The following is a 126,631-nucleotide window of genomic DNA, read 5'->3' as shown; positions in this document are numbered from 1 at the left end:
CTCGAATACATTGTTATAAGCAATTGAAAGACAGAAGCAGGCATCAAGACATACCTGTTATCATCAACCAAACGTAAAAAGGATGTAAGTAACACAAATATCGTACTTTACAGAAAGAGCCTTTTAATGAATTCACCTACAAAACTTGCATAAAATTATTAAGGTTTTCATTTTGGTCGTCCTCAGTGCGGCTGTGATAGACAAACAATGCATCCTTTGGATCCGGTTGACTATATGAAGCGCCGTCCACCAGACCACAACACCATATAGCAATATAGGTCTGATAACTGCAGTGTATACCCAATGCATGACGCGCGGTCTAAACCCACAACTGTTGCCGATGTATAGGCCAAGAATTGCCTTTCTTGCCCTTTCCAAAATGTTGGATTTGAAGTTCAATTTCCTGTCCAGCGAAACACGCAGGTATTTTGGGCTTTCTGTAAATGGAACTTTCTCCTCTCCCAAGCGGACAAGCGCCACTGTAGGCAACTTTTATCTCCTGTGAAAAGAACTACTATCGAGAAGGTTACCCGACCAAGCGGATATCCTTTCACTTAAAGAAGTGATGGAATGGCTATGCAATAATGTCATAACGACGATTGGCATAAATATCTTTGTAGACAGCCAGACAGCAATTCAATCTCTGAGGAACATATTTCTGAATTAAAAAACAGACCTCGACTGTCGCCAATCTCTCAATGAGATAATTGAACAGTTCAAGCTTCACCTGTTTTGGGTGGCGGGCCACCTAGATATCCCAGAAAATTGTAAAGCAGACGAGCTTGCGAGACTAGGAGCTACCTTAGTCATTCCAGGGGAACTGGAATATGTGGGTATGTCACTAGTGACATGAAAAGTAAGTGTACATGATGAGGCCCGAAGGGCAACGAATGATAGATGGGTCCCAAAGGTGGGTTTGTGAACATTTCAAAAATATGTGGCCTAACCTTTTATCCGATTTTGCTGAAATTTGAAACAATGAGTTAAATTGGGCTATCCGATATCCGAACCGAGCATAAACAACAGCAGAATTTACTCAGATACAGATACCATAAAGATATGCTGATTTAAATTCGTAAGCACATTAAAAACGCATTTAGTAGCCCACTTGGTTGAAATTTGGAACAATGTGTTGCGATAAGCCAACCGATATACGAACCAAATATGGTACAAATTAAACCCCATTTAGATATAGCTGCTGTCTAGACGGATCCGCCGATTATAGGTTTTACGCTCATAAAGGCCCCATTTGTCTACTGTTTTATCTGAAATTTGAACCTATAACTTGTTTTTATCAGATTCTCGGTTTCTGGACCATGTACGTTCATATGTCAAGATCGACCCAATATGGATATACTAGAGTTATAATGTAATAGAATGATAAATACGGCATCAATAATCTCTGATACAATGGTCGTTTTTGGACAACCTTCACGGAATTCGACTTTGGGCTAGCGTCGACCACGTCTTAGTTCGTTAACAAGTTTTCATAGTGCTATAGGATGGTGCTTCATCGCCATACAAGGATTAATGTTCATCAATGCACTCTTGTCGTGATATTCCATGTCGAAAAACTGGTTGTACGAAAATGTTCATCAGTTAATTTCATTTGCTTGCCAAATAACATTTCCACGTCACTGTAAACTGCACAAGTGATGGTCGTACATCAAAACGTTCTGAGTACGATTATGCCAGAAAACGTCAAAATTTCCATTGGAAATTTTAATTTGGACCTAGCAACACTTAGTGTTGTCGACACGGATTAACGTTATACAAATGCAAATTTAAGGAACAGGGGCAAATATCTATCATATCAATGAATGCTGTCCGATTCCAGTTTTATCTCAATTAGAACGGGGCTCTTTGTTATAGCCGAGTACGAACGGCGTGTTCTAGGGCAACACCTACTTGGGGGGAAATATCAACATGGCATAGTATCTCACAAATGTTGCGGCATAAGGAGGAAATAACCAACAAAAAACTGGAGTCTATTCAGGGGTTCCACACATTCCGCCATAAACTTCGTCCTCACAGTCCTAGAACCCAAGGCCCTGGGGGTCGCCATATATTTATGCTGATTTCGACAACTGTAAGTCCCTTCCCAGAATTTTCTTTGTGGCTATCGTTATAGCGCAGAGCTCTGCCTAAAAGAACATACAATCGTCCGTCCAATCCGGTTCCTGTCTCCATCTTGGAGCTATCTATAAAGACCGAGGTATCGTTCCCTTCAAACACAGGATTCGTTTCCCATTCCTGCCTCCCGCGAGAGCGAATCCCGAGAACACCTCAGCCATGAGGCGTTCCCCTTATCGCCCGATTAACTAAATCGTAGTCACGTAGCATATAGTCACACAGTGCGAAACTCAGATCAAACCCCGTGCGGTTCAAGACGATGACTGTCGACCCATCTTCTCATTATTAAATGTCCTTTCAATATTTAGGAAAGCTGGCATCGCATACTCCTTCGGTAGGAAAGACGTCTCGACTTCTCGCACGACTCCGTGGAGGGCCGTCTCCACCGACCTGCCCTTGAGGTATGCCTGAAGTTTGAGACGTCAGACCCTCCCTCACTTTCAAGTCTTTTTATACCCACCACCGAAGAATGGCGATATATTCATTTTGTCACTCCGTTAGCAACACATCGAAATATCCGTTTCCGACCCTATAAAGTATATATATTCTTGATCAGCGTAAAAATCTAAGACGATCTAGCCATGTCCGTCCGACTGTCCATCTGTCTGTTGAAATCACACTATAGTCTTTAGAACTAGAGATATTGAGCTGAAACTTTGCACAGACTCTGTTTTTGTCCTTAAGCAGGTAAAGATCGAAGATGGGCTATATCGGACTATGTCCTGATATAGCTCCCATATAGACCGATCCGCCGATTGGGGGTCTAAGGTCAATAAAAGCCACATTTATTATCCGATTTTGCTGAAATTTGGGACAGTGAGATGTGTTAGGCTCCTCGATATCATACTTCAATTTGACCCAGATCGGACCAGATTTGGATATAGCTGCCATATAGACCGATCCTCCGATTTAGGGTCTTAGGCCCATAAAATCCACATTTACTATCCGATTTTGCTTAAATTTGGGACAGTGAGTTGTGTTTGGCCCTTCGACCTCTACCTTCAATTTGGCCCAGATCGGTCCACATATGGATATTGCTGCGATATCTGTCGATCTCTCGATTTCAAGTTTTGGGCCCATAAAAGGCGCATTTATTGACCGATGTCGCCGATATGTGTGGCAGTGAGTTAAGTTTAGCCTCTCGACATACTTCTGCAATATGGCACAGATCGGTCCAAATTTGGATATAGCTGCCATATAGACCGATCCTCCGATTTAAGGTTTTGGGGCAATAAAAGGCGCTTTTATTGTCCGATGTCGGCCGAAATTTGGGACAGTGAGTTAAGTTAAGCCCTTCAGTATTCTTCTTTTATTTGGATATAGCTGCCATATAGATCGATCTCTCGATTTAAGGTTTTGAACCCATAAAAGGCGCATTTATTGTCCGAAGTCGCCGAAATTTGGGACAGCGAATTAAGTTGAACCCCTCGACATACTTCCGCAATATGGCACAGATCGACCCAGCTTTGGATAAAGCTGCCATATAGACCGATCTCTCGATTTAAGGTTTTGGGGCCATAAAAGGCGCTTTTATTGTCCGATTTCGCCGAAATTTGGGACAGTGAGTTGCGTTAAGCTCTTTTTTCTTTTTCTTCAATTTGGCCCAGATCGGTCCAGATCGGTGCCACATAGACCGATATCTCGATTTAAATTCTTGGCCCCACAAAAAGTCTAGCATTTTGGAAGAGACTATCAGGGCTAGGCTAATTAATTTTTTTGTATTGGTTATCTACATTCAAAATCATATTTCAAAGTACTCTACTCTACTACCAAAGACCTTTTATTTCTGTCCTATTCTATCCTGATCGGCCTTCATATATTATTTCATACTATTCATATATTATCCTTATTTCTTTTTTTCTGGGTAGGATAGGGGGAGGGGGATTGCTTTCTGACACATCCTTTCATTTGAGAACAATATATTCTCGGTCATCCTACTGACAGTTTGGCGTAGCATTTATTGGAAGGAGAGGGTCGGTACCCCCGACGCTAAGAACCAAACTACAATTTATTTGAGTCTTTTATTGTCGCGATCTACTGTCCTGCGGAACTGTAGGACGTGACCCATATACTTTAATATACTGTCCCAAGTCCTAGACTCTGTCCTAATTGTGCATGTCAGATTCGTAATCAAGTCGCAAAGACCTTACATTCGATACCCATTTTGTAACGTTGGACATTTATGCCCGTTTTGGGGTTTTTTTTTGGATTGGGGAGGCCCCCTAGACACTTTGGACCAAATTCTTATAACAGATGTGTACTCAGTTTTCAAATATCTTTCGTTTGATACCCATATTCCCCCAATCCGTAAACATGTCCTATAGAGGAGTTTTGGGGAGTAGGTAGGCGCCTCAGACACCAAAGAATACATTTTTATATCAGCATTTGAATCTACCTTTAAATAGCTTTCTTTTGATATCCATATTCTCCCAATCGGTAAATTTGTCCTGCTGGGGGTTTTGGGTGGTGGGGAGGACCCTCAGACACCAACAAATTATTTTTTGTCTCAGATTTGTTTTGTCCCCCCAGATTATTTGACCACAAATTTTTTTACCAATTTCGTGTTTTTGGGGTACCATAAGGTAGCATACAAAATGTTGTTTAAATCGGTGCACGCATATCCGAGATCTGGCGTTTTTGAAAATTTGGGTATGGGGGAAGGCCCGCCCCCCCCCCCCCCCCCCCTTCGGATATCAACAAATTTAGAACCCTATTTTTACTGGGGGACCAAACTCTACCATCTGTGAAAATTGACAATCGGTTCAGCCGCTTTTGAGACTTTACGGAACAGACAAACAAACAAAGAGCCACAATTTCATTTTTATATAATAGATTTACGAGAGCATTAACTAGGCCTTAAAACTCGATTACTATACCCCCTTCCTAAGGCAGTTGCTAAAAGAAACACATATTCCTGTGACTTCTACTTATTCACCCTCTAAATTATCCTCTTAGTTTTCAAGAAGTTCTCTAAACAAATTTTCAGTTTCACATTATAATGTAGATAGGAATAAATCTTGCCTTCTCCCTTGTCAGATCACCTAGCTAACACTCACGTTTTCAATCAATTTACCAGTTGCAATGAAAAATGCATTTAATTAAAATACATTTCACATCTAAAATTTTGATTATATTCTATTTAGTCATTAAATTTATTTACTTGTTCTTTGCAAAATACTTAACAAAATCTTCAACATGGCATCTTTATGGCTTGTTGATGCCCCACCATCGATCTGGCATATTTAGAAATGTTTAGCTGCAATTCAGATACTGAAATTCTGTGATAGCCATGAGAGAAGCTCCCAAGCATAGTGAAGGAAAATCAAAAAAGAAATTAATGAATTTTAGAGAATGCATGTGTCATTCAAAAACTATGCATAATTTCACCCTGAGTTCATTTTCATGTACACAGGTTGATGTAAAATAAAGCAACAACAAAATGAAATAATTCTCAGAAGATGAGGAGCAACACACACCTGCTTGTATATCATATCATACTTACAAACATCTGCGTCTGCAGACTTTTGATCTTAGTAGAAATTCTCCCCTTCCTCATTCCACCCATAGGAAAAAGAAAACTATGACAGCTGTCTGAGAATGTCAATTAGATTGCCTGCCATGCATGTGCCACGTCTCAAGTTATACTAATTTGTCTTTCAAAAAACTAATGCATTTGTTTTAATTTTCATTTTTTTATTTGTTTTTATTAATTTTTACTATATTTGTTAAATTTATATTTCAATTTCAATCACAACAATTTATAATCACTTAGATTCCTAGCTAACAAAAAAAAAGTATAAAGAAACCACAAATTGTATTAAAAATATCTAACTATGCCACACATTGTGTGAGAGTTCCTCATTCTCCACGAATCAGAGAATCTCTTCCGTTATCAATTTCTTTAAGGTACAGTCGCCAGCTCCCAGTTTTTCTAATAAGGCCACAATTTCCTCCTTGTAACGCTCTTTGCACTTCAAATGATCTTCGTTGAATTCCTCCGTTGTAGGTCGGGACATTCTCCAGATGACATTTAATTTAGCTTCGACCAACACATAGTTGGAGGACGGACAAAATCTTGGACACATGTCATTGATAAAGGTTATCATCTCGGCCACACTGCCCTTATTGATGCGATTGTTGATGGTGTTCAGGGCAAAATCTTGATAACGAGCCATTTTTGAGTGTGGAAACACCGACTCACATGTTGTACAGCGCCAGTCGGGCTGTAGAGTCTTGGTTTGGACTGGTATCACAATGCTCTTACAGCCTTGGGCGCGACAAAAGAGAGCCGAGAGATAGGTACCATTTTCCTGAAATGAAAGAATATTAAAAAAAATTAATTAAAATTATTAAAAATTAAAAGCAAAAACAAATAAAAAGTCATTAAGATCGGCTGGGCCAAACTTTGGATGCCCAACACCTCGGGTAAATATGTGAACAACCTTTCTTCATAATACGGTGAAAATGCATTATTTGGGCACCCATATTAGCTATATTGAAATATGGTCCGATTTGAAGCAAATTGGCCACGAACATTGAGTGGTCTAATAAATACAAGCCACAGCTCAATTTTGGATCAATAATGGCCTTTTTGGCAGCTATATCCAAATAAAGACCGATCTTAACCATAAAGGACACGGATGTAGTAAAGCCTGACATAAGTCGCTGTGTCAAATTTCGTAGAAATCGGATAATAAATGCGCCTTTTATGGGTCAAAGACTTTAAATCCAGAGACCAATCTGAGCCATCTTCAAGAAGGATATCGAGAGGCCTAACACAACTCACTGTCCTCAATTTCAGCGAAATCGGACGCAAAATGCGCCTTTTATGTGCCCAAGACCTTAAATCGAGAGATCGGATTATATGGCAGCTATATCCAAATCTGGACCGATCCGGACTAAGTTAAAAAAATATGGCGAAGGCCTTACACAACTCACTGTCCCAAATTTCAGCGAAATCGGACAATAAATGCGCCTTTTATGGGTCCAAGAATTCAAATCGAGAAATCGGTCTATATGGAAGCTATATCCAAATCTGGACCGATCTGGGCCAAATTGAGGAAGGATTTCGAGTGGCCTGTTTGTTTGTTTTTTTATTTGTTTGTTTGTGTGTGTGTTTGTACATAGCAATAGGCTATATAACTTTTTGATATCGGGAGGGGGCGGACCCTCCCCCTTACCCCTAAAGTACTAGCCAAAAATAAAAGTGGACTGATTGGGACAATATGGGACTTAAATGAAAGGTATTCAAGAGTAGAGCACGAAATTCATAATAAAAGTTGGGTCCAAGTACCTAGGGGGCCGCCCCAGCCCCAAAACCCCTTTAAATAGGTTTATTTGACGATCATTACAATATGGGACTCAAATGAAAGGTATTCGGGAGTAGATTACGACTATGGTTGAGAAGTAGAAATAGGCTTTATAATTTATTGATAACAGAAGGGGGCGGACCCTTCACCGTTATCCCAAAAACACCACCCATAATCACAAGTGGACCGATAAGGACAATATGGGTATCAAATGAAAAGTATGCGGGAGATAACGAATCTGGCATACAAATTCATGCCGAAGTATAGGGAGTCCCCCCACCCCCACAAAAACGCCTAAAATGGGCACATTAGCCAATCACGGTTATATGGGACTCGGTTAGATTGTTCCGTATAGACTGAAAAATGGCAGAACTGATTTTCTCCAAATGTTCGCATATTGTATAGGTTGATCTGTTACGAAACATAGGCTATATAATCTTTCGATATTGGAAGGGGGACGGACCCTCCCCTTATGCCAAAAACACAACCCAAAATCAAAAGTGAACCGAGCGGAACAATATTGATATCAAATGAAAGGTATTGGAGAGTGGAATACGAATAGGGTTTTAAAATTTGAGTCTAAGTACCCATCGGACTTCCCCAACCCCAAAACTCCCCAATCAGGCATATTGAACGTTCATTTCAATATGGAACTCAAATGAAAGGTATTCGGGAGTAGATTTCGAATCTGGCATACAAAATCAGATCAAAGTATAGGGGGGTTACGCCACACCTCAAAAACGCCATTAGACCCATTATGACTCTATGATACATGGCTGAACTGATTTTCTTAAAATTTTCATAGATTGTGTACGTTTGTCTGGAAGGAAACATAGGCTTTATAATTTTTAGATATCGGGTGGAGGCGGACCCTCCCCCTTACCCCAAAAATGTCAACCATATCCGAAAGTGGTCCGATGGGCACAGTAAGGTTATCAAATGAAAGGTATTGGAGACTAAAAAACGAATATGGTATTAAAATTTGGGTCCAAGTACCCAGCGGGCCCCCCTTCAACCCCAAAACTCCTCTTAACAGATATATTCGAAGTTCATGTCAATATGGGACTCAAATGAAAAGTATTAGACAGTAGATTAAAAATATGGCATAAAACATTAGGTTCAAGCAATCGGAGGTCGTCCACCTCCAAATACCCCCAAATGGGCATATTAGCAGACCATGGCAATGTGGGACTCAAATGATGGATATTTGGGAGTAGATTACGTATATGACATTATTGCGTTCAAGACAAGGTGGCACTTTTCCTCCCAAAGATACGTCAAATGGGTTTTTTCACCCATTTTGACAATATGGGACTCAAAAGAATGGTGTTTTAGAGTAGAAAACGAATTTGATATCCAAAATTTGGAGCCAAGTGTTTTGGGGTACGCCCTAAAGCGCCCCCTAAACTAAATTTCATTTCCTTTGGCAGAAAAGAACGTAGTAGTTTCTACTTTCTGTTCTGGTTTAGAAGGGATAGTCGTGCAGAATGTGTGAAGAAATTTATCCTGTCTTTCTTTGGTTTGCCGAGGTACTACCTCCGCAGCGTTTTTCCCAAGGCTGAAATAACAATGATGAAAGAAGCTGTGGTCACCCAACACTTTCCAGTCATATATCCTTTCGCTGTTATTCTACGATATAAAGGTAACATCCAGTACCTCCCGCCTGTTCCTGGCAATAATATATAATATACGGGATATGCAGTTCACCCCTTTCATTGACATCCGAATTTACTTATAACTGGTGATGTGTATTATTACTTTCCACAAAGAGGCTTTCTTCCCTACAAAAGCGGTTTTAATCATGAACTTAAGAATCGCGTGCCATATATTGGGAAGCCAGCCAGTAATGAGACTTATTTATTTCAAGGCTGGCTACTACTGAATCTTTAGTGGCTAGTGACGCACAGTGTGATAAAATTGAAAAAATATGCCATTTGAGAACGGATAGAGATAACTCTTTGAAATTTTAAATTCTTTGCCCATGTGGAATGTTCAAGGGTAAAATTTGATGTTTTCGCATCTATTAGCCAATATTACTCTTTAATTTATTTGAAACGATCCTAAGTTTTAACATCTTAATCCCTAGCAGTCGATAGCTCTTCTTTGGATTGGTCAAAAACATGGTCTCTTGAAAGGACTTCTCAAGTTCCAGTCCCTAAAATTTATATTTAAATAGGAAAATTCAAATGATATTGAAAACACACTGCGGCCAACAAGATGACAAAAAAACCCCAGACGCACTTATTTTTATACACGGATTGAAGAAGCCATAATATGTGAGTATATAAGAGATGGTCGACTTAGTTGTGTAACATTATAGCCAATTATGTGGGAATGAAAATTGCCAGGAATATTCATACAATTATTCTTTCAATCTTTCTTTCAGACATTCAGCTAGAAACTAAGAAGTTGTAGATAGATAATAACTACAAAATAATGTGATAATGGCTTAACTATAACAAGTGCAACAACCATAAGCCATAATTTCTAGCAAAAGTGTGACAAATTCAAAAAAATTTGGATTGGTTCCATCAAAAGAGTTTAAAAAAGATCAAAGATGACGCAGAATTTCCGCAATATACATATAGCCTTCCTTAATTTCACAAAGTTATATCCAATTTCTTTAATTTTCTTTTTCTCTATCCTTATTATTCTAACCAAATACTAATTAAATAAACAAAGGTATCCCTTACAAATTAAGCCAAATAAAAAAGAAAAAGTTTGATCTTCACAGCCATATGCAATATTTCAAACAAATAATGAAAATTGAATTTCAATTTGTGTAAACCGACCTGCCTTAATATTTATATACACATATGGATCTGACATACAGATATGTACATTTACGTCATACGGGGTGTGTGCGTGTGTTAGCAAGCCATAGCATGAAAAAGAAAATTGTCCAAGCAGACGAATACCGGAACAACGACACAGACCCCGAACGCAACGTAACACCAAAAATTTTCCGAAATTATTTCAAAACATTTAATCAAGCATGAAACGGGTAAAACAGACATTGGCAAACACAGCATATGCGATGCCACATCAGTGCAAAAGATATTTGAATTATTTGCTGCCCACTTTAGATAAAACAAGAAATGGCAAGAATTAAATACATATTTAATTTGAAAAAAAAAATTTTAAATTTTTGAACATATGCAAACTTCGAAAGTGATATTAGGAAAACTTTCAGCAAGGCCATTCTCATATTGGAAGTTGGTTTTATATGGGCTTTATATAAACAAATAGTAATAAAACATATGCTCTTAATGCCGACAAGGGAAAACAATTTCTTTCTCTAAGTGTCCCACTTTGCCTACTACAGTTAATTTTCAATATGTTTCAGTGTTCTCATAGCGTTGCATGACAACTAGTCGTTATCTTGAATGGCAATCATAACAACTGTGTTTAACTAACAGTACATGGTAGCGTATACGTTATGCATACAATTTTAATGTAAACCATCAATCATACGTCACATGGGTCTTTTTACTCTGTTATTAGATGGTAATGTCATGAATACTGTGCAGGTGTCTACAAAACATAAATTTTTACTTATCACATGTTATTCAAAAGTGTAATGGATGGCATTGCTCAAGTTCTTTGGACGGTCTTAGGCTAGATTTAAGACCTATGTAAGCCATATTTAGCATTGATATTAAAGGTCATAACAGAAGATACAAATGCAAAATTTCATACAAATCAACTCGTGAAATTGGTTTATATCAGTAATGGGCACACTAACGTAGTTGAACATAATGAATTGTGTTTGCATAAGGGGCAGTAAATCCCGACCAATCAACCAAGAGTATAATAACAACAATGCTATGTAAAATAACAACAATGCATCGACCGAACGAAGGCACACGAGTAGCTTTCTCGCGGGCACAGGAATTTATGTACGGTTGTGTGTTGTCACCCAACTATAGTTTATATGAAGGCTACATCAGGCTTTAGACCCATTTGGCCTTATTTTGAAAAACGAAGTTCCCAGAAAAAGGTGAAACTATGCAAGCGAACCAAACAAGTAAAAACGTGCTAAGATCGGCCGTGTCAAATCTAAGGTACCCACCACCATGGATTCCTCGAAAAATGCCCTCTAGAGGCTCAAAAAGTCCAATCGGGAGATCGGTTTATATGGGACATATCATGGAGCGATATGTCCTATTTACAATCCAAAATTATCTTCATTAATAAGAAGTGTTTGTGGAAAACTTCAAGCTCTTAGGTTTACTGCTTTGAAAGTTAGCGAGCTTTCGACAGATGGATAGATGGGCGGAAGGACATAGTTAGATGTTTATGAAATCTTGGATCTATATTTTGATGTGTTACAAACGAAATGACGGACTATGTATACTCACATCTCATTAAGAATAAAAAAAATAATAAGACATCCGCTTGCTGAGATGGGAGGCGCCCTACGTCCAAAACACTCACCAAACGGCATATATTGGGTTGCCCAAAAAGTAATTGAGGATTTTTTAAAAGAAAGTAAATGCATTTTTAATAAAACTTAGAATGAACATTAATCAAATTTATAATTGCCATTTTGTTCGATAACCTTTTGCCATCTTCCTGGCAAATTTAGTTTTCACGCTCATAGAACACACGCTCATTCTGGCCTTTATCTGCAAAAAACTGAACCAAGTGCGATTTTATAGCCTCATCATTGCCGAAAGTTTTACCATTTAAGGAGTTCTGCAAAGATTGAAATAAATGGTAGTCTGATGGTGCAAGGTCAGGGCTATATGGTGGATGCATCAAAAGTTCCCAGCCAAGCTCACTCAGTTTTTGGCGAGTGACCAAAGATGTGTGCGGTCTAGCGTTGTCCTGGTGGAATATGACACCTTTACGATTGACCAATTCTGGTCGCTTCTCCTTGATGGCTGTATTCAATTTGTCCAATTGTTGACAGTAAACATCCGAATTAATTGTTTGGTTCCTTGGAAGCAGCTCAAAATATATCACACCCTTCCAATCCCACCAAACAGACAGCATAACCTTCTTTTGGTGGATATCAGCCTTTGAAGTGGTTTGAGCTGGTTCACCATACTTGGACCATGATCGTTTTCGACTAACGTTGTTGTAAACAATCCATTTTTTATCTCCAGTTATGATTCGTTTTAAAAACGGATCGAATTCATTGCGTTTAAGGTGCATATCACAAGCGTTGATTCGGTTTGTTAAATGAATTTCTTTCAATACATGTGGTACCCAAATATCAAGCTTTTTCACCAGTCCAAGACATTTTATGTGATAATGAACGGTTGATTTTGATATATTTAACTTCTCTCCTATCTCACGATCAGTTACATGACGATCCAATTCGATTAATGCTTAAAATTTGTAAAATTTGTTAACGCCGACTATATGAAAAATCAGCAATTACTTTTTAGGCAACCCAATAGATGTAAATGTTTTGCCCAATGTCCCTTAGGCACATTAGACACTACTACTAAATTTCCCATCAACATTCCATTAAGGAACAGGAGATATTTCTCTCATATCAATGAGTGCAGTGCGATTAAAGTTCAAGCTCAATGATAAGGGGCCTCCTTTTTTATGCCAAGTCCAAACGGACTGCCACATAGCGACACCACTTAATAGAGGAGTTTGAACATGGCACAATACATCACAAATGTTGCCAGCATTAGTAAGGGGATAATCACCGCTGAAAAATTTTCTGATGTTCACGACGGGGCATTCGGCGTCAAAGGCGGACATGCCAACCTCTGCGCCACGGTGGCTCCAACATACATTAGCCACCGAGCTGTAATTTGGGCGCTACTTCCTACCGGCTACATACATATCTCGGGATCTTAATATCATTGTCTTGATGTGAATGAATCAAAAGTCTGTAACCATAGCAGCCAAAGCATTATCCTATGTCACTCAAATACAGGAACCATTCTTTGTGAGAACTTTACGATCATCTACACTCACGTCCTGGTATTGTAGTGCCGCAATTGAGCCATGAGTGTATCACATCTCTGTACACTTAACAGCCAGCGCTTTGACTAGTGCCTATGAAACACAGAAATCATTGAAGCATTTCTTGTGCGACCCTTGCGCCCGTCTACCTATATACGTTGCTGTGTCATAATGCCTTCGTCATGCCGTAAGTAAGTCACGTCTCCGTATCTGTAACCGACAGTATGTTGCCTAGCATGCCAAAGACACCTGAGCTATAATGCTATCGCCTCCGCATTATATTCGTCCTCTCAATAATACATATGGGTCCCTAGTCCGTTCATCATGTCTCAAGTAAGTCACGGCACGGGCCAGCGTATTGCCCAATGTTCTTAACACCAGTGTCCGATGATGAAAGGCTTTCCATATCGTCCGATGCCGACTAAAGCCATTCCCACAACTTTCCAAAGATGTAAAGCAATTGTATAGACAAAATACCCGTCACTACAACAGAAACAAATTCGTTGAAAAGTGAAATCCAGTGAGACAAGAAGCAACTTGAATTGTGTCGTAATCATTTCGTAGACACATTTTCGCAATAACTTCTACCAAATTTGAAGCCTCCACACTATAATTGCTGGGACCTTACCAAGGGTACACCGCCTCGCACTATGTTTGGTGTATGATAATCTTTGGCTTTTCTATTCCGGGCTGAAGGCCTGGATGCATTTTGACCCGCGTGTTATAGACAGGCACAAACATACCAGCCGACTAACACAACTGACTGTTAACTCTCTCGAATATCAATTCAAACACATCCAACTAACAATAAATATGTGTAATTCCAGGTATTACAATCGCAATGGCGGAACTTCCAGTTCTATAGATATGGGAATCCTAATTTATATAATTAACCACAATCTTTGTTTCCGCCTTGTTATTGTGTCAAAGCAAATATTGGTTTTCACTTTAAATGAGATTTTTTCATTCATTAATGTTTTTATACCCTCCACCATAGGATGGGGAGTATTCTAATTTCGTCATTTTGTTTGTAACTACTCGAAATATTAGTCTGAGACGCCATAAAGTATATATTGGGTTGCCCAAAAAGTAATTGTCGGTAATATAGTAGTAATATAGTCGGCGATGACAAATTTTTTCAACGGCTTGTGACTCTATAATTTCATTCTTTCCTCTGTCAGTTATCAGCTTATCACGACATTTTATGTCGATCTAGCCATGTCCGTCCGTCCGTCTGTCTTACGAAAGCACGCTAACTTCCGAAGGAGTAAAGTTAGCCGCTTGAAATTTTGCACAAATACTTCTTATTAGTCTAGGTGGTTGGTATTGTAAATGGGCCATATCGGTCCATGTTTTGATATAACTGCCATATAAACCGATCTTGGGTCTTGATTTCTTGAGCCTCTAGAGGGCGCAATTCTTATCCGAATGGAAGGATGTGTTTTGTTATGATATCCAATAACTGTGCTAAGTATGGTTCAAATCGGTTCATAACCGATAAATGGGCCAAATCGGTCCATGTTTTGATATAGCTGTCATATAAACCGATCTGGGAACTTGACTTCTTTAGCTTCTAGAGGGCGCAATTCCCATCCGATTTGGCTGAAATTTTGCATGACGTATTTTATTATGACTTTCAGCAACTGTGTCAAATAAAGTTTAAATCGGTCCATAACCTGATATAGCTGCCATATAAACCGATCTAGGGTCTTGACTTTTTGCGCCTCTAGAGGGCCCAATTCTTATCCGATTGGAATGAAATTTTGCAAGAGGTATTTTGTTATAGTATGCAATAACTGTGCCAAGTATGGTTTAAATCGGTTCGTAAACTGATATAGCTGTCATATAAACCGATCTGGGAACTTGATTTCTTGAGCTTCTAGAGGGCGCAATTCCCATCCGATTTGGCTGAAATTTTGCATGACGTATTTTATTATGATATCCAACAACTGTGCCAAATAAGGTTGGAATCGTTTCATAACCTGATATAGCTGCCATATAAACCGATCTGGGAACTTGACTTCTTGAGCCTCTAGAGGTCGAAATTATTATCCGATTTGCCTGAAATTACGACGGATCCTCTCATGACCATCAACATACGTGTTTATTATGGTCTGAATCGGTCTATAGCCCGATACAGCTCCCATATAAATCGATCTCTCTATTTTACTTCTTGGGCCCCCAAATGGCGCAATTCTTATTCGAATTGGCTGACATTTTACACAGGTCTCCAACATATAATTTAATTGTGGTCCGAACTGAACCATATCTTGATATCGCTCTAATAGCAGAGCAAATCTTTTCTTTTATCCTTGTTTTGCCTAAGAAGTGATGCCGGGAAAAGAACTCCACTATGGTGGAGGGTATATAAGATTCGGCCCGGCCGAACTTAGCACGCTTTTACTTGTTAATTTTCATATATGCAAAATCAATAACTAAATCGCTGTTGTTTATATGATTTCTCATTATTAATTATCATTTGGTTATAATAAATTGATTTTAATCCAATTAAAGTCATAATTCTTGTTCCTATTCATGGTCAATAAGTAAATCAAATAAACGAAATAAGCTGCTAGCCAATTATTTATTTATGTTTCGCAATACATTATCCATATGTTTGATGAAATATTCAAAACAAAAACAAACAAACAATCTCTGAAACAACATCATTGTAGTGCATGAAAAACAAATAAATAAAACAAATAAATACATATAATAATTTTTAAAACAATTTTATTTATCGTAGCAAAGCACAGTGGACACAGAACACCTAAATCGGAAGAATAAAAAAACTGGATAAAATCCTGGTCGGATAAAGGAAGACTGAATACACTGTGTCGGATCGGACAATAGAATCGTCATTTACGGGATATAGATACTATGTCGGCAGATCGGTCTTTATTGCACCTACAACTAAATATCGTCCGATCTAAACCATATTTGATTCGGTTTTCGGGAGGCTTAAATAGCTCACTATATTAAAATAAACAAGTAAAAGCGAGCTAAGTTCGGCCGGGCCGAATCTTATATACCCTCCACCATGGATCGTATTGTCGAGTTCTATGCGCGTTATCTCTTTTTAGGCAAATAAGGAATATTGAATAAAAATTGCGCCTTGTTGGGGCTCAGAAAGCAAAATCGGGAGATCGTTTTAGAGGATCGGTCTATATGACAGCTATATCCAAATCTGCACCATAATGCAGAAGTATGTCGAGGGGCTTAACCTAACTCACTGTCCCAAATTTCGGCTATTTCGAACAATAAATGCGCCTTTTATAGGTCCAAAACCTTAAATCGAGGGATCGGTCTATATGGCAGCTATATCCAAATCTGTACCCATCTGAGATAAATTGACGAAGAATGTCGAAGGGCCTGACACAACTCACTGTTCCAAATTTCAGCAAAATCGGATAATAAATGTGGCTTTTATGGGCCTAAGACCCTAAATCGGAGGATCGGTCTATATGGCAGCTATATCCAAATCTGAACCGATCTGTGCCATAATGCAGAAGTATGTCGACGGGCTTAACCTAACTCACTGTCCCAAATTTCGGCTATTTCGAACAATAAATGCGCCTTTTATAGGCCCAAAACCTTAAATCGAGGGATCGGTCTGTATGGCAGCTAAATCCAAATCTGATCCGATCAAGGTCAAATTGGAGAAATATGTCGAACGGCCTAAGACAACTAACTTTCCCAAATTTCAACAAAACCTGATAAAAAATGTAGCTTTTATGGGCCTAAGACCCTAACTCGGAGGATCAGTCTATATGGCAGCTATATCCAAATCTGTACCGATCTGAGTCAAATTGACGAAGAATGTCGAAGGGCCTGACACAACTCACTATCTCAAATATCAGCGAAATGGGATAATAAATGTGGCTTTTATTGGCTTAAGACCCTAAATTGGCGGATCGGTCTACATAGGGGCTATATCAAGATATAGTCCGATATAACCCATCTTCGAACTTAACCTGCTTATGGTCAAAAAAAGAATGTGTGCAAAGTTTCAGTTCAATATATCTATTTTTGAAGACTGTAGCGTGATTTCTACAGACAAACGGACACTTCTAGATCGTCTTAGATTTTTACGCTGTTTAAAAATATATACACTTTATAGGGTCGGAAGTGGATATTTCGATGTGTTGCAAACGGAATGACAAAATGAATATACCCCCATCCTTCGGTGGTGGGTATAATAACCATTAACACTTATAACATTTCTCAAAAGTGAGCAAATTGGCCGTTTTAATAGAACACCATATTTTTTTTTTTTTTCAAAAATCTCTCTCTCATTGTAGACTTCACACACGTCGATTTCTTTCAGAAATCCATATTTGTTTTAAAGCTTTCCATATATCTTCCTTCTGCAACATTGCTGATAAAATAGGTAAACGTTGCTTCAAATGTTGACATTGTAACCACAAACCTCTTTTTAAATATTGATAACATATCGTACTCCTAACAAATATTTGTTACTGCAAAATGTATGCCCTGGCATCCTAAAGCAATTGGCAAAATCGTAAAACGTGTTTTATACAATTCACATTTCTTCTTGTTTCATTTTTGTTTTAATGGCCCAATAAAGACATATCACATCATTATACCCTTGTGCATACATACAAGGGTCAATGTTAAATGCCAGTATGACCACCCCTAGAACAAACATATCGTTGCAGCTGGCACATAGAAGCCCCACAAGTAACTCAGGTTTCTTATAAAACCTTGTGGCTAATTAAATTATCACCATTTACAGTGTGATGTATGGCATTTTATTCAGCAAACCTCTGTCTATGGGGACTGGAAAGGAAGTTATGTACAGGGTGGCTGATGAATATTGCTACAATGATGAATATTGCTACATTTTTTTTTCGGTGTATGGAATACATTTTTCTTTTATTCATGTTAAATTAAATTATTAAATTAATTATTAAATTATTATTAATTAAATTAATTAATTAATTAATTAAATTAATTATTAAATTATTATTATTAAATAGAAAAAAAGTTATTACATTTTTTTTTGGTAGCGGCTTTCATCAGCCACCCTGTATGTACAACGTTGCCAAACAAACAAAACAAAACGGTAGAATAATAAAAAAAAGTAATATAGAATAAAATGGAAACAAATAAAAACCCAAAATACGCGTTAAACAAAAAAGTATAACAAATTTAGGAAAAGGTTATGTTTAAATGGGTAGCCGTACGGTTTAATTTGAAAATGCTTTTGGTTTATTCGAATGTAAAAGATATTGTATTGAATATATGTTGCCAATGAAAAAAGGAAACGGAGATAGATTAGTATATAACCAGTTAGGAAAGGCTAACGTCGAGCTGAGTCGTCTACGAAATACCCTACACCACCGAATTTCCGTACTACTTTTAATGCATCGAATCTACTTCGAAATCTAGTCAGTCTTTAATTTTACATACCTATAGAAATAACGAATTGAAGCTTGTAAGATTTTCTTACGATAGCATCTAAATTGTGGCTACTACAGCCTTACAGGCAATATTGGATGAAAGATATACATGAGAGCTATATCCAAATCTGAACTGATAAAGTTTTGTACACATACTGGGACGTCAAATAAAACTCCTAGTGCAAAATTGTGTATAGATCGGACCAAATTGTGATTTCTGCAGCCTCAAAAAGCTGTATCGGATGAGAGATATATATGGGAGCTATATCTAAATCTGGACTGCACACATACTTTGACGTCGAAAAAAAACACCTCAAGCAAAGTTTTGTAAAGATCGGACGAAAATTGTGGCTGTTCCAGCCTTAAAAGCCTACATTGGATGAGATATATATGTGAGAGCCAGGAACGTAGCTAGAATTTAATTTTTGGGGGAGCCCACCCCAAATTTTTTCAAAATCGAAAATTGCCAAAATTCTTGTTGCTGTGAAATTGGTAAAGATACTTCCATTTTTTTTAATTTTGGTAGCTATTGGTTACAGCAACTGACACATCGATGTCCCAAAAATCAAACGAAAAAATTTTTCAATACTCTTAGGAGTGAGATTTCTGGAACCCTTTTTAATGTCTTGTTGCATTTAATGGTTTCTATAAAAAATAAATTTATGGCAATAATCCTACTTCTTTTGACAGCAGGTTCTCTTTTATGTCAAAATCATTAAATCCAGCTTTCTTTGCTAAATGGTCATGAAATATTAAGAAAATGTTATTGTTGGAAATAAAAAGATTTCATATCAAAATTTCTTAAAATTCAAAATATTTGAGGAAATTAATACGTCAATATAAATTCTGATGACTATTCTTGGTTGAAAATGAAATCGCGATAAAGGAAACCAGTCAAATGCTTCTAGCAGCAACACACTTTTTGCTGACTTTTTAAATGTTTTTTGCTATACTATTCTTCGAATAGAAAGCAATAAACAATTGTCTAAGCCCGGACAATATCCTGCATTGGAATCTCAAAGTCAATATAAATTCTCTAAATAATGAACATGCTAGCATATGCCTGGTCGCTTCGCTGCCTCCGATGGTACACCCAATATCAAGGTGTAACTGTATCACAATTTTAATAGATTTAGCCTTATGAAAGTTTTAGTGCCTAAATGTGCGAAATAGAAAAAAACCTCTTGTCGGCCGATAAACACTGTCAAGGTGTAACTGTATCGCAATTTTGAGATCTTTAGGTCAATTCTTAAATAAAGGACCATTTTGTACGTTTTTGTACCTAAATGTACAAATTTCAAAACAAACTTCCGTTACATACTGCCAAGATTTACCTGTAGATGTAGCTCAGTCTGTAAATAAAATGCCACTTTGTACATTTTAGTAACAAAACGAAGGAATATCAAAAAAAATCTTCTAGTCACTCGGTACATAGTGCCTAGATGTAAATGTATTCCAAATTTCAGAGCTGTAGCTTAATCCGTAAAGAAAGTACCATATTACACATTTTAGTACCAAAATTTGAGAGTATCAACAAAATATTTTAGTCGTTCGGTACATACTGCGAAGATGTGTCTGTATCCCAAATTTCAGATCTGTAGCTCAATCTATAAAGAAAGTACTAAATAGTACCAATTACAGCACCAAAGTACTTTTTATTTCACTCCTGGTAGGACTTCGACATTTCCTATTTGATACAACTTATCGTATATTTGTCAAGACATTGATCATTTTTAGCAAAATTCTTAATTTTACCCCTCTCCGTTCACTGTAAATAAGGTAAATAAGCTATTTCGTACTTTTTGGTACCAAAATGTATGCTTTGTTAAAAAATCACTTAGTTCTTCTACATATATTTCTTAGTAGAATCTACATGTTAAATTTCAGAGCTCTAGTTCAATCAGTAATGAAAGTATGAATTGGTACCAAATGCGGTATTAAAAGTACGTTTCTTCCGTTTCCATTAGTATTTTTCATATTTTTTTCTATCTACCCCCTTTATTTCGCAACAACAATCATTTGAGCCAAATTTCGAAGTTCTAGCTCTACGCGTTTGCACTATGCAAAGTTCAAATATTTCGTACCCTTTTTAGTACTTTTTTGTTTCTCAATGTCCAAAAAATCTTTTGGCATCCCCATTTAGGTTGCCATAGTATACCGAAAATTCCAAAATCCAAATCTGTAGTTCAATTAACAAACAAGGTACCAAAAAGTGCCAAAGTCACATTTCCGGTACTATTTTGGGAAATTTTTGTCACAAAATCTTATTTTTTCGAGACACTCTTTAATTTGAACCCAAAATTATAGTTCTAGCCCCATCCGTTCGTGCTAGATAAAAAGTCACCATTTCGTACTTTTTAGTACCTAAATGTCCGAATATCACTAAACCCTGTTTTATGGCGCGCCTACAACCCAAAACCCACATTCGTGCCAAATTTCATGGCTCTAGCTCTAGCCGTTTGGTCTGGGCGTTGATCAGTCAGTCAACCAATCTCGCGTTTGCTTTATATATAGAGATAAATTTCATCAAAATCGGACAACGGAATCGAGGTTCAGGCATAATAGGTTAAAATTTTGTCTCTAAAAATATTTATGAAAATTTGTCAATAGAAAAAATTTAAGAAAATGTTTAATATTGATGTAGGTCTTTGGGGATTACAAATGGGTCATATCGGTTCAGATTTACATATACCTCCCATATAAACCGATCTCCCGATTTAACATCTTGAGCCCCTGGAAGACGCAATTTTTGACTGAGTTGTCTGAAATTGTGCATGTTGTGTTCCATTAAGACCTCCAACAACTTTGCCACGTATAAACCGATCTCCCGATTTGATATCTTGAGCACAACGTGTTTTGCAGCGACTTCCAACAACTTTGCTAAATTACATTCAAATCGGTCAATAACCTGATATAGCTGCCATATAAACCGATCTTGGGTCTTGAATTCTTGAGCCTCTAGAAGGCGCAATTCATATCCGATTGGAATGAAATTTTGCGCAACGTGTTTTGCTGTGACTTCCAACAACTGTGCTAAATTAGGTTCAAATCGGTCAATAACCTGATATAGCTGCCATATAAACAGATCTTGGGTCTTGACTTCTTGAGCATATAGAGGGCGCAATTCTTATCCGATTGAAATGGAATTTTGCACGAAGTGTTTTGCTGTGACTTCCTACAACTGTGCTAAATTAGATTCAAATCGGTCAATAACCTGATATAGCTGCCATATAAACCGATCTTGGGTCTTGACTTCTTGAGTCTCTAGAGGGCGCATTTCTCATTCGATTGGAATGAAATTTTACGCGACGTGTTTTGTTATGATATCCAATAACTGTGCCACGTATGGTTTAAATCGGTCCATAACCTGATATAGCTGCCATATAAACCGATCTTGGGTCTTGCCTTCTGGGGCCTCTAGAGGGCGCAATCGTTATCCGATTTGCCTGAAATTTTGTACGACGTATCCTCTTATGACCATCAACATATGCGTTTATTATGGTCTGAATCGGTCTATAGCCTGATACAGCTCTCATATAAATCGATCTCTTTATTTTACTTCTTGTTTTGCCTAAGAAGAGATGCCTGGAAAAGAACTCGACAAATGATATCCATGGTGGATGATATATAAGATTCGGCCCGGCCGACTTAGCACGCTTTGACTTGTTTAAATTTGGTTTTAATTTGTCCATGCATTAATATTGCTTCTATATAAACCTGAGTTTTATGTCTCATTTTCGTTTTATTCATGTAGGTGATAGGAAATAAACGATACTATTAATGCTATCAATACTTATTAGTAAAAATATCGAAAAATATCGATAATTCGATAGTTTGCCAGCTCTATCCTATGGTGTAAGGTGTAAAAATGAACAATATTTTGTCTTCGAAAGTAAAATTGGAAAACTTTTTAGACTTTAAAAGCATTATGCAGTTCGTTCCTTTATTGGAGTCACATTAATAGTTGCCAAATCACCGCGAATCACCACAGAGATAAATGCCCGAACCAATTGTTCCCTTTAGCTTCAAGGTTATCCGCACTAATCACCCTAGAATATCACGACACTAAGGAATAAATCTCAGAGCTTGAAATTGTTGATCTACTCAAATTCTCTCATGTTATACAAAATACATTGAAATCGCAAAATAAATTTGTCTTGTGGCAACTTCAGTCATTGCGAAGGCCATCAACATCACATATTCTCACTCACACCAACTCACCGTATTATCACTGCATCGCACACAATCACACATGAAGTTCTTGGTCATTTTGAGAAAAATGCAACGGGTCAAATTGCTCCACAGTATCTTTGTGTATGTGGTGGTCACCTCACCGCCCTGGGGTATAAAACGTGCAGCACGCACCAAAGCCAGGCGGCCATTGTCAAAGTAATGGCTGGCATTGGGAGTGCATTCATGGTTCATGACCGCGGTCAAGGGAAACAAGCCGCGCAACAATATCTCATGATCTCCCATACGACAGGGTGCCTCGAAGGCATTCGTATTGAGCACACCCACCACACGAAACAATCTGTCCATGAATGGTTTATCGGTTGTGGGAAAGTTGCGGAAACATTGAGCGGCTTTAATAATTTCGCCTCGATAGCCTTTGTCATCGTTGGCCTGCATTGCCTCGACCAATGCTATTTGATCCGGATGCAGGAAGAAGACGCGCACTGCGGTCAATATGCGCAACGACATTGTATTGACGGGACAACAATCATCGGCATCCTTGTTGCCATTGCTGGCATGGCTGTTGTTGCTGCTATTATTGTTGCCGGCATTAATTTGCAAATCTTTGGGCTTCCATTGCTGGAAGAGTTGACACTCGCTGCGATGTTGTTCGGAGTTGCTACATTTATCACATACAGGCAGAGTGCAATTGTTTTTGCATAAAAAATCCTTGACCGCCAATAATTTATGGCAACAGACGCAAGTGTTCAAAATGGAGCCTTTGCGTGCCGTGGGTCCCAGGACAAGGGGACGCTCGCGAAATATGATTTCACCTTGTTGGATATCGCGTGTGGCGAATACGCCACGTCCGGCCATTGGTGATGGGCCTATTGTCCAGTTGGGCTCAGGGTCACGTAAATCCGATAAATGCAGGTCAACGAGGCGAGCCAGTTCAGCTGGTGTCGCCATTATTATTATTTTTTTTTGTTATTTTTCCCCCACTTCAAAAAATTGAACAGCCGAACGGAAATGAAACACAACAACAACTATGGCAACAAAACAAAAAAAAATATCGACAGCAATTTGTTTCAAAATTTCACATACAACACACACTCACACACACACACACATTAACACTCTATCTCTCGTTTTATGGGTAGTAGTTAGGGATATGTGATTGCTACATATGGCTGGTTGCTGTTGTTTGCATGTAATCGTATGGCCGACAGGAGGTAGCCCCACATATGTCACTTTACATGTGTGTGTTGGAGTATTTGTGTGTTTTGTGATTATTTATCTGTTTTTTATGAAAAATTATTTGTTCTTTTTTAGTAGCATCTGTCCGCCTTTTGTTTTGCTCTTTAAGACCGTACCGCACGACGCGAGTTGCAACAGATAACTAAGCGGCATAAATATTTGTTCGACAATTGGCCTCTGGTTTCATCCGCAGTAGCTGTAGCAATTTGTTGTCGTTCGCCACAGCCGATGGTCATTGTATTGCGGAAGGTGTGGGAATGGGTATGAGATTGCCCATGCTTGAGTAATGCTGGCAAATGGAACAGCTCAGGAACGGTTTTTGGGCATTCCCACTTTATTAGCGCTATATCTCGTAGATGGGAGCACATGTAACAAATAGACATGTACCCCATGAACATGCGGACCCATGCACAATATGGGCATCTAATAAAAGGCATTCTTGAACTAGTCACCCTACACCAAAAAACACATTTAAGGACATATAAGCCGAAACATTTGGTACTTAAGTGAAAGGTTTTTGAGAATATTATATACAAGTTTTATGCCAAATGACTGAGCAAACGAACAAATAGCCCGATCGGGACGTTATGGTAATCAAATGAAAAGTTTTCCATAGAAAGTTACGAAAGTGATATAATAATTTGGGAATTAATCTCACAAAATAGACTCATCGCCCTTATCGGTTTATATATGTCGACTTAGACAATATGAACTCTAATTAAGGGCTTTTGGGGTATATTGCACTCACCATCCAAAAAACCCCCAACCTCACATGTAGGCGGATTTGGGCAAACTGGCATTTAAATGTAGGCTCATTTGAAGTGGAGTACAAGTCTGATGTTAATATTCGGGTTCAAATATTTATGAGGTCGACCCAATCCCTTAAAGCCCACTAAACGATCATGTGGGTCGATAGGGAGCATTTTTGGAGTGTAGCTAAGCATAATGGTTCCGGTATAATTATACCCACCACCATAGAAGGAAACCCAACAAAGTATATACATACATGTTTGTCTAGACATTCTTAGACGATTTGGCATATCCGTCCGTCTGTCTGTCGAAAGCACGCTAACTTTCGAAGGAGTAAAGCTAAGTGCTTGAAATTTTGCACAACTACTTCTTATTAGTGCAGGTCAGTTGGGATTGTAAATGGGCCAAATCGGTTCATGTTTAGATATAGCGGCCATACAAACCGATTTCGGACTTGACTTCTTGAGTTGCTAGAGGGCGCAATTACTATCCGATTTGGCTCAAATTTTGCAAGAAATGTTTTTTTCTAGATTGTAAAAACTGCGCCAAGTATGGCTCAAATCGGTTCATAACCTGATATAGCTCCCATATAATCCGATCTCGGATCTTAACTACGTAATCCTCCAGAGGGCGCAATTGTTATCCGATTGGGCTGAAATTTTGCGCTAAGTGTTTCATTTTGACATCCAACAACTCTGTCACGTATGGTTCAAATCGGCTCGTAAGCCGCTAGAGGGCGCAATTATCAACCGATTTGGCTGAAATTTTGCACCAAGTGTTTCATTTTGACTTCCAACAACTCTGTCACGTATGGTCGAAATCGATTCATAATCTGATATAGCTCCCATATAAACCAAATTCGGATCTTGACTTCTTGAACTGCTAGAGGGCGCAAATATTATCCGATTTGTCTGAAAATTTGCAAGAAGTGCTTCATTTTGATTTCCAACTACTCTGTCATGTATGGTTCAAACCGGCAGAAATTTAGCACGATGTGTTTTGTTCTAGCTTCTAACCACTGCTTCAAGTATGGTTTAAATCGGTCCATAACCTGATATAGCTCCCATACAATCCGATTTCGCATTTTGATTTCGTGAGCCTCTAGAGGGCGCAATTATTATCCGATTTGGCTGAAATATTGCACCAAGTGTTTCATTTTGACTTGATATAGCTCCCATATAAACCAAAATCGGATCTTGACTTCTTGAACTGCTAGAGGGCGCAATTATTTTGACCTTCAACGACTCTGCCACATATGGTTCAAATCGGTTCATAACCTGATATAGCTCCCATATAAACCAAATTCAAATCTTAAATTCATGAGCCGCTAGTGAGCGCAATTATTATCTGATTTGACTGAAATTTTGCACGTCGTGTTTTGTTTTAGCTTCAAATCGGTGGGAAACCTGGTATAGCTTTCTTATAATCCGATTTCGGATCTTCGTAAGCTCCCAGAGAGCGCAATTATTATCTGATTTGTCTAAAATTTTGCATGAAGTATTTTAGTATGACCATTTAGGCCAAGTATGGCGTAAATAGGTTCACAACCTGATACACCTCCGATTATACTTCTTGAGACTCTAGAGGCAACAATTCGTATTCCATTCGGCTTAAATGTTGCGCAACAACTTCTTGTATGACCTTTAATGTACGTGTCAAATACGGTTTATAACCCGATATGATTCCCATATAAACAGCTACTATTAGTCGCAATTCTTATCCGCCAGCCACACCACGAATGGACCCAATCGTTTCATAGCTTGGTATAGCCCCAAATGCGATCCATGGTGGAGGGTATATAGGATTCGTCCCGTACGAACTTAGCACGCTTTTATTTGATTTTGTATCTTTTATCGTCTTAACGGGCGCTGAAGGCCCCGTAATACAGAAATAAGCATGCCCGTCTATGACGCTGAACGCCTGGTTTCCAATCCTGACGAGAACATCAGAAACAAATTTTCAATGGTGGCTATAGTCTCTTAATGCTGACGACATTTGTGAAGTGCTATTGTATGTAATGTAAATGTTTCTCCCCAAAGAGGCGTCGCTCTGCGGCACGACGCACAATGAGAAAAATTCGAAAAAAAACTAAAAAAATAGATGCCGTGTGAGAACGGGTAGAGATATCTCTTTGAAATTTAAAACTGTTGGAGCTAAGTTTCAAGGGCCTAGGTAGTTCGGGCGCCTCTCGGTAGGCCTCTAAATTTGGTCACCTCAGTATTTTAAAAAATTGTTCCGGCTGTAAAATCTTCATTTGTGATCCGATTTTTTGCTGGATAGTGCTCAAAAATCCCCACAAAAAGGTCAGCTTGAGGTGTACAATATTTCCACTGAGCTTAAACATGAATCGGAGAGCACTCATTGATGTATGAGAAGTTTATCCCTGTTACTTAATGAAATGTCCATGGGCAAATTTGTATTTTTGATCATCCTGACAAATAGGTACTTCGAAGTGATTTCTTGAACCCTTAGCATCATCAATAATTGGGAAATTTGCTATGTAAAATCCCTTTATGCCTTTCAAAACCCACAACAAATATCGTTTATATACATAGGTCATGTCTCAGTTCCCAATACCAACAACTGCCTAATCATCTGCTCATAGCACTTCACTCACCTATGGCTGTATGTCACAGCGTTCTCCCTCAGAGAGATGGACACACACCAAGCAAGCAAGCAAGCAAAAAAAAAAATACATGAATACTTAAACACACATCGCCACACTCTTGAATGTCGAAAATATGCTTAAGCTCAAAAGTGCAGAAAATTACGCGTAAAACAGCCAAAAAGAAAAATGGAAAACAGACGAAAAACCATTAGCCCAACAAAAAATGCCGTCGCACAGTGGGCCAAATGGCAAAAAAATTGGAAATAAGTCTACAACTTTTTATCTGTTGATTTTAGCCATACAAAATGTTCTAGACATTTGTAGAGGAGGACATAGGCTTTCAGAAAAGTGCTGTTGTTGGTCCATATCTTTAATACAGGGTGAGCTACAGGGTGTCAAAGTTGACCACTTTTGACTTCTCCAAGCTTCTGGGGGCCATAACTTTTGATCTACTCAACCGATTTACATGATTTAGGACTCTAGAGAAAGAGCTTGACAAGATCTAAAAAACTTATGCATAAAGTACCATGCCATCGTGTACTGTTAAGGAGTTATGAATTGTTTAATTTTAAAATATGAAAATTTGGCCTTGGTTTTTTTCAGTGTTTTTTAAATAACTCCGTCAATTTTAAAGCTATAAACTTCATACTTCACACAAATTATGCCAGCATATGTGTGCATAAAATACAAAAGGAATCACGTGAATATCTTTGGCGGTTTAAAAACGGCATCGTTTTCAATATGAAAAATATTTTTTTTGTCAAAAAATTGCAAAATTTTTCAAAAAAGATACTCCCATTTCCTTTAAGTTTTCGCAAACTTTGGCCATCAAAGCATTATCATTTCTTTCCATTTTCACAAAGTCGAGGTATTAAGAAAAGTTTTAAGTGCTAATTTGGCTAATTTCGATATCAAACAACACCGTTATCTTAAGACCAAAATGGCCAATTTTTTTACTAAACTTCAAAAGTTTCTCACTGGAAAAAAAGTTCCACGGGGATTTTTTCGCTTTTTTTGAACTTAAATGAAAGCTTAAAATGTTCCCAACATTTTAAGGTATGTCTCGCCATATCCTAGCCATAAATGAGATCGTAGCGATCAAAATACTGAAAAAAGTCAATTTTCAAGTAGTGCTATATTCATTGCTAAAAAACAAGTATTACGTCACATTTTATTGCAAAGATGTTAAATAAACTTTTATTTGGTAACACTTCTTCTACAAAACACAAAAAGAATCATGGAAATATCTCTATTCTATTCCATTTTATGGAACCGGCAATAAAAAAGTCAATTTTTCAAAAAAGTCGAATTTCCCAAATTTTGTTTTTGTTGTCCTAATTGCACATGACACACTATAGCCATATTTACGCAACATACCTTATCGTAAAGGAAATTTTCATACCTTTCCAACGATGTATAAAACATTTCTCAACTCGGATTCTATCTACTCTAAAATTCATTTACACTTCATTAAACTCTATATAAAAATGTCTATTTGTGAAATGGAACCTTATATGGGGCCTACACTAAAACATTGATAGATTTGCCCAGGGTTTACAATACAAATGTGTTAGAATAAAAAAAGGTCTCCTGCCAAAGTTTAAAAAAATTGGAATAAAAATATGTGTTTTAGAGCGAAAACACTTCGCATCGGCGTGCGTTTATATGTATATTAGCTACTCCCAAAATAAAAAAGCATTTTAGTTTTGTATTATTTGATTTTATTCTCTACCAAATAATCTAAGGTATCAAAATTTAAAAGCTCTTTAATTTGAATGGCATCGGGATCGTCCTTATCTATATCGTCACATATTTTTGGTAGCCATTTAGTTCTGATGCTGTATAGTACCGGATCAGACGATAACAATAAATATTGAAGTAAATCATAATTTTGGTTAAATTTGGTGCTCTTTCGGGTATTGAAAAGCCGGAACTGTTTAACATCTCTATTACGGGATTCCTGAGCTTCTTCTGTAAGTTCTCCTAACGGAAGTATGTTGTATTCCACAATTTCCTTGCCATGATGTAAGACTTTATGTACTGTCGGTGTTAAAGCTTTCCACGAATATAAATCAGATAAAATGTTTTTTGTGTCATTACTATAAGCTTCAAATTTGGTTGAATTTATCATCTTTTTGCTATTGATTACAGCCAAAATCACTTTGAATCGTCTTAGCAAGTGTTCATCAAGACCGGTTATTTTAGATGTCGATACGGGGTCCTCAAAAAACCGCCTTGCCGAGTTGCCATCATTTGTGCTTCCGTATCCGTAAAGAGGTTTATCTATTATAAGTCCCTTTTGTTTAAACTCCAACTGGATTCGATTCTTCTCTTCCTGCCTCATTTTGTGAAGATCTTGGTTGTTTCTAGCAGAGACATCGCGGTTTCCAGGGCTAGTCCGATATTTAAGGTCATACGATAAATGCAAACAATACTCCATGAATCGAATTCTACAGTGCAGGGGCGAAATACCGAAATTGAGCGCATTTTCGTTTACTAAATTTTCATCAGACTTGTCCTCGAATTGCCCATTCTTCTTGCCACAAATATTGCATCTCCAATTGGACATAACGCCAGTTAATGCGTTTGCCACCTTTCCATCGATCATAGTGAGTTGTAGTTGAAACGAAACTTTTATATTTCTTCCCAATTGGTTTATAACAATCATGGGTAATGCAGCAATTTCTTCCTTTATTTCGTTCACCAAAGATCGTGTTGTGTTCCGGTCTTCCTTTGTATACTCAAACCGAATTGGGCGACATAAATATTTTGACCCAGGTGTTCTATTTATCCATATATCTTGAAATGCATTTTCTTTCGATGATGAAGATTGGTCCTTGTACAATCTCATTCTCAATGGTACTAATGATGCCATGAAAATTGATGCGAAGTTGGTATCTATTTCTGTTTGTTGCTTATATTCGGAAAATCCAGATGATCCATCACAACCCCATTTGCTGATCAAAACCACTTCGGAATTATTACATGTGTTCAACTGTTCTTCAGTAAAATTAGAAATAATTCTAACAGCTGTATTTTCAACAAGATCAGCAAGTTTCACTCTTGCTTTTAATTCGTCCACGTATATATTTGATGGCACCATTTTCGTCCTGGTGTTGTACAATTTATGTTTTGAGGGTAAACAACCCCATCCTTTTTCACGAAGAGCCTTCCTCATTGTTGAGTATTTGTTTCTTGAGAGGCCTAGGTTCAAAATCAGGGCCAGTGCATCTTCCTCCGTGAATTCTGTAGTCGATTTTGGAGTTGGAATACTTTCTACCATTCTCTTTACCCTTTTCGGAGATGCTAATGGTAAAACATCGACAATTCGTCCAACATTTTTTGGTTGTGTTTTTAACAATGCTGTTTTGAACGTATCTTTTATTAAATTTGGCGGATGTGCCGCCAATAGTTCCTCTTGTTTTTTCTTTTTGGTTTTCTCCGTAACTTCGTCGTATGCTTTGCTAGGCCGGCCGGGAATCAGCGGTTTAATTTCAATAAGTAGATCCGATTTCAGCCACTTCTCATACATTTTGAAAAACTTGATTTTTGCGAATGAACATTCTGGCAACCTTCTCTCAAATGATTTGTAGAATTTTTCAAGTTTGTCTAAAGCGTCTTTATTTAGCCTTATTCCATATATGTGGTCCAAAGTGTAAACAAGTTCCTTAAATGACTCCGTGTATGATTTGGAATCATTTTTGATGTCCCATACAATTTTCGAAAGAGTGGAATACTTCAGTATGACTTCCATAACTTATAAATGTCCTTTACGCCTCTACAAAATATAATGAAGAAAATTTGGATTTTGTTCAAATATTTATGCAATATATTCACAATTAATGACCCATTTCAGGTATCAGACGCAATCGTAAAAAGGGGTCCAAAGTGCCTCTTTTTACTTACTCTTCTATAATTATTTACCTGGACTCGAATTTGGTTAAAAAAAATGACAATGAATTTTTTATGGGTAGGTTTTTTCACATTCATTGATACGGTGGATTTCCTGGGAATTCGACATAGCGAAACAGGTAACATTTGTCTGCATCAAATCTTAACACAAATATATATATATATGCAGGTATATTTCTAGGTTACTTTTTATTCAAAAATCATCAGCTTACATTAAAAATAGATGTAGGTACTATACAAACGCACGCCGATGCGAAGTGTTTTCGCTCTAAAACACATATTTTTATTCCAATTTTTTTAAACTTTGGCAGGAGACCTTTTTTTATTCTAACACATTTGTATTGTAAACCCTGGGCAAATCTATCAATGTTTTAGTGTAGGCCCCATATAAGGTTCCATTTCACAAATAGACATTTTTATATAGAGTTTAATGAAGTGTAAATGAATTTTAGAGTAGATAGAATCCGAGTTGAGAAATGTTTTATACATCGTTGGAAAGGTATGAAAATTTCCTTTACGATAAGGTATGTTGCGTAAATATGGCTATACTGTGTCATGTGCAATTAGGACAACAAAAACAAAATTTGGGAAATTCGACTTTTTTGAAAAATTGACTTTTTTATTGCCGGTTCCATAAAATGGAATAGAATAGAGATATTTCCATGATTCTTTTTGTGTTTTGTACAAGAAGTGTTACCAAATAAAAGTTTATTTAACATCTTTGCAATAAAATGTGACGTAATACTTGTTTTTTAGCAATGAATATAGCACTACTTGAAAATTGACTTTTTTCAGTATTTTGATCGCTACGATCTCATTTATGGCTAGGATATGGCGAGACATACCTTAAAATGTTGGGAACATTTTAAGCTTTCATTTAAGTTCAAAAAAAGCGAAAAAATCCCCGTGGAACTTTTTTTCCAGTGAGAAACTTTTGAAGTTTAGTAAAAAAATTGGCCATTTTGGTCTTAAGATAACGGTGTTGTTTGATATCGAAATTAGCCAAATTAGCACTTAAAACTTTTCTTAATACCTCGACTTTGTGAAAATGGAAAGAAATGATAATGCTTTGATGGCCAAAGTTTGCGAAAACTTAAAGGAAATGGGAGTATCTTTTTTGAAAAATTTTGCAATTTTTTGACAAAAAAAATATTTTTCATATTGAAAACGATGCCGTTTTTAAACCGCCAAAGATATTCACGTGATTCCTTTTGTATTTTATGCACACATATGCTGGCATAATTTGTGTGAAGTATGAAGTTTATAGCTTTAAAATTGACGGAGTTATTTAAAAAACACTGAAAAAAACCAAGGCCAAATTTTCATATTTTAAAATTAAACAATTCATAACTCCTTAACAGTACACGATGGCATGGTACTTTATGCATAAGTTTTTTAGATCTTGTCAAGTTCTTTCTCTAGAGTCCTAAATCATGTAAATCGGTTGAGTAGATCAAAAGTTATGGCCCCCAGAAGCTTGGAGAAGTCAAAAGTGGTCAACTTTGACACCCTGTAGCTCACCCTGTATTAAAGATATGGACCAACAACAGCACTTTTCTGAAAGCCTATGTCCTCCTCTACAAATGTCTAGAACATTTTGTATGGCTAAAATCAACAGATAAAAAGTTGTAGACTTATTTCCAATTTTTTTGCCATTTGGCCCACTGTGCGTCGCAACGTGTTTGAAAACAAAAAAAAAGGAAAAAAAAAACAGCAACAGCCGCACAATTACCGCTAAAGCAGCTGTTGTTGGTTTTGCTGTTGCTGCTACCGCATTGCCCGGATAACGGAAAAATTATATGATTTTCGATTTTTCCTATTTCGAATGTTTAAAAACGTTAACAGCATAGCGGCGATTTTTAGCCACGTTGTGAAGGAGACAGACCACCATCATCATCATCATCATCAGCAATGCCAGCAACAACATGGCCTCACCATCACCCAACAGCCGCAGCACCATGTGAGAATGTTGTTTTGTTATTTATTACCCTGTCGTCGTGTCACACAACATCCACTCGTATGTTCGTCAATGGTCAGGCATGTGTGTGGTGGGGGTGAATGTGTGAACTTTTGTGTTTTTTGATTTTCTATTTTTTTCTTTTTTTTCAAACATCGCACACTGCTGCTCCATTGTCGGCTGTTGTTGTTTTCCCGCCAAAAATCTCACGAACGTCTGCTTGGTTTGTGTCCACACTAAATCGAATAAAAATAAATTGCTCTTGAATAGCCCATAAATGTGTCAGTATTAGCAAAGGTGTAGCGGATGTTTATGTCAAGCTAACTAAGGTGCAGAGAATCTTGTATGGGTGTTTGTATGAGTGTAAGAGGGTTTTCAATAAGCGAGAAATATATAAATTACACTGATTATAAAAATGAGAATTATTTTGCATTCATGGAAGAAATAAAAACAAACGGAATGATAAAATGAATATGCCGCCACCCTTCATTAAAAGTTAGAAACAAATTTATATTATCACCAATTTTTATCAATTCTGGCAAAAGTTTGTGTACTAAAAAATCATTTTGTTTAACTAAAACACAGTTCCCAAAGGGAAATTTAGGAAGATCGTGACAATACGAGACTATAATAAACGATGTTTGACAGTAGAATTAGGTATAACATGTGATAGAGTGCTAAGTTTGGCTTGACCGAATCCTATATATCCTCAACCATGGATGGAATATGTCAAGTTCTTTAGCCGCAAACAAAGAATAATGGATAAGAATTCGGGCCATACATGACTTGGATATTGGAGACCATAGTAAATGCCATTGTGCAAAATTTTAACCATATCGGATAAGAATTGTGCCCTATAGAAGCTCAAGAAGTAAAATTGGGAGTTAGGTATATATGTTGGAGGCCCTAGAAAAGTCACTGTGCAAAATTTCAACCACATGGGTTTTAAATTACCATTTCTAGAGGCTGAACCGGTTTTGGACCTATTCAACCCATACTTCGTACATCTATTGAGTGTCATAGGAAACGTCATAATGCATAATTTCAGCCTAATCGGATAAGACTTGTGATCTCTAGAGGCTCACGAAGTGTAAACGGGAGATCAGTTTACATGGGAGCTATATCTTAATATGGACCGATATGGCCCATTTGCAATCCCAACTGACCTACACTAATTGCAAGTATTTGTGCAAAATTTCAAGCGGCCAGCTTTAATCTTTCGAAAGCTATAATGGAGGGTATAACAAGTAATAACTTTCAAAGTTCAGCTTTGCCGAATCATGGGTCCCCATCACCATTTATTCCACTAAAAATTTGCCTTTATTTACTCAGTTAGTATTTGAATTATTTTACAGCAATCCAATCGAGAATTAGTTGGGGCTTTTATGGTCTCAAGTAGTTATATCGGGGTATCGGTATTCAAGGGGGTCTATAATAGTATATTGACCGATTCTGATTTAGTAGGCACGGACGCCTCTGGGAGTTCAAGAAGTGAAATCGTAGGATCCGTTTATATAGAGGCTTTACTAGTATTGCTTGGAGGCCACCGTAGCGCAGAGGTTAGCATGTCCGCCTATGATGCTGAACGCCTGGGTTCGTATCCTGGCAAGATCATCAGAAAAATTTTCAGCGGTGGTTTTTCCCGCCTAATGCTGGCAACATTTGTGAGGTACTATACCATATAAAACTTCGCTCCAAAGAGGTGTAGCACTGCGGCACGCCGTTCGAACTCAGATATAAAAAGAAGGCCCCTTATCATTGAGCTTACAACTTTAATCGGACTGCACTCATTGATAAGTGAGAATAGTGGAATTTTCATGGTAAAATTTTGCAATTTGCATATCAGTATATAGACCGATTCCGATCATACTTTGCACGGATGATGGAAGTCATAGCCGAAGTCTTTGTGCCAAATCTCAGTCAAATTAGATGGAAATTGAGGCTTAGGGACTCAAGAAGTGAAATCCGGGAAACGGGGATCTTTATCCAAATCTGAACCGATAAGACCCATTTGCACTCCCCTTACACGACCTTCTTCAATTTGTGCCAAATTTCAAGCGGATATCTTTATTCGTTCAAATATGGTTTCGACAGACGGACGGACATGGCTGGATTCACTCAGAATATCACGAACATATATACTTTATAGGTTCTCAAATCAATATATCGAAGTGTAACAAACGGAATGACTAGGTTAGTATACCCCCATCTTATGGTGGTGGGTATAAAAATGTGACGCTAAGTGTTTGAGTGGGAAAACCACCGAACAGGACTTGTAGACAGATCAGTACAATATGGAACTTAAAAGAAAGATCAAAGTGATGCCGGCACGGGATAGCTGTGAGCACCAGGTAAGCTGGAACTTTGAGGTTCGATCTGTGTGTTGTTCATTGCTGTCACGAGAAGCTTAGCTGAGAGCTACCGGGCGCGTTCACAAGTTGCGGATAACGGAATGCTCAATATAGAGTAACTGCAGTCGCGGACAATTAGCGGTATCGAGTGGAGAGTCTCAGTGAGAGGTGGGGTGACACCGGCTCTTCAATATACGTGTCAAATACGATTTGAATCGGTCTATAGCCTGGAACAGCACAACAGATATACCGGGAAATGAACTCGACAAATGTGATCCATGGTGGAGGGTATATAAGATTCGGCCCGGCCGAACTTTGCACGCAATTACTTGTTTTTGGTTTTTAATTTTCCGTTTTATTTTTTTTTAAGTTTTCAGAATTTTTCTACAGAAAATGTTGTTATCATCCTTAAATATTATCTCTAAGCAAAAATGTTATCCATATTATTTCCTTAGTAAAATTTATTCAAATTTAATTGCCCAAGTTTTCTTATTACAGCAATTTTTACCTACCACAACGATTGGCTATGAATGTCTTCTAGATAAAATGCCTTTGTCCACCACGAGACATTTTACATTTGTTTTGTGTTCACACTTTTACGCTGAACTTATAGTGGCAGCAATAAATGCGACAACCTGTGTTGCAACATTTGTAGAATTAATAAAAACTTATTGCATGTCGTGGCGTCTGTGCGTTTTTACGAATTCATAAAACATAGGCTGATTTATGGTTGCACATTGGCAGATTTTTAGTCAAGCAAAAGAAAACATTGTGTTAATGGTGCGAAAAAAATGGCTCAACTGAGTTTTTATTTTTATATATAAAATTTGTTTTTGACCTAAATTTTCATACGAAACTATTTTAGTTTTGATTGAAATTTGAGATAGACAAATTATAAGAAACAAGTAAAAGCGTCCTAAGTTCGGCCGGGCCGAATCTTATAAAGGGTGATTTTTTTGAGGTTAGGATTTTCATGCATTAGTATTTGACAGATCACGTGGGATTTCAGACATGGTTTCAAAGAGAAAGATGCTCAGTATGCTTTGACATTTCATCATGAATAGACTTACTAACGAGCAACGCTTGCAAATCATTGAATTTTATTACCAAAATCAGTGTTCGGTTCGAAATGTGTTCATTCACCGTAACGTTGCGTCCAACAGCATCTTTGAAAAAATACGGTCCAATGATTCCACCAGCGTACAAACCACACCAAACAGTGCATTTTTCGGGAAGCATGGGCAGTTCTTGAACGGCTTCTGGTTGCTCTTCACTCCAAATGCGGCAATTTTGCTTATTTACGTAGCCATTCAACCAGAAATGAGCCTCATCGCTGAACAAAATTTGTCGATTCACTGAAAATGATTTCACTGAAAATGATTCACTGAAAATGATTTGCAAGCGTTGCTCGTTAGTAAGTCTATTCATGATGAAATGTCAAAGCATACTGAGCATCTTTCTCTTTGACACCATGTCTGAAATCCCACGTGATCTGTCAAATACTAATGCATGAAAATCCTAACCTCAAAAAAATCACCCTTTACAACCTCCATCATGGATCTCATTTGTCGAATACTTTTCCCGGCATCTCTTCTTAGGCAAAAAAGGATAAAAGGAAAGATTTGCTCCGCTATTAGAGTGATATCAAGTTATTGTCCGGTTCGGACCACAATTAAATTATATGTTGTAGACCTGTGTAAAATGTCAGCCATTTTGATTGAGAATTGCGCCCTTTGGGGGCTCAAGAAGTAAAATAGAGAGATAGATTCAGACCATAATAAACACGTATGTTGATGGTAATGCATTTCAGGCAAATCGGATAATAATTGCGACCTCTAGAGGCTCAAGAAGTCAAGTTCCCCGATCGGTTTATATGACAGCTATATGAAGTTATGAACCGATTTGAACCATACGTGGCACAGCTGTTGGATATTATAACAAAACATCGTGCAAAATTTCATTCCAATCGGATAAGAATTGCACCCTATATAGGCTCAAGAAGTCAAGACCCAAGATCGGTTTTTATATCAGCTATATGAAAACATGGACCCATTTACAATCCCAACTGACCTACACTAATAAGCGGTATTTGTGCAAAATTTGAAGCTGCTAACTTTACTCCTTCGAAAGTTAGCGTGCTTTTGACAGACAGACGGACGGACAGACAGACGGACGGACAGACAGACGGGCGGACAGACAGACGGACGGACAGACGGATGGACAGACGGGCGGACAGACGGACAGACGGACGGGCGGACAGACGGACGGACGGACGGACAGACTGACGGACAGACGGACGGACAGACGGACGGACAGACGGACGGACAGACGGACGGACAGACGGACGGACAGACGGACGGACAGACGGACGGACAGACGGATGGACAGACGGACGGACAGACGGATGGACAGACGGACAGACGGACGGACGGACAGACGGACGGACGGACAGACGGACGGACGGACAGACTGACGGACAGACGGACGGACAGACGGACGGACAGACGGACGGACGGACAGACGGACGGACAGACGGACGGACAGACGGACGGACAGACGGACGGACAGACGGACGGACAGACGGACGGACAGACGGACGGACAGACGGACGGAGAGACGGACGGACAGACGGACGGACAGACGGACGGACAGACGGACGGACAGACGGACGGACAGACGGACGGACAGACGGACCTTCAGACGGACGGACAGACGGATGGACAGACGGGCGGACAGACGGACGGACAGACGGACGGACGGACAGACGGACAGACGGACAGACGGACGGACAGACGGACGGACAGACGGACGGACAGACGGATGGACAGACGGATGGACAGACGGACGGACAGACGGACGGACAGACGGACGGACAGACGGACGGACAGACGGACGGACAGACGGACGGACAGACGGACTGGCGGACGGACAGACGGACGGACGGACAGACGGGCGGACGAACGGGTGGACGGACAGACGGGCGGACGAACGGACATGGCTATTTCGACAAAAAATGTCACGACGATCAAGATATAACTCTATGGGGTCTCAGGAGAATATTTCGATTAGTTACAAACAGAATGACGAAATTAGTATACCCCCATCCTATGGTGGAAGGTATAAAAAATATTTCCCCCCAGAGAAACCAAAAAGTGAATGAAATGGCTATTTTACCATTTCTTTTTTAACTTATTGATCAATTGATCTAAAATTACTATTAAATGGTTTTATTACCAGATCCTGAGCTATGAAGTTCAGCGTTAAGGCTGACATGTTAATCTATGCGCCACTGCACCATAAAAATGCCGAGATACCTTAAGGTATAAACATTTGTCTTAATCACATTTTTTGTCTTTCTGCTCTCAACTTGAAGGCCACCGTAGCGCAGAAGTTAGCATGTCCGCCTATGACGCTGAACGCCAGGGTTCGAATCCTGGCAGGAACATCAGAAAATTTTCAACAGTGGTTATCCCCTCCTAATGCTGGCGACATTTGTGAGGTACTTTGCCGTGGAAAAACTTTTCCCCCCAAAGAGGTGTCGCACTGCGGCACTCCGTTTGGACTCGGCTATAAATAGGAGGTGCCTTATCAAAAAGCTTAAAATTGCATTGGACAGCACTCATTGATTTGTGAGAAGTTTGCCCCAGTTCTTTAATGGAATGTTCATGGGCAAATTTGCATTTGCTCTCAGTCAAAATTGCAATGAACGATGACACTAAACATTTTACATTGTTTTATTTAAATTCTTAGGTTTGCATGTAATTGGATTTAAATTAAGATGTACACTCTCGATTATAAGATTCAACCATTAAAATTGCCATTATTTATACTGTTGGACTAAATATCACCACTTGCAACTATATGAAATTAACACTATACAATGTTCTCCATTTGCTGATAGTATAAACCAATACCTTTCACCTTTGTAGAAATCATAAACTACTATCACAATGGGTCATAACATACGATGGCTAACGCGGATATTAAATCCCAGGTCACACTTGGGGTTATTCATTTCCAACCAACTTACCAGAGAATTTCTTTTTATTCGATTCAATTGAAATGGTGACTCTTGTGCCTATCCTGTTTCTCATGACCACCACACATATACGTCCATAGTGGTTCATGGTCTGTCTAAACCCCACGATTCTAAAATTTGCTTAAGCAAAAAATAATTAAATTTAAAGCATACCAAATTTAAATCGCATGCTATAAGTAATTCCTCTACCTTATTAAAAAGCTTTTGAGCAAAAAAAAAAGCTTTTTCTTCTCTTTAAAATGTAAAAAAAATTCTCTTGCATATTTTTTTTTATTTACTCAGATCTATTTCGTGCATGTTTGGCATATGTGTTTAACTTTGGTACAACAAGCTGCCAAGTTTATCAGAAAGTTTTTCTTGGCGCTAGAATAAACAAATGTAGCACATTGTAAACAAATTTGTAACTACAATTCAATTACTTATAAAATCATATAAAGAGACTAGCAATTGCAAGTGTTATTAAAAAAAATATTGATAAAGCTTTTTAAAATGAATGGGCTTAAGAACTTACATCAGGGGAGATCGGTACTTGTATATGAAATTTTTGTTCAAATATAGACCCATCTGAACCAAAATGAACACGAATGTCGAAGAGCCCAACACAACGCACTGTGTCAAATTTCAGCGAAATCGAGTAATAAACGTGAACTTAAATCGGGAGATCCGTATATATGACAGCTATATCCAAATATAGCCCGATTTTGACCATGCTCGGTACGAATATAGAATGTTGCGTTGGGCCCGCACTCTTTTAGCATAATTTCAGCGGAATAAATTCATCTTAAATGGGCCTTAAAACTTAAATCGGGAAATCGGTTTATAGGGTAGCTACATACAAATCTGGACCGATCTAGGACGTATTGAACAGAGATGTCAAGGAACCTAACGCAACTCGCTATACCAAATTTCAGCGAAATCGGACAATAAATGCGTCTACTATGGGCCCAAGAGCTTAAATCAAGAGGTCGGTCTATATGGCAGCAATATTCAAATCTGGACCGATCTCGGCCAAATTAAACAATGATATCGAGGAGCCTAACATAACTAATTGTTCTAAAATTCAGAGAAGTCAGACAATAAATATGCACGTTATGGACCCATAACCTCAAATTGAGAGATCGGTATATATGGCAGTTATATAGAAATATTTACTGATCATAACCATTTTCAATGCGAATGTTTAGGGGTCTAACATAACTCATTTTGCCTAATTTCAGCAAAAGCGGTTAATAAATTCACCTTTTATGGGCCTAAAACCTTAAATCGGGAGATCGTTATATATGGCAGCTATAACCAAATCTGAACCGATCTGGGCCGCATTGAACAAAGATGTCTAAGACCCTAACACAACTCGCCATACCCAATTTCAGCGAAATTGGACAATAAATGCGCCTATTGTGGACTCAAGACCTTAAATCGGGAGATCGGTATATATGACAGCTATATCCACATCTGCACCGATCTGAGCCAAAGTACATAATGATGTGGAGGGGCCTAACATAACTTACCGTTCCAAATTTCAGCGAAATCGGACAATAAATGCGCCTTTAATGAGCCCAAGACCTTAAACCGAAAGATCGGTTTATATGCCAGCTTTATCTAAAACTGGCCCGACGTGGTCCGTGTTGAACGAGAATAAATACCGAGGCCTAACACAACTCACTGTCCCAAATTTCAACGAAATCGGTTAATGCATGTGGCTGTAATGGGCCGAAGACCTTAAATCGGCAGTTCAGTCTATATGGGGGCTATATCAATATATAGTCCGATATAGCCCACCTTCGAATTTAACTTTCCTGTGGACAAAAAAAGAATCCGAGCAAAGTTTCAGCTCAATATCTCTATTTTTATTTTAAACTGTAGCGTTATTTAAAAAGACAGATGGGCGGACGAATAGACGAACGGACGGATACAGCTAGTTTGTCTTAAATTTTTACAACAATCAAAAATATATAGACTCAAAAACGGCTGAACCGATTACCTTGAAATTTTCACAGATTGTGCAGGTTGGTCTGGAAGGAAACATAGGTTATATAATTTTTTGATATCCGGAGGGGGACGGACCCTCCCCCTTACCCCAAAAGTACTACCCAAAAATAAAAGTGGAGCGATCAGTACAATATGGGATTCAAATTAAAGGTATTCAAGAGCAGAGTACGAATTTCATAGTAAAAGTTGGGTCCAAGTACCTGCGGGGCCACCCCAGCCCCAAAACCCCATAAAATAGGTTTATTTGAAGATCATGTCAATATGGGACTCAAATGAAAGGTATTCGGGAGTAGATTACGAATATGGTCAAGAATTAGGAAAAGGCTTTAAAATATATGGATAATGGAAGGGGGCGGACCCTCCACCGTTACCCCAAAAACACCACCCAAAATCTAAAGTGGACCGATCAGGACAATATGGGTATCAAATGAAAAGTATGCGGGAGTAGATAACGAATCTGGCATACAAATTGATGTCGAAGTATAGCTGGTCACTCCACCCCCACAAAAACGCTCAAAATGGGCACATTAGCCAATCACGGATATATGGGACTCGGTATATTGTTCCGTATAGACTGAAAAACGGCAGAACCAATTTTCTTGAAATTTTCGCATATTGTGTAGGTTGGTCTAGAAGAAAACATAGGCTATATAATCTTTCGGTGTCGGAAGGGGGACTGACCCTCCCCCTTATGCCAAAAACACAACCCAAAATCAAAAGCGGACCGATCGGGAATATATAGTTATCAAATGAAAGGTATTGGAGAGTAGAATACGAATATGGTATTAAAATTTGGGTCTAAGTACCCATCGGACCGCCCCAACCCCAAAACCCCCCCAAACTGGCATAATGAACGCTCATTTCAATATGGGGCTCAAATGAAAGGTATTCGGTAGTAGATTTCGAATCTGGCATACAAAATCAGATCAAAGTATTGGAGGTTACGCCACACCTCAAAAACGCCATTAGACCCATTATGACTATATGATATATGGCTGATCCGATTTTCTTAAAATTTTCATTGGTTGTGTACGTTTGTCTGGAAGGAAAAATAGGCTTTATAATTTTTAGATATCGGGTGGAGGCGGATCCTCCCCCTTATCCCAAAAATGCCAATCATATCCGAAAGTGGTCCGATGGGCACAATAGGGGTATCAAATGAAAGGTATTGGAGACCAGAAAACGAATATGGTATTGAAATTTGGGTCCAAGTATCCAGCTGTGATACTCTATATCACATATGCTTAAATTTAAATGTAGAATTTTGACCAAAATCCGTACTTATTGTAGGAGTCATAGAGAAAATCGTTTTGCAAATTGTCAAAGTCTCTAGAATTAAAGATCGCGAGATACATATATATGGGAGCTATATCCAAATCTGAAACGATTTCGACCAAAATCCGCACGGTTTATCTAATCATAGATAATTCATTTTAATAAACATTGTCCAACATTTTAAGAAGATCGGTAGGTAAATGCGTTTGCAAAGGCCCTAGAATTGAAAAGCGGGGGTCGATACACACATATGGCAACCGTTAGCGAATCCAACCCTGCGTTCTGAAGGCTGGAGGAACAACAATAAAATTCGAAAATTTATTCGAAAACAATGGAGTTTTTGAAATACTGGTGGGCAAGGGTGGCTAAAACTTTTCTGGGGGTGAGGAGTGAACGCTACCGTGAAATGATGTCCAACTTTTTTTTTACCCAAAATGCAATAGCTTGACTTGCATGACATGTGGATTCAACAAGACGGTGCCACATGCCACACAGCCCGCGCAACAATGAACTCATTGAGAGGGGAGTTCGGTGAACATTTTATTTAAAGTTCGGGATCGGTCAATTGGCTGCCTAGATCGCGAAATTTAACGCCTTGAGATTATTTTTTGTGGGGTTATGTTAAAGCTCATGTCTATACAAACAAGCCCGCTTCAATTGTAGCTTTGGAAGACAACATTCAAGCATTTATTCGTAAGATATCTGCCCAAAATATTGGAATGAGTATGCCAAAATAGAACTAAGCGAATGGACCATTTGAGGCACAGTCACGATCAACGTTTACATGAAATAATCTTCAAACACTAAATTATATGGACCATACTATCGATTCCAATAAAGATTTCATGAATTTTTCTGAATTTTATTGGATTGCCCAAAAAGTAATTGCGGATTTTTTAAAAGAAAGTAAATGCATTTTTAATAAACCTTAGAATGAACTTTAATCAAATATACTTTTTTTACACTTTTTTTCTAAAGCAAGCTAAAAGTAACAGCTGATAACTGACAGAAGAAAGAATGCAATTACAGAGTCACAAGCTGTGAAAAAATTTGTCAACGCCGACTATATGAAAAATCCGCAATTACTTTTTGGGCAACCCAATATTTGGGATTTTTTTTATACCCTCCACCATAGGATGGGGGTATGCTAATTTTGTTATTCTGTTTGTAATACCTCGAAATATGCGTCTGAGACCCATAAAGTATATATATTCTTGATCGTCATGTCCTTCTAAGTCGATCTAGTAATGTCCGTCCGTCTGTCTATCGAAACACGCTAACTTTCGAAGGAGCAAAGCTAGCCGCTAGAAATTTTGCACAAATACTTTTTATTAGTGTAGGTCGGTTGGGATTGTAAATGAGCCATGTCGGTCCCATCGGTCCATGTTTTGATATAGCTGCTTTAAAAAACCGATCTGGGGTCTTGACTTCTCGTTCGTTATGTTTTCCAATAACTGTGCTAGGTATGGCGTAAATCGGTACGTAAGCTGATATAGCTGCCATATAAACCGATCTGGGATTTTGACTTCTTGAGCCTCTAGAGGGCGCAATTCTCATCCGATTTGGAAGAAATTTTGTACAACGGCTTCTCTCATGACCTTCAACATACGTGTCCAATATGGTCTGAATCGATTAATATCTTGTTACAGCTCCCATATGAACCGATCTCCCGATTTTGCTTCTTAAGCCCCTAAAAGGCGCAATTCTTATCAGAATGAACTTAAATATTACACAAAGACTTCTACAATGTTCAACATTGTATCATCTTACATTTATTTTGTGACCTATTAACTTATTCTTCTATTAGTAAAAACTTAGTGCATATTAAACTACATTTAGATTAACACCGCAATAATACCCCTTTGAATAATGGCTTTTCGCATTCCGTTTAATTGGTCGCGTGCCCTTCCTCTTGTGTTTTTTTAAATTTTCGTATGAATGAAAACTAATTGCCAAAATTTGGCCACACTAGTGATGCCTCAAATGACTAGCTATTGTTGTTGTGTAGACAAGAAAAAAAAATTGATTTTAATTAGTATCACCACTGCCATGGGGTGAAAGTGATCTCGTACTAATTATGGGCTTTTAGTTTTGCTTATCACCAGCTGCTGTCACTCACAGTCAATGAGTGACAACAGCCGCACTTAAGTGATCAAAAATACCACAATTTGAACGTTGCATTGTTTATAACTTTGTTGCATTCACAATGTGCAGATGTTTGAGGCAAGCAAAGCCTTTTCTCTATTGAACAATTAGAATCATTGCCTTCATTGAGCCAACCGAAGTAGACAAATTTTATTTTAGAAATTTCTCAAAATAGTATCAATGCACAATATGCGGTTGGGTGGGTGATAGATCTTTTTTCATCTATTTTTTTTTTTGTTTTTCGAAACACTTTCAGTGGAAAAGAAAAATTGTTCAGATTTCATATTTTGAAATTCTATTTTAATAATTGGATAACATTTTCATTTTAGTCCATTTGAAATATGAATGCGTATATAAATTTATTAGGCTGTATCGACAGTGAATATGAAAGAGCATTAAAACATTAGAAGCTTGAAGTCATCGAAGAATTAAACATAAGAAATGTTCCCCAATAGGAAAACAAATGGAGGGGACAGAAGGGATTCGCCCATAAACAGATCCCAAACCTTCTCAGGTTTAGTTAAAAAGACTGTGCGGATATTAATCCGCCCCATGCCACTATGCACATCGTAATAGGCTTGTTGTGCACTCTTTAAGCTCAATGCTAAGGGGCCTCCCTTTTATAACCGAGTCCGAACAGTGTGCCACGGTGAGAAACCTCTTTGGAGAGTCTTAACATGACATAGTACCTCAGAAATGTTGCCAACATTAGAAAAGGAAAACCACAGCTGAAAAATATTTTTTTTTTTCTGACTGTTTGGTCAGGATTTGAACCAAAAAGTTCAGTGTCATTTGCGGACATGCTGACAACTGCGCTACGGTGGCCTCCTTAAAAAAGAGATATTTAACCGAAATTCTACAACTAATGTAGAAGTGTTGCATTGAGATCTTCCAACCCTGAACCTATTTGGAAAATCATATCAATGAGGATCTGTATTGGAGGGTCTCCATGGAACACTCCTTCTCGGAGCATCGCTACATTAACTTTAGAATAGCACGGCCATCGCTGAATGCGATAAACTTCCGGAATAAGGTGAATACCAAGTGGACAAAATTCGAAAGACTACTCTGAGGGAGACTTAGGCAAGATACTTTAGATTGTCCAAGCATTGAAGACAATGTCAAAAGAATGACGACTGCAAATATGGGGTCTTTCCAAGATAGTTGTCCTCTTCGTGAAAGGAAATCAACCCAAGAAAAACCCTGGATGACCGGCGAGATTCGCAACACTGGGAAAGGGGGGTCCGCAGATTTTATAACAGAGCACGTCGTAAATCAGCGGAAGTTAATTGGGATGTGTATTACACACGGCTCAAGGAATACAATAAGATCATCTGATCGGCCAACAGTGCATGCTGGAAGCTTTTCTGCGAATAGGTCGATAGCGTTAATGATGCACCCAAGATGAAAAAGTTTCTCTCAAAAACCAAATGTCCAATCTGAAATGTTAACAGACGATAAGGGAATGAGAACGGAGACAAGGGAGAATACTTTTTTCACAGGAGCGACGGAACTCACAGAGACACCAGAATACTGAATGAGGCTGATCGAATGAATAATAAGGTCGATAATTACAGATTTTATGGTAAAAAAAAAGCCTTGAAGAGCTTTCAACCATTTTAATCACCCCGGCCTGAAGGAATTTTTCCGGTGTTGCTGCAGATGGAGGCGGACTATATGATCCCTATTTCTAAAACGTGCCTACGACTTGCATATGCTCCAAAAGCTTGACAGGAGGCAAGGGTGGTATTTATACCTAAGACCGGCAAAACAGTTATGCGACACCAAAGGCCTACACACCTATAAGCCATACGTCCCATATACTTAAAAAATCCCTTGTTAAAGAGTGTGTCATCCAAGTACAAACAGCACAGTATGTCAATGTAAGGTCGGTGGAGACTGACCTGCACATGGTTGTGCATTAAATAGAAGAATCTTTCGATACCAAGACGGACATATTATCGGCAGGCATCGACATCGATGGGGCTCTTAACAATGTGAGGACCATCACTCTGATCCAATCCTTAGACCAGTACCGGGTGGACCGGTGAAAAAGTACAACACAAGGATAATGAAACAGGTTCAGAGAGATGTTGTCTTGGCATAGGCGGGGTGATGAGGACCACGCCCACTACGGCACTGGAGACTATTCTAGAGCTTCAACCCATACATATTCAGATTAAGTGTGAGGTAGCAACTGCGGCTATCAACTTAACTTAAGGCGATGGGAATTGTATAGAAGATAGGAGTTGGTCACCCCATCGCACAATGAGATAAAATCGAAAAAAAACTAGAAAAAAATTTGCCGTGCTAACGAGGCATGAGGTGTTAACGAGATCATATGCAAAATTTTAAGGCTCTAGGTGGTCGCCTCTTGACAAGCCCTATAGATGACCACCTTAGCATTTCGAAAAATTGCCTCTAGGGGGCGCAATTTCTATTCGATTTGTCTAAAATTTTGCATGACGTATTTCGTTGTAATTTTCAACAACTGTGCCAAGTATTTTTTAAATCGGTTCATAACCTGATATAGCAGCCATATAAACCGATCTGGGATCTAGACTTCTTGAGCCACTAGAGGACGCAATTTTTATCCGATTTGGCTGAAAATTTGCATGAGGTTTTTTGTTATGACTTTCAACAACTGTGCTAAGAATAGTTCATATCGGTCCATGACCTGATATAGCTGCCATATAAACCGATCTGGGGTTTTGACTTCTTGAGCCTCTAGAGGATGCAATTATTATCCAATTTGGCTGAGGTTTTGAGGTTTTTGTTATGACTTTCAACAACTGTGCTAAGAATAGTTCATATCGGTCCATGACCTGATATAGCTGCCATATAAACCTATCTGGGGCCTTGACTTCTTGAGCCTCTACAGGGAGCAATTCCTATCCGATTTGGCTGAAATTTTGCATGAGGTGTTTTGTTATGACTTTCAGCAACTGTGCTAAGAATAGCTCAAATTGGTCCATAACCTGATATAACTGCCATATAAACCGATCTGGGGTTTAGACTTCTTGAGCGTCTAGAAGACGCAATTATTATCCAATTTGGCTGAAATTTTGCATGTGGTTTTTTGTTATGACTTCCAGCATCTGTGCTAAGAATAACGCAAATCTGTACATAACCTGTTATAGCTGCCATATAAACCGATCTGGGATCTTGACTTCTTGAGCCTCTGGAGGGCGCAATTCTCATCTGATTGGGCATACATTTTGCACAAAGGCTTCTCCCATGACCTTCAATATACGTGTCCAATATGGTCTGAATCCATACATAGCTTGAAACAGCTCCCATATAAACCGATCTCCCGATTACACTTCTTGAGTCCCTACAAGACGCAATTCTTATCCGAATGGGCTGAAATATTACCCAATGACTTCTACTACAGTCTTTAACATTCAATTTATTAAAGGTCCGAATCGTACTATGACTTGATAAATAGCATAACAATTCTTATCCATTATTTTTTGTTTGCCTAAAAAGAGACACCGCGCACAGAATTCGACGAATCCGATCCATGGTGGAGGGTATATAAAATTTGGCCCGGCCCACTTGTTTATTTTGAAATGATCTAGAATTAGAGTAGCAAAAGAAATTTTGTACACATACGTCATTGTTTACCCACCCTCTATACTAAAGAAAAGCTTGCAAGAAACATCCACCCACTCACTTACCGTTGGATCCAGACATCTCTGACAGGAACACATAAAATGCTTGGTCATAAATAAAAACATTTTTCTGGTCAATGTGCTCCACAGCAATTTTGTGTAGCTGGTTACAATTTCCTCACCCTGTTTAATGGGTCGAGTGGCCTTTATAACAATAGTCTGGGCATTTTCAAAATAATGATCAGCATTGGGGGTACACTGGTGATTGATCAGACTGGCCAAGGGAAATAGAGCACGCACTCTCACCTCTGCACCATTCACCTTGCAGTCACCCTCAAATGAATTTGTGTTGAAAATGCAAATGGTGCGATAGAAATATTCCAGCATTTTGCGATCCTTGGGAAACTGTTCAAAACCGGCCATAGCTTTTTGCAACTCTGCCCTATAGTATTTATCTGAATTGGCTTGAAGGGCATACAAGAGTTGACGTTGCAAATCGCCCAGAAAAAAACAACGAACTATTGAAATGAGACGTACGCAATGGAAATTTATATTTTTTCCGTCTTTGGGTTTCCAATGGCGCAAGAGTTCACATTCGGTGGCATGAGTTTCGGAATCGGCACATGTGTTGCACACAGGCATTGCGCAACCTTTGGGGCACATAATTTTTTCATTATCACTCTCCTGCAAGAGGGCACAACACACCACACAGATATTTAAAATGGAGGCATCACTGGCCTTGGGACCAGCCAGTAAGGCTGTATCGCGTAATATGATTTCCCCAGGAGCAATATCTCTGGCTGCAAAAACTCCACGACCCGAAATGGGAGAATCCAACACTGACCAGGCAGAATTTTTATCCTCAAACTTTAAGCCTAAATGTTCATTGATTTTTTCTGCCAACTCGGCAGTGGAAATACTGGAAGGTGCAACCATTTTTCACAAATTTCTTTTTTAAGAATTTCTATAAATTTTTTTCCAATCTTTTAATTTTTCTTCTTTCACCACACTGCGCTCGAGTGCGTTTATAAACACCAACTAAATTCAATTGATTCCAACGACTCAAATTGTGGTCGAAGCAAAAATCCCCCCAATGAAAAATACTCATTTAAATAATCTGGTACAGGGTGGCTGATGAATATTGCTACAATGATGAATATTGCTACATTTTTTTTTCGGTGTATGGAATACATTTTTCTTTTATTCATGTTAAATTAAATTATTAAATTAATTATTAAATTATTATTAATTAAATTAATTAATTAATTAATTAAATTAATTATTAAATTATTATTATTAAATAGAAAAAAAGTTATTACATTTTTTTTTGGTAGCGGCTTTCATCAGCCACCCTGTATGAATTAAAGAAAAAAAAAATCAATTTCTTTTTTCAAAAGGCAAAGAGGTAAAAGATTTTTTTTTTATAAAACCACAAGCACATACAACAACTAAGGCATGGAAAACAACCACTGAAGACCGCCACCCACCCAAATTATGAAAACAGAAAATTTGTTTTTAATGAAAAACAGCATACATGCTCTCTGCACTATGAATCGATCTTCTTTGCAGATGTATTTTCATGAATGATGTTTGTTCAAATTTCATCTAAACAAACGAAAAGCCAAAATAAACAAAACCGGCGACCAAACGATACATTTGTTCGATATGCTTACGTTCGTTTGCTTCAACGGGCGGAAAAACGAAATGCATTCACACTTCCACAGATGATTTGAAAAGCTACTCTTGGGAGATTCATTGTTGTGTATTTAGTGATGTTATAACTCAAATGCAACATATTGATCCTTACCTAAAAATATGCAATGATTTTAATTAAAATGCATAAAGCTTTTATAGACCGTTTAAAAAAGCTTTAGAACAATTTAAAATCTAAATGATTTCACATTTAGATGGAAAAATTCATCGTTACTGAGATATTTTTGGAAAAAAGGACTTGACTATAAAACAAAGTGACAAGTCAAAGAGTGTTAAGTTCAGCTGGGCCAAATCTTATATACCGCCCACCATGGATCGCTATGCAAAACAAAAAGCCTGCTAAGTTCGGCGGGGCGGAATCTTATTAACCCTCCACCATGGATCGCATTTGTCAAGTTCTTTTTCCGATATCTCTTTATAGATAAACAAAGGATAATGGATAAGAATTGCTATGCTGTAACTATACCAAGTTATGAACCAATTGGGGCCATACTTGGTTTACTGTTAGAGACCAAAGTGGAATTCATAGTGCAAAATTTGAGCTAAATAGGATAAGAATTGCGGCCTATAGTGGATTAAAAAATAAAATCGGGAGATCAGTTTATATGGAAGCCATATCAGGTTAAGGACCAATTCCAGCCATATATAACACCTATGTTAAAGGTGATACAAGAAGTTGGATAAGAATTGCTTCCTCTAGAGGCTCAAGAAGTATAGTCGGAAGATCGGTCTATATTGAAGCTATATATGGTTGTAAACCGATTTGAACCATACTTGGCGCAGTTGTTGACGATAACACCAAAACACTTCATGCAAAATTTCAGCTAAATCGGATAATAATTTCTCCCCCTAGTGGCTCACGAAATCAAGCGCTGAAATCGGTTTATATGGGAGCTGTATCAGGTTGTGAACTGATTTGACCCATACAAGGCACAGTTTTTGGTGGTCAAACCAGAAGACTTCGTGTAAAATTTCAAGCAAATCGGATAATAATTGCGCCCTCTAGCGGCTCAAGAAATTAAGATTCGAGATTGGTTTATATGGGAGCTATATCAAGTTATGAATCGATTTTAACCATACTTGGAGCAGTTTTTGGTGATCAAACCATACCACTTCATGCAAAATTTCAGCCAAATCGGATAATACTTGCTCCCTCGAGCGGCTCAAGAAGTAAAGAGCCGAAATCGGTTTATATGAGAGCTGTATCAGGTTATGAACCTATTTGGACCATACTCGTAGAGTTGTTGGTGGTCAAATCAAAACATCTAACGCAAAATTTCACCTAAATCGAATAATAATAGCCCCCTCTAGCGGCTCAAAAAACAAGATCCGATATCGGTATATCAGGTTATGAACGTATGTGGACCATACTTCGCAGAGTCGCTGGAAGTCAAAATATAACACTTGGTGCGAAATTCTAGCCAAATCGGATAAGAATTGTGCCCTCTAGAGGTACAAGAAATCAAGATCCGAGATCGGTTTATATGGCACCTACACCAAAACATGGACCGATTTGGCCCATTTACAATCTCAACCACCCTGCACTAATTGGAAGTATTTGTGCAAAATTTCAAGCACTTACCTTTACTTCTTCGAAAGTTAGCGTGCTTTCGACAGACAGGCAGACAGACGGACGGACATGACTAAATTGACTAAGTATCTCAAGATGATCAAGAATATGTATACTTTGTTGGGTTTCACATCAGTATTTCAATGTGTTACAAACGTAAAGACGAAATTAGTATACCCTCATCTAATGGTTGTGGGTATAATAAAAATGGGAAACCATAGCAAGAAATTCCATGGATTTTTTACATGCTTAGATAAAAATTACGGCCTCTAGAGGATCAAAAAGCATGTAAGGGTGAACAGTTTATATGGCAGCTATAGTAGATTTTGTACCGTTTCGGACCATACTTGTTACATCTGTTGGAGGTATAAATCGAAAAAATGTCAGCCAAATCGAATAAGAATTGGGCCCTCTAGAGGCTCAAGAAGTATATTTGAGAGATGGTTTTATATAGGAGCAAACTTATAGACCAATTCGAATAATACTTAGTAAATCCGTTGATGGTTATAGAAAAAGTCATCGTACAAAATTTCAGGTAAATTGGGATAACAATTGCGCCCTCTAGAGGCCAAAGAAGCATGCTCAGAAGATAGGTTTATATAGAAGCTATATCTATACAGTCCCAAACGACCTACGCTTAAAGGAAGTATTTGTGCTTGATTTCAAGCTCATAGCTTTCCTTCTTCGTGCTTTCGACAGACGGACGATCATCTCCAATACAAATTTCATATTAAAATTGGGTCCAAATAACTGGGGGGCCACCCCAACTCCAAAACCTATTAAAAGAGGAGAGTAGAAAGGTATTCGGGGGAAGATTACCAATATGGTCAGGTTAATATCGGAAGGAGGCGGACCATCCCAGTTACCCCAAAAATACCACCCAAAATCACAAGTTAACCCATAAAGACAATATGGATAACAAATGAAAGGTATTGAAGAGTAGAATACAAATATGATATTAAAAATTGGTTCCAAGTATCCAAGAAGTCTCCCTAGCCCCAAAATGTCTAAAAGCAGACAAATTGGTCGTCCATATCAAGATGGGGCTTAAATGAAAGGTATTCGGGAGTAGATTACGGATCTGGCATACAAAATCAGTTCAAAGTGTAGGGGGTCAACCCACCACCCAAACCCGGATTGTTTGTTTATTCCGTAGAATAAAAAAAAGGAAACATAGGTTATATAATTTTTAGATATCGGATGGTGGCTGACCCTCCCCCTTACACCAAACACGCCACCCATAACCTAAAGAGGACTGATGGGCACAATATGGATATCAAATGAAAGATATTAAAGACTAGAAAATGAATATCGTAATTAAATTTTTAAAATTTTTTAATTGACCCATTATGGCAATATAGGACTCAAATGAAGAAAACGAATTTGATATCCAAATATGGGAGTACGCATAAGCACATGGAGCTCAAATCAACGGTATTTGGGAGTAAAGAACGAATTTGATATCTATTTTCAGGGCAAAGTGCCGTTGACCTCCCCAGCCCCAAAACACCCTCCAAACGATTCATACTAACCGACCATGACAAAGTAAACGGATTTGAGAATGGGCACGAATTTGATATCCATATCTGAGTCGAAATGTCTCCCCTAAAAAGCACTTCTTATTATCCTAATTGCAAAAATATCAGACCTCGCAGATTGGTTATGCGATTAGTTAGAAACTTTTTGCACTCTAACAATTTCAAAAAAAAAATGGTTTCTATTGTTGGGAACGGTTGCCGCGGGGACCGCCCAAACCCCGTCAAATGGATATATAGACCAATCACGTCAATATAGAGCCATGTGTTTGGAGAGCCGCCCCTACTTGGGGTGGAAATTTATTGATTTTCGGGAAATTTATATTTATTTTCGGGACAAAGACCCTGGGTCCCCCCACCGTCAAACACAACTTATTAACCGATCATGCCATTATGGGACTCATACGAAATGTTTCTGAAAGTAGAGCACAAATCTAATATTTACTTTAATGGTCAAGTGACCACCCCCAAAATACCCCCTAAACCCGAAATATTTACCAATACGGTAATAGGGGACTCAAAAGAAAGGCATTTGGGAGTAGAGTAAAAATTTTCCCAGGAACCGAGCAGGGGCAAACTTTTCACACATCAATGAGTGCTTTCCAATTCAAGTTGAGTTTATCAACGATAAGGGACCTTTTTTATAGACGAGTCCGAACAACGTGCCGCAGTGCGTCACCTCTTTGGGGAGAATTTTGTACAGCTGTCATAAAGACCAATCGGCAACCCAGTAGTATGGTATCTATGTTTTGGCCTAGAGCGCTCTTACCATTGAGTTGTCGTTTTTCCACAGACTGCTGCCAAGTACCATCGGTTAAACCAACATTCCGACTCAATTTCCTTAGCAGAACGATTTCCCCAGCTCTAGCAAATGCAACTCTATTTTTCTTGATGCTCATCCTCATCATTTAAGCATACCAAATAGATCAGGCAAAGCCCGGATGTCTTATCCGGTATTGCTGTTTTTATACCCACCACCGGAGAATGGGGGTATACTAATTTCGTCATTCTGTTTGTAACAGCTCGAAATATGCTTCTGAGACACCATAAAGTATATATATTCTTGATCGTCATGTCAATTTAAGTCCATATAGCCATGTCCGTCCATCCGTCCGTCCGTCTTGTCTGTCGAAAGCACGCCAACTTACGAAGGAGTAAAGCTAGCCGCTTGAAATTTCGCACAAATACTTTTTAATTAGTGTAGGTCGGTTGGGAATGTAAATGGGCCGATCCTGGGTCTTGACTTCTTGAGCCTCTAGAGGTCGCAATTCTCGTCCGATTTGACTGAAATTTTGCACATAGTGTTTTGGTATCACTTCCAACAACTGTGCTAAGTATGATTTAAATCGATTCATAATCTGGTATAGCTGTCATATAAACAGATCTTGGATCTTGACTTCTTGAGTCAATAGAGCAAGAAATTCTCATTCGATTTGGCTAAAATTTTGCATGAGGTGTTTTGTTATGACTTCCAATAACTGTGCTAAGTATGGTACAAATCGGTACATAACCTGATATAGCTGCCATATAAACCGATCTGGGATCTTGAATTCTTGAGCCTCTAGTGGGCGCATTTTTCATCCGATTTGGCTAAAATTTTGCTTGAAGTGTTTTGATATGACTTCCAAAAACTGTGCTAACTATGGTGCAAATCGGTGCATGTTTCGATATAGCTGCCATATAAACCGATCTTGGGTCTTGACTTCTTGAGCCTCTAGAGGGCGCAATTATTGTCCGATTTGACTGAAATTTTGCACGTGGTGTTTTGGTATCACTTTCAACAACTGCGCTAAGTATGATTCAAATCGATTCATAATCTGGTATATCTGTCATATAAACAGATCTTGGATCTTGACTTCTTGAGTCAATAGAGCAAGAAATTTACATTCGATTAGGCTAAAATTTTGCATGAGGTGTTTTGTTATGACTTCCAATAACTGTGCTAAGTATGGTGCAAATCGGTGCATGTTTCGATATAGCTGCCATATAAACCGATCTTGGGTCTTGACTTCTTGAGCCTCTAGAGGGCGCAATTCTCATCCGATTTTATTGAAATTTTGCACGTAGTGTTTTGAAAACACTTCCAAGAACTGTGTTGAGTATGGTTCAAATCGGTTCATAATCTGGTATAGCTGTCATATAAACCGATCTTGGATCTTGACTTCTTGAGCCAATAGAGCGAAAAATTCTCATCGATTTAGATGAAATTTTGTCCGAGGTGTTTTGTTATGACTTCCAATAACTGTACTAAGTATGGTACAAATCGGAACATAACCTGATATAACTGCCATATAAACCGATCTGGGATCTTGATTTCTTGAGCCTCTAGAGGGCGCAATTCTCACTCGATTTGGCAGAAATTTTGTAAAACGGCTTCTCTCATGAACTTCAACATACGTGTCTAATATGGTCTGAATCGATCAATAGCTTGATACAGCTCCCACATAAGCCTATCACCCGATTTTTGCAACTCCCAAGGCAGCCGGTTGTACGCACCGGATTGAGCCGATGAAGTCCTTCATCGGCAAGGGCTGCCGCCTCAGTGTACACCACACTGCTACATCAACAACAACCCGATTTTGCTTTTTGAGCCCCAACAAGGCGCAATTCTTATCCGAATGAACTGAAATATTAAACAATGACTTCTATAATGTTCAGCATTAATTTATGGTCCGAATCGGACTATAACTTGATATAGCTCCAATAGCATAACAGTTTTTTTCAATATTTTATGATTACCTAAAAAGATATACCTTGCATAGAACTGGACAAATGCGATCCATGGCGGAGGGTATATAAGATTCGGCCCGGCCGAACTTAGCACGCTCTTAAATGTTTTTCTCTACTTCATTCTCAAAGATAAAATAATTACTTGCCACCACTTACCGTTGGATCCAAGCACCTTGGACAAGAGCACATGAACTTTTTCGTCACCATCAGAAACGTTTTTCTCATTACATTGCTCCAAAGTAATTTTGTGTAGCTGGTGAAAATCTCTTCACCCTGGCGAATGGCACGTGTAGCGGTTAAAACAATGGTCTGGCCATCCTCAAAATGATGATCAGCATTAGGGGTGCATTTATGATTTACCAAACCCGCCAAAGGAAATAGACCGCGAACTCGTATTTCACCTTCCGCCGTTTGACAATTGCCTTCAAAGGCATTGGTATTGAAAGCACAAATGGTGCGATAGAAACATGTCAACATTTCCTTGTGGCGTGGGAAATTTTCAAAACATGCAACTGCTTTCTGCAACTCGACCATATAGTATTTATCCGAATTGGCCTGAAGAGCATTTAGCAGTTTTTGCTGTTGGTCTTGAAGAAAAACACAGCGAACTATTGAAATCAGACGTAGAATATGAGAATTTATTTTGTTTCTATCTTTAGGTCTCCAATCCTTTAAAAGTTCGCACTCATCGAAATGCCGATTCGAGGAGGCACATGTTCTACACAGTGGCAGGGTGCAGCCATTTTTGCACATGACATCCAAGGCATTGCCCTCCAAGTGGCAGCAACACAGTGCACATGTGTTGACATTGGCTGTGTCATTGGTTTTGGGACCAGCCAGTAGGGCTACATCACGTAATATGATTTCACCTGCAGCAATATCTCTAGAGGCAAAAACACCTCTTCCCGATATGGGAGAGTCCAGAACTTTCCAGCTGGGATTTTTATCCAAATTCTTGACACCTAAATGCTCATCAATCAATGCAGCCAATTCCGTAGTTGATATTTTAATGGGTAAAGGCATTTTGCACAGAGCAACAATAACACTAAAATCAAGAATTTTCACTTTTCACTAGAATTTTGTTTTTTGGCCATCGAATTTTGCGTAACCAAAAATATGGAAATTTTTGTTTCAACACCCAACGTTCGATGTCTTATCTTTTAACTTGCGCTCTCATGCGCGTTCGTATGCCAACTAAAGTAAATGCTAGCCAAAAGGAATCTGGCAATCTGCATCTTCTTTGCAAGAGAGAATTTGAAAGTAATGCCATTACCTCTAGTAACCTACTAAAAAACAAGCATTAACTTGCAAAGACATTCCTACAAATAAATAGCCCCTGACAAAATATTTTCTTCAAAACTATTTATCAACACCGCAGAGTCAGTGTTTCAAATGTTCTCAATCAACTGCCCATGCCCATCATAAACAAAAACACTCAATATTGAATATATTGTCATTCCGCTAAAATGTAGGCAAATTGAATGGATGTACCCTACCTGCAATGGATGAGATGTTTCTGTTGGCAAATATTTTGTAACATGAAATAAAATGTCATTTTTCGATACATTTAAAAAAAATTATTAAAATGTTAAAAAAATTTTCAAAAAAAATCATTGACAAATGGAGTGAAATTTTAGCAAAAACATGGTGTACTTATAATAAACACTGTAGAAAACAAATATTATACAAATTTTATTAAAAATTATTTTTGCAAGATATGTATGATATAAAATAGATTTTCTTAAAATCCAACAAATTTTTAAAAAAAATTTTTAATTTTTAAAATTTTTTTCTTAGAAAATTGTGTTAACAGTTTACTTTTTTACTTTAAAATTTCAATAAAAATTCTCAATTTTTAATTCAACTATTTATTTTAATATTATATTGAAACTTTTTATTTTTAATTCAAATTTTAATTATTTTGTTGTTTTACAATGAGAGTTTTTGTAATTTTTTTGAACTGTCATAAATAAATCTATATATTAAAAATGCCTTACTACAGGATGTTTAAAAGTCGGTTTAGGTATTTGAACTTACTTTGTTTCTAATTATAGTCCACACTATTTTATATTTTTGTTTCTGCTAAGAGCAGAACTGAAAGTCTTGACAGGTGTTTACATTGTTGCATTTTCTGCATCCTAAAAGTATGCTTTATTTGATCAAAGCATAATTTAAAATATTTCAATTTGAACGATATGTTTGCAGATGGTGTGAAAATAATCTTACTCATATATATAAAATTCAATTTGAGGGGGGGATGTGGATGGGGGTAAATTCATTGTGTCATTCCGTTTGCAACACATCGAAATATCCATTTCCGACTCTATAAAGTATATATATTCTTGATCAGCGCATAAATCTAAGACGATTTAGACATGTCCGTCTGTCTGTCTGTTGAAATCACGCTACAGTCTTTAAAACTAGAGATATTAAGCTGAAATTTGGCGCAGATTCTTTTTTTGTCCTTAAGCAGGTTAAGTTCGAAGATGGGCTATATCGGACTATATCTTCATATAGCTCCCATATAGACCGATCCGCCGATTTAGGGTCTCAGGCCCATAAAAGCCACATTTCTTACCCGATTTTACTGAAATTCGGGACAGTGAGTTGTGTTAGGACCTTCGACATCCTTCTTAAATTTGACCCAGATCGGTCCAGATTTGAATATAGCTGCCATATAGACCGATCTCTCGATTAAAGGTCTTGCGCCCATAAAAGGCGCATTTGTTGTCCGATTTTGCCAAAATTTAGGTCAGTGAGTTGTGTTAGGACCTTCGACATCCTTCTTAAATTTAGCCCAGATCGGTCCAAATTTGGATATAGCTGCCATATAGACTGATCTCTCGATTTAAGATTTTGAGCCCATAAAAGGCGCATTTATTGTCCGATTTTGCCAAAATTTGGGACAGTGAGTTGTGTTAGGCCCTTCGATATCCTTCCTTAATTTGGCTTAATTCGGTCCAGATTTGAACATAGCTGCCATATAAACCGACGTCTCGATTTAAGGCTTTGGTCCCATAAAAGGCGCATTTATTGTCCGATGTCGTCGAAATTTGGGACAGTAAGTTAAGTTAAGTCCCTCGACATACTTCTGCAATATGGCACAGCTGCCATATAGACCGATATCTCGATTTAAGATTTTGAGGCCATAAAAGGCGCATTTATTGTCAAATGTCGCCTTCTTCAATTTGGCCCAAATCGGTACAGATTTGAATATAACTGCCATATAGACCGATATCTCGATTTAAAGTCTTGGCCACATAAAAGGCGCGTTTATAATCCGATTTCACTGAAATTTGACACAGTAACTTATGTTAGGCTTTTCGACATCCGTCAGATCGGTTTATTTTTAGATATAGCTACTAAAAAGACCAATATTTAGTTATACACACTTGAACAATAAATTGTACTTATTAGAATTTGGTCCAAATCGGAACATATTTCGATATAGCTGTGGGCCATAAGGTATGCATTTTTCACCGGATTTTGACGAAAGGTGGTTTACTTATATACCCGAGGTGGTGGGTATCCAAAGTGCGGCCCGGCCGAACTTAACGCCTTTTTACTTGTTTGAGTGTTTGTCGGTTTGTTTGTTTGTTCCGTATAGACTCAAAAAGGACATAACCGATTACCTTGAAATTACAAACATAGGCTACATAATTTTTTGATATCGGGATACCACAAAAATACTACCCAAAATTAAAAGTGAACCGATCGGGACAATATGAGAATCTAAATCAAAGGTATTTAAGAGTAGATTATGAATTTTATAATAAAAGTTGGGTTCAAGTACCTGGGAGCCGCCCCAGCCCCAAAACCCTTTAAAATTGGTTTAATTTACTATGACCATGGGACTCAAATGAAAGGTATTCGGGAGTACATTATGAATATGGTCAGGAAGTAGGAATAGGCTTTATAATTTATTGTTGAAGTTTAGGGGGTCACCCCACCCCCACAAAAACGCCCAAAATGGGCACATTAGGATATATGGGACTCGGTTTGCTTGTTCCGTATAGTCTGAAGATTGGCAGAACCGATTTTCTCGAAATGTTCGCATATTTTGTAGGTTGGTCTGAAAAGAAACATAGGCTATATAATTTTTCGGTATCGGAAGGGGGACGGACCCTCCCCTTTATGCCAAAAACACAACCTAAAATCAAAAGTAGACCGATCGGGACTATATGATACTTGGCTGAACCGATTTTCTTCTAATGTTCATAGATTGTGTACCTTTGTCTGGAAGGAAACATAGGCTATATAATTTTTAGATACCGGGTGGAGGCGGACGCTCCACCTTACCCCAAAAACGCCACCCACATCCGAAAGTGGTCCGATTGGCACAGTAAGGGTATCAAATGAAATGGACCCTTAAAATTTGGGTCCAAGTACCCAGCGGGCGAACGGCGAAGAGTCCCCACCCTAAAAAGATATTAGAGAGTTAAGAAGACGCAGCGGAGCGGGCCCGATTCGGCTAGTAAAAATAAAACAAAAAAAAAAATAAAATAAAATAAAATAAAATAAAGTAAAATAAAATTTCAAAGAATAAATGCGACTTTTATGGTATTTACCCACTAAAGCTGAAGATCGGTCTCTATGGTAGCTATATCTAAATGTAGCCCGATCTGGAACAAATTCAGAAAGGATATTGGGAGTATTGATACCATTCACTGTTTCAAATTTTAGCGAAGTCGGGTAATAAATGCGCTTGTTATAAGCCTAAGAGCCAAAATTGGCAGATCGTTCTATATGACAGCTATATGTTCCGATCTGGATCATTTTTGATTCGGATATCGAGGGGCCTTAGTTGTTTAAAATCATAAGAGAACACTACATGCAAAATTTCAGCTAAATCGGACAAAAATTGCAGCTTCCAGGGGAGATCGGGAGATCGGTTTATATGGGAGCTATATTTATATATAAACCGATATGGCCTATTTGCTATCCCCAACGACCTACATCAATATTAAGTATCTGTGCAAAATTTCAATCGGCTAGCTTTACACGTTCGACCGCTATAGTGATTTTGACAAACGAATGGACGGACATGGCTAGAAGAAAAACTCACCGTCGAGAGTATGGTCCTGAATTGGCTAATTCAGGCATCTACAGAATTACACAGCGGCAAGTAGGCTTAGAGCCTGTAGGGAAACCAGGCTAGGAAAGAGATGTTCACTCATTATTCTGTATCTTTTCCTCGCTAGTGCGGGGCAGTGACACAACAGGTTCTCGACCGATTCCAACTCCAATTCTTCTCCGTCATCACACATCCAGCAGAAGTATGCCTCTCCATGCAGCTAGCGAGACAAAGACCTGACGTTTCAATGGCCAGTCAGGACTCCTATTAGCAGTCCTATGTTAGGCTTGCTTTCTCTGTCCTAGGATAAGAATGCCCTTTTTCGAGAAATGTACAGGGCCTTTGATACCCTACCACCCACAGCACTTGCGTTCGCCTTATTTGAGCAGTCATCGCTAAAGGCTTTTACACTGCCAAGAAACTCGCACCATGGAGGTCTCAACAATTCCATAGCAAGATCTGTGGCAATCAGAGATCCATTCCTGGCCAGCTCGTCCGCCAATTCGTTCCCCACCACATCTTGATGGCCTGGGACCCAGCAGAGCCTAATTCGAAGAAGCTCTTTGCATCTTGTAACCAGTTTTGAACTCACGCGGCCTGACAACCGAGCCTTCGGTGCCGTCTATCTGTCCACGAATATCTTGACAGTCTAGCCAGGCCGCCGCTCCGGCATCAATGTTTTCAGGATCGCTAAGACCTCCGACTGAAAAACGCTGCAACTATCCAGATATCTATAAGACTGCCTAATTCTAAGAAATTCAAGACTCTTGCCCAAATACCCCATCTAATTTGGACCCATCCATGTGTACAGAGGATCCCGGCAAGGACAGGGAGCCCCCAACACAGAGAATCGTTTTCGAGAAAATTACTTCCAACTCATCAACAAGGAAGAACTCCTCTGGTATATAATCAGTAGCGCCACATATGGAATTGTGCTACGCTGCAAAAGTAAATGGGGCGATAAACATGGGAGCTGTCTCTAAATCTGAACCGATTTTTACCAAAACTCACAACGTCGTCTTTGAGGTAAAAAACAATAAATTTTGTTAATACCTGTATTAATTTTTTTAACACATTCAATTAAAACTCTTTTCCCATTACATTTATCATTTGAATTTTTGGAAAATAAATTTTAAAACTACTCACCGTTGGATCCTGACATCTCTGGCAGCAACACATAAACTGCTTGGTCAATGCCATAAAACCCTTGCGGGCCAATGTACTCCACAGCAGCTTGGTGTAGGTCGTAACAATTTCCTCGCCCTGTTTTATGGGCCTTGCAGCGGTGATCACTATAGTCTCGCCATTGTCAAAATGATGATTTGCATTCGGAGTACACTGATGATTCATTAGACCGGCCAAGGGAAACAAGGCCCGTATCAGTACCTCATAGCCCCCCACACAACTTTTTCCCTCAAATGCGTTGGTATTGAAAGCACATATGGTGCGATAGAAATAATTGATCACATCACGATTTTGGGTAAACTCCTCAAAACAATCAGAGGCTGATTTTATTTCGGCTTTGAAAAATTTGTCGGCATTTGCCTGCAGGGCATAGAGGAGCTTATGTTGCATTTCATTGAGAAAAAGGCAGCGTATAATGGGCACTATACGAATGGCAGGACGGCTGATTTTAGTGGTATCCCTGGGTTTCCACTTGCGAAAGAGTTTACATTCGAAAGCATGTCGTTCGGTGCTGCTGCAAGCCTTGCACAGAGGCATGGTGCAGCCATGGGGGCACATAATTTCCTCCTCGCTGCCTTCCAGCTGGCAGTAGCACACACAGCAGGTATTCAAATTAGTTGACTGACTGGCCTTGGGCCCTGCCAGCAAGGCTGGCTCCCTTAGAATAACTTCACCGGTACCTATATCTCTTGTGGCAAACAAACCCCGCCCTGATAAAGCCGAGTCCATAATTTGCCATGCTGGATCTTTTTCCAAGAAGTCTGGACCCAAATGAAGATTTATCAATTCGGATAACTCTTGTACACTGACAGTTACGGGCATAGACATTTTCAATAAATTTTTATTACGATTTTTTTTTTTGCAATAAAATTTAATTCACCACTAAAATTCAATTTCACGTAATAATTAAAAGCGAATTTGAGAAAAAAAACATCCGTCACACAAGTAATCCAAGAGGGAAAATAGTTTTCTATTCCGCTAACGTTTCTTTTTGGTTTTTTGTTTCGCTTTTGTACCACACCACCCCCGAATAAATTCAGACACCGACTGACTACATCCAATGGGCAACGCAATCTTGTATGACTAGAACAGTTCTCGCCATGAGGCGATTGTAGCATTAAAAGCGGTGGGTATTCTGCTTGGGGCTAAACATGAAATTCTTATAATTTTTCATTGCTGTATCACCCCCTTATCGCCCTTCTACTAAGCCTTTGAGGGGTTAAAGGGAGGTTGGCCAAGTTTATTTACTTGTTGTGGTGTTTCTTTTTGTGTTTATCATTAAATCTGTACACTTGCCGCACATTGCCCATATCATTAGCTCATACCCTTTGGATCTTCTAGAGGAAATGCGATCGGCGATAATGTAGCAATAGAAATTCTCCTTCTCTTTTGGCAAAAAATAATTTTCCTTACATTCATAGACGGAGCGGCGCTAATCACGAGAAAATCAAATAAGACAAGCAGAGGAAGCAATACGAACTAAAAAAAAATCGTTGAATTTTCCCATTACAACATTTGTTACGGTAGCATGAATACAGAGAAATTAAAAAATGAATAAAAGGGTGTTTAGCGTTCGCTTTGAATTGATAAACAAAAATCATATCATATTTGTTTATAATAATCAGATTTATTATACGGACAATAGGTCGTATAGCCAGACAATTTAAAGTTATCATAGTGAAATTTAGATTTCTGAAGAATTATCCCTACATTTTTCAACCGTGTCATGAAAAAAAGCCCATTACCCACTACGAGGCTTAGCTTAGCTGATTTCACGAATTAAGGCCCATTACCCTCTAGGCTACATAGTTTAGGAGATACAGCCATTTTTAATTTTCCAAATAAAATTTTGGGTTTTAATGGGTTTTCACTGAAATTTTTAATTGTTTGATGGAGTCACGAATTAAGGCCCATTTCCCTCTAGGACGCATAGTTCAGGAGATATAGCCATTTTAAGTTTTCCAAGTGAAAATTCGATTTTTAATGGGTTTTCAATGAAATTTTTAATTTTTTGATAAAGTAATGAATTAAGGCCCATTTCCCTCTAGGACGCATAGTTCAGGAGATACAGCCATTTCAAGTTTTCCAAGTGAAATTTTGATTTTGAATGGGTTTTCAAAAAAAATTTTATATTTTTGATGAAGTCACGAATTTTTAATTTTTTGTTGAATCACGAAGTAAGGCCCATTTCCCTCTACGACGCATTTTTAATCTTTTGATGGAGTCACGAATTAAGGCCCATTTCCCTATAGGACGTAAGTTTACGAGATACAGCCATTTTAAGTTTTCCAAGTAAAATTTCGATTTTTAATGGGTTTTTAATGAAATTTTTAGTGTTTTATTTAAGTCATGAATTAAGGCCAATTTCCCTCTAGGACGCGTAGTTTAGGATATACAGCCATTCTAAGTTTTCCAAGTGAAATTTCGTTTTTAATGGATTTTCAATGAAATTTTTAAATTTTTGAAGGAGTCACGAATTAAGGCCCATTTCCCTCTAGGACACATAGTTTAGGAGATACAGACATTTTAAGTTTTCCAAGTAAATTTTGATTTTTAATGATTTTTCATTGAAATTTTTAATTTTTTGAGGGAGTCACGAATTAAGGCCCCTTTCCCTCTAGGACGCATAGTTTAGGAGATACAGCCATTTTAAGTTTTCCAAGTCAAATTTCGATTTTTAATGGATTTTCAATGAAATTTTTAATTTTTTGAAGGAGTCACGAATTAAGGCCCATTTCCCTCTAGGACGCATAGTTTAGGAGATACAGACATTTTAAGTTTTCCAAATGAAATTTTGATTTTTAATGATTTTTCATTGAAATTTTTAATTTTTTGAGGGAGTCACGAATTAAGGCCCCTTTCCCTCTAGGACGCGTAGTTTAGGAGATACAGCCATTTTAAATTTTCCAAGTGAAATTTCGATTTTTAATGGGTTTCCAATGAAATTTTTAGTTTTTTGAGGGAGTCACGAATTAAGGCCCATTTCCCTTTAGGACGCATAGTTTAGGAGATACAGCCATTTTAAGTTTTCCAAGTGAAATATCGATTTTTAATGGGTTTTCATTGAAATTTTTAATGTTTTGGGGTAGTCACGAATTAAGGCCCAATTCCCTCTAGGACGCATAGTTTAGGAGATACAGCCATTTTAAGTTTTCCAAGTGAAATTTCGATTTTTAATGAGTTTTCAAAAACATTTTTAATTTTTTGATGAAGTCACGAATTAAGGCTTATTTCCCTCTAGGATTCATAGTTTAGGAGATACAGCCATTTTAAGTTTTCCAAGTGAAATTTCGATTTTTAATGGGTATTCAATGAAAATTTTAATTTTTTGATGAAGTCACGAATTAAGGCCCTTTTCCCTCTAGGGCGCATAGTTTAGGAGATACAGCCATTTTAAGTTTTTCAAGTGAAATTTCGATTTTTAATGGGTTTTCATTGAAATTTTTAATTTTTTGATGGAGTCACGAATTAAGGCCCATTTCCCTCTAGAACGCATTGTTTAGGAGATACAGCCATTTTAAGTTTTCCAAGTGAAATTTCAGTTTTTAATGAGTTTACAATAAAATTTTTAATTTTTTGATGAAGTCACGAATTTAGGCCCATTTCCCTCTAGGACGCATAGTTTAGGAGATACAGCCATTTTAAGTTTTCCAAGTGAAATTTCGATTTTTAATGGGTTTCTATTGATATTTTTAATTTTTTGAGGGAGTCACGAATTAAGGCCCATTTCCCTCTGGGACGAATAGTTTAGGAGATACAGCCATTTTAAGTTTTCCATGTGAAATTTCAATTTTTAATGGGTTTTCAATGAAATTTTTATTTTTTGATGGAGTCACGAATTAAGGCCCAATTCCCTCTAGGACGCATAGTTTAGGAGATACAGCCATTTTAAGATTTCCAAGTGAAATATCGATTTTTAATGGGTTTTCATTGAAATTTTTAATGTTTTGGGGTAGTCACGAATTAAGGCCCATTTCCCTCTAGGACGCATAGTTTAGGAGATACAGCCATTTTAAGTTTTCCAAGTGAAATTTCGATTTTTAATGGGTTTTCATTGAGATTTTTAATTTTTTGAAGGAGTCACGAATTAATGCCCATTTCCCTCTAGGATGCATAGTTTAGGAGATACAGCCATTTTAAGTTTTCCAAGTCAAATTTCGATTTTTCATGGGTTTTCATTGATATTTTTAATTTTTTGAGGGAGTCACGAATTAAGGCCCATTTCCCTCTAGGACGCATAGTTGTTTAGGAGATACAGCCATTTTAAATTTTCCAAGTCAAAATTCGATTTTTCATGGGTTTTCATTGAAATTTTTAATTTTTTGAGGGAATCACGAATTAAAGCCCATTTCTCTCTAGGACGCATAGTTTAGGAGATACAGCCATTTTAAGTTTTCCAAATGAAATTTCGATTTATAATGGGTTTTCATTGAAAGATTTAAATTGTTGATGGAGTCACGAATTAAGGCCCATTTCCCTTTAGGACGCATAGTTTAGGAGATACAGCAATTTTAAGCTTTCCAAGTGAATTTTCGATTTTTAATGTGGTTTCAAAAAATTTTTAATTTTTCATGAAGTCACGAATTAAGGCCCCTTTCCCTCTAGGACGCATAGTTTAGGAGATACAGCCATTTTAAGTTATCCAAGTCAAATTTCGATTTTTAATGGGTATTCAATGAAAATTTTAATTTTTTGATGAAGTCACGAATTAAGGCCCATTTCCCTCTAGGACGCATAGTTTAGGAGATACAGCCATTTTAAGTTTTCCAAATGAAATTTCGATTTATAATGGGTTTTCATTGAAATTTTTAATGTTTTGGGGTAGTCACGAATTAAGGCCCATTTCCCTCTAGGACGCATAGTTTAGGAGATACAGCCATTTTAAGTTATCCAAGTGAAATATCGATTTTTAATGGGTTTTCATTGAAATTTTTAATGTTTTGGGGTAGTCACGAATTAAGGCCAATTTCCCTCTAGGACGCATAGTTTAGGAGATACAGCCATTTTAAGTTATCCAAGTCAAATTTCGATTTTTAATGGGTATTCAATGAAAATTTTAATTTTTTGATGAAGTCACGAATTAAGGCCCATTTCCCTCTAGGACGCATAGTTTAGGAGATACAGCCATTTTAAGTTATCCAAGTGAAATTTCGATTTTTAATGGGTTTTCATTGAAATTTTTAATTTTTTGATGAAGTCACGAATTAAGGCCCATTTCCCTCTAGGACGCATAGTTTAGGAGATACAGCCATTTTAAGTTTTCCAAGTGAAATATCGATTTTTAATGGGTTTTCATTGAAATTTTTAATGTTTTGGGGTAGTCACGAATTAAGGCCCATTTCCCTCTAGGACGCATAGTTTAGGAGATACAGCCATTTTAAGTTATCCAAGTCAAATTTCGATTTTTAATGGGTATTCAATGAAAATTTTAATTTTTGATGAAGTCACGAATCAAGGCCCATTTCCCTCTAGGACGCATAGTTTAGGAGATACAGCCATTTTAAGTTATCCAAGTCAAATTTCGATTTTTAATGGGTATTCAATGAAAATTTTAATTTTTGATGGAGTCACGAATTAAGGCCCATTTCCCTTTAGGACGCATAGTTTAGGAGATACAGCAATTTTAAGTTTTCCAAGTGAATTTTCGATTTTTAATGTGGTTTCAAAAAATTTTTAATTTTTCATTAAGTCACGAATTAAGGCCACTTTCCCTCTAGGACGCATAGTTTAGGAGATACAGCCATTTTAAGTTTTCCAAGACCCATTTCCCTCTAGGACGCATAGTTTAGGAGATACAGCCATTTTAAGTTTTCCAAGTGAAATTTCGTTTTTTAAAGGGTTTTCAATGAAATTTTTAATTTTTTTATGGAGTCACAAATTAAGGCCCCTTTCCCTCTAGGACGCATAGTTTAGGAGATACAGCCATTTTAAATTTTCCAAGTGAAATTTCGATTTTTAATGGGTTTCCAATGAAATTTTTAGTTTTTTGAGGGAGTCACGAATTAAGGCCCTTTTCCCTTTAGGACGCATAGTTTAGGAGATACAGCCATTTTAAGTTTTCCAAGGCAAATTTCGATTTTTAATGGGGTTTCGATGAAATTTTTAATTTTTTGAAGGAATCACGAATTAAGGCCCATTTCTCTCTGGGACGCATAGTTTAGGAGATACAGCCATTTTAAGTTTTCCAAGTGAAATTTCGATTTTTAATGGGTTTTCAATGAAATTTTTAATTTTTTGATCTAGTCACTAATTAAGGCCCATTTCCCTCTAGGACGCATAGTTTAGGAGATACAGCCATTTTAAGTTTTCCAAGTGAAATTTCGATTTTTAATGGGGTTTCAATGAAATTTTAAATTTTTTGAACGAGTCACGAATTAAGGCCCATATCCCTCTAGGACGCATAGTTTAGGAGATACAGCCATTTTAAGTTTTCCAAGTGAAATTTCGATTTTTAATGGGTTTTCATTGAAATTTTTAATTTTTGGATGTAGTCACGAATTAAGGTCAATTTTCCTCTAGGATGTATAGTTTAGGAGATACAGCCATTTTAAGTTTTCCAAGTGAAATTTCGATTTTTAATGGGTTTTCATTGAAATTTTTAATTTTTTGATACAGTCACGAATTAAGGTCAATTTCCCTCTCGGACGCATAGTTTAGGAGATACAGCCATTTTAAATTTTCCAAGTGATTTTTCCTTTAGATTTTTAAGGGGTTTTCATTGAAATTTTTAATTTTTGGATGTAGTCACAAATTGAGGCCCATTTTCCTCTAGGACGCATAGTTTAGGAGATACAGCCATTTCAAGTTTTCCAAGTGCAATTTCGATTTTTAATGGGGTTTCAATGAAATTTTTAATTTTTGGATGTAGTCACGAATTAAGGTCAATTTTCCTCTAGGATGCATAGTTTAGGAGATACAGCCATTTTAAGTTTTCCAAGTGAAATTTCGATTTTTAATGGGTTTTCATTGAAATTTTTAATTTTTTAATACAGTCACGAATTAAGGTCAATTTCCCTCTCGGACGCATAGTTTAGGAGATACAGCCATTTTAAATTTTCCAAGTGAAATTTCGATTTTTAAGGGGTTTTCATTGAAATTTTAATTTTTGGATGTAGTCACAAATTGAGGCCCATTTCCCTCTAGGACGCGTAATTTATGAGATACAGCCATTTTAAGTTTTCCAAGTGAAATTTCGATTTTTAAATTGTTTTCAATGAAATTTTTAATTTTTTGATGGAGTAACAAATTGAGGCCCATTTCCCTCTAGGACGCGTAGTTTAGGAGATCAGGCATCTTAAGTTTTCCAAGTGCAATTTCGATTTTTAATGGGTTTTCAATGAAATTTTTAATTTGTTTGTTGAACCACGAATAAAGGCCCATTTCCCTCTAGGACTCGTTGTTTAGGAGATACAGCCATTTCAAGTTTTCCAAGTGAAATTTCGATTTTTAATGGGTTTTCAATGAAATTTTTAATTTTTTGATGAAGTCACGAATTATGGCCCATTTCTCTCTAGGAGGCATAGTTTAGGAGATACAGCCATTTTAAGTTTTCCTAGTGGAATTTCGATTTGTAATGGGTTTTCGATGAAATTTTTAATTTTTGGATGTAGTCACGAATTAAGGCCCATTTCCCTCTAGGACTCGTTGTTTAGGAGATACAGCCATTTTAAGTTTTCCAAGTGAAATTTCGATTTTTAAAGGGTTTTCATTGAAATTTTTAATTTTTTGATGTAGTCACGAATTAAGGCTCATTTTCCTCTAGGACGCATAGTTTAGGAGATACAGCCATTTTAAGTTTTCCAAGTGAAATTTCGATTTTTAATGGGTTTTCAATGAAATTTTTAATTTTTGGATGTAGTCACGAATTAAGGCCCATTTCCCTCTAGGACTCGTTGTTTAGGAGATAAAGCCATTTTAAGTTTTCCAAGTGAAATTTCGATTTTTAAGGGGTTTTCAATGAAATTTGTAATTTTTTGATGGAGTCACGAATTAAGGCCCATTTCGCTCTAGGACGCATAGTTTAGGAGATACAGCCATTTTAAGTTTTCCAAGTGAAATTTCGATTTTTAATGGGTTTTCATTGAAATTTTTAATTTTTGGATGTAGTCACGTATTAAGGCCCATTTCCCTCTAGGACGCATAGTTTAGGAGATACAGCCATTTTAAGTTTTCCGAATGAAATTTCGATTTTTAATGGGTTTTCAATGAAATTTTTAATTTTGTGATGAAGTCACGAATTAAGGCCCATTTCCCTCTACGACGCATAGTTTAGGAGATACAGCCATTTTAAATATTCCAAGAGAAATTTAGATTTTTAATGGGTTTTTTAATTTCGGGATGTAGTCACGAGTTAAGGCCCATTTCCCTCTAGGACGCATAGTTTAGGAGATACAGCCATTTTAAGTTTTCCAAGTGAAATTTCGATTTTAAGGGGTTTTCATCGAAATTTTTAATTTTGTGATGAAGTCACGAATTTAGACCCATTTTCCTCTAGGACGCATAGTTTAGGAGATACAGCCATTTTAAGTTTTCAAAGTGAAATTTTGATTTTTAAAGGGTTTTCAATGAAATTTGTAATTTTTTGATGAAGTCACGAATTAAGGCCCATTTCGCTCTAGGACGCATAGTTTAGGAGATACAGCCATTTTAAGTTTTCCAAGTGAAATTTCGGTTTTTAATGGGTTTTCAATAAAATTTTTAATTTTTTGATGAAGTCACGAATTTAGGCCCATTTTCCTCTAGGACGCATAGTTTAGGAGATACAGCCATTTTAAGTTTTCCAAGTGAAATTTCGATTTTTAAGGGGTTTTCAATGAAATTTTTAATTTTTTGATGGAGTCACGAATTAAGGCCCATTTCCCTCTAGGACGCATAGTTTAGGAGATACAGCCGTTTTAAGTTTTCCTAGTGAAATTTCGATTTTTAAGGGGTTTTCAATGAAATTTGCAATTTTTTGATGGAGCCACGAATTAAGGCCCATTTCGCTCTAGGACGCATTGTTTAGGAGATACAGCCATTTTAAGTTTTCCAAGTGAAATTTCGATTTTTAAGGGGTTTTCATTGAAATTTTTAATTTTTGGATGCAGTCACGAATTAAGGCCCATTTCCCTCTAGGACGCGTAATTTATGAGATACAGCCATTTTAAGTTTTCCAAGTGAAATTTCGATTTTTAAATTGTTTTCAATGAAATTTTTAATTTTTTGATGGAGTAACAAATTGAGGCCCATTTCCCTCTAGGACGCGTAATTTATGAGATACAGCCATTTTAAGTTTTCCAAGTGAAATTTCGATTTTTAAGGGTTTTCAATGAAATTTTTAATTTTGTGATGATGTCACGAATTAAGGCCCATTTCCCTCTAGGACGCACAGTTTAGGAGATAGAAATTTTTAATTTTTGGATGTAGTCACGAATTAAGGCAAATTTTCCTCTAGGACGCGTAGTTTAGGAGATACAGCCATTTCAAGTTTTCCAAGTGAAATTTCGATTTTTAATGGGTTTTCAATGAAATTTTTAATTTTGTGATGAAGTCACGAATTAAGGCCCATTTTCCTCTAGGACGCATAGTTTAGGAGATACAGCCATTTTAAGTTTTCCAAGTGAAATTTCGATTTTTAAAGAGTTTTCAATGAAATTTTTAATTTTTTGATGGAGTCACGAATTAAGGCCCATTTCCCTCTAGGACGCATAGTTTAGGAGATACAGCCGTTTTAAGTTTTCCTAGTGAAATTTCGATTTTTAAGGGGTTTTCAATGAAATTTGCAATTTTTTGATGGAGCCACGAATTAAGGCCCATTTCGCTCTAGGACGCATTGTTTAGGAGATACAGCCATTTTAAGTTTTCCAAGTGAAATTTCGATTTTTAAGGGGTTTTCATTGAAATTTTTAATTTTTGGATGCAGTCACGAATTAAGGCCCATTTCCCTCTAGGACGCATAGTTTAGGAGATACAGCCATTTTAAGTTTTCCAAGTGAAATTTCGATTTTTAATGGGTTTTCATTGAAATTTTTAATTATTTGATGGAGTCACGAATTAAGGCCCATTTCCCTCTAGGACGCATAGTTTAGGAGATACAGCCATTTTAAGTTTTCCAAGTGAAATTTCGATTTTGAAATTTTTAATTTTTTGATGAAGTCACGAATTAAGGCCCATTTCCTTCTAGGACCCATAGTTTAGGAGATACAGCCATTTCAAGTTTTCCAAGTGAAATTTCGATTTTTAATGGGGTTTCAATGAAATTTTAAATTTTTTGAACGAGTCACGAATTAAGGCCCATATCCCTCTAGGACGCATAGTTTAGGAGATACAGCCATTTTAAGTTTTCCAAGTGAAATTTCGATTTTTAATGGGTTTTCATTGAAATTTTTAATTTTTGGATGTAGTCACGAATTAAGGTCAATTTTCCTCTAGGATGTATAGTTTAGGAGATACAGCCATTTTAAGTTTTCCAAGTGAAATTTCGATTTTTAATGGGTTTTCATTGAAATTTTTAATTTTTTGATACAGTCACGAATTAAGGTCAATTTCCCTCTCGGACGCATAGTTTAGGAGATACAGCCATTTTAAATTTTCCAAGTGATTTTTCCTTTAGATTTTTAAGGGGTTTTCATTGAAATTTTTAATTTTTGGATGTAGTCACAAATTGAGGCCCATTTTCCTCTAGGACGCATAGTTTAGGAGATACAGCCATTTCAAGTTTTCCAAGTGCAATTTCGATTTTTAATGGGGTTTCAATGAAATTTTTAATTTTTGGATGTAGTCACGAATTAAGGTCAATTTTCCTCTAGGATGCATAGTTTAGGAGATACAGCCATTTTAAGTTTTCCAAGTGAAATTTCGATTTTTAATGGGTTTTCATTGAAATTTTTAATTTTTTAATACAGTCACGAATTAAGGTCAATTTCCCTCTCGGACGCATAGTTTAGGAGATACAGCCATTTTAAATTTTCCAAGTGAAATTTCGATTTTTAAGGGGTTTTCATTGAAATTTTTAATTTTTGGATGTAGTCACAAATTGAGGCCCATTTCCCTCTAGGACGCGTAATTTATGAGATACAGCCATTTTAAGTTTTCCAAGTGAAATTTCGATTTTTAAATTGTTTTCAATGAAATTTTTAATTTTTTGATGGAGTAACAAATTGAGGCCCATTTCCCTCTAGGACGCGTAGTTTAGGAGATCAGGCATCTTAAGTTTTCCAAGTGCAATTTCGATTTTTAATGGGTTTTCAATGAAATTTTTAATTTGTTTGTTGAACCACGAATAAAGGCCCATTTCCCTCTAGGACTCGTTGTTTAGGAGATACAGCCATTTCAAGTTTTCCAAGTGAAATTTCGATTTTTAATGGGTTTTCAATGAAATTTTTAATTTTTTGATGAAGTCACGAATTAAGGCCCATTTCTCTCTAGGAGGCATAGTTTAGGAGATACAGCCATTTTAAGTTTTCCTAGTGGAATTTCGATTTGTAATGGGTTTTCGATGAAATTTTTAATTTTTTGAGGGAGTCACGAATTAAGGCCCATTTCCCTCTAGGACGCATAGTTTTGGACAGGCATTTTAAGTTTTCCAAGTGAAATTTCGATTTTTAATGGGTTTTCAATAAAATTTTTCATTTTTTGAGGGAGTCACTAATTAAGGCCCATTTCTCTCTTGGACGCATAGTTTAGGAGATACAGCCATTTTAAGTTTTCCTAGTGGAATTTCGATTTGTAATGGGTTTTCGATGAAATTTTTAATATTTTGAGGGAGTCACGAATTAAGGCCCATTTCCCTCTACGACGCATAGTTTAGGAGATACAGCCATTTTAAGTTTTCCAAGTGAAATTTCGATTTTTAATGGGTTTTCAATGAAATTTTTAATTTTATGAAGGAGTCACGAATTAAGGCCCATTTCCCTCTAGGATGCATAGTTTAGGAGATACAGCCATTTAAAGTTTTCCTAGTGGAATTTCGATTATTAATGGGTTTTCAATGAAATTTTTAATTTTTGGATGGAGTCAGGAATTAAGGCCCATTTCCCTCTAGGACGGATAGTTTAGGAGATACAGCCAATTTATTATATTAAGTTACTCTTTTAGGCCCTCTAAAGCGCTAAGTTTAGGAGTTTCTGATGGATTTTCGATGAAATATAAAATTTTTGGATGGTGGCTCGATTTATGACCCATTTCATTTATAACGTAATATTATATGGATACAGGCAATTTTCAGTTAAATTTCGACTCATTCAGCAATTTCGATGTACCCTAATATCATTTAATGCATTTATATCAACTACTTTTTAGAATGTGTCTGCCAAATGTATTTTTGTCGTTGTTGTTGGCCGACAAATATGTACATTGCCACTTGACAAGCTATTAATCTAGTTATAAATATACTATCACAATGTCTTTTTACATTAAGAGAAACAAACAAACAAATTTAAAATTTCTGTTTTTAAAATGTCATGAACTTTTTGTCATTTGCAAAATCTCTGGGCTCTGTAAAAAGAGAAGATTGTCTTGCACCCATTCCTTCGCTCTAGGCGTTGGTTGGATAATTAATTTCAAGAATTTGTATTTGTTTGCGGGTTTGTGTACCAAATGTTTTTAAACGAATAACACACTATATGATTTTTTGATTAAACCGTTTAAGGAAAATTTAGACAAGACTTATCCCATTGGAAAGTGAGTTTCTAGTTAGTGCATGATTATATTTTCCAAGATTTGGCATTGTATGAATGTGTGGGATATTTGACAGATATAAAGCCCCATTGATGCGGCTCAATTATGTCGTTGAATGAATGAAATCTATAGTCATCACACAATCCGCTGAAATTATTTTGGGTGCGATGGGAAGGAGACATATTCCTCTGTAGTTGCCATGTACTATATTTTCGTCTCTCTTGTGTATGGGGCAAAATATGCTGTGGTCTTAAATAATTTAACTAGCATTCCATCGGGACCTGCTGCCATTTCGTTTTCAACCATAAAACTGCTATGCTGATCATTCTGACTAGATGGAATACATTCCATACCATCATCAGGGGATTGGTTGTGTGGTATCCTCACTCCATATCCTAGGCAAGATTTCTATACCTGATAGCAATTTTCCTTCCTAGTCTTCGTCCCTGTTCCAAAGTTCAAATTTTGTTTAAGAATTTTCATACTTCATTCTGATTCCTGTACATCATGATCCGGTCAAGGTCATACTCGGCAAGAATTTTGAAAATAAATAATGAGAATAAAACTCAGGCGGTATGAAATAAGGCCCCAATGCCATAAAGCCATAAACTAGAAATGAAATAAATGCCCAAAAATGGGGCTTTATTTCATAATGAAATGATACCCCATAAGTAAAAATGAAATAAGGCCGCAAGGAAATGAAAAAATACCCCAATCTAAAATGAAATAATACCCCAAAAGTTTGTAAAATAACATAAAGCTCCAAAAAATCAAGTTTGGGACCTTGTTTAATTTTCAAATTTGGGGTCTTATTTCATATGAAAGTAAGCTCTAATTTTTAAAATGAATTAAACCCACAAAAAACGAGATAAAGCCCCAATTATCTTTGGTTTTTTTTATATATAAAAGTTTGGGGCCTTATTTCATTTTCCGTTTGGGGCTTTATTGCATTGGGGTCTTATTTCACACCGCCTAAAATTTGTTCTTAGTTGCAGCGAAATCGGATAATAATTTCACTTTTTTAAAAGCGAAATTTAATCAAAAGATACGTATGGAACATACTGCATTATTTTTCGAAAGAATGTCGAAGAACCCAATAAAGGGTTTACCAAAAAGGAGTTTAATTTGTGAGGGCACTCTTACACTAATTATCGAACTGTCACTGTCAATTTATTCCGTAAACACAACATTTTCACTAAGATAATGTACACAAACGAACAACTTCTCCAAATCATAAAAATATACTACCAAAATTGGGAGTCGGTTACCGCTACATTAAGAACAAAGCCATCTTCAAAGAAGAAGCTCATTTTTGGCTTAATGGGTTCACCAGTAAGCAAAATATGCGTTATTGGTCAGATGAAAATCCATATGTGCTTCACGAATGAACATTTCATCCACAAAACAATAACTGTTTAGTGCGGTTTGCATGCCGGCGGCGTCATTGGGTCATACTTCTTCATTGACGTAATCGTCACATTACCATGAATGGACAACTCTACCGCACCAAGAGTATCAAAGGCATTCAGCATTCAAACAAGAGCAGGTGCCACCCGGCCTCTCACTGAGACTCTTCACTCAACATTGCTGATTGTCCGCAACTGCAATGCAGCTATTCCGAGTACGAAGCATTGCACTATCCGCAACCTGTGGAGGCTTCAGGTGGCTCCCAGATGAGCTTCTCGTAATGACAATGAAATCATAGTCATCCTAAGTGTTGCATTTTTGGTAAATTCCTACCAAAATTGGTAGGTTTTTATTCTCTTAGCAGGTCGGTAGACTGACCTCAGTTTTTGGTAGTGTTTTCAAAAAAATATAAATACCAAGCTAATGACTGAAAAAGTCGTCGGGTATAACTCAAATCTAATTCACTTCATGCCGTGTCTGTGTATTTACTAAGAGTGCAGAACAAAATCGTGGATATCGAGGGGCCAAATACTGTTACAATGGGTCTCACAATTTTAAATGCCAGGAAAAAGGGTAAAAGTTCTGATATTGACTGTAACTGGCACGAGGAAAAAAAAGCCAGTGATCATAACACACCAACCAGTATGGGACGCGTTTCGTCTTTGGTAATAGGTGTGGAGGCTTCAAGGGCCATATATATTTAGATAGGTCGTACTTACATTTATCCAATATACCGCAAACACTTGAATTTTTATTTATAACGCCTAAAAGTATGCCTTATATTTTCATTCATTCAATGTTCTTGCTGAAATCTTGAATCATAATGGTTTCAAGACATGATAAACGTCGACAAATGCTATTCAATGGTATTGCCATTTATATTTTTGAGTTTAAAAAGAGAGGACTTTTCCACTGAATTTTCCGTATAATTAAATAATTATTTAATAAAAAATAAAACAAATGCAAAGGTTTTTAGTTCGGCCGGATCGAATCATACATACAATGGATTGCATTTTTCAAGTTCTTTCCAAGGTTTCTCTTAATGGGCAGAAACTATTGGGTTGCCCAAAAAGTAATTGCGGATTTTTCATATAGTCGGCGTTGACAATTTTTTCACAGCTTGTGACTCAGTAATTGCATTCTTTCTTCTGTCAGTTATCAGCTGTTACTTTAAGCTTGCTTTAGAAAAAAAGTGTAAAAAAGTATATTTGATTAAAGTTCATTCTAAGTTTTATTAAAAATGCATTTACTTTCTTTTAAAAAATACGCAATTACTTTTTGGGCAAAAGAATTATGGGAGGTCTAGCAATAAATCCCATGGCCATGTAGGTGGTCAAAAAGTCAAATCGAAAGATAGATTTACACACATGGGATCAATATTACGTTATGGGCCGTTGCGGCCATAGTTTGTTTAGCTTATAGATGGGCAACAATACACAACTGCACATAAATGCATATGCCCGTGGGCATAGGAAATACGATCAGGGGCCCACAATTGGTGTAATCAACTCGTGTGCCTTCGCAACACGGAATTCCTGACTTAATTTTTCTTTTTCGAGATTACTTTTTAGTTTTTAGAGAGAACATCAAGCCGATTACTAGCTTAGATGTGTGTCCATAGCGGTATGGGGCGAATTAATATTCGCACCCCCTTTTCGCACATAACCTAATTTAACCTACAAGGTTATGGGGAGGCCATTGTGGCACAAATGTTGGCATGTTCACCTCACACATTGTTCCACTATCTTGAATCCTCGGCGAGAATAATCCACTATGACCTACATCGATAAGAAGTTGGGTTAAATTTAAAGCGAATTGTTTCGTTAGTTAAACACTATATTGGCTTTCAAATGGAAGCGAGTTAATGAAAAATAGTTCGATTAACAAGAACCCAGTAAAGAGAATGTGATGAACAACATGAACAAGAATACACAAATCTGAACCCAATAAACATCTAGGGGTTGAAATTCCATTAGGTCCGTAAGACAGATTCACGACTTTGGACCATATTCAGCTCTCAAAAATAGATCAAAAGATCATACCCATAGTATAAGCGCCCAGTACAGGGGTCGTGGTTTTGATTTTCGCCAGACGCTTTAGACTCAGAACGGAGTGAGTTTGATAAAGGTTATCATGTATTATTAAATAATAAATTTCCTGAACATTCCATTAAAGAACATGAAATACTTCTCCATATCAATGAGTGCAGTCCGATTGAAGTTTAAGCTCAATGATAAGGGGACTACTTTTATGTGCCAAATCTGGACGGCGTGCTGCATAGCAACACCACTTTTTAGAGAACGAAGTTTTTACATGGCAGGATACCCCACAAATGTAGCCAGCACTAGTAAGGGGATAACCACCGCTGAAAATTTTCCGATATTCACGTCGGGATATCCATATTGCCTTACCTAACAATACCAATAGTATAGATTTTGTGTTCTCATTGTTAATTTCTTATTTGTTCCAAAACTAAATTTCTTAACGCCCCAAAAAAGGTACAATAGTACTGACTGTTCCATCCCTGCTGCATACTGATTGCAGGTGTATATCTTTTGAAACGCAACAAAAATTTTTCTGTCGTCGATTCTGGCTATCATACTCAGAAATCTGCTTTGCACTTTATTCACCTAAACAATATAAATAAACTACTTCCCCATTAAGACATTAAACGAATTGAAAAATTCAGTGGAATCAAAGCAAAATAAATCAATAAAAATACTTGGAAATTTCACTATAAGAGCAAATTCAATTCAATGGAGATTTAAGCGACTGGAAAAAGCAAAAACCCAACAAAGCAAATAAATCATACAGCGGTCAAAAAAAGTATTCATCATTCAATGTTTTTTTTTTAATAAGTCTACAAAAGACAATTGGAATAAAAACATATTAAACTAATGATGCAGTAGTGCTTGTGTGATATATATGTACACAATTTCATTGTTTTTAAAGAAAAAAATAGTATTTATTGGAACAAAAAGGGCCATTTTACAGCTGAAAACAAAAAATTAAACAAAAAAAGTATTCATCATTGCAAAAAAACAAAAAAATAAATAACATAATTTAAAAAAATTAATACTTTGTTATTCGACCACCGCGTCTTATAACTTCTTTTAAACGGTTTGACATCGATTGGACTAATTTAGCGGTTATATTTTGGTCTATGTTAGTCCATTCCTCCATTATCACCTGTTGCATTTGACTCTTGCTCGAAAAATTGCGCGTTCTCAATTTGCGTTGGAGATGTTCCCAAAAATGTTCAATTGGGTTCAAGTCGGCACTTTGAGGAGGAGTTTTAATGACTTTGGGGCAGTTATACAGCATCCACATCTTGGTATTTAAAGCAGAATGTTTGGGGTCATTATCTTGATAATATTGAAAGTTATTACCAAGCCCAAGTTTTACAGCACTATCTTTTAAATTCCTCTTTAAAATGTCAATGTAATACTTATGATCCATTACTCCATTAATAATTTCAAGATTTCCCGCTCCTGAAGCCGCCATACACCCCCAAACCATTAAACCACCTCCACCATGTTTTACAGTAGCAACTGTGTTTCGTTCTTCAAGCTCTGTATTTGGTTTTCTGTACACTATGACCTTTCCATCGCACCCAAAAAGATTAAACTTGCTCTCGTCTGCAAAAATGACTGTTTTCCAAAATGATTCGGGCTGTTTTACATACATTTTTGCGAAGTTTAGCCTTTTCACTCGGTTTATTTTATTTATAAAGGGCTTCTTACGTGCAGTTCTTCCTCTGTAACTATGCCTTTTGAGTGTATTTCGAATTGTTTGTGTAGTAACTTCCTTCCCTAAATATTCCATAGTGTTTTTACGAAGAATGGTCGCATTTGTCTTCGGAGTTTTCTGAACTTGCCGCACTAGCCAACGCACATCTCCAACTGAAAGTGCTTTTGGTCGACCAGATCTTGGTTTATTGTCAACAGTTTTCGTTTCTGTCCACTTTCTGATGATGGATTGTATAGTAGATCGTGGTCTATTTAAAATTTCACTGATAGTTTTTTGAGTTAAACCATTCCTGTAGTGTTTTATTATCAAAACATTTACCTCATCAGAAACCTCGTTTTGCTTACGACCCATTTTGACAAAAACTATATTTTCAATGAAATTAAATATTTGCTGTCAAGGGCAAAGCCTCCTTTACTAAATAAAACAGAAAAGGGGGATTCCCAAATAATATTTGAATTTGACTTTGATGATAGCACATCAATGATGAATACTTTTTTTGTTCTGTTTTTGGTGTTATTATATAAAATTGCATTTTTTGCGCTAATTAAATTTATTTTTTGAATTTATTTTAAAACATATTACGAAAAATAAACTATTGCATAAAACTGCATTATTTGTTTACTTTAAATTTTCTTCAATTACCCAAAATAAGTGAATTTATTATCAATTTTGCTAATGATGAATACTTTTTTTGACCGCTGTAGTTTGATTAAAAAAAATTATTCCTCAATGCAAACATACTCACAACGCACATGACTGCCATTTAACTTTCCGTCTTATTAAGAATCTTACATTTTATATGGTCTGTTGCACATATATGAAATTTATGAAGTGGAAAATAATCAAAAATTATCAAAGATTTACACTCACAGCATGGCTGCGAAACATTGACAAAACAATTCTGACTGCCTGCATCTGCCAAGATGACAAAAACTATTTCAAGAAAAAAAATGAATTTTCACATTCAATTTGTGACAATTTAAATTATTGCCATAGAAAGAAAAGCATAGTTGTTTAATTAGACAACACTTTAGTTGGTATGTAGACAAAAAAAAATACATAGAGACTAACTGACTGATGTTAAGAACAGCAAGTGTGTGACATACTTAATTTTACACATATTTGCATTATATTTTATTTAAATGAAATTGACCATAATATTCTTTTGAAAAACTGAATAACTCAGGTATGCATAATTTTAACACGAAATTGGGTAAAAGTTTTGCCATTTGAGAGTAGACTTGTTTCCTGAGTGCAATATGCGCGTTCCACACGTTCCTCAAGATCATTGTCGGCATTAGGCAGGCCAATCTCCATATAATTAGCTTGCTTTCGTTTTACCTCTTACAACATTATATTGGGTTGCCCAAAAAGTAATTGCGGATTTTTTAAAAGAAAGTAAATGCATTTTTAATAAAACTTAGAATGAACTTTAATCAAATATACTTTTTTTACACTTTTTTTCTAAAGCAAGCTAAAAGTAGCAGCTGATAACTGACAGAAGAAAGAATGCAATTACAGAGTCACAAGCTGTGAAAAAATTTGTCAACGCCGACTATATGAAAAATCCGCAATTACTTTTTGGGCAACCCAATTGCTAGATTTCAAGATTACCTGTGACTTTGTCCTATTCGCTATTCTACCTCCAGCGGAAAACTTACTTTTTGTAGAGATTTTCCCTTTTTCGAGATTTTCCATTTCCCATTCCAGTAACTATAATCGTCTAAACTCGACTAAAGATTGTATTGTTGCCATTAGTGAGAAATCGTCTGAGAAATCGTTCGATTCCTCCAATGCCTTTCACATACATAATTTGCATATCAATCCATCAAACATACACAATTTTCTTATGATTTTCATTTCCCGCTTGGACTAAGACCATATATTTTGATACCCACCACTGAAGAATCATGCATTTTACATTTATTTCCAACCCTAGCAGGTATATATATTCCGTTTCGTCCATCATTGATCATTCTGTCCGTTTGTCTGTTAAAATCACTCTACAGTCTTTCAAAATATAGATACTTTACTTACTTTAATAGACTATGACAGAACATTTGTTCCACTAGCCGAACGTGGAATAGCGTTCCAAGCGCCTCGATCTTCTGCGCTCATTCTAAAATCTCTGACACCAAGTTTTGAGGTGTCTCCCACCACTTGATCTTTCAATCGGGCTTTTGGTCTTCCCGATTTGCGTGTACCACCCTGTTTGCCTTTAAAAGACTTCTACGCTGGAGCTTTTTCAGCCATTCTGACAACATGACCTAGCCAACGCAGCCGTTGTATTTTGATGCGTGTAACTATGCTATCGTCGTCATACAGCTCGTGGTTCATACTTCATCAATACTGTCCATTAACGCAAACTTAAAGAAGAATCTTTCTCTCAAACACTCCCAGCACGGCCTCATCTGCTTTCACAAATACCCATGCTTCAGAACCATATAACAGCATGGGTAGTATCAGTGTCTTGTACAGTGTAATCTTCGTCTGTCGAGAGATGGCCTTGTTTCTAAGCTGCTTACTTAGTCCAACGCAGCATCTGTTTGTCAGTAACGGCGGCGCCCAGGTAGATAAAGTTGTTGACTGCCTCAAAGTTGTGGTTCACTACTTTCTCCAGTTTCTTTATCCGCTCAGTTGTGCAAGGTGTTTTGGGAATTGAAACCATCCATTTCATCTTATCTCCATTTACTGCCAGACCCATTTTCACTGACTCTCTTTCGATTCTTTCAAAGGCCGCAGTTACTACTTCCAATGACCGACCTATGATATCAATGTCGTCGGCATAGGCGAGTAGCATGTGTTCTTTAGTGATTAGTGTGCCATATCTATTCACATCTGAATCTCGTATAATCTTCTCCAACAGGATATTAAAGAGATCACACGATAGGCTGTCTCCTTGTCTGAAACCTCGTTTTCGTATTAAATGGTTCGGTGAGATTCTTTCCTATTCTTACTGAGGAACGCGTATCAGCAAGTGTCATCCTGCAGAGTCTTAGCAATTTTACAGGGATACCAAACTCAGACATGGCTTGAAATGCCTTTGAACGTAAAGGAGTATTGAAAGCGGCTTTGTAGTCAGAAAAGAGATCGTAGGTGTTCATTTGTCCTTTTCGGGTCTTTTTTCAGGATTTGGCGCAGTGTGAATATCTGGTCTAGGGTGGATTTACCAGGTCTAAAGACGCATTGATAGGGCCCAATTATCTCATTGACTTTAAGTATTAATCTTTCACACAGTACGCTCGAGAGTATTTTGTATGCGATGGGGAGGAGACTTATTCCTCTGTAGTTGGCACATTCCGTCTTGTCTCCTTTCTTTTGTACGGGATATAGTAGGCTCAAGTTCCAATCATCGGGTATGCGTTCTTCTAGCCAGATTGCGCAGATAAGCTAAAGCATACTCCTTATCAACGTGTCGTCTCCGGTCTTAAATAGTTCAGCGGGTAACCCGTCGGCTCCTGCTGCCTTGTTGTTCTTTAGTTGGTTCACTGCTACTTGGACCTCATCTGACTATGAAATAAACATTCTATACCATCATCATTGATTGGTTTTGCGGTATCCTCTTCCCAGCCAACGTCGGACACTAGAAGTTAGGTAAAATTTTTTTCCATATCCTCACCATGTTATGTGTGTCAGTTACCAGATTTCTTTTTTTGTCACTGCAGGAGGATGTGCCTGCACCAAAGCCATTGGTTTGATGCTTAATTCTTTGGTAGAATTTCCGGACTTCATTCTGACTACTGTACATCTCAAATCGCTCACACTCATGTCTTTCCATTTCCTTTTTCTTTCTGCGAAATAGACGTTTCTCCTTTCTCCTTTTCTCACGATACCTCTGCTTCATCTGGCGCGTTGCTACAGATTGCAGGGTTGCTTTATATGCGGCATTCTTGGCTTCAGTAGCATCTTGACAATCTCGACGCACCATGGGTTTCTTGGAAGAGACTTCCGGTACCCAAATACGGATTTCGCGGCATTTTCCATGGAGTAGGCCATAGTTTGCCACTGCGCTATTATATGATCGGAACAAGGAGTGCTTTCATCAAGCAGTTGAGTCAGTCGAGTGGAGTATGCCGCTGCCATTTGTTGTGTTTGCAGCTTCTAAGATATAACTACCGATATAGTAGGGGAGTTTTAATAATATAGGATGATTAATATACCCGAGTTTAATTTTGACCAGATCGGTTCAGATTTCGTTATAGGTGTCATATAGAACGATCTGACGTTTTAAATTCTTTGCCCTATAAAAAGCGCATTTATTATCCGTTTTCGTTGAAATTTGACGCAGTCACTTATGATAGGCTTTACGACATCCGTGTCCTATATGGTTTAAATGGTTTTATATTTGGATATATACTTGCCAAAAAGACCAATATTTAGTTCTACAAAATTGAACGGTGTCATATATTTATTAGACCACTCAATGTCCGTGCCGAACACACGAGGTGGTGGGCATTTAAAGTTCGGCCCGGCCGAACTTAATGCATTTTTATACACTCCACCATAGGATGGGGGTTTACTTATTTCGTCATTCTCTTTGTAACTCCTCAAAATATTCATCTAAGACCCCATAAAGTATTATATTCTTGATCGTCATGTCATTTTAAGTCGATCTAGCCATGTCCGTTCGTCCGCCCGTCCGTCCGTCTGTCTGTCGAAAGCACGCTTACTTTCGAAGGAGTAAAGCTAGCCGCTTGAAATTTTGCACAAATACTTCTTATTAGTGTAGGTCGCTTGGGATTGTAAATGGGCTATATCGGTCCACGTTTTGATATAGCTGCCATATAAACCGATCTGGAATCTTGACTTCTTAAGCCTCTAGAGGGCGCAATTCTTGTCCGATTTGGCTGAAATTTTGCATGAGGTGTTTTATTATGACTTCCAATAAGAGTGCTGAGTATGGTTAAAATCGGTCCATAACCTGATATAGCTGCCATATAAAACCGATCTTGTATTTTGACTTCTTGAGGCTCTAGAGGGCGAAATTCTCATCCGATTTGGCTGAAATTTTGCATGAGGTGTTTTATTATGACTTCCAACAACTGCTATAAATATGGTTGAAATCGGTATTTAACCTGATATAGCTTCCATATAAACCGATCTGGGATCTTGACTTCTTGAGCCTCTAGAGGGCGCAATTCTTGTCCTATTTGGCTGAAATTTTGAATGAGTTGTTTTATTATGACTTTCAACAACTGTTCTGAGTATGGTTAAAATCGGTCCATAACCTGATATAGCTGCCATATAAACCGATCTTGGGTCTTGACTTCTTGAGCCTGTAGAGGGCGCAATTCTCATCCGATTTGACTGAAATTTTGCAAGTAGTGTTTAGTATCACTGTGGCAAGTACGATTCAAATCGGTTCATAATCTGGTATAGCTGTCATATAAACCGATCTTGGGTCTTGACTTCTTGAGCCTCTAGAGGGCGCAATTCCCATCCGATTTGGCTGAAATTTTGCATGAGGTGTTTTATTATGACTTCCAACAACTGCTATAAATATGGTTCAAATCGGTTTTTAACCTGATATAGCTTCCATGTAAACCGATCTGCGATCTTGACTTCTTGAGCCTCTAGAGGGCGCAATTTTCGTCCGATTTCACTGAAATTTTGCAAGTAGTGTTTTAGTATCACTGCCAACAACTGTGGTAAGTATGATTCAAATCGTTTGATAATCTGTTATAGCTTCCATATAAACCGATTTTGGATCTTGACTTCTTGATCCAATAGACCGCGCAATTCTCATCCGATTTGGCTGAAATTTTCCATGAGGTGTTTTGTTATGACTTTCAATAACTGTGCTAAGTATGGCGCAAATCGGTACATAACCTGATATAGCTGCCATATAAACCGATCTTGGATCTTGACCACTAGAGCCTTTGGAGGGCGTAATTATCATCCGATTTTGCAGAAATTTTGTATAACGGCTTCTCTCATGACCTTCAACATACGTGTCTAATATAGTCTCAATCTTTCAATAGCTTGATACAGCTCCCATATAAACCTATCTCCCGATTTTGCTTCTTGGGCCCCTACATGGCGCTATACTTATCCGAATGAACTGAAATATTACACAATGACTTCTACAGTGTTCAACATTCATTTATGGTCCGAATCGGACTATAACTTTATAAAGCTCCAATAGCATTACAGTTCTTATTCAATATTCTTTGTTTGGGCTAAAAAGAGATGCCGCACATAGAACTCGACAAATGCGATCCATGGTAGAGGGTATATAAGATTCGGCCCGAACGAACTTAGCTTTTTTTTTAAGATTTTCGCTTCCCTGCTAAAGCAGTGAAATGGATAGGAGCACTGTTTAATAACCTGAAACCCAAAATTTTGTTATAGTCCACTAAAACAGGTGGTTGCAAGGTTATTCAGACTCATGTATTAGTATTACCATTCGTAATCATATGCAGATTAAACGTCTACTCTACCTCTAGAACAAAGAGTAACACAAAATGAATTGAAACAAATTTTATAAAAACAATTAAAAAGTATTTATTTCAAATTTATTGCGCTGAGGCCTTACATAGGCGGCTTTCAAATAAATTTTCTCTTTTTTTTCCTCGATGACAAATGGCACTCAGACGACTTTTCATTCTTATACACATAAAAAAATTTGTATTGTATTAACTTTAAATATATATATAATTCTTTTAAAACGAAAAAAAACAGAAAAAAAATCATTTAAGACATTTCAAAATACCATATAGTACATTTGTTTGTTGGTTAACTCAACGAATGGATTGTTTTTTTTTAGTACAAAATAACAACAAAATCAAATAGAAAAAAAACTGTGGTGACAACAAACACAAAAAAACATATAAAAGATTATTGTCTTATTTAAAATGGTATATAAATCTCATTTTATTCAGAGTAAACTCATACATTATAAATTACTGCCACAAATGAAAGAAATGACATTTTGGCTGATGCTGATGCTGCTGCTGCTGCTCTAGGGCAACCATTAGTTTCCAGTACAAAAGAAATAATTTATAATAATAGCGGCAACTCCTTTGCCTTTCCACAACATTTGCTAGCCTTTAGCTTTGATATTCTACAGCTTATTTGGCCTTCTCCACCTCCAAATAGGTACGCATAACACAATCACCCAAACCCAATTTATCCATGATATCCAAAATGTCTTGACAAAATTGTGCCTTGGTGCCCACCGATTCTTCGCCACAATCTTCCAAGCTCTTGGCCAAGCGAGCAATAACCTGCAATTTAGCCTCAATAACCACATAATTATTGTCGGGTATAAAACTGGGGCACTTCTCCTTCAGATATTGTATGAGGGTTTTAAGGGATTTCGAATTGGTTTTGGCATTTATGGCTCCCGCAGCTAAATCTTGTGCTTTCGACACTTGAGCATGGGTGGACTTTTGCTTGCATTCCAGACAATTGAAATTGGGATGTGGCATACCGGTGATTTCGGGTACTGCCAAGCCTGTGCAATTGGTATCGCGACAATAAATAGCCGATATGAATGTGCCTTTTTCCTGAAATGAAAAATAAAAGAAAACTTTTCGTAAAAATTGCTACAACAGGTCGTAAAAATTGCTACAACAGGGTTTAAGAGATAAAATTTGATTTATAAAATTCGATGTTAAAGACTTTTTTTAGCTATAAAGACTTTATTGGAGCCCGATATTCTCATATGGATTTTGGTAGTGGGAAGTGCCCCATGGTGGTGGTTGGTGGGTTAAGGGGGTGGTGTGGACCCCCAGAAACGTGATCCCGTAAGTGGGTATAAATTTCGTGCCCTACTCCCCAATACCTTTCACTTCAGCCCCACATTGACATGGTCGGTAAATATGTCCGATTTAGGGGTATTTTGGGGAGTTAGATGGTCGTCCAAATACTTAGCCCTGGAAATATATCAGGATCTTGCTCTACTCTCAAAAATATCATTTATTTGAACCCCATATTGCCATTGGCCTCAAAATCGGATATCAAATACATTTGCTAATCTCAAATACCTTTTATTTAAACCCCTTACTGCAAAAGTCAGCAAATATGTCCGGTTTGGGGTATGGGCCCTAAAAACTATCAATATCGAACTCCACTCTCTTTAAGACGCAATTTGTCATATTGAGCAAATATGTGCTATTTGCGGGTGGGACGTCGGTTAGACAGTTGGTTCCGAATGTTGATATCACATTCGTAGTCTACTCCCAATTACCTTTCACTTGAGCCCCATATTTCCATAGTGGAGAAACATGACCGTTTTGGTGGCTCAGTGACTTGGCCCAGAAAAAATATGTCAGATTCTTGTTCTACTCTAAAATATTGTATCTCTACTTTGAGCCCCATGTTGCAATGGTCAGCAAATACGTCCTATTTGTGTAGTTTTATGGGGTTTCGCAGGCCCAAAAACACTTTTTTTTATTGATATCAAATTCGTGCTTTACTCTGGAAGACCTTTCATTTGAGCCCCTATTGCTATGGTCGTAAATTTCTCCCCTTTGGGGGATGTTTTTGGGGAGAGGCGGCCCCCTAAACACTTGGACCCATATTTGGATATCAGATGCATATTCTACTCACAAATACCTTTCATTTGAGTCCCATATTGCCATGGTCGGAAATATGTCCGATTTAGGGGTGTTTTGGAGGTTGGGGTAGTCCTCCTAACACTTTGTCCAACAATTGGATATCAGATAAGTTTTCTTATCTGAATTACCTTTCATTTAAGTCCCATATTTTCGTAATTGGTCTAAGTATATGTTTGGTAGGTTTTAGGGTGGGGCGGCCCCCCTAGGCACCCCATCCGAAATTTGGATAGCAAATTTTTATTTTTAGGGTACTATATGAGAGCACGCCAGGATTCGAACCCAGGCGTTCAGCGTCATAGGCGGACATGCTAAACTCTGCGTCCTGGCGTGACCACCAGGAAAAATTTTCAGCGGTGGTTTTCCCCTCCTAATGCCGGCAACATTTGTGAGGTACTATGCCATGTAAAACTTCTCTCCAAATAGGTATCGCACTGCGGCACGCCGTTCGGACTCGGCTATAAAAAGGAGGCCCCTTATCATTGAGCTTAAACTTGAATCGGACTGCACTCATTGATATGTGAGAAGTTTGCCAAATCGCCAAATCGGTTCATGTTTTGATATAGCTGCCATATAAACCGATCTTGGGTCTCGACTCCTTCAGCCTCTAGAGCGCGCAATTCTCATCCGATTTGACTGAAATTTTGCATGTGGTGTTTTGGTATCACTTGCAAGAGCTGTGTTAAGTATGATTCAAATCGGTTCATAATCTCATAATCATATAGCTGTCATATAAACCGATCTTGGATCTTGACTTCTGGAGCCAATAGAGCGCGCAATTCTCATTCGATTTAGCTGAAATTTTGCATGAGGTGTTTCGTTATGACTTCCAATAACTGTGCTTAGTATGGCGCAAATCGGTACATAACCTGATATAGCTGCTATATAAACCGATATGGGATCTTGAGCCTCTAGAGGGCGCAATTCTCATCCGATTTGGCACTAATTTTCTACAACGGCTTCTCTCATGACCTTCAACAAACGTGTCTTATATGGTCTGAATCGATCAATAGCTTGATACAGCTCCCATATAGACCTTTCTCCCGAGTTTGCTTCTTGAGCCCAAACAAGGTGCAATTCTTATCCAAATGAACTGAAATATTACACAGTAACTTATACAATGTTCAGCATTCATTTATGTTTCGAATCGGACTATAACTTGATATAGCCCCAATAGCATAACATTTCTAATTAAATATTCTTTGTTCGCCTAAAAAGAGATACGCATAGAACTCGACAAATGCGATCCACGGTGGAGGGTATATAAGATTCGGCCCGGCCGAACTTAGCACGCTCTTACTTGTTTTTTTGTAACTTTTTTTTAATTTAGATGTATAAACCAGTACTGTAATTTATAAGACTTTGTCTTGTTATGAAGGAATAAATTAATTTCAAATAAATTAAATATAGCTTCCACATAAAATGGTTCTTCGACTTGACTTCTCGGGATCCTATAACCTGCACTTATTTTCCAATTTTGCTGAAATTTTGTGCATAGCGTTCGGTTACGAATTCCAACACTCTTGCCAAATATGGTCCAAATCGGTATATAACTAATAAAGCTCCCATACAAACCTATCTTCCGATTTGATATCTTGAGGTCCGAAAAATCCCAATCATTATCTGATTTGGCTGAACCTTACCACATAGTTTTCTGTTATAATCTCAACACCCATGCCAAGTACGTTCCAAATCGGTCTAAACCTTAATGTAGCTCCCATCTAAAAAGTATCCTCCGGTTTGACATTTTTGGCTCCTGGGAGCCACAAATTTATTGCAAAATGCAAATTTGCCCATGAATATTCCATTAAGGAACAGGGCCTAACTTCTCACATATCAATGAGTGCTGTCCGATTCAAGTTTAAGCTCAATGAAAAGGGGTCTTCTTTTTAAAGCCGAGTCCGAAGGGCTTGCCTCAGTGTAACACCTCTTTGGGGAGAGGTTTTTACATGGCATAGAACCTCACAAATGTTTTAGCCAGGATTCAAATCCTAGCGTTCAGCGTTGTAGGCGGTCATACTAACCTCTGCGTTACAGTGGCCTTCATTAGAAAGTACTGTTCAAATCAATAAACCGATATTCTGATTAGTCTTCTATGGTTCATAGAATCTTAAACTTTTGCTTGATTTGGCACAAATTTGGTACGTAGAGCAAAATTATGCCTTTCAACTAAATTCATTTTGTGAACATCTATAACGGAATCCTTGGTAGTGGATTCCCAAGATTCGACACGGACGAACTTTCTACTGTATTCTACTTTCTACTTCTAAGCTTAATCAAATTTTAATTTCGACGACTTAGCTTTCCCACCCAATGTGGGTAGGGTATCAAAAGGTTGGCCTCGCCCAACATTAGCCCGTCCTTAGTTGTTTTTTTGTCCAGTGTTGTTTAAATTTTTTTTTTTTTTTTTGTTTTTTTGTTGGACAATGAAAATTTTCTGTCTATGAAACACCAACAACGCCCAATAAGTATCACCACTTCCATAAACTTAGTATGCGGTAGATTTTTCTAATGAATTCTTTACAACAAAACACATTGTGTAAACGAAAATGAGCCATTTTGCTATAAAAATTAACTACTAAAACTATTAACAAAAATTAGTTGACTAATTGCAGCAATGCCCATTGAAAGCAATGTCAATGTCCTTTTCAAAAATGAAAGTTTTCTCTGCTTTACATCAACACATGCTAGAACTATAAAAATGTTTATGGCATAAAAATTTGGCCACCTAAAGGCGGTATAATATATCCACCAAATGATAATGTCAATTGAAACAAAACAAACGGAAAATTGCATTGACATCCAAACAAATAAAAATTCATTAAGTTTGGCCGGGCTGAACTTTGGATACCCACCAATAATTATTAACCACCTTTCGTCATAATACGGCGAAAAATGCTTACGTTATGAAACTACAGCAGCTATATTGAAATATGGTCCGTAGTGAACCAAACTCTTCACCGTCGTCGAGGATTGGCCACAATTCAAGTAGGAAAAACAGAATATTGGTCATATGGCAGCTACACCTAAATATAGTCCGATCTCCATCATATTCATAAGGGTCTAATCAAACCGAATTTCTACGAAATCGTTTAAAAAATGCCCTTCTATGGGCCCAAGATCTTAAATCGGGAGATGGTTATATATGACAGCTTTTTCCAAATATTGAACGATGTAGGTCATATTGAAGAGGGTTGTTGAAGAGCCTAATGCAGCTCGCTGTGCCATATTTCAACGAATCAGTTTGCAAATGCGCTCAATACCTTAAATCAGGACATTGGTGCCAATATAATGCATCTTCGAACTTAATCTCCCTTTCAACAAAAAACGAATCTGGAAAAAGTTCACAATTTATTTATAACTACAAATAATAATTTTTAAAACTTTTCCTTGTTTTTAATGATTGTGAATTTTTCACTACTAATCAGCATTTCCCACACATAAATCTCATTAAAATATGCTCTTATTTTTTTTTTTACCCACATAATGAACGAATAAAAGACATGAACTTCTTTTATGTATTGCCAATTTGGGTGAGCAGCCGGGAACAATTCCTCATGCCTCAACAACACAGTACAGCGACACAATTGGTACACAGACACAATTGCATGTTTATCCCCCGCATTGTCAACGCCGCAAATCACATCAAAATTTGAGTCGGCGTTGGCAATACTACACGTCGCCTGCCATACCATCTATTGTATGGCATTGAACTGAAGACAAATATTAGAATGCTACTTAAAATCTCAATGCCTTTCTTGCCGCCAACCACCATCACCACCACTGCCATGAGATTAAAAAAATGAATTTTAATGCATATTAAACAAATACACAAATTTAAAAACAAAAAAAAAAACTATTTTGGTTAATATTTCATTGCATTTGTCTGGTGCTAGAAAGTGGTTTTTGTCGCTTGTGGGTAAAGACGACATGTGTTTTAAACAATGTATTGGGTTGCCCAAAAAGTAATTGCGGATTTTTTAAAAGAAAGTAAATGCATTTTTTATAAAACTTAGAATGAACTTTAACCAAATATACTTTTTTACACGTTTTTTTCTAAAGCAAGCTAAAAGTAACAGCTGATAACTGACAGAAGAAAGAATGCAATTACAGAGTCACAAGCTGTGAAAAAATTTGTCAACGCCGACGATATGAAAAATCCGCAATTACTTTTTGGGCCACCCAATATGTCTTTAATGTATTTAAATAAGGTATTAATCCATATTGCAGATAACACTACGGAACATAGTGAAGAAGATACCACAAGAAAATCATTTTGCCAGAGCGCTTGTAACATGCCGAAATAACCATTTTCCGATTTCCCACTCAATAGAGTTTATATGAATATATAATTGATCGCAAAATGCTAGCAAGGTTATAATATGTCTGTCCGTTTGTTAGTTAGATATAAGAAAAGATTTGCTCTGCTATTAGTGGGATATTAATATATGGTCCGGTTTGGACCACAATTAAATTATATGTTGGAGACCTGTGTAAAATGTCAGCCACTTCGAATAAGAATTGCGCCCTTTGAGGGCTCAAGAAGTAAAATAGAGAGATCGATTTATATGGGAGCTACATCACGCTATAGACCTCTTCAGACCATAATAAACAGGTATGTTGATGGTCATGAGAGGATCCGTTGTACAAAATTTCAGGCAAATCGGATAATAATTGCGACCTCTAGAGGCTCAAGAAGTCAAGATCCCACATCGGTTTATATGGCAGCTATATCAGGCTATGAACAGATTTGAACTTTATTTGGCACAGTTGTTGAAAGTCATAATAAAATATGTCATGCAAAATTTTAGCCAAATCGGATAGGACTTGCGTCCTCTAGAAGCTCAAGAAGTCAAGTCCCCAGCTCTGTTTATATGACAGCTAAATCAGATTGTGGACCAATTAGGGGCTCAAGATGTGAAATAGGTAGATCGGTTTATATGGTAGCTGTATCAGGCTATAGACCGATTCAGATCGCAATTGGCACGTATATTGAAGGTTATGCGAGAAGTCGTTGTGCAAAATCGGATAATAATTGCGATCTCTAGAGGCTCAAGAAGTCAAGATCCCAGATCGTTTATATGGCAGCTATATCAGGTTATAAACCGATTTGAACCATACTAAGCACAGTTGTTGGAAATCGTAACAAAACACCTCACGCAAAATTTCAGCCAAATCAGATAAGAATTGCGCCCTCTAGAGGCTCAAGAAGTTAAGACCCCAGATCGGCTTATATGACAGCTATAACAGGTTATGGACCGATTAAAACCATATTTGGTACAACTGTTAAAAGTCGTAAAAAAACTCTTCTTGCAAAATTTCACCCAAATCGGATAAGAATTGCGCCCTCTAGAGACTCAAAAATTTAAGACCCCAGATCGGTTTATATGGCAGCTATATAAGGTATGGATCGATTTAAACCACACTAAGCACAGTTGTTGTAAGTCACAACAAAACATGCCATGCTAAATTTCAGTCAAATCGGTTCAAAATTGCGCCCTCTAGTGACTCAAGAAGTCAATATCGAAGATCGGTTTATATGGCAGCTATATCAAAGCATGGACGAAATGGCCCATTTACAATAAAATTCAAGTACCTAGCTTTACTCCTTCGAAAGTTAGCTTGCTCTCGACAGACAGACCGATGGACTGAGGGACGGACGGACATGGCCAGATCGACTTAAAATGTCATGACGATAAAGAATATATTTACTTTATGGGAACTCAGCGGAATATTTCGAGGAGTTACAAACAGAATGACGAAATAGTATACCCCCATCCTATGGTGGAGGATATAAAAATCAAGAGATCGATTTATATAGAAGCAATATAAATGCATAGAACTTAATTTAATAAATTTATATGAAAATCATGAGAGAAATCATTGTACAAAATTTTAACCCAATCGGATGAAAATTGCGGCCTTTATGAAACCAAAATTATAATGGAGCGATATTTAGTAAGAGAACTGTATAAAGTTATGGGCCGATTCAAACGATACTTGAAATTCTCAACAAGGAGGACGATTGGAAAATGTATGATTGGGATACATTCACAATCGAATAGCTAATTTTTTGTTCAATTTTGGCCATAGTAGAACTTTACTAGAGTATTGATTGAAAACTTTACTAGAGTATTATTGAAAAATATTAATCGATATTAAGCCAAATATGAAAATATCGATAGTGTCATCGATATTTTGCCAGCTCTAGCTTAGGGTAAATAATTACGACTTTGGTATGTTACATAAGTGACCAAGGTGGCGTATGAGTATGCTTATAATTACTGAATAGTAATCATACGCAACCGAGTTCAATAAATTAAATAAAGAAATTAATTTAATAGTTGGTGCAGTCTCAGAGGTTATCACCAAATCATGGGTTTTAAGAACTTTATAGCATCTCGATCTCTAGAATATATTTTTTTATTTTTTGCAATAGAAAAGGAGAACCATACTCTCAGCCATGGTGGAGGCTTCATCGGCCACATAAACATATGTAGTATTTGTTTGGAAGTTGTTTCGAAAATGCGTCTTCGAAATTAAGCCAACTAACTAAGTTCGAATCTTTGTCAACCTAGAAGTGCCTTTCCGAAGAAGTTAAAATTTTTGCTTTATTGACAGTAATTTCTGTTCATATTTAGATATAGCTTCCACAGTGGGTCATTTGCTAACCGATTGTCTCGAAATTTGGCAGAAAGGATTTTCTTATGTCGCCCAATAGTAATGTTAAATTTAAAATAAAAATTCGAATTGGTTAAAATACAAATCGGTACATATTTAGATATGACTCCCATGTATATATTTCGCCCCACTTTCACTTCTATAGCCATGCAAGCGCATTTACTAACCTATCTTTCCAAAATGTTGCTTAACGCGTTCCTACGATACTACCACAATATCTAAGGAGTTGGGTCGAAATCGGTTGAGATGTGGATATATTGGGTTGCCCAAAAAGTAATTGTGGATTTTTCATATAGTCGGCGTTGAAAAATGTTTTCACAGCTTGTGACTCTGTAATTGCATTCTTTCTTCTGTCAGTCATCAGCTGTTACTTTTAGCTTGCTTTAGAAAAAAAGTGTAAAAAAAGTATATTTGATTAAAGTTCATTCTAAGTTTTAATAAATTCGCATTTACTTTCTTTTAAAAAATCCGCAATTACTTTTTGGGCAACCCAATAGTTTCCATATATAGGTATGTTCGTCCGATTTTAAGTAAAATTGCAATAATGGGGTATCTGATGAAATTCGTAGAAATCGGTTCAGATTTAGATATAGCTCCCATATGAAGGGAGATTTTTTAAGATTTTTTAATGCTTTAAAAAAGCATAAAATTAACAAAAATGCATGAAATCTTTATTTGAATCGATATTACGGTCCATGTAATTTAATGTTTGAAGATTATTTCAGGCAAATGTTGACCGAGACTGGGCCTCAAATGGTCCATCTGCTTAGACCAATTTTGGCATACTCTTCCAAAGCGCGCTTGCCTGTATTGACATGACATAGTCCCACAATAAATAGTTGTCCCTAATAACGTGAAAAGTCCACAAAAAATGCATACGTGACTTTATTCTTCAATTGGCTAAGAATGATAATATTAACCAGGTTCGTGAAACAGGCCAATAAGCTGAGTGACAAGCTATGAGAAAGAATGGTAGTCACTCACTCTCCAAGTGAGTATGGGTTTCACTACATAGTATATAATTACTCGCATGGCCTTACCTTTTGTGAATGAAAGAAAATGTGACCAAATCTACAATTTAAAAAAACGTACATTTGACGAAAAAAAAAATGCTAAGACAAGTAAAAAGGCGTTAAGTTCGGCCGGGCCAAACTTTAGATACCCACCACTTGGGGTATATATGTAAACCATCTTTCGTCCGAGTCCGGTGAAAAATGCATAATTTATGCACCCATTGCAGCTATATCGAAATATAGTCAAAATTAGACCAAATTCTGCACGGACATTGAGTGGTCTAATAAAAACAAGTCACTGTTCATTTTTTTTACAACAAAATATTGGTCTTTATGGCAGCTGTATTCAAATATAAACCAATCTGACACATATAGGACATGGATGTCGAAAAGCCTAACATAAGTCACTGTGCCCAATTTTAGCGTAATGGGATAATAAATGCCCCTTTTGTGGGGCCAAGTCTTTAAATTGAGGGACCGGTCTATATGGCAGCTATATCTAAATCTGGACCGATCTATGCCAAACTAAAGAAGGACGTCGAGTGGTCTAACACAATTCACTGTCCCAAACTTCATAAAAATCGAATAATAAATATGGCCTAAGTTCCCAATAAATTGGGCTTAAGACCTTAAATCGGCAGATCGGTCTATATAGGGGCTATATCAAGATATAGTCCGATATAGCCCATCTTCGAACTTAACCTGCCTATGGACAAAAAAAAAGAATCTGTGAAAAGTTTCAGCTCAATGTCTCTATTTTTAAAGTAATTTTAACAAACAGACGGACGAACATGGCTAAATCGTCTTAGATTTTTACGACGATCAAGAATATATGTACTTTATAGGGTCGGAAGTGGATATTTGCAAACGGATTGACATAATGATTATACCCCCAAAATGCATATTTCAGTGGCGGTGACTTTTTTAAGCAGAGAAAAGGAAATTCCTCGAATTTATTTCCGACACCGCAAATGTTTTCGGCATACCCTAAAACCAGTAGATTTGAAATTAATAGCAAATGTTCAATAAACTTTTCACAAATGTTCAATAAATTTTTCACATGATACTTTTTTTGGGTCAAGAATGAAAGTTATTGATATTTAGATAAGCTCCCATCAATAAGCTCCCATCATCAAAATATGTTAGGAATTTCTTATTGCATCAGCTCACGAAAGTCAAATTCAAGTTAGCATATCTGACACTAGTGAAACCCGATTACAGAGCAAATTTGTATACCCTCCACCATAGGATGGGGGTATACCAATTTCGTCATTCTGTTTGTAACTCCTCGAAATATTCGTCTAAGACCCAATAAAGTATATATATTCTAGATCGTCATGACATTATAAGTGGATCTAGCCATGTCCGTCCGTCCATCAAGTAAGAGCTAGCCTCTTAAAATTTCGCACAAATTCTTCTTAATAGTAGGTCGGTTGGGATTATAAATGGGCTATATTGGTCCATGTTTGGATATAGCTGCCATATAAATAGATCTTGGATCTTGACTTCTTGGGCCACTTAAGGGCTAAATTCTTATCCAAATTGGCTGAAATTTTTGCAGGACGTGTTTTGTTATGATTTCCAATAACTTAACTAAGTATCGTTGAAATCAGTCCATAGCCTTATAAAGCTGCCATATAAACCGATCTGGGGTCCTGACTTCTTGAGCCTCTAGAGGGCGTTATTATTATCCATTTTGGCTAAAATTTTGCACAGCGTGTTTTGTTATGACTTCCAACTACTGTGCTAAATAAAATATGGATGAAATCGGTCCGTATATTAAAATTTGCTCATGAAGATTTCATTAAAGAACTGGGGCAAACTTCTCACAAATTAACGAGTGCTGTTCGTTTCAATTTTAATGATAAGGGTAACCTGATATAACTGTCATATAAACCGATCTTGAATCTTAACTTCTTGAGCCACTGGGGGTCTCAATTCTTATCGGACGCGTTTTGTTATGACTTCCAACAACTGTGCCAAATATGTTCCAAATCGGCCCATAACCTAATATAGCTACCGCATAAACCGATCTGGGATCATGACTTCTTGAGCCTCTAGAGGGCGCAATTATTACCCGAATTGGCTGAAATTCTGTACAAAAGCATACTAGTCAAATATGGTTTGAATCGGTCTACAGCCTGATGCAACTCCCATATAATTTCCCAATTTTTCTTCTTGAGCCCCAATTCTTGAGGAGGCAATTCTTATTCGAATTCACAGATATTTTACACAATGACTTCTACTATGGTTCCTAACATTCAATTCGATTATGGTCCGAATAGGACAATAACTTGATATAGCTCCGATAGCATAGCAATTAGTTTCTTTAATCAATTGTTGGCCTAAAAGGAGATACCGATAAAAAAAGAACTCAACAAATGCGATCAATGGTGGGGATCCTAGCTGATCCTAGCACACTTTTACTTGTTTTCTGTTATGTCGATACACATGCCTGTTATATATTGGTAATATCAGCCATTGGATCAGGATTGTCAGTTTGTTTTTGACAGATCAAAAGGTTAGTTAAGTTTTGGTGTGCTCTTCAATTTTTTACTATTCGAAAAAGTGGATCAAAGAAATTGTTCTAAATTTTGTGTAACCAAAAAGCGTCTTTCAAAAGTGTTTCGAGGATTGAAAAAGACGGAGAAAATATCTGAGGAGAACTACCTTGAAGGGAACAGGGTAGTTATTGATGAATAAATATATACTTCATGAAAATTTTAAAATAACGTCCATTTTTTGATCAGACAGTACATCAATGGAAAGTATATTGTGCAAAATTTCAAGCAACTTGATCGAGTCGTTCCAATGTTAGTGTACTTTCGACAGAGGAACGGAACAAGGCTAGAATGACTTTATTGACATGACGGTCAATAATGTTTATATATTTTTTCGGGTATTACAAACGGTATGACGAAGGTCACCGTAGTGCAGAGGTTAGCATGTCCACCTATGACGCTGAACGCCTGGGTTCGAATTCTGGCGAGAACATCAGAAAAAATTTTCAGCGGTGGTTTTCCCCTCCTAATGCTGGCAACATTTGTGAGGTACTATGCCTTGTAAAATTTCTCTCCAAAGAGATGTCGCACTGCGGCACGCCGTTCGAACTCGGCTATAAAAAGGAGGTTCATTATCATTGAGCTTAAAACATGAATCGGACTGCACTCATTGATATGTGAGAAGTTAGCCCCTGTTCCATAGTGGAATGTACATGGCCAAAATTTGCAAAATTTGCATGACAAAGTTTGCATACTCCTATCCTATAATGGAAGATATAATTTGAAACTATTGCCGAATGGATTTTAATTCGGGGCCACTACGCACTGCCAAAGCAATCAACATGCTTGTTAGCAGCGTACCAGATTTCAACACATTATTATTCATAATGCCACGAGGCTGTCACAAGATCAAACAACAAGAAATCAAATAGAACATGTTATGATAGACGGAAGACATTCATACGTTTATGATTTATCCGAAAAGCCCACTTATATACACATCATTATATCACTTTAGCATAGTTATGTATCCACTCAAATTGTTGTATTTCCTGCTTTAACATTTTTTGTTTTCTATTCTATTGTTTATGCTAAGTTCGTCCGGGTCGAATCTTATGTACCCTCCACCATGGATTGCGTTAGTGAAGTTTTTTTGCACGACTTATCTTAATAGGAAGATAGATAATAAGGCATACGAATTACTTTCCATAGTTGCTCAAGCATTCAAATCGAGAAATAGGTTATGTAGGAGCTATGTCAGGTTATGAACCGATTCTGAGTATACTCGGACGAAGTTGGAGGTCATAGTAGAGATGTGCAATGTGCAAAATTTCAAACTAATCGGGTTAAAATTGTGCATTCTAGATACTTAATAAGTACATTCGGAAAATCGGTTTATATGGGAGCTGTGTCAGGTTGTAGACCAATTCAGTAGTCGTAGCCATAGTCGTTGTGCAAATCGGATAAGAATTGGGCATTGTAGAAGCCCAAGAAGTACATTTGGGAGATCGGTTTATACGGGAGCTATATCCGGTTATAAGCTATCTGGTTATAGAAGAAATTTGTGTGGCAAAATTTAGCCAATCAGTATCCAAAATTTCAAGTATCTAGCTTCACCCGTTCGAACCCTATGGCGATTTCCACAGACGGACGGACAGAAGTACGGATCGACGGAAGTAAGCAATATATATACTATATACGGTCCCGGGTTAATATTTCGGTATGACTTGATTAGTATATCGCCATCCTATGGTAAAGGATATAAAAAATCTTCCATGTAGCTTAGTGTAATCGCACATAAATATATGTATGATCATCTAAAATGAAAACATTTTCAATACACATACATTAATTCATTAAAGTACAGAGAACATACATACTTCACAAAAAAAAATATAACAGTGAACCAAATGGTGGGAAGCGACAGTTTTGCATGCCATCATTTGTTAATCAGACATCGTAACAAATTGGCTTCAGCGAACAAAGTCTGAGAAACATGTTGACAGATATGCCCTATAGTAAATAATGTAAGAAGAAAAATGTTAACACACAAGCAAACATCAGCTAGACATCTACACATAATATGCTTCGGTCATCTTTACGCTAACAAATATACTAACCAACTTATGCTATTTTATGCTGCCAAAATAGCTAAAAACCAGTAAGGAAAGGCAAAAGTCGGGCGGTGCCGACTTTATAATACCCTAAACCTACCCTATAAAAACAAAAGGAGGCAACATCTAATTCTAAACCAATGTTTACGGACCTCGGCGACCAAATCGGACGAACATACATATGGAAGCTATATCCAAATCTGAACCGATTTTTATGAAATTCACCAGTAACATGGAGAGTCATCAGAAAATCCTTCCTTTCAAATTTCGAGACAATCAGTTAACAAATGACCATTTTATTGCATTACTACTGCAAATCGGACGAACATATATATGGACGCTATATCCAAATCTGAACCGATTTTTATAAAATTCACCAGTAATATCGAGAGACATAAGCAAATCCCTTCTGCTAAATTTCAAGAGAATCGGTTAACAAATGACAATTTTATTGCTGTATTACTGCAAATCGGACGAACATATATATGGAAGCTATATCCAAATCTGAACCGATTTTTATGAAATTCACCAGTAATATCGAGAGACATAAGCAAATTCCTTCTGCCAAATTTGGAAAGAATCCGCTGGCAAATGACAATTTTATTGCTGTATTACTGCAAATCGGACGAACATATATATAGGAGCTATATCCAAATCTGTACCGATTTCTATGAAATTCACCAGTAGCATGGAGAGTCATAAGGAAATCCTTCCTTTCGAATTTCGAGACAATCAGTTAACAAATGACCATTTTATTGCATTACTACTGCAAATCGGACGAACATATATGGAAGCTATATCCAAATCTGAACCGATTTTTATGAAATTCACCAGTAACATCGAGAGTAATAAGGAAATCCTTCTTTTCGAATTTCGAGAGAATCAATTAACAAATGACCTTTTATTGTATTATTACTGCAAATCGGACGAACATATATATGGAAGCTATATCCAAATCTGTACCGATTTCTATGAAATTCACCAGTAACATGGAGAGTCATAGGGAATCCTTCCTTTCGAATTTCGAGACAATCAGTTAACAAATGACCATTCTATTGCATTATTACTGCAAATCGGATGAATATATATATGGAAGCTATATTCAAATCTGAACCGATTTTTATGAAATTCACCAGTAACATGGAGAGTCATAAGGAAATCCTTCCTTTCGAATTTCGAGACAATCAATTAACAAATGACCATTTTATTGCATTATTACTGCAAATCGGACGAACATATGTATGGAAGCTGTATCCAAATCTGAACCGATTTTTATGAAATTCACCAGTAACATGGAGAGTCATAAGGAAATCCTTCCTTTCGAATTTCGAGACAATCAATTAACAAATGACCATTTTATTGCATTACTACTGCAAATCGGACGAACATATATATGGAAGCTGTATCCAAATCTGAACCGATTTTTATGAAATTCACCAGTAATATCGAGAGATATAAGCAAATTCCTTCTGCCAAATTTCGAAAGAATTGGTTTGCAAATGACAATTTTATTGCTTTATTACTGCAAATCGGACGAACATATATATGGAAGCTACATCCAAATCTGAACCGATTTTTATGAAATTCACCAGTAATATCGAGAGTCATAAGGAAATCCTTCCTTTCGAATTTCAAGAGAATCAGTTAACAAATTACCATTTTATTGCATTATTACTGCAAATCGGACGAACATATATATGGAAGCTATATCCAAATCAGAACCGATTTTTATGAAATTCACCAGTAACATCGCGAGTCGTAAGAAAATCCTTCATTTCGAATTTCGAGAGAATCAGTTAACAAATGACAATTTTATTGCATTACTATTGCAAATCGGACGAACATATATATGGAGGCTATATCCAAATCTGAAACGATTTTTTCCAATTTCAACAGGCTTCGTCTCTGAGCCGAAAAACATGTCCATACCAAATTTTAAGACGATCGGATGAAAATTGCGATCTGTACTTTGTACACAAATTAACATGGACAGACAGGCGGACTGACAGACAGACGGACATAGCTAAATCGAATCAGAAAGTAATTCTGAGTCGATCGGTATACTTATCAATGGGTCTATCTCTCTTCCTTTTGGGTATTACAAACAAATTCACAAAGTTATAATACCCAGTACCACAGTAGTGGTGTAGGGTATAAAAAAGTAAAAGCGTGCTAAGTTCGGCCGGGCCGAATCTTATATACCCTCCACCATGGATCGCCTTTGTCGAGTTCTTTGTGCGGTATCTCTTTAAAGGCAAACAAAGAATAATGAATAAGAACTGTTATGCTATCGGAGCTATATCAAGTTATAGTCCGATTCGGAACATAAATGAATTGAATGCTGAACATTGTAGAAATCATTGTGCAATATTTCAGTTCATTCAGATAAGAATTGGGCCTTGTAGGGGCTCAAGAAGCAAAATCGGGAGATAGGTTTATATGGGAGCTGTATCAAGCTATATATCGATTCGGACCATATTAGACACGTATGTTGAAGGTCATGTACAAAATTTCTTCCAAATCGGATGAGAATTGAGCCCTCTAAAGGCTCAAGAAAACAAGATTCCAGATTTATATGGCAGCTATATCAAGTTATGTACCGATTTTCGCCATACTTAACACAGTTATTGAAAGTCATAACAGAACACCTCGGCCAAACCGAATGAGAATTTCGCCCTCTAGAGACTCAATCAAGTCAAGTCAAGACCCATGATCGAGTTGGTTTATATGGCAGCTATATCAGGTTATGAACCGATTTAAACCATACTTGGCACAGTTATTGGATATCATAACAACATAACACGTTGTGCAAAATGTTATTCCAATCCGTTAACAATTGTGCCCTCTAGAGGCTCAAGAACTCAAGACCCAAGATCGGTTTATATGGCAGCTATATCAAAACATGGACCGGTATGGCCCATTTACAATCCCAACCGACCTACACTAATAAAAAGTATTTGTGCAAAATTTCAAGTGGCTAGCTTTACTCCTTCGGAAGTTAGGGTGCTTTCGACAGACAGACGGACGGACAGACATGGCTAAATCGACATAAAATGTCACGCCGATCAAGAATATATATATATATATATTTTATGGGGTCTCAGACGCATATTTCAAGGAGTTACAAACAGAATGACGAAATTAGTATATCCCCTATGGTGGAGGGTATAAAAAATATATAATATTTTATATTTGTATACCCTCTACCATCGATGGGGGTATTCTTAGCACATTATTCCGTTTATAACACCGCAAAATATTTAGGATGCTATAATGTGTATAAATTCTAAATCGTTATAATGTTTTATGTGAACAAACGGACGGACATCGCTAACCGTCTGTCCGTCCGTCTGTCGAAAGCATGCCAATTTGCTTTTGAAATTTTGCACACATACTTCTTATTGGTGCATGCTTTTGATGTAGTTTCCATATAAATCGATCTCCTGATTTGATTTTTAGAGCCTCTAGAGGGCACAATTGATTTTGCTGAAACTTTGCACATGGTATTTTGTAATGACATCCAATATTCATGCAAACTAAGTAAGTTCCATACCAGTCCATATACCTCCCCATTTGATTTTCGGAGCCTCTGGAGGGAGCATTTATAACCCGATTTGGGAGAAATTTTAAATATGGGTTATAACTTTATATAGCTAATATATACATTGATCTGATATAAAAAAACAACATTCAAGGAACTTGTCACATGCTATCCATGCTGAAGAGTATATATGATTCGGCCTTGCCACAACTAACGCTTTTTTACATATTTCTTCTTTATCATGTGGCCATATGACAGCTTTGAATAGAGCTTTCTATTTTATATTTAAAAAAATATTATCTCTTTGTGTTCTATAGATACCATCAACAAGGTCTATAAATTTCCTTGCTAAAATGAAAAGGCACATTAAGGCATTTAATTTAAATGATACATAATCCTTTGGCTAAGAGTCTCAAAGTTATTACGTACACATTATATGGCTTGTTTTGACTATTATCTCAATGTTTTTCATTTTAATTTAGATTTGTGATCACATCTAATACTATATTACATGGGTATGAGTAACGTGAGTAAAGTTGAATGATTTATATAAAACCCCAAGAAACTTTTGCCTTTAACCATAAAAGGGGGTGGAGTCCCTAGGTTTGTAATACCTATAACGAGTGGCCTAAGATCCCATAAAGTATATATGCTTTTGTCAGCCATGACGTTTTCACTCGATTCAGCACTCAGCTTCTGCAAAAATCGTTGCTGGCAGCCTTCTGTCTGACAGTGACAGCAAAGCGGTAGACCTCTTTAAGTTTAGATAAGGCCACATAGTTTTGGAATGCTCACAGCCCCCTCTTTGTGATTATCTATCATTCGTTGTCCTTCGGGCCTGGTCCTGAAAACTTAGCTTACATGTCGCTAGAGACATACCCACAGATTCCAGTTTCCCTGGAATACAGGGTGGCTGATGAATATTGCTACAATGATGAATATTGCTACATTTTTTTTTCGGTGTATGGAATACATTTTTCTTTTATTCATGTTAAATTAAATTATTAAATTAATTATTAAATTATTATTAATTAAATTAATTAATTAATTAATTAAATTAATTATTAAATTATTATTATTAAATAGAAAAAAAGTTATTACATTTTTTTTTGGTAGCGGCTTTCATCAGCCACCCTGTATGTAAGGTAGTTCCTACTCTCGCAAGCTCGTCCGCTTTACAATTCCCTGGGATATCCCGGTGGCCCGGACAGGTTAAATTTGAACTATAAAGCCATCTCATTGAGCAATCTGCAACAGTCGAGGACGGTTTTTGTGTTTAGAAATACGTTCTCCAGGGATTTAATGGCTGCCTGGCTGTCTGAAAAGATATTTGCCAGTTAAATGCACTCAAATTTTCGAACGTGTTACACTAGCCACTCGAGATTTTGCACGAATGCTTTCTCTTATTGGAGCAAATCGAATTATTTGACTTCTTAGCCCTCTAAAGTGTGAAATACTTATCCGATGTGGCTAAAAGTTTGCTCGATGACTTTAGGATTCGGTGAGGTGTTACAACAACATCGAAAGATAATACGTGGAAGCTATAGTACTTCCATTATACGAGTTATGAGTTAGGCTAGGCACTATCTGCAGGAAATCGAAATCATTTTACATATGTCTTATCTGTGCTGATTAAGGTGCGTCAACATTTACTACTGAACGGAACGAGGGATACTTCTCTCATATCAATGAGTGGAATCCGATTAAAGTTTAGACTCTATGATAAGGGGGTCTCCTTTTCATGCAGAGTCCGAACGCCGTGCCGCATAGCAACACCACTTGGTAGACAAGTTTTAACATGGCAGAATAGCCAGCATTAGTAAGTGGATAACCACCGCTGATCATTTTTCTGGTGTTCACCCGTCATTGGCGCCACGGTAACCTTAGTTTTTTTTTTAATCAATAAAGCTCAGTCTGCCACTAACGATACAATTCTGGGAGCAACAATAATTTCTATAGCGTATAGATTGTTTGACAACATTAGAAATTAAGACATATCCCTCCTTTGTATTAGTCTCACATCTTTGCAATTTTATTGTAAACAACGTCCAACCGTACTTCGTAAGAGAATTTTACCAAAAGTTCGTTTATGGCAAATGAAAAGTTCGTTTATGACAAAAAATATTTTTTTTTGCGTGTAGGGGCGACTTCGAAGCAGATTGAACCGGAGACTGAACATGGAGTCAAGGATTAGAAAGGCCTTTGCGGCATTGTATTCGTGTCAGAAGCTGATGGGGAGCAAGTTGGGGCTTGAGACCTATTCTAATGCATTGGTTGTTCTTGGCGGTGGTACGAACGGTCCTGGCCTACGGCAGCAACGTTTGGTGTACGGTGACGGATTTCATGCCATATGTCCGCAAACTTAACAGGGTACATAGGGTAGCTTTAAGATTTGTATCTGGGGCTATGGGAACCACTACAACTGGGTCATTAAAGTTAATGAAGAGGACTTTCTTAGATTGTGACAGCTTGGATTGTTTCATGAGTCACAGTCTCAGATGGAATTCCTGATAGGAATGGACGTGGCGGATAAAGGACTGTAAGTAATGCTACCTATCCTGGCGGAGTAGCAGAATGTATGGGTTAGGTTTTCAGATGTTAACGTTTTTAAAAGATGGTTCGAAGATGGAGTATGGAATAGGGTGTGGTACATATTGCAGTGAACTCGAAATCAACGTCTTCTTACGCATGAGTAGAGTTGGGCGATAGGTAAATACCCAAAATGTAAGGTATAAAGGCCATAAAAGATAATTTTTTACCCCGATTTCGATGAAAGTTGATATTGTGAGTTCTGGTAGACCCTTACCCATTCGTGTCAAATGTGGTCCTGATCGGACCATATTTGGATATAGCTGCCATATAGACCGATCTCCAGACAAAGGGTATTTAGCCCATAAAAGTGATACTTGAAATTTTAAATTTATCAAATTGTTTTTACTCTACACCTTCACGTTGAATATTGTCCTGATCGGATCATATTTGGATATATCTGCCATATAGACCGATCTCTCGATAAAGAATTTTGGGTCCATGAAAGGAGAATTTTTGATCCGATTCTGATGACATTTTAAACAGTGAGTTTTAGTACCCCTCTACGCAATGATGGCCAATTTACTGACCATAAATATGTTCATATTAGACGTCCTCGCGTTTACACCATACATTCTCAGCCTGCAAGATCGTATTATAGTCAGGCAGTCAGAAACAGATCTCAGTCCTTTGGCTCTCAATGTTCACCCCGAGCCCACTCCGTCCTCTAGCTTTGATCCATCTTCAAAACATGGTCTCCCAGATGGCAAAACCAGAGTTCAGTCAATCCAAGACTGTGTCTCTGTGGCACTCGTGTCTCGAACTCGACCTCAAGTGTCATCACAGGCAATCGTGTGACGTCCACCATGTGAAGTCTATCGAACTACCGAGGCAAAAGTAAGTATAGATAGTCCACTACCTCGGATTGAGGCCCCAACATTTGTTAGCTTTTTGACACTTCCAATTCAGTTAAATATCAAAATCGTTCTGTTTGGGTAACGTGATGCATCAAATTGGCCCACCTTCGTCTTCCTCGTAAACAGTTAGTTGTCAGTTTTTTCATGGATTCGAACCCCACCAAAGGTCTTGGTCTGGCGCTACCTTGCCATCACAATGTACTTAAATTCGTCTAAATGAGTCAGTAATTTGGAATTGGACAACCCTTGTGTTGCAATCTGTCAACCGACAGCTCTATCCTAAAGCCGAACATTTTTGAGGCTATACGCACCAGAACGTTTTGACATAAGAGCGTTATTTGTGTTGTTTACAGTAACTTCAAAGATTCATCTCTCCCAAAAATGCAATTAAATCGTGAGCATTTTCGTGCGATTATTTTTTACAACTGTCGGCGTGGATTAACTCAACAACAGTGCATCGATAAACTTTATCCAATTTTGGCGATGAAGCTCCATCAAGCACCAGTGTCTATCGATGGTATGGTGAATTCAATCGAGGTCGTTGTTCACTCCAAGACGACTTTGTTGTTCCAAAGGCATTAGTGGGACCAGCATACATCCAATATTACATGAACATTTGACCGTCAAACAAGTAAAAGCGTGCTAAGTTTGACCGGGCCGAATCTTGGGAACCCACCACCATGGATTCTACTAAAAATTTGTGCAAAACAAATTTAGTTAAACCAGCAAACATTTAAGCTTCTAGGAACCGAACAAGGATGATCGAGAGACATGGTAGCAATATCGGTAACACCGAATGCAAAATTTCAGCCAATTCGGACAAAAATTGCGACTTGTTAGGGCTCAAGAAGTCAAATCGGCAGATTAGTTTATATAGGAGCTATCTCAGGTTATAGACCGATTTGGACCGCACTTAACACAGTTATTGAAAGTCGTATCAAAACACTACACGGAAAATTTTCGCCAAATCGGACATAAATTGCGGCTTCCAGGAGCTCAAGAAGTCAAATCGGGAGATCGGCTTATATGGAAGCTATATCAGGATATAAACCGATTTGGACTGTACTTGGCACAGTTGTTGAAAGTCATAACAGAACACTACATGAGGCGGTCCCCCAGACACTCGGCCCTAAAAAAATATAAACATAGTGCTCTTCTCTCAAATACCTTTTATTTAAACTCCATATTGCCATTGGTTTTGGATGAGGCGTTTACAGGATGAGGCGTCCCCCAAACACATGACCCCAATATAGGTTATCAAATTCGTTTTCTAATCTCAAATACCTTTCATTTGAGCCATATATTGGCATGGTCAACAAATTTTTAACTTTTGGGGGGTGTTTTGGGGAAGGGGTGATGACCTTAATATATGGTCCTACATTTGGATATCAAATTCGTATTCTACTCGCAAATACCTTTAGCCCCATATTGCGATGGTCACTAAAAAATTGCTGTTTGTGGTGTATTTTGGGAAAGGGGTATACCCCCAGAAAATTGGTCCCGAAAGTGGGTATCAATTCTTGCTCTACCCGCCAATACCTTTCATTTAAGCTCCACATTGACATGGTCGGTAAATATGCCCGATTTAGGGGTGTTTTGTGGATTGGGGTGGTCCCCCAAACACTTAGCCCGGAAAATATGCTCTATTGTTATGGTGGTGGGACGTCCCCTGGACAGTTTGCCCCTAATGTTGATATCAGATACGTGGTCTACTCCCAAATACCTTTAATTTTAGACCCATATTTCCATAGTCGGCAAACATGACCGGCTTGGGGGATGGGCGGCCACTCAGTGAGTTGGCCTTTAAAATATATATCGTATTAATGTTCTACTCTACAACCCCTCTTATTTGAGCGTCATATTGCAATAGGCAGCAACTACTTCCTATTTGGGTGGTGTTATGGGGGTGGCCCCATAGACACTTTTCCCGAATATTGATATCAGATTCGTGATTTAATCCCAAAGACCTTTCATTTGAATCCCATATTCCTATGGTCGTAAATTTGTCTCCTTTGGGAAATTTTTTTTAGGAAAAGGCTAACCCCCAAACACTTGAGCCCATATTTAGATATCAGAATACCTTTTATTTAAGCCCCATTTTCCCATGGTCAGTAAATAAGTCCTGTTTGGGGGTGTTTTGGGGAAAAGGTAGACCCCCAGAAACATGACCCCACATTTGGATATCAGATTCATATTTTACTCGCAAACACCTTTCATTTGAGTCCCATATTGCCATGGTCGGTAAATATGTCCGATTTAGGGGTGTTTTGGGGTTTTCTTATCTTAAATACCTTTCATTTGAGTCCCATATTGTCGTGATTGGTCTAAATGTATGTTTGGTAGGTTTTGGGGTGGGGCGGCCCCCCTAGGTACCCCATCCGAAATTTGGATACCAAATTTTTATTTTAGGGAACTATATGAGAGCACACAAAATTTCGCTTAAATGGCACCACCCATTTCCGAGATCTGGCGTTTCTGAAAATTAGTGTAAGGGGAGGGTCCGGCCCCCACGGTATTATTGCTCACCATCTGTGAAAATTTCAAGAAAATCGGTTCAGCCGTTTCTGAGTCTGTAAGGAACACACAAATAGATTATTCATGATGGTCACCCATAGGAAAGATCACAAAATACCACCTGTGGCGAGTCTTGTGCCACTTTCTCCCTTATGTTTATATCATGGGACCGACAATTTATCCACCTGTACCTAAGCATCAGGTTTATCCAGTCTCTAAGAAACCGGTTCACCCAGTAGTGGTTTGGGGATTGGATCAGTGTGTCAGTCTTCACATTATTAAAAGGCCCTCGATGTCAACGAATACCGCCAATGAAAACATCTTGGAATCAAAGTATTCTTCTGTAGTAAAGGAGTTCCATAATTTAAGAGTTTAAATTTGAATCGGACAGCAATATTTTTTATATGATGGTCACCCATAGGAATGACCACTAAATATGCCCTGGGGCGAGTCTTGTGCCACTTTCTCCCTTATCTTTATAACATGGGACACACAATGTATCCACCTGTACCTGAGCATGAGGTTTATCCAGTCTCTTAGAAACCGTCACCCAGTACTGGTCTAGGGATTGGATATATGTGTTGGTCCTCCCATTATTAAAAGGCCTCTCGGTGTCAATGAAAACGGCCAAGGATAACATCTTGGACTCGTAATATTCTTCTGTAGTAAAGGACTTCTTTAATCTTAGAGTTTAAATTTGAATCGGACAACATTCTTTTTTATATGTAAGAAGTTTGCCCATGCTAAATAGCACTGCTAAACAGTTCTCAATTTGTAAACATGTGGCAAAAAATCATGTGGAAAGTCAATGCTTTCTTTATGATTTGTTGGAATTTTTCACTTTACTTTGGTATCGTATGGGCACGTGTTTTTTTTTATATCATCTGGCCATATTACTTAATTCTTATGGTAGGACTAATAAATTTGATGACACTGTGACCGGGAGAATAAAATCAAAATTTGATGTGATTTTTTAATGTCTTGTTTTGTGTTTCGAACGATTCCTATGAATAGGTATATGGATGGCTCTACTGGGTAGGTGGCATGTTTGGTGTGAGTGCGTGTCTATGTGTTTTTTATTTTGAATATTTCAAATTTTTTTATTGGTTTTTATTTTTATAATTTTCAATATTTATAGGTGTGAGATTATGTATTCGAATTAATTAAAATCATATTGCGAATATGATTTTTGGTTGGTTTGTATAGTGGGTCGTTGTTTGATGGCTGCTTCACGATGATGAACAGAAGGTTCTCAATCCCATTTTTTTTTTTAAATGCTAAAAAATCAAAACACCTAAAAATCACCAAGCGAAAATTTTCTGCTTGAAAAAAATTCTTTTGATGGCCATCATCAATGGTCACTTGAAATATTTGCAAATAATTTATATTTAAATATTTATTAGTTCTACATATGCGATACCAATAAAAGTCCCAGTAGTTCCAACCATACAAATGTGGTATATATATGCTTAGATACCCCTACAAGCAGATAAGCAGTCATAAATTTAAAATATGACCGGTCATTGGTATGCATTTTGTTTGCTTGCCTAAATTCCGACATATTGACAACTTCAAAATATATGTGGGAGTGTTTTGGTATCGCAGTGGTCATCCACTAAATCCATCTCAATCAAAACAAAATTCAAATCATTTGTAAATATTTTTTAAAAATAAATTTAGATATTTTTGGTATGTCTGTTGTATACATAGGCCCATGATTGTTATATATAGATTTTAGTTAAAAAAAAAATTGTAAAAATGTTTTTCCTCATGTCTTTCTAATCAATGCTGACAGCCTCATAAATTTCATATTTAATGAAAACAGGCCTATGCTTGTCGCCGATAAGCTACTAATAAATATTTCCAATATCTGTCAAAATCGTAAGGGATATTTGAGTAAACACAAATTTAAAGAAGCCTATATTTTACTAAATACTCTGTATTTTGACTTAACAGAAGATTGAATATGTTTGTTGCCGGAATTTTTGGCAAGTTTGGGCTACATAGGAATTTTTATACCCATCATAATAGGGGTATTTCAATTTAGTCATTCCGTTATATTTATATATACTAGCTGACCCGGACCCGCTCCGCCTTCTTTTACTTTATATGGAACAAACTAATCCGTTGAATAATTATTTTCGACAATTAAAGACCTTTAAGTGAAATACCATGCTACGAAAATGGAATATGCATATCGCTTGACTAACTGTATAACAATATATGTATGTGCCTTTATCTGAATTCCATATTATCTTTATTGGACCACGAATTCGCTCGGAGGGTTTAATGCCATTCTGAAAACATTCTTTATTTCCTCCCGATATTTTCATGATGTCCGATTTAGGAGTGTTTTCTGGGGTGAGGTGGTCCCCTAGACACATGGTTCTGAAAAAATATCAGTATCATGCTCTTGATCCAAATATTGGGTTGCCCAAAAAGTAATTGCGGATTTTTTAAAAGAAAGTAAATGCATTTTTAATAAAACTTAGAATGAACTTTAATCATATATACTTTTTTACACTTTTTTTCTAAAGCAAGCTAAAAGTAACAGCTGATAACTGACAGAAGAAAGAATGCAATTACAGAGTCACAAGCTGTGAAAAAATGTGTCAACGCCGACTATATGAAAAATCCGGGCAACCCAATACCATTTATTTAAACCCCATATTTCCATTGGTTTAAGTAGAGTTAATAGGATAAGGTGTTCCCCAAACTCTTGGCCCCAAAATTGGTTATCAAATTAGTTTTCTAATCTCAAATACCTTTCATTGGAGCCACATATTGGCATGGTGGGCAAATTTTTACCCTTTGGGGGGTTTTTGTGTATAGAGCGGCGCCCCAAATACATGGTCCGCCATTTGGATATTCCTATTGTTCTCCCAGATATCTTTATTTGAGTCCCATATTGCGATGGTCAGTAAATAATTGCTGTTTGTGGTGTATTTTGGGAAAGGGGTAGACCCTCAGATAATTACTAAATTTCAGCCAAATCGGATAATAATTGCCCCCTTTAGGGGCTTAAGAAGTCAAGACCACAGATCGGTTTATATGGCAGCTATACCAGGATACGGACCGATTTGTACCATACTTAGCACATCTATTGAAAGTTATAACAAAACACCTCATGCAAAATTTCAGCTAAATCGGATATTAATTGTGCCCTCTAGTGGCTCAAGAAGTTAAGATTTAAGATCGGTTTATATGGCAGCTACATCAGGTTATGGACCGATTTAAACTATTCTTAACACAGTTGTTGGAAGTGACAACAAAACACGTCATGCAAAATTTCAGCCAAATCGGATAAGAATTGCTCCTTCTTGTGCCTCAAGAAGTCAAGATCCAAGATCGGTTTATATGGCAGGTATATTAAAACATGGACCGATATGACCCATTTACAATCCCGAAAATGGGTATCAATTTAGTGCTTTACTTCTCTATACTTTTCATATGAGCCCCACATTAACATGGTCGGTAAATATGCCCAATTTAGGGCGATTTTGGGAAGTGGGGTGGTCCCCCAAACACTAAGTTCTAAAAATATATCAGCATTGTGGTTTATTCTCATATATCTAAAAATCATTTTTTAGAACCCCATGTTTCCATTGGCCTCGAAATTGGATAACAAATTCCTTTTCTAATCTCAAATATCTTTAATTTAAACTCCCTATTGCAAAGTCAGCAAAACCGAGACAGTTGGTCCCGAATGTTGATATCTACGTGGTCTACTCTGCAATACCTTTCATTTGAGCCCCATATTTCCATAGTCGGCAAACGTGACCGGTTTGGGGGTATTTTGGGGGATGGGTCTGCCACTCATTGACTTGAGCCCCATATTGCAATGGTCAGCAAATACTTCCTACACGGCTGGTGTTATGGGGGTGGGGTGAACCCATAGACACTTTTCCGAATATTGATATCAAATTCGTGCTATACTCCCAAAGACCTTTCATTTCTGTGGGGATGTTTTTGGGGAGGGACGGCCTCCTAAATACTTGGTCCCACATTTGGATATCAGATTCGTGTTCTGCATTCAAATAGCTTATATTTAAGCTCCATATTGCCATGGTCGGTAAATATGTCACCCCCATGTCACCCAGATACTTGGTCCCATATTTGGATATCAATTTCATATTTTACTCGTAAATCGTGAACATCGATGTCGAGTGTGAACATCTTTACCAACAGTAAAATTGCCATAAAGGCAATAACAACCAAGAGGGTAATGTCACGAACAGTCTTGCAGTGTAAGAAGCAGATTAACGCCTTCTCTGAGGATGGCAAAATTCGCATCGTTTGGGTGTCGGGCCATAACGGAGTAAGGGGAAATGAAAGGGCAGACGATTTGGCGGCGAAGACAAGAGGACGGCCGTCAATAAACTCGATTAACACGAAGCCTTTCTGGTCGACGCAGTTCGAGTTAAGGAAGTGGGCGACGAATGCGCATGCAACATTGTGGAACAGCGAAACGTCGGTAGGATGGCGAAAATCCTATGAGGGGATCCAGATCGTGAGAAGACGATGCTATTACTGAAAGGAAGCGAGAAGGAGGTCAGTATAGCTATTGGTATCATAACAGGATACATAGGACTACGAGCTCAGTTATATAAAATCAGTGCGGCTAGTGATAGCATGTGTGAGACTTTGGAGCATTTCCGTTGTCATTGCCCGGCTTTCGCGTCCAATAGATACCGGTACTTAAGTGGAGACACAATATCAGACATGAACCAACTTAGGGGAGTGGTATTGAAAACAATTAAGGATTTTGTAAGTAGCACGGAATTCCTTAAAAGTTTCTTTTTAGAGGTTACTTTATAGTTTTTAGAGCGCACAACAAGCCGATTACTGGCTTAGGTGTATGTCCATAGTGGCATGAGGCGGATTAATATTTGCACCCTACTTCGCACCCGATTTCGCTGAAATTTGGGTTAAGATAAGCCCTTCGATATTCTTCTTCAATTTGGCCCAAATTAGTCCAGATTTGGATATAGCAGCCATATAGACCGATTTCTCGATTTAAGCTTTTAGGCCGATAAAAGGCGCATGTTTTGTCCAATGTCGCCGAAATGTAGGACAGTGAGTTGTGTTAGGCCCCTCGACATACTTCTGCAATATTGCACAGATCGGTCGAGATTTGGATATAGCTGCCATATAGACCGATCTCTCGATTTAAGGTTTTGGGCCCATAAAAGGTGCACTTATTGCCTGATTTCGCCGAAATTTGGGACAGTGAGTTAAGATAAGCCCTTCAATATTCTTCTTCAATTTGGCCCAGATCGGTTTAGATTTAGATATAGCAGTCATATAGACCGATTTCTCGATTTAAGGTTTTAGGCCGATAAAAGGCTCATTTATTGTCCGATGGCGCCGAAATTTGGGACAGTGAGTTGTGTTAGACCCCTCGATATGCTTCTGCAATTTGGCCCAGATCGTTCGAGATTTGGATATAGCTGCCATATAGACCGATCTCTCGATTTAAGGTTTAGGGCCCATAAAAGGCGCACTTATTGCCTGATTTCGCCGAAATTTGGGACAGTGAGTTAAGATAAGCCCTTCAATATTCTTCTTCAATTTAGCCCAGATCGGTCCAGATTTGGATATAGCAGTCATATAGACCGATTTCTCGATTTAAGCTTTTAGGCCGATAAAAGGCGCATTTTTTGTCCGATGTTGCCAAAATGTGGGACAGTGAGTTGTGTTAGGCCCTTCGATATACTTCTGGAATATTGCACAGATCGGTTGAGATTTAGATATAGCTGCCATATAGACCGATCTCTCGATTTAAGATTTTGGGCCCATAAAAGGCTCACTTATTGGCCGATTTCGCCGAAATTTGGGACAGTGAGTTAAGATAAGCCCTTCGACATTCTTCTTCAATTTGGTTCAGATCGGTCCAGATTTGGATATAGCTGCCATGTAGACCGATATCTCGATTTAAAGTATTGGCCCCATAAATGGCACATTTATAATCCGATTTGAAATTTGACATAGTGACTTATGTTAGGCTTTTCGACATCCGTGTCGTATATGATTCTCGTCGGCTTATTTTTAGATATTTACTTAAAAGACCAATATTTTGTTATACACAATTGAACAATGACTTGTACTTATAAGCATTTGGTACAAGTCGGAACATATTTCGATATAGCTACTATGAGGCATAAGGTATGCATTTTTCACCGGATTTTGACGAAAGGTTGTTTACATATATACCCGAGGTGGTGGGTATCCAAAGTTCGGCCCGGCCGAACTTAACGCCTTTTTACTTGTTTTTTATTGAAATATTCTTCACTACTTTGTCTGGAGTAGGAGTTTAGATAATTTTCTCCACTCCGTCTACGGCCAAAATTGCTCGACTCCGACTCCGCAGCCCTGATTCAATACTACCTTTAACTCTACACAAAGACTATGATTGAGGCTTATTGTCCATTGCCTTATATCAATACATTTTTTAATTTGTATCGATCCACTCTAATAAATATAACAAAAATAATTTATAAACCCAATAAACACATGCGTTCTATATTAATAAAAAAAATTAAAAAAATAACAACTTGTTATCTTACCAAAAAAGTTTTTTTTTTCAAGACGAGTGGGTCAACAGCAGAACATTAATTTTGCAAATTGACATTCAACATAAAAAATATAGCAAAATACTGAAACTATTTGTTAAACAAATTACAAAGAAAAGGAATCAAAATCCATGCAAAAAGCATAAAATATTTTGAAATTAAAGAAAAAGTTATTGTGAATAAAAAAAATTCTAAATATTCTAAGTGGCCTTCAAGATCAGTTAAAACAAGTATTTGATATGAAACAGTTCTTATATTGCTCCCATTACTTGAAAGACTTTGGCCCAGAAAATTCACTTTGTTACAAAAAAAATCATCCCACATCTCCTCAATATTCAAGTTCATGTCGATCCACGCGTGGACAAAATGTGTTCCATATCCCCAAATCATCATTGCCATCATTATCATCACTATTGCGTAGTGAAAATTATAATTCAATTTTATTTATTTTTTTTTTTCAACTTTTTTCTTCTCATTATGCTTTTGCAATTTCGCTTCAATTGCTTTGATTTCTTTGATATGATTGTTGTTATTTAGCTGCTGGTGCTGTTGGCTGCTTGTTATTATTATTGTTGTATTTAATGTTTATTTATTTGAATATTTTCCAATAAGAAAACAATTGAGAATTTTTCCAAAAATTACGACAATAATTGCAATTAATTGGTCTTAACTGTTTATTTGCTTATTAATAATATTGGCATACGGATTTTTCTTTTATTACTGTGGGAAATCCGTGTTATGATTTCGATGAATCAATACCATAGAGAATAAATCATTTGGGAAAGATTTGATTTATTTCATTTGTTCATGAGAGCAACTGCGAATTGAACAAAATTAAAATAGAAATACAAAAATAATAAAATGACATTAAAAAAAAAGTTTCTAAAAATAATAAAGGCAAAAATTAGCAAAATTTCAGAACAACTACAAAATTGAAATAAAAAAAAATAAAAAATATAAATAGTAATAAAGAATTAAAATTTTGTTGAAATTTTAGAAATTTTATGTTGGAAAAAATTGGCTGTATTTCTTAGGAAAATAGGTTAGGTTGAAAAGAGGCTGCAGATTTTAATCCGCCCCATGCCACTATGGACATACACCTAATCGGCTTGTTATGCGCCCTAAGACCAACAAAGTAGCCTCTAAAAGGAAAATTTTAAGTTAGGAATTCCGTGCTACTAACAAAATCCTTAATTGTTTTCAATACCACTCCCCTAAGTTGGTTCATGTCTGGTATTGTGTTAGGTATCTGTTAGACGCGAAAGCCGGGCAAAGGCAACGGAAATGCTTCAACGTCTCATCATCTTCTCCACATGCTCTACACATGCTATCACTTGCCGCACCGATTTTACGACGCGAAAGCCGGGCAATGACAAAGGAAATGCTCCAACGTCTCATGCTATCACCTGCCGCATCGATTTCACATAAGTGAGCTTGTAGTCCTATATGTCCCGTTATGATACCAATAACTATACTGACCTCCTTCTTGCTTCCTTTCAGTAAAAGCCTCGTCTTTTCACGATCTGGATCCCTCCATAGGATTTTCGCCGTCCCACCCACCGTTTCACTGTTCCACAATGTTGCTTGCACATTCGTCGCCCACTCCCTTCACTCGGACTGCATCGACCCGAAAGGCTTCGGGTTAATCAAGTTTATTGACTGCAGACCTCTGGCCTTCACCGCCTAATCGTCTGCCCTTTCATTTCCCCTTACTCTGTTATGGCCCATCAACCAAACGATGCGGATTTAGCCATCCTCAGAGAAGGCGTTAATCTCCTTCTTACATTGCAAGACTGCTCGTGACCTTACCGTACTGGATGTTATTGCCCTTATGGCAATTTTACTGTCCATATAGGTGCCCACCGTAGCGCAGAGTTTAGCATGTCCGCCTATGACGCTGAACGCCTGGGTTCGAATCCTGGCGAGACCATCAGAAAAAAGTTGTTAGCAGTGGTTTTCCCCTCCTTATGTTGGCAACATTTGTGAGGTACTATGCCATGTAAAACTTCTCTTTAAAGAGGTGTCGCACTGCGGCACGCCGTTCGGACTCAGCTATAAAAAGGAGGCCCCTTATCATTAAACTTGAATTGAACTGCACTCATTGATATGTGAGAAGTTTGCCCCTGTTCCTTAGTGGAATATTCATAGGCAAAATTTGCATTTGCAAAGGTGTTCACATTCGACGTTCTCACGTTAGCACCACACCACTTCACGCATTCCGTGATCGCTTGGATCTCCGCCTGTAGATCCGTATTATGGTCAAATTGCAAATTTTGCCCATGAACATTCCACTAAGGAACAGGGGCAACCTTCTCACATATCAATGAGTGCAGTCCGATTCAAGTTTAAAGCTCAATGATAAGGGGTTTCCTTTTTATAGCCGAATCAGAACGGCGAGCCGCAGTGCGACACCCCTTTAAAGAGAAGTTTTACATGGCATAGTACCTTGCAAACGTCGCCAGCATTAGGAGGGGACAACCGCCGCTGAAACTTTTTTCTGATGGTCTCGCCAGAATTCGAACCCAGGCGTTCAGCGTCATAGGCGGACATGCTAACCTATGCGCTACGGTGGCCTCTGTATTATGGTCAGGCAGTCTAAAACAGATCTCAATCCTTGGGTTCTCAATGTAAACCCCCAGGCCCACTCTGTCCTCTAGCTTTGATCCATCCGTGTAACATGTTCTTCCAGATAAGGCAATACTAGTGTTCCGTCAATCCAAAACTACGCCGATGGCAGCAGTGCTTCGCACTCGATTTCAAGGTTCATCTCAGGTATCCGATCGGAAACCTCTTCTCTTCCTTTCAAGTTTTCTATCATCATCGAATACATGTTTAGCCGTTGGGCTAAACATGTATTCCTAATTTCCTCTCGCCAACGCAATGCACTGCATTCATAGGGAACATGCCCTGCGTGTTGGCTGACGAAAAAAAAAAACGTGGTGCCTTAAATTGGCCCACCTTCGTCTTCCTCGTGAACAGGCATATTTCAGTATTCTCTGGGTTAACATTGAAACCTCTGGGTCTAGCCCAGTCATATGCCATAGGTAAGACCCTTTCGGCCCTTCTGCATAGCTCGTTCGTATCCCCACCCCTTAAAAGCAATATAACATCGTCTGCATAGTAGACTGGTTCAAATCCCTCCTCAGTCAGCATCCGTAATAGGTCATTTATGGTGGTCACCCATAGGAGTGGCGTGCCCTGTGCCACTTTCTCCCTTATATTTATGCCATGGGACACACAATTTATCCACCTGTTGCTTAGCATCTGGTTTATCCAGCCTCTTAGGACCGGGTCCACCCGGTACTGGTCTAAGCAACGAAGGATTCCTCTATTTTATGCACAACCTCGTGCAGGGCAGTCTCCACCGACCTTATTTTCTAGGGAAATAAAATGTTGATAAAATTTTCTCTAAGGAAATAAATCTAAGATAAGGCGAATTTCATTGGAATAACTCAGAAAACTTATTCGAATATTCTATTTTGGGGTGGATTTTTTTTTTGGCAAAGACAACAAGTCCCAAAACATACTTAAAAAACTTTTCTTTTAAAATTCCCATAGAACTACTTATTTTACGGTAAATAACCTTAAAAAAATTCATATATTTTTAAATAGATTTTTCTTAAACCATTCATTATTTAAATATGCCAACATTGCACCCACAACTTGGCCAAACAGCGTATAATTAACGACACAAAAACTCATTCATACGCCACCTAGTCCCATAGACGGAAAAAAATGCAATTTTAATAATAGCCCATTCATCATAACACCAATGACACACACACACACATGCACACACACAGTTTCGAGCAATACTCACCGTAGGATCAGAACATCTCTCACATTTGCATGTGAACGTTTTCTTCATCTTCAAGAACAAGTGACGAGCAATATTTCCTGTGAACAATTTCGTATAGGTGGTGGTGATCTCTGTGCCTGCTGGAATATCCACCGAAGCTTTGACAATCATATTGTTGGTCTTCTCATCAAAGGTGTAATACGAATTAGGCACACAATCATGATTCAGCAAAGCGAAGAGAGGGAACAAGGCCCTATAGAAGAACTCCTGATTGTCATTGGTGCGATCGGAAGTCTCATCGAAGCCATTTGTGCGCAAAACGGCCACGGCACGATTCATGATCTCCAATAGCTTCTTATCGGTGGGGAATTTGCGGAAACATTTGGCGGCATTACGCACCTCAGTGCGATGGTTATTATCCAAGGTAGCCTGTAGACAATACAAAAGGTCCCTGTGCTCCTTGGGGCAGTTGAGGGCGCGGGCCACACACAAAAGACGTATAATAACCGAATTGGCTACATCTGGCTCGCAGGGCTCCCATGACCTGAAGAGGTCACAATCGGCTTTGTGTTGCTTCTTTTTGCCGCACAAATTGCACACGGGCAGACCACAATTTTGGCGACACATAAACTTGGTATCGGGCAGCAGTTTGAAGCAGACGGTGCAGGTGTTGAGGGTATCCTCTTTGCGGGCGGCGGGACCGATTAGCAAAGGCATATCGCGAAAAATAACATCACCGCGTTTAAGCTTGCGCGTTGTGAATACACCACGACCGGCAATTTTCGAAACACCCACCTCCCAGGCAGGATCTTTATCCTTGAAGGGTTCTAGGAATTGTTCCAACAATTCGGAGGTGCGTTTGGGGCAAATCATGATGGCAACAAATGTATTTCAATTTATCAAAAAAAAATTTTTTTTGAGAAAAATTTTTAAATTTTCTTATGGAAATTCCAAAACTTCAAAATATTCTAAAGTAGTTTTATTATTTTTTTTTTCTTCAAAAAAAAAATTTTATTTATTATCCTTTTTTTGTTTATTTTCCCTTTTTTAAGTTTTCTCTATTTAATTTTTTAAGGCAGCAGCCACTTTATTTATATTGATTATCCTTTTTTTGGTTTTTTCCTCTTTTTTTGTTTAAGTTTTCTTTATTTAATTTCTTAAAGCAGCAGCCACTTTCACTTATTATTTTTTATTTTTTCCCCCTTGTCTCAATTTTTTTAATAATCGTTGTTTAATATTTATTTTTATTTTATTAATTTTTCTCTTCTTAAAAGCTACGCGATCGTTGACCAACTGTCGCCTTTTTCCAGTTTACAAGACTTATATTTAAAAAATTTCCTATCGCCAAATTTCGAGTTTCGCTTTCGTATGCGAATTTGTTTTTTTTTTCACGTTTTTCGACTTTCTTTGTCTGTGTGGTGTTTTTCTCGCCTTGTGGCTTTGCATAGTTGTTGTTGTTTTGCTTCACACATTCGTTCGTTTACACGAATATCGATGCCTATATTTCTATTGAGCACACAAGAGAGTGAGAGTGAGAGAAAGAGAGAGAGTGTGTGTGTGTGTGTCTTATATTTATCTAAAGATGCTAGAGTTGTAAAAAACCAAAATAATTCTCTCAACAATCTTTGTCCGTTAATAACGAATTTAAACTGGGCGGAAATTCGAAAATAAATTCGAAGAGCAAACCACAACAATCCTCTGCATTGTTCTTTGACATCGAAACAATTTCAAAGCATCGCAAATTGGGTCAGTCAACTTAGCCTTAGTATACTCGTATGCAGTCATCTTAGCGTACATCAAAAGCCATTAGCATCTGAGATAGCAATAAAAGGTTGAAGAATTTGTTTTTGTTTTCATGGGAGATGTGTATACGATATCAGCATCCTTGCAGGATAGAGATATTCTCGTAAGTGACATTTTAACCCTGAATTGGGGTATTTGTCCATACACAGGTTAAAGGTTTAAATCAGACCATATTTCTTGTTTCAAGCATAACCAATAGGCAGCAATGGTTTCCAAAAACGCTATACACTTACAGTAAGATGCCGCTGTAGCTCCTCTCTCCATGTGGTTAACATTGTGGCCGAAGATTTCTTTAAAGATATCTTTTAAATTTCTTGCAACAAAACATTGGCAAGATCAAGAAAGTAGACGCTTTACCAAGGGTTGCAGAGTCGGAATCTTGAAGATGGAGTCGAGCAATTTTCCCTGGTGTCGGTACTCTACTTTTAAATAACTTTCTTATTGCCAAAAGTGGCATGCAAAATTTCGCTTATATCGGTGCACCCATCTCTGAGATCTGGCGGTTTTGAAAATGGCAGTATGGGAGAGGGTCAAAAACTTTAGTACCCTATTTTTAGCATGAGCTCAAACTCTACCATCTGTGAGAATTTCATAAAAATCGGTTCAACCGTTTTTGAGTCTATACGGAATAGACAAATAAACAAGCCATGTCCGTTCGTCTGTCGTAATCAAATTTTGCACAAATACTACATATAGATGTAGGTCATTGGGGATTGCAAATGGGCCATAAAGGTTCAGGTTTTGATATATCTCCCATACAAACCTATCTTCCGATTTGATTTCTTGAGCCCCTAGAAGCCACAAATTTCATTCGATTTAGCTAAAATGTTGCATCTAGTGTTCTCTTATGACTTCCAACAAATGTGCCAAGTATGGTCTAAATCTGTCTATAACCTGATATAGCTCCCATATTAACCGATCTTCCGATTTGATTTCTTCATCCCCTGGAAGCCGCAATTTTTGTCCGATTTGGTTGAAATTTTGCATGCGGTGTTCTGTGACGACTTTCGACTACTGTGCCAAGTACGGTCCAAATCAGTCTATAACCTGATATGGCTCCTATGTAAACGCGTCTCTCGATCATCTTTGATCGGTTTCTAGAAGCTTTCATTTTTTGCAGGTTTGACAGAAGTTTGATATGTAGAGTAAAATTGGGTCCTTCAAATAAATTTAAATCCCAAGATTCGGCCCGGCCGAAGTTAGCACGCTTTTGTATTGGTTATCTACATTCAAAATCATATTTCTAAGCTACTTGCATTACCATATAAGTACTGAACTTGAAAAACCTTTCATTTGATACCCATATTGTCCCAACCGGTAAATATGTCCTTTTGAGGGGTTTTTGGAGGTGGGGGACGCCCAAGACACCATGGAATACATTTTTATACCACCTTTTTACTATACTTTTAAATATCTTTCACTTGATATCCATATTGTCCCAATCGGTAAATGTGTTCTACCGGGGGGTTTTTTGGGGGAGGCCCCTCAGACCTTTAGGAATACATTTTGATGTCAGATTTGTAGTCTTCTTTTAAATATCTTTCATTTTGATAACCATATTGTCTCCACACACTTAAGGAGGCATTTTTATGCCAAGTACGTACTCTACTCCTTAATACCCATATTGCCCAAGGCGGTAAAAGTGTCCTGTTGGGTGGTGTTTTTGGAAGTGAGGGACCCTCCCTATACTTAGGGTGACATTTTAATGCCAAGTTCGTACTCTACTCCCAAATACCTTTCATTTGATACCAATATTGTCCCAATCGGTAAACATGTCCTTAAGGTTGGATTTTTGGGATGGGGCATCCCCCCGCGATGCCAAGTTCGTACTCTACTCCCAAATGTCTTTCATTTGATACACATATTGTCCCACTCGGTAATCATGTCCTTAAGGTTGGGTTTTTGGGATGGAGCGTCCCTCCCGTGTAATTTGACCGCAAAATTTTATACAAATTTCATGTTTTTGGGGTACCATAATGTGGCATACAAAATTTCGCTTATATCGGTGCACCCATCTCCGAGATCTAGCGTTTTTGAAAATTGAGGTAATCATATTGTTTGATAATCATATTTTTCCGATCGGTAAAAGTGTCCTGTTGGGTGATGTTTTTGGGGATGGGGACCCCCCCCCTCCAAACTTAAGGTGACATTTTTATGCCAAGTACGCACTCTACTCTTAAATACCCATATTGCACAAGGCGTCAAAAGTGTCCTGTTGGGTGGTGTTTTTGGAAGTTAGGGACCCTCGCTACACTTAGGGTGACATTTTAATGCCAAGTTCGTACTCTACTCCCAAATACCTTTCATTTGATACCCATATTGTCCCAATCAGTAATCATGTCCTTAGGGTTGGGTTTTTGGGATAGGGCGTCCCCCCGTGATGCCAAGTTCGTACTCTACTCCCAAAATCCTTTCATTTGATACCCATATTGTACCAATCGGTAATCAAGTACTTAAGGTTGGGTTTTTGGGATGGGGCGTTCCCCCGTGTAATTTGACCGCAACATTTTATACAAATTATGTTTTTGGGGTACCATAACGTGGCATACAATCGTTGCACCCATCACCGAGATCTGGCGTTTTTGAAAATGGTGGTATGGGGGAGGGTCCACCCCCTTTCGGATGTCAAAAAAGGTGTAGTACCCTATTTTCACCGTGTGCTCAAACTCTACCATTTGTGAGAATTTCATGAAAATCGGTTCAGACGTTTTTGAGTCTATACGGAAAAGACAAACCAACAAAGCGCAACCATTTCATTTTTATACCCACCACCGCAGGATGGGGGTATATTCATTTTGTCATTCCGTTTGCAACACATCGACATATCAATTTTCGACCCTATAAAGTATATATATTCTTGATCAGCGTAAAAATCTAAGACGATCTGGACATGTCCGTCCGTCTGTCTGTTGAAATCACGCTACAGTCTTTAAAAATAGAGATATTGAGCTGGAACTTTGCACAGATTCTTTTTTTGTCCATAAGCAGGTTAAGTTCGAAGATGGGCTATATCGGACTATATCTTGATATAGCCTCCATATAGACCGATCCGCCGATTTAGGGTCGTAGGCCAATAAAAGCCACATTTATTATCCGATTCTGCTGAAACTTGGGACAGTGAGTTGCGTTAAGCCACTCGACATCCTTCGTTAATCTGACCCGGATCGCTCCACATTTGGATATAGCTGCCATATAGACCGATCCGTCGACTTAGGGTCTTAGGCCCATAAAAGCCACATTTATTTTCCGATTTTGCTGAAATTTGGGACGATGAGTTGTGTTAGACCCTTCGACATCCTTCTTTAATTTGGCCCAGATCGGTCCAGATTTGGATATAGCTGCCATATAGACCGATCCGTCGACTTAGGGTCTTAGGCCAATAAAAACCACATTTATAATCCGATTTTGCTGAAATTCGGGACGGTGAGTTGTGTTAGGCCCTTCAATATCCTTCGTTAATCGGTCCAGATTTGGTTATAGCTGCCATATAGACCGATCCTCCGATGTAGGGTCTTAAGCCCATAAAAGCCACATTTATTATCCGATTTTGCTAAAACTTGGGATATTGAGTTGTCTTAGACCCTTCAACATTTTTCTTCAGT

General features: G+C 37.6%; 2 protein-coding genes across 6 annotated transcripts; both read right to left on the bottom strand.

Annotated features, from left to right (window-relative positions):
* Window positions 1–5,805: 5,805 nt before the first annotated feature.
* Window positions 5,806–81,428, bottom strand: LOC106091138 (SET domain-containing protein SmydA-8). Of its 5 annotated transcripts, none has more exons than XM_059367613.1 (2): window positions 81,358–81,428; window positions 5,806–6,443 (listed from the first exon to the last, which is right to left on the bottom strand). In XM_059367613.1, the coding sequence occupies exons 1-2, from the start codon at window positions 81,400–81,402 to the stop codon at window positions 6,006–6,008; spliced, it is 483 nt and encodes a 160-aa protein (XP_059223596.1). In that variant the 5' UTR covers window positions 81,403–81,428; the 3' UTR covers window positions 5,806–6,005. The 5 variants fall into 5 exon arrangements, with proteins under 5 accessions (XP_059223596.1, XP_059223597.1, XP_013113021.2 ...); XM_059367614.1 differs by lacking the exon at window positions 81,358–81,428 and adding an exon at window positions 81,233–81,321; XM_013257567.2 differs by lacking the exon at window positions 81,358–81,428 and adding an exon at window positions 62,635–63,134.
* Window positions 81,429–87,435: 6,007 nt separating this feature from the next.
* Window positions 87,436–122,527, bottom strand: LOC106088940 (SET domain-containing protein SmydA-8). Its single transcript, XM_013254657.2, has 2 exons — window positions 121,248–122,527; window positions 87,436–87,995 (listed from the first exon to the last, which is right to left on the bottom strand). The coding sequence occupies exons 1-2, from the start codon at window positions 122,097–122,099 to the stop codon at window positions 87,558–87,560; spliced, it is 1,290 nt and encodes a 429-aa protein (XP_013110111.1). The 5' UTR covers window positions 122,100–122,527; the 3' UTR covers window positions 87,436–87,557.
* Between the last annotated feature and the right edge of the window lie 4,104 nt (window positions 122,528–126,631).

The sequence above is a fragment of the Stomoxys calcitrans genome, chromosome 4 (assembly GCF_963082655.1).
Source record: "Stomoxys calcitrans chromosome 4, idStoCalc2.1, whole genome shotgun sequence".
Lineage (NCBI taxonomy): Eukaryota > Metazoa > Arthropoda > Insecta > Diptera > Muscidae > Stomoxys > Stomoxys calcitrans.
This window is presented reverse-complemented; position numbering and strand designations above follow the sequence as displayed.

Excerpts from the sequence above, each read along its gene's own strand:
- LOC106091138 (XM_013257563.2), bottom strand. The coding sequence starts at position 23,938 with ATGGCGACACCAGCTGAACTGGCTCGCCTCGTTGACCTGCATTTATCG. Across the intron at positions 6,444-23,017 it reads TGCGATGCAGTGATAATACG|GAAAATGGTACCTATCTCTC; the intron begins GTGAGTTGGTGT and ends CTTTCATTTCAG.
- LOC106088940 (XM_013254657.2), bottom strand. The coding sequence starts at position 122,099 with ATGATTTGCCCCAAACGCACCTCCGAATTGTTGGAACAATTCCTAGAA. Across the intron at positions 87,996-121,247 it reads AGAGATGTTCTGATCCTACG|GAAAAAGGCACATTCATATC; the intron begins GTGAGTATTGCT and ends TTTTCATTTCAG.